Consider the following 144,179-nt stretch of genomic DNA (forward strand, 5'->3'; position numbering starts at 1 on the left):
TTTTTGTGCTATAAACAAAAATAGAGCGACAATTTTGAAAAAAATTCAATATTTTTTACTTTTTGCTATAATAAATATCCCCCAAAAACATATATAATTATTTTTTTCCTCAGTTTAGACCGATACGTATTCTTCTACCTATTTTTGGTAAAAAAAAAAAATCGCAATAAGCGTTTATCGATTGGTTTGCGCAAAATGTATTTATTTACAAAATAGGGGATAGTTTTATTATTTTTTTATTTTGTACTACAGATGGCGGCGATCAGCGATTTTTTTCGTGACTGCGACATTATGGCGGACACTTCGGACAATTTTGACACATTTTTGGGACCATTGTCATTTTCACAGCAAAAAATGCATTTAAATTGCATTGTTTATTGTGAAAATGACAGTTGCAGTTTGGGAGTTAACCACAGGGGGCGCTGTAGGAGTTAGGGTTCACCTAATGTGTGTTTACAACTGTAGGGGGGTGTGGCTGTAGGACTGACGTCATCGATCGAGTCTCCCTATAAAAGGGATCACTCGATCGATGCAGCCGCCACAGTGAAGCACGGGGAAGCCGTGTTTACATACACCTCTCCCCGTTCTTCAGCTCCGGGGAGCGATCGCGAGGAGGCGGCTAGAAACGAATAGCTGCGCCCTCGTCCCGGATCGCTCGGACAGCCACGGGAACCGTCGCATGTACCGGGGGGGGGGGGGGTGTCCCGATCGGACCCCCGACCCACGTCTAGGCAGGGACGTACATGTACGCCAATGTGCCTGTCCGTGCCATTCTGCCGACGTATATGTACATGCGGCGGTCTGGAAGTGGTTAAAGCAGAACTAAAAACTCTCCAAAGCTCAAACTCTCCCTGGAGAATGGGGTTGCTCACGGGGCTATGCCACCCCCCTTTTCACCAAAGCGGGGGCCATCTTGGCTAAATTCCAGCATTCCACTTCCTTGTTGTTAGGAGCCGCCCACTAGTGACATCATAACTAAATCCTACCGAATTAACCCAAGCCTCATTTCAGAAGACTAGTTGCCATGGTGTTGGTGACCCAAGAAACCACGTCACAACCCTTCTTCCATGGAAGAGATCTAGGGGCGGGGAAGGATTATCATCCCGGCCAAGCACAGAGCACACCCCAGAACCTGGAGGTTGCGGTGAAATTAGCAATGACTAGGCATGTCCCACTTGCCAAACAAATAGAAACATTGGCAATAAATAATGCAATATGTTCTCCTGAATTGCTCACCACCTACGGATCTCACGTAAGGGAAGCTTTTACACTGGGAAGGCTAACTGGGTAATTTTGTTCTGCATTAAAGCCAGACGCCCTGACCAAACGTAGTTGTGTCAGTTAACACAATGATAACTATGATTTGTTTTTCTACCAGAATACATTTTACATTACATTTTTTTTAAGGATATGTAGCCTTTTATTTTAAATACTGTTTTAATAGGTTGACAAATTAGCATTTTCTTTTTTTGTGCTATTGAACTATGTAAACAAAAAAAAATGGTTTTATTTATTTTCACACACACACACACACACACTAAAGCTCAGCTACAGCTTCGGTTTGACAACTGCCATCACTGTGCCTCTCTCTCTCTAAACAGTGAATACACAAAGAGAGTGCGGGTGGGTTTGTTTGTAAACAAACCCTGTACTCATCATCATTGGTTAACATGGGGATGGCGTGATGGGGGGAAACGTGGGGATGGCATGATGGGGGGAAACGTGGGGATGGCATGATGGGGGGAAACGTGGGGATGGCATGATGGGGGGAAACGTGGGGATGGCATGATGGGGGAAACTTGGGGATGGCATGATGGGGGGAAACTTGGGGATGGCATGATGGGGGAAACGTGGGGATGGCATGATGGGGGAAACGTGGGGATGGCATGATGGGGGAAACGTGGGGATGGCATGATGGGGGAAACTTGGGGATGGCATGATGGGGGAAACTTGGGGATGGCATGATGGGGGAAACGTGGGGATGGCATGATGGGGGGAAACGTGGGGATGGCATGATGGGGGGAAACGTGGGGATGGCATGATGGGGGGAAACGTGGGGATGGCATGATGGGGGGAAACGTGGGGATGGCATGATGGGGGGAAACGTGGGGATGGCATGATGGGGGGAAACGTGGGGATGGCATGATGGGGGGAAACGTGGGGATGGCATGATGGGGGGAAACGTGGGGATGGCATGATGGGGGGAAACGTGGGGATGGCATGATGGGGGGAAACGTGGGGATGGCATGATGGGGGGGAAACGTGGGGATGGCATGATGGGGGGGAAACGTGGGGATGGCATGATGGGGGGGAAACGTGGGGATGGCATGATGGGGGGGAAACGTGGGGATGGCATGATGGGGGGGAAACGTGGGGATGGCATGATGGGGGGGAAACGTGGGGATGGCATGATGGGGGGGAAACATGGGGATGGCATGATGGGGGGGAAACATGGGGATGGCATGATGGGGGGGAAACATGGGGATGGCATGATGGGGGGAAACATGGGGATGGCATGATGGGGGGAAACATGGGGATGGCATGATGGGGGAAACATGGGGATGGCATGATGGGGGAAACATGCCGATTGGTTCCTGATCATTCTGTCATGCTATCACCGTGCTATTCTCTCTGTGAAGTTGACTGCAAAGAGAGAGAGAGGGGTTGTTTGTAAACAAACCTCATGTGATCATCATAACCAGCTACCATGGTGACTGCAGGATGGAGAACCAGGCTGATTAGTGGCATGGTCTCAGAACTGGGAGCACAAGATCAACTTCTATCACTGTGCACAGTTGACTGCAAAGAGGGAGAGAGAGAGTAGGTTTGTTTGTAAACAAACCTCATGTGATCATCATAACTGGCTACCATGGTGACTGCAGGATGGAGAACCATGCTGATTTTTGGTGCGGTCTCAGAACTAGAAGCACAAGATCAACTGCTATCACTGTGCTATTCTCTCTGTGCACAATGACTGCGGAGAGAGGTAGGTTTGTTTGTAAACACACCTCATGTGATCATCATAAATAGTTACCATGGTGATTGCAGGGTGTAGAACATAGCTGATTAGTGGTGCGGTCCCTGAACTAAGAGGACAAGATCAACTGGGACTACACCTTTAATGTTAGCATTAGTATACTGTATGTGTCAATTTTCACAGATCACTTTAATCAGGCTTTTCCCTGGTCCTGTCAAACTATAGCTTGGGTGGAGTTTATTTGGTGCACAAGGAATATAAACCACCAAACCATATCATACAGTCCCCACTGAAAGCAACAAACTGGTCGAATGGTAATTGGTCAGGAAGAATTATTGCATACACACCTTACAACGAAGAAAGAAGCCACAGAGGTGGCCAAAGAATTCTACAACTGGATTCAAACACTTACCAATTGTACTTCTAAGCTAAGACTACGGGGTTGATTTACTAAAACTGGAGAGTGCAAAATCTGGTGTAGCTGTGTATGGTGACCAATCAGCTTCTAACTTCAGTACAGCCCAAGCTCATTTGGCTGTACTTCTCCTGTGGATCACAGGAGTGCAGTGCGTTCTGCACTCCTGTGACCCGTTTTCAGCAGCTCGCTGTCGGCTGACGTCACAGAGCTGGTCCAGGCTCAGGAAGGATTGCAACCATATGGTCTGCCCACATTCGTTCACCGGCACCTCGCTCAGCCTTTCAGTGAGCCGCTGAGAGCCTGGGCTGTCCGCTCCCCTCCACAGTCCAGTGCTCCAGTGAGGGGCAGAGCAGAGTTGTTGACTAACAATCACCAGCTCTCTGCTCACAGAGCTGTAAAACTGAGCGATCAGTGGTGTTTGATCGTTCGTTTTTAGTGTTAGAGCTGGCAGGAGGACCAATGATGCATCCACCTAGGTAAGCACATTTCACAAAAAAATAAAAAGAATCCCATATTTCTCTTTTAAGAAATCATTTTGGATCTTCCCAACTCATTTAAAGGATCGCGACCATAGTCCGAATCCACCCACATGCCTGGACCGGAACACAGATCGGCCACTCATTGAGGCGGTCGCTCCCGCCCCGTCCACAGCCCAGCACTCCAGTAAGCACCGCAGGGAGCAGAGAACCGGTGACTAAGGCCTCATTCACACGGACGGACCGTTCAGGTCCGCCTGTCAGTTTTGACGGCGGACCTGAACGGCCGCTCCATGCATCCCTATGGAGCGTCGGATGTCAGCGGAGACGTGTCCGCTGACATCCGACCCGATCCGCTAAAAACAGACGTATGGGGACATGTCCCCATCCGTCCATGGCGGATCGGATCGGGTAAGATCTGATGAAAACGGACATGCTGTCCGTTTTCATCAGATCGCTCCATAGGAGACAGCGGCGCCCGACAAGCCCCTCCCCGCTTAGTGAGCAGAGAGGAGCTTGTCATCCGTCGGCTCAGCGGAGATCTGCGGACAGATCTCCCGCTGAGCTGGCGGAAGCAGGCGGACTCTGTATCAACGGAGTCCGCCTGTGTGAATGAGGACTAACAGTCACCGGCCCTCTGCTCACGGAGCTGCGAGAACCCAGATTGTTTGGTTTTCAGTGTGAGAGGTGACAGGGGACAGATGCTGCATCCAGCTAGGCAAGTATAAAAAATAAACATCGGCTCCGTTCCCACTGGATGCCAATGCGGCTTCCCAGCAGGGGTCCGGTGCGTCCTGGTTCACCTTTTCAGGTCCAATTTCAGTCCGAATTTTGGGCTCAATTCAAACCTAAAAAACAGACCAAAAGACGCACAGGGCCCCCGTGCAAATTTGCACCGGAACCGCTTCGGTGATATGTGAACCGGCTCCATAGAGAGCCATTCATATTCCCCCGCTATTACGAATTAGATCCCGCATCCAATTTGCAATAGTGTGAACCCGGGCCTGAAGCTTTGACTAAAACAAAACCTGGAAGCCGATTAGCTTTCCATGCACAGCTGCACCAGATTTTGCACTCTCCAGTTTTAGTAAATCAACCCCTATAGGACTGCAGAACTGAAAAATCATTCTACAATGCCAGTGGGACAACATAAGCAACTTAAAGCAGCAGACACAAAGATGCTATACATGCACGGATTCTCAGTCAAGAAAGGCTAATCCGTGAGGTCTCCAACCTTCTCGTCTGTTATACCCTCGGATATCATTCAAGCAAATCAAAAAAAATACCCAATTATTTCAAAACCACCAATATATATCCAGAGACTTTAACAGGAGTGCAGAATGACAAAATTGTGTAGATTTGGCTACAAACATGTGAATTATTGGGTTGTATGGCCAGTCTTATTAAAAAATAATAATCTCTAAACCAAATTTTAAACAATGACAGATTTTTTCGCATGCACGTTCCCCAGGTAAGAGAGAGGAAGAAACCCTGTGACACCAGTGTCAGCAGCTAAAGGGTTAAGGTCACTCTGATATACAGCGATGACACAACTGAGGCAGGTAAGAAAAAAAAAATATATATATATAGAATGTACCACAGATATTGAGCAGTGTAACTCTGGAAGGATAAAATGTCCAAATAAGCATCTGTCCCAAACTCAAAAACAAAAAAAAATAAACTCAGTTCCCCTAAGAAAAGGACGTGGGTCCAGTCCAATAGAGCTGAAAAGTGCAGTCAAGGTTAAAGAGAATTGCTGTGTGTATTTGTCCTTCGTTCTCCCCGTAGTGCAGTGTTTTTTCCGGGGGGGGGAGCAGGAGACCCCATTTCTCCCCTCCTGCCTCCCCCTCGCTTTTTGACGCGCTTGGCCTTTGAAGTTTGGCTCTTGATCAAAAAAAGTCTGTTTCTCAAGTTTTAGCAGGTAAATATGACGAATACAAGGAAGGATGACGTGTGTGTGTGTGTGATCTGCGTTTGGTAGGAACACAGGTGAGGTCTGTGGCACACGGAAAAATAAACAAAAATTGCGGACATTTCCTTGGCAGGGTTTGGGGGGAGGGGGAATACGGGTGATGATGGTGAAAACAAGAGGGCAATGTGTCTCGGAGATCGCATTGCTCCTTATTGCTAGGAATTTATCCGTTGTGTTGTCTGCACGGTACGTCCCACAGCCCGGCCCTCCATTACAGTGGCTCGTGATTAGGGGCCGGTGAGTCCCCAATAGAAACGAGGGGGACTACCATAATACTGCTTAATTGAGAATCATTTTAGGTCAAATGTATCCTGCTGGGAGGGAAGATGGCCCAAACAGAAAAGATTTACACCCCATTCACACTTGTGTGACTTATCATACGAAATTGGACGCCATGTTTTGCAATGATACCCATTCATATATGTGTGACTTAAAGCCTCAGCAACTTCAAAAGTAGTTCAGGCACTATTTTGGTCCAACTTTCATACAACTTAAGGGCCATAGACATCAATGTTAACCCTCAAAAGTTGCATGAAAGTTGTACCTGAATGTTTTTACGTGCAACAGCGGTGGAAATGTGGGTCCGACTTTGCAGAAGGACAACCAGTCACATCCAGGTGGCACCCATCCAAAGTTGAACTCCAAAGTCGTGCAACTTTGGGGTCGCACAAGTGTGAATGGAGCCTTAACTAAATAAAGTTGATGCATTGGGGGGGGGGCGAGCTTCCGCCATTGAATGATCTATCAAAGCTCTAAACCTGCAACTTTTTAATGCAACACACAGATCGTTCACAGGTCTATTGGGTGCCAGGCAGAATTTTTGGAACCAAGACACACGTTCATTTAGATCTGCCTGCCTATAGACCCAACATGGGTTCAGTTTCAGGCTAGAGGAAAAACCTAAATGGACATGGGGATCTCAAAAGTAACACCCGTTCCTTTCTGCTCCAATTTAGCAGAACTTGTGTCGCCCAAAACAAATAAAGACGCCACTGCGACCTGTAGAAACCTTCATGGAACGCCACTCTAAGTGCCAAGAGAAGTTGCTCAGGTGATCCACCGGAAGGGGTTGCTGGCATCTAAATGCTCATCCCCAAGAGCTTAGCAAAAGATCAAATGTAGAGGAGCCACACAGACAGCTGAATGTATAACAAATAGTTAAAAGCGGCTTTGCTCCTGCTGAGACTACTACACTTGACGCATTTCATCCCACCCCGGGACGAAACACGTCAGAGGGTGTGGTCTGAGGAAGAGCTTAGGCTGAAGGCGATCTTGACTATTTTGGTATAGTTTTGTCCTACTCCAAGGACGAAACACGTTGGAGTGTTTGGTATACATTGATTTTCATCCCACCCCAGGGATGTAACACTTTAGAGGGTGTGGTCTGAGGAGGAGCTAAGGCTGAAGGCGATTTTTCACTATCTGGTACATATCAGTCTGAGGGGGAGTTGAGGCTGAAGGCTATCTTCTCTATTTGGTATACATTGAGCTGTCGGTATGTGGCACAAAAAAAAAAGGACGCCACCCTTATTTATGAAAGGACACCACCCTTAAAATGCTGCAACTACAGAAAACTAACTGCAAAGGCAGTGTTGGCGGCTTACTACAGGAAGTCAGAAGCTCCCTTGATTTCTAGCAGATCAACATGGATTTTTCTATACTTGCAGCATTTTTAAAAAGGATAAAGCGTGAATTGTATTGTAGCGATGAATTGACAATTTCTTTATAACTATCAGTGAGGGCCAGAAGCACCCAATACATCATTCTCTGTGGATTGTTTGTGAACCTGGGAGGAGCGGGAGAGGAAGCGGAGGCCATTCTAGCTCCATACTGAATACATGGGTTGTGCGACATCTCTTCGGGATCCTCAGGGGATGGGCCCAGCCTATTATATTCTCCCTATTGGATACATTTTTATTCATAGTACTGCACTAGAGCGGCCTTTAGCCACGGCTCTTCCCAGGCCATGCCTTCTGAAGCATTTTACCTCCCCCACAGGGTTTGGTCATATGCTTCGGGGGTGTGACCTGGGAGGAGCCAAGGCAGAGTCCGTTCTAGTTCCATACTTAATACACGGGAAGTGTTTTACCCCACCCACAGGGCTTAGTCATATGACTATATTAGTCTATGACTAGATCTTTTCTGGATCTTCAGGGGATGGGCCTAGTCTATGCTAATTTTCCATATTAGATACATTTTTATTCAGAGTGCTCCACTAGAACCGGCTCAGCTACGGCTACTCCCAGGCCACGCCCGCTAATGATGAAATGCGTTGGAGGGCATGACCTGGGAGGAGCAAAGGGGAAGGCTGTTCTAGTTCCATACTGAATACACAGGAAGCGTTTTACCCCACCCACAGGGCTTAGTCATATGACTATATTAGTCTATGACTAGATCTTTTCTGGATCTTCAGGGGATGGGCCCAGTCTATGCTAATTTTCCATATTAGATACATTTTTATTCAGAGTGCTCCACTAGAACCAGCTCAGCTTCGGCTCCTCCCAGGCCACGCCCGCTAATGATGAAATGCGTTGGAGGGCATGACCTTGGAGGAGCCAAGGCGAAGGCCATTTTAGTTCCATACTGAATACACAGACTGATTGGTGTGCGGCGTCTCTCTCCGCTTCGGTATAATTCACTGGGCTAGGGTGAGCTCTAAGGATGCTGGCACCCGCTTCTTCAGTGAATCACCAGAGCATTAGCAGTGGCATTTGGAGTGGCACTCAAAGCCATTTTTTATGGCAATCTAAAGAAAAGATATCTAATAATCAAATTCCCAAATTTTCAACTGAACAACACCGGATTTGTGAATGCCCTTAAAAAAAGAACATTACATCATGAGTAGCAGCTTCACACAAAAAAAAAAATGCTTGAGATGAAATCCTGTGGACCGTACCTGACAGAAAAACACAACGGAGAAAAAAAAAAAAAAGGCTAAACGATATGATTTGTGCTTTCATGTGCCGATCCAGACAGAGAGCGATCGTTTTATGGGATGGGAGGAAAATGCCGATGGATTTTTTTTTACTTACTGTAAGGTTGTAAATCCCAAAAAATAATAATAATAAAAAAAAAAAAAAAAGCACAAAGCCGAGCTGTGTGCCTCCTTTCCGGACATACTGTGCTCCCCGTCCGGTGCAAGGGGGAGGGGGGCGGATTTTAAAAAAAGGTCACCACCTTGCGACCTTTAGAAAAAAAAATAATAGATTTGGGAACATATAATGTTTACATTAAAATAATGCAATAATTTACACAGCAAACCAAAATTGCTGCATTCATGAAAAATAAAAATATATATACTCTAAACGACACTGGGTTTTCTCTGTAAACCAGATATATGAAGGGAGGGGTGGGGGAGGGGGTAAAGAAGACTTTGCCTGCGAAGCCCAAAATTCAGGAGTCGAAGGCCTGAAAAACCAAAAAAATAATCGGCATGCAGAAGTACGATCCGTCTAATCACATTTCTTGGATGTCAGTTTGTAGGGACGGGGAGGTTTTCTTTTTTTTTTTTTTTTTTTCTTTTTTTCAGTTTTGTAATTTAAAGAGAGTCGCTAGAAAAGTCTTCACAAAAGAATTTTGAAGTCTGTCGTGTGTCTCTGGGGAGGACAGCGGTAGTCCACAGTCTCGTGGTGTTGGGGAGGGGGTTTGAGAGACACAAAATAACGTGAGCAAGTAACAAAAAAAACAAAAAAAAAACTCAAGGCAGCCTGTAGAGATCATTGAAACAGCTGAACCACCTTCTTCCACGCATTGAGGTGATCAGAGATACGGTTTTATGGAAAACGTTTTCTTCGATCCTGCTAAAGGCGAATTATTTTTTTTCCCTCGCATTGTAATCATTTTTTTTTATTATTTATTCACATCGTTGCTGATGTTTATTTTTTATTTTTTTCGCTCAGGCTTGCACATCTCATAAAAGGAAAGCTTCCAAGGCTCTTCCTCCGATTTTTTCACGACGTGAAGCCGGGGCAGCAGTTGCCATGAAGGTGAATCTTTCTTTTTTTTTTTTTTTCGCACCAGCGCGTCTTGAATGTCTTTGTACGTTTTGTCCTGACGGTTTAAAAAAAAAAAAGTCTCCTCGGGTCCTGGATTTACCGGTCAGGTTGTTCGGTTGGTCTTTTATATATCTTCGTCACTGGAGTCGATTCGTTTTTTATTTGACGTCCTTTGTAGCGTACGTATTCGAGTCGGAGGTTGAAATGGAGATATGTTTAAAAGCACATCGGATTGGGTTGACACCATGAGAGCGGCGTTTGCAGAGGCTCAGGGGGAAGGGGGGGGTGGAGGCTTCTCTTTTGTTGCCCCCCCCGGGAGATGCGCTCCTGGCTCCACGGACAGCGCCTGTATGTCGAAAAAAAAGGGGAAAAAGAGAGGGAGGAAGACAAAGGTGGGGGGTGGGGGGGGGGAATAAAACAAAAGATGGAAGTCTAAAGGTGGGAGACTAAAAGCTGCTTCTATAGAGCAGAAAAGTAAAAAGGCAGCAATGAGGGAGGTGGAGATAAAAAAGAGGGGGAAGTACAAGTGAAGGGGGGAGAGAGGAGGGAATAGAACGGTGCACTGCGCACGCTGCAAACAATGGAGCGAGGATCTGAAAGGAGAACGTGGAGTTTACTCTGTGACATGCTGAGCCCCCTCTGCTTGTACTTAGAGCTGGAATCCCTCCATGGGTGCCTCTCGCTGCTGGAATATGTACTGCTGCTGGCTGAGGTCAACTTGTGGGGCGATACTGGTGTCCTCGTCCTCAGTGCCAAAGTAATGCTCAATCAGGTCGAACGCCTTCTGGTAGATCTCCTGGTTTTCGTGACTCTGCAAGAACTCAATCTTGTCTAGACCTGGAGATGGGGGGGGAAGCACAGGAGGGGTCATCATCATTCTGTGAATGTACTCGGCTAACTCCAGGTATAACCTTCTGCCTGTGCACTTACCGTAAGCCTCCTCGATGAGGGCACAGTAAGGGTTTATGCCCGTTCCATTGCGCTTGGCCTCCTGTTCTCCCAGTCTCAAGATATTTTCCAGTCCGTTGAGGGCCACCTGGACGATCTTGGAGTCCATGACGGTAAGCAGGTCACAAAGGGGTTTGATGCAGCCCAGATCCACCAGATACCTGAATAAATACAACAAGGATCAGGGGTCTTATAAGCATTACATCATTAGCCAGAGAGAGAGTTTTGGTACTATGGTGGCAGAAAGACGATTTAACCACTTAAGGACCGCCTCCTGCACATTTACGTCGGCAGAATGGCATGGCTGGGCACAAGCACGTACCTGTACGTCCTCTTTAAGTGCCCAGCCATGGGTCGTGGGCGCACACCCGCGACCCGGTCCGAAGCTCCGTGACCGCGGCCGCAGACCTGATCGTCGCTGGAGTCCCGCGATCGGTCCCCGGAGCTGAAGAACGAGGAGAGCTATGTGTAAACACGGCTTCCCCGTTCTTCACTGTGGCGCTGTCATTGATCGTGTGTTCCCTAATATAGGGAAACACGATCAATGATGTCACACGTCCAGCCCCGCCCCCCTACAGTTAGAAACACATATGAGGTCACACTTAACCCCTGCAGCGCCCCCTAGTGGTTAACTCCCGAACTGCAATTGTCATTTTCACAGTAAACAATGCATTTTTATAGCATGTTTTGCTGTGAAAAGGACAATTGTGTCAAAATTGTACGATGTGTCCGCCATAATGTCGCAGTCACGAAAAAAAAAAAAAATCGCTGTTTGCCGCCATTAGTAGTAAAAAATAAATTAATAAAAAAGCAATAAAACTATCCCCTATTTTGTAAACACTATACATTTTGCGCAAACCAATCGATAAACGCTTATTGCGTTTTTTCCCCACAAAAATAGGTAGAAGAATACGTATCGGCCTAAATTGAGGAAAAAAAAAAAACGTTTTTTTATATATTTTTGGGGCATATTTATTATAGCAAAAAGGAAAAAATATTGTTTTTTTTTCCAAATTGTCGCTCTATTTTTGTTTATAGCGTAAAAAATAAAAACCGCAGAGGTGATCAAATACCACCAAAAGAAATCTCTATATGTGGGAAAAAAAGGACGCCAATTTTGTTTGGGAGCCAATTGTCAGTTAAAGCGACGCAGTGTCGAATCGCAAAAACTGGCCGGGTCCTTTACCTGCATTTTGGTCCGGGTCTTAAGTGGTTAAACCTCTTTTTGACTGTCAGCAGTACATTTACTAATGGTGGGCGGCAGCTCCAGGTAGCGTGACATACCTGTACGTTGCAGTGTATTTCCTGGTTTAGGGGCAATTGCCCCCTGCTGGCATGTACTGTGCATTTCCTCTGATTTTGTATTTAAGCAGGTTACAGCCAATCATTTTGGCTGTATACCTGGTAATCAGCTGTGGCCAAATCATAGTGCAGAAATCTGTGTGCTGGTAAACACAACACACAGATCTGGGTGGATTTTTACCTGACAATCAGAACTGAAAGCAAGGAGAGACTCCAGCCAGATGATCAGTGAGTACAAACAGCACACATACACTTCTTAGGCACGCAGTTAACCCCCTTGATTGCCCTCCTGAGCACTCCTGTCACCCAGCTTGTCAAGAATGCCAAGTATTATTACTGATCACTGTATTAAAGTGGTAGTAAAGTCATTACTACCACTTTTACCTACAGGTAAGCCTATAATAAAGGCTTACCTGTAGGTATAAAGAATATCTCCTAAACCTGTACGGTTTAGGAGATAATCCCCTCGCAATGCGCCGCTGATTGCAGCGGCGAATGCGCAGCGGGGAGCCTCGGCTAAAGGGCCGGCAGCCGCCGGACCTTGCCGGATTAAAGTCTCCCGCGCGCATGCGTGGGAGTGACGACATCGCCGCTCCAGCCAATCACAGAGCTGGAGTGGCGATACCCGGAAGACACGCCAACACAAGATGACATCTCGCTCAGCGTGGACCAGGTAAGTTCCCTACACATCGTTCCAAAGTAAGTATTTCATGATGACCTAGTATGCGGTGCATACTAGCTCATTATGGCTTTTGCCTTTCAGGTGAAAAAAAAAATCATCGCGGGTATACAACCGCTTTAAGGCCCATACACACGATCGGACTTTCCGACAGACGTGTTTTATCGGACAGTCCGACCGTCTGTATGCTTCATTGGACAATTGTTGTCGGGTTTTTCAACGGACAAATGTTCGCTGTGCGTACTCTCAAACTTTTCGACAAATGTCCGATGGAGGATCATCCGGTCATGTGTACACAAGTCCATCGGACTAAAGTCCAAAGTACAAACACACATGCTCAGAACCAATGCTAAACATCAGACAACAATAGCAGAAGTTTCCCAAAGGGTGGCGGTAAAAAGATGAAAAAAAACACGTGGTTTGGTGAAAGTTGGCTGAAAAAGTTCTGCCGTGTGTACGCAGAACAAGTTCACGGCAAAATGCCCCTTCGGACAAAAATATACGGAAAAATCTGATGGAAGTCCGATCGTGTGTATGAGGGCTTTAGGTCCCATTCACACGAGGCGGACTCCGTCGCTACAGAGTCCGCCTGCCCCCGCCAGCTCAGCGGGAGATCTGTCCGCAGAGCCGACGGATGACAAGCTCCTCTCTGCTCACTGAGCGGGGAGGGGCTTGTCGGGCACCGCTGCCTCCTATGGAGCGATCTGATGAAAACGGACAGCATGTCAGATCTTACCCGATCCGCCATGGACGGATGGGGACGTGTCCCCATACGTCTGTTTTTAGCGGATCGGATAGGGTCGGATGTCAGCGGACATGTCACAGCTGACATTCGACGCTCCATAGGATTGCATGGAGCGGCCGTTCAGGTCTGCCGTCAAAACTGACAGTCCGTGTGAATGGGGCCTTAATCTCACTAGCGATGTCAGTTAGTGGGGGGGGGGGGGGGGGGGGGGGGGGGGCAGTTCCCAGGAAAGCCTTTGCCAGCGTCCAATCACCTGAAGGCAGAAGCCTACAACTCAGGGTCTAAGAATCAACTCCTGTATCTTGTTCTGTACAATTAGGAATAATAATCTACAGACTGTGGGTGGTAAACACCATGTAAGAGTTTGTTTTTTCATTGGAGATAACACACTTACTTGATCTGCTCTGCTGACCCCCCGGAAGTGGCATTTGTGATGGCCCACGCAGCCTCCTTCCTTGTTCTGAACTCCGCCGTCTGTAAGATGTTAATGAGAGCCGGGAAGATCTCTGCGTCGATCACCGTCTGTAAGAAAACAATACACATTTACACCAGGGCTTGTGAATTCGCTCGCACCTTTAAGCCCACCATCCTTCGCCTCCAACACAATACTACACCTAAAAAAATAATGATTTTTATATTTCAGGTGTCTTTGGCTGGGTCTTAGATCACCACAGGTCCCAGTTGTGCCAACCTAGCAGACTGAAATTTACTGACAAACCACCCAAAATTTACTAGCACAGCCAAGTTTTTACTGGCATTTCCAAAAGTTTAAAAAGTTACAGTTTAAGTCCCCATTCACACCTAGGCGTTTTGTCGCCTGTAGTGCGACGCCGCTGCCGCCAGAGGGCTGGAAACACATTGCCCTCTATGGAGATGGTTCACATCTCCACGCCGAACGCCTGCCTCCTGAAAAAAGGTCCCGGGCCTTTTTTTCAGGCGGCTTTCGGCGTTCGGGAACCATCTCCATAGAGGGGCACATCCTAGGGGCACATCTAGGCGGACAATCGCGGTACAAAACGCCGCTATTTGCAGGACAAAACGCCGCGATTTCGTCCGCCTAGATGTGAATGGAGCCTTAAGTGCAAATTTCAGTATTTAGGCTACAAACAAATACAATAAGCAATATGAAATAAGATGCATAATAATGCAAAAAACGTATTTCTTGTTTTATTTTCGATATAGTAAATTAAGTAGCTCAGGGAAAGGACTCAGGAGGGTAAAAAATTAGATTGCGTCAGGCACACACATATGAAACCGACTCACAGTGACAATGACAGTAGTGGGCAGCAGCACAGATCACTGACACAACATGTCCCCTCCTGAGTCCCAGCAACAGTCACTCTCCACGCCAGGTGATCCCTCCAGTCTAAACAGCACTGACAGTCCCGCTCCCAGCCTGCCTTGCTCCCGACCTGCACACGAGGCTCTGGTCGCTCTGCTTAGCTGCCTTACACAATGACATCACAGGACATGCTCAGGCACCGCCTCTGCCAGAGCCGCCCCGAACACACTGTAGCAGGCATTCGGATGGTCTCTGCCAGCTCCGGGCCTATCCAAGCATCACAGCCATATTTTTTACTGGCAACCTTTTACTTTTACTGCCATTTACTGGCAGGAGAAAATTGCCTGTTTTTTACTGGCTGCCAGTAAAATTACTGACGGTTGACAACATTGACAGGTCCTCTCCTGAAGGGGGCAGCGTCACATAATGACATGAGCGTACATATCCACCAGCGCACCATGGATCGACAAATTTCGCCCAGAAAGTTTTCATGAAAAGAGATCACATCACAAAAGGTGCAATGCGTCGGAGCCACGCAGGACCCCCTTCTACCAGGAACGTGTGCGATAGGAATATTGATCAGACAACATAATGACATGGCGCTGCTCCCTGCAGCATTCTACTGTGAATACAGAAAAAGGGGAGGAGCCTTGACTCCCCGAGTTCACAGGACGTGGAGTCAAGATCGGCAGAAAGAGCAACGTGTCTGCCAGAAACATTGCTGGATGGTAGAAGATTATAAAAACCTGACCTGCTTTTTTTTATTGGAGGTGGAAGGGACAAAACTTTTTTGAGCTATGAGCAAGCTGGAAAAAATAAAATGATGTTTCTCTTTCGTTCATAGACGGACACAGCATCCTTTGACCTTAGGGTTATGCTTCTTCCTACCAGGAGATTTAGGCAGAATTCTACAGCACTTAAGGTGTTAAAAACTTTCCTTCATGCCGCTCCTCCCAGGGGGCGTGGCTCCCCCAGGCATAACCCCCACTCTGCTTCAGCAGCCTCAGTTTGTTTCTGCCTAACCGTCAGGAGAGTCAGGCTCTCTCTGGAGTCCTGGACTCTGGTGTTTTTTCTTGCAAAATTTTTTTGCTTTTTGCGAGTTTTTTCCTCGCTTTTTTATTTTATTTTGAATCCTGCGATTCTTCTATCAACAGCCGACTGGGAGACAGGCTGGGTCCTCGACCCTTGTAGTCCCCCCAGGTTCGGCCTTCGAGCGTGTGCCGGCCCTCAGCTCCGCTTTGGGACGTCCACGACAGGCCCCATTGCTCCAGGGGCGGCCGGGGAACTTCGGTTCTAGGGCACACATATGACCGGTCTCTATGGCCTTGTCACAGTGTGTCTGGCTGACAACCATGCCGTTCGCGGACGTTGGTTCTGTCTGGGATACCTCCAGCCGGGTAGTCGCAGGACAGGTAAGTAGTGGCCCCTTACTCAGGTAAGTGGTCTGGCTGGAATGTTTTCCCTTGGGAGGTCGACTGAGGGTTTTTCCCTGCTTTCCTCTCTCCCTTATTCCTCTCCCTCCTTCCCCCTTTGGGTGACGGCTGTGCAGGGGTTTTTTTTCTCTGGGGCTCATTTTTTTTTTTTCACTCGTGGTATGGCTGGGGCTGTTCTGTGTCACTGCAGGGGACTGTGGTGGACATTCTGGGCATTTTTGTGTGTGCTGTGTGCTGTTTTGGTGTACTGTCATTTTTGGGTACACTGTCTTTTTAAAACTGCGCAACGGCGGCCATTTTGCCGGAGCCGCGCTTGTATTATCCGGCGGCCATTTTCTTGTGGCCGGCGCCGTTTTCAGCACTAGTTCGGCCTCTAGTGGCCGTTTCGGCGGGGAAAAAAGACCGCGAATCATCTGAGGGGACAGACGCAGCGCTGCAGCTTCTCCTCAGCACACACTTGCCTTCACAGACCGCGCTGTACAGAGGGTGGTGAGTCTCAGGGGGCCCCATACTGTGCTCTAGCGGCCGGGAGGTGACCTGTGGGGGACTTTTTTCCTGCCATTGGCAGTGGGGGTGACACGGCAGCTGCAATATGGAGCCTGAATCAGGCCCCTCATTCCTCACAATGCCGGAATTAACCCTTAAGCGCCCCTTCCCCTGCCACATCTGTTGAGTCGGTGTCGGCTGTCCTGGAGTCTTTTTCTCACCAGGTTTGGAGCAGCCAGTGCTCGGTTGGGGGGTAAAAAAGCGCCCCCCCCGGAGGCTGTTTCTGGGGATATCTCTGACGCAGAATCTGATGCTTCTGGTTCTGTCATGTCAGAGGATGCGGGCTTAACCCACATGGACAGCGAGGATGACTCTGCTGCGGAGTCTGCTGACAAGGAATTTGTTGGAGCTCTTATTACTGCGGTGCGTGAGACTCTTCATTTAGAGGATGTGGCGGAGACACCAGCGGTGTCAGTCCCTTTTGGATTCCGCAAACCACCGCGTACCGCTAAGGTATTCCCCTGTGTTCCTTATTTAGACAATATGTTGTATAAGGAATGGGATACACCGCAAAAGGCTTTTACTATTCCTAAAAGCTTTGCTACCCGTTACCCCCTGGAGGAGGACTTTTTAAAAAAGTGGGTCACTCCTCCGTCGGTGGACCCTCCTGTGTCCAGACTGAGTAAGGCTACTACGTTGCCTGTGGAGGGGGCTCCTGCTTTCAAGGACCCCGCTGATAGGAGAGTGGAGGCCGTGGCCCGCTCCCTGTTCTCGGTGGTGGGTTCGGCGGTAAGGCCGGCTCTGGCCGGCGCCCTGGTTGCTCAGACGCTAACTGAAAGGGCGAAGCTCCTGCTGCAGGATCTGGAGGTCCAGGGTGCTTCCGAGTCCTCTAGGGACCTGGCTGAGCAGTTGATTCAGGGTCAGAAGTTTCTCTGCGAGGCGGATATGGATTAGATTCCTTTGCTTTCCAGGGCTTCTGTCTACGCAGTGGTTCTGCGCCGCCTTATATGGCTGAAGTGCTGGTCGGCTGACCAGTCCTCAAAAAAGGCCTTGATAGATTTGCCCTTTAAGGGCGGACGGCTTTTGGGGGCATCCCTGGATGACATCATTAAGGATGCCACTGGAGGTAAGAGCACCTTGCTCCCTCAGTCGGGGAAGGGTAGGGAACCTCGCCGCAAGCAAGGTCCTACTTTTACTACCCCCTAAGCGGTTTTTTTTTTCGTGCGCCAGCGCGGCTGGAAAAGGTCCGCAAGGTGCAAAAGCCCTTGCTGCCGGGCGTAAGCGCCCCTGGTTCAAAAAACCGAACAAGCCTGCGGACAAGCCTGCTTCCGCATGAAGGTCTGCCCCCGCCCGGGTCTCGGGTGGGGGGACGGCTTCACGACTTCGTGGATCGGTGGAATTCTCTTCTATCCGACCGTTGGGTTTGCGAGGTGGTCGCCTCGGGGTACAAGATAGAGTTCCTTTCTTGTCCCCCAAACAGATTTTTTCCATCCAACCTCCAGCTTCCTCCGGATCGTCGGCTAGCCCTGTCCGGGGCTGTCCAGGTTCTTCTGGACAGGGGGGTGGTTGTGCCGGTCCCCTCGCTGGAACGGTTTCGGGGGTTCTACTCCAATCTGTTCGTGGTCCCCAAGAAGGGAGGGGTTCGCCCTATCCTGGACCTAAAGGCCCTCAACTCCTTTGTCAAGGCGCAGCGATTCAGGATGGAGTCGGTCCGTTCTATCATAGCGTCCCTCCACCAGGGGGACTTCATGGCGTCCTTAGACATCATGGACGCATACCTGCATGTTCCCGTTTGCACAAGCCACCAAAGGTATCTGCGCTTTGCGATCGGGGAGGACCACTATCAATTCGTGGCCCTCCCGTTCGGGCTGGCGTCGGCATCACGGGTGTTCACCAAGGTGCTCGCCCCGATCCTGGCCTTGCTACGGCAGCGAGGGATCGCTATCGTGGGATACCTGGACGACCTTCTCCTGAGAGCTTCTTCAGGCTCAGAGTTAGAGGAGGACGTGTCCATCACGTGTCGGACTCTGCAGGAGTTTGGCTGGTTTTCTGAATCTCAGAAAATCAGTGTTGGTTCCGTCCCAGAGGCTGGAACACCTGGGGCTGGTTTTGGATTCGGGGGAGACAAAAGTGTTCCTCCCATCGCAAAACCTGCTGACCCTGCAATCTGCAGTGAGACAGTTGTTGACCCAGAAGTGGTCATCTCTTCGCTTCTGCATGCGGGTTCTGGGTCTGAGGGTGGCCTCCTTCGAGGCGGTTCTGTATGCCCAATTCCACACCAGGGTACTACAGAAGGAGATTCTGTCACGATGGGACAGGGTCCCATCTTCTCTGGATCGCCAGATTCGGTTGAGCCATCTGGCCAAATCTTCCCTGGCATGGTGGCTGACGTCTCCGGTGCTTCAGTCCGGGAAGTCTTTTCTTCCGTGCCGCTGGACAGTGGTCACGACGGAGCCAGCCTCTTCGGCTGGGGGGGCGTCTGGGGCACCCAGTCAGCCCAGGGGCGCTGGACTCGGGAGGAGTCCCGCCTGCCGATCAATATCCTGGAGCTCCGAGCAATCAAGCTGTGCCTTGTCAGGTGGTCGCTGGAGCTACAGGGCCGTCCTGTCAGGATCCAGTCCGACAACGCCACGGCCGTGGCGTACGTCAATCATCAGGGCGGCACAAGGAGCTCGGCCGCGGCGACGGAGGTCGCTCACATACTTCGGTGGGCCGAAAGGTCCGTTCCGTCCCTGTCGGCGGTATACATTCCGGGAGTTCTGAATTGGCAAGCCGACTTCCTAAGTCGCATGACTCTGGATCAAGGGGAGTGGTCTCTCCACCCGGAGGTGTTTCAGATCCTGTGCCAAAAATGGGGCACTCCAGACGTGGACCTTCTGGCGTCCCGTCTCAATCGGAAGGTACCACGGTTTGTGGCCAGGTCAAGGGACCCGTGGGCAGACGCGTCAGACGCGTTAGTGGCTCCCTGGGGTCAATATCACCTGATTTACGCCTTCCCTCCTCTAAAGGCTCCTACCCCGCCTGCTGCGCAGGGTGGAAGCCGGTGGAAGCCGAAGGTATTCCAACGATCCTGATCGCCCCAGATTGGCCGCGTCGCTCTTGGTACGCGGACCTGGTACGTCTGGTGGCAGACGCCCCCTGGCGTCTGCCTCGGAGGGAAGATCTCCTGTCTCAGGGCCCGATCTTCCATCCCGCTTTACGGTCACTGGCTTTAACGGCGTGGCTGTTGAAAACCAGGTACTGAAGGACCGGGGCCTGTCGGGCCCGGTAATCTCTACCATGCTGCGTGCACGGAAGTCCACTTCTCGAAAAATTTACATCGTACATGGAAAGCATACATCTCTATGTGTGAGGAGATGAAGTGGCACCCCGTACTTACGTGGTGTCCCGGTTCCTGCTGTTCCTACAGCGGGGAGTGGACCAGGCTCTTGCCTTGAGCACGATCAAGAGTCAGATTTCTGCTCTGGCTGTTTATTTTCAGCGTCCCTTGGCAGCGAATTCTTTGGTTCGCACGTTTGTGCAGGGGGTCCGGCATGTGGCCCCCCCGGTGCGCCCTCCGCTACCTTCTTGGGACTTGAACTTGGTCCTCTCAGCGCTTCAGCGTGCCCCCTTTGAGGACATTCGGGAGATCCCCTTGCTGACTTTGTCGCAGAAGGTGATCTTTCTGGTAGCTATTACCTCTATCAGACGAGTGTCTGAACTGGCGGCCTTGTCTTGCAAGGCCCCCTACTTGGTCATCCATCAGGATAAGGCGGTGCTGCGCCCGCAGCCCTCTTTTCTTCCGAAGGTCGTTTCGGCCTTTTCACATTAACGAGGACATTGTTGTTCCATCATTATGTCCTCAGCCGAAGAACCCGAAGGAAGCCTCTTTACATTCTCTGGATGTGGTTCGGGCCCTTCGAGTTTACTTGTCGGCGACAGCTCCGTTCCGGAAGTCGGACTCGCTGTTCGTGTCTGTGTCCGGTCCCAGTATGGGCCTGGCAGTCTCGTCGGCCACCATTTCCAGGTGGATCCGACAGGTTGTGCTTCAGGCCTACGCCCTGAAGGGGCGGGCGCCTCCCTTTCGGGTCATGGCGCATTCGACCAGGGCGATCGGGGCCTCCTGGGCTTCCGACACCAAGCCTCTGTGTTACAGGTGTGTAAGGCAGCGACCTGGTCGTCGTTCCACACTTTTTCAAAGTTTTATAAGGTGGATGTGAGTGCATCTTCTGATGCCTCCTTCGGCCGCAGGGTGTTACAGGCGGCAGTTTAAGGTTGGAGTTCCTCCGTTGAGTAACTCCGGTTTTGTTTGGGGTGTAACCTGTTTTTGCTGTGTTATTTTCCCACCCCTCGAATTTTTTTGACACTGCTTGGGGACGTCCCTAAGGTCAAAGGATGCTGTGTCCGTCTATGAACGAAAGAGAAAAAAGGATTTTTGTACTCACCGTAAAATCCATTTCTCTGAGTTCATAGACGGACACAGCACCCACCCCTCCTTTGTTTGTACTGCTTGTTACGAACTGAGGCTGCTGAAGCAGAGTGGGGGTTATGCCTGGGGGAGCCACGCCCCCTGGGAGGAGCGGCATGAAGGAAAGTTTTTAACACCTTAAGTGCTGTAGAATTCTGCCTAAATCTCCTGGTAGGAAGAAGCATAACCCTAAGGTCAAAGGATGCTGTGTCCGTCTATGAACTCAGAGAAATGGATTTTACGGTGAGTACAAAAATCCTTTTTTTCTAATAAGAAAGTCAGGGAGTGCCTACTGGCATATAAACCGACCATAGTGATTCCATCTGTGCCAAGAAAAGGGAAGGGGGTTTGCGCATCCCTCTAATCATTCAGCTGTGTGCGTATCCTGGACTTGCACAACCCGGCATTTTTTTTTCTTGGACGTTTTATGGTGCATTTAAATATTTCTGACCACTTGCCGACCACCTAACTGGGAAAATATGTCACTACTTTTATGTTTAATCCTGGGGTTATGGTTAGAGGTCGACCGATATGGGTTTTTCTCTGGCCGATGCCGATATTTAGAAATCTGGGCAGCCGATGGCCGATATATGATGCCGATTTTTGGGGACAATTTTTTTTATTTTTGTTGGTGGCACTGGCTCGTGGCACTGGATGGCACTGGAAGATGGCACTAGCAGAAGGCACTGATTGGCAGGTGGCACTTATTGGTACTGGCAGGTTGCACTGGATGGCACTGAAAGATGGTACTAGCAGATGGCACTGATTGGCAGGTGGCACTAATTGACACTGGCAGATGGCACTGGCATATGGCACCGATTGGCACTGACTGGCAGGTGGCACTGGATGGCAATAGTTAGCACTGGCAGATGTCACTGGTTGGCATTGGCAGGTGGCATTGGATGGCAATAGTTAGCACTGGCAGATGGCACTGGTTGGCATTGGCAGGTGGCACTGATGGCTTAAGTAGGCACTGGCAGGTGGCAGTGGATGGAAGGTGGCACTAATTGGCACTGGATGGAAGGTGGCACTAATTGGCACTGGATGGTAAGTGGCACTAATTTGCACTGGCGCAAAAAAAAATGGTGTCGCACCCCTCAGTACAGACCTCCTCTCCCTACAGTATAGACAGCACCCCCCCCCCCCCCGTAGTACAGACACCAGAGAGTGGTGTGTCCCACAAGCGCAGGCCCCTCCTCCTCTGTGGGTGTAAACAGAGAGGAGGGCCACCGCGCTGGGTGTACCAAGATGGCTGCGGCTCCGGAGCTAGGCCGAAGCTGCGGCCTTTCCTAATGCTGTGACCTGCGGCAGCAATCCGCGGATTGCCGCCGCGGTCACAGCTTCAGGAAAGGCCGCGGCTTCGGCCTAGCTCCGGAGCCGTGGCACCGCTAGCGGCCATGTGAAATATCAGCCTAATTTGGATAAAAATCGGCCGATGCCGATTTATCCAAAACGGTCAAATATCGGTCGACCTCTAGTTATGGTATCTAGCTGCAGCCATAACCCCAGTATTAAAACGTAGTGACATATTTTCCCAGTTAGGCGGTCGGCAAGTGATTAGAAATATTTAAATTAAGAATATCATCTGACAAAAAAATAAATAAAAAATTATAAAATTTTCTGCGCTTTACTAACTCACCTGGATCTGCGCCCTGTTGCCTGCGGTGATGTTGGATATCGTCCAGCAAGCCTCCTTCTTTATGGACTCTTTGGGGCTGCTGAGAAGGTGCAGCAAACTCTGCAGCGCTGAGCAGTTCAGAATCACCTGAGAACCAGACAGAGAACAATAGAGATGTATCAGGCACAAGCCATTCACAATAATTGTGTGATAAAATGATCATTCCACTACAAAGTCATAATTCAATGTTTTGTAGATGCTGGAGGGGCAGAATTTTGAACAATCTTCTGTACTTAAAGCAGAGTTCCACACTAAAAATAAACTTTTTATTAACAGCTTGCCTTTAATGTAAAAAAAAAAAAAAAAATGTTTTTTTTACTTACTTTATGGCTGTTACGAGGCAGATTTCGTAGTCTGCAGTGTTTCAACTTCCTGTCCTAAAACCCCATTCCCTCCTGGGAAATGACACTCATTTCCCAGGAGTCTCTGGGCATTACTGTGCCTAAAAATCCCAGCATGCACCTCTCTAGGAAAATCCAGGATCTGGACTTCTCATGCCCACAACCAACATGGAAACGGCCACAAGATCGCTGACGTCTAGCAGAGGACGTACAGGTACGTGGATGTGCCTGTCCGTGCCATTCTGCTGACGTATATGTACATGAGGAGGTCGGGAAGGGGTTAAAGGGTCACTAAAGGAAAACATTTTTTTTTGCTGAAATGACTGTTTACAGGGTATAGCGACATAAAAGTTAACTGATTCCTTTTAAAAATAGATAAAAATCAATCATATAATGTGTCTGCAGTTTCACTTTTGTTTTTAAACTGGTTTCATGTTTCTGTGAAGTAAAGAGATCCACAGAACAAAAACAAACAAATCCAGGGCAGTGTTTTGTTTTTAAAATGAATCTGATTGGTTCTGAGGAGTCTGAGCGCTGTACAAAGAAAATCTATTCCTTACCTGTGTCTGTACATCATCTCCCGTCACAATGTTTCCAACTGCTCTCAGAGCCGGTGACACCACTTTGTAATCGCTGTGCCTGAAAACACATCAAATGTTAAAGTGTTCCTCTACCCAAAAAAAAACCCCATCAATATGTGCAATATATATATTTCAGCTTATAAAACGCTTACATATATACTCGAGTATAAGCCGAGGCATCTAATTTTACCACAAAAAACTGGGAAAACGTATTGACTCGAGAATAAGCCTTGGGTGTCCTCACCGTGCCCATGCGCATGCCTCGCCGTGCCCATGCGCATGCCTCGCCGTGCCCATGCGCATGCCTCGCCGTGCCCATGCGCATGCCTCACCGTGCCCATGCCTAGACTGACGTTTAACATGGGAGTCTATGGAAGGGGTGCCCGGGTTTAGAAAAATCAGTGCTCCTCGGTCGTAGGTCCCACAGACAACAAACTTTGCACACTTGTAGAGAAGAAATTGGGCTACATGTGTGCCAAGTTCCGGGTCCAGGGGACCTACGACCGGCCGGTACCGGGTCCCCAAAATCACTGGAGAAATTACTGTTTAACATAGGAGTGAGTCTATGTAAGGGGTACTTCCTCGGCCAACAAACTTTGCACACTTGTAGAGGAAGGGGGGCTACATGTGTGCCCAGTATGGGGTCCAGGGGACCTACGACCGGCCGGTACCAGGTCCCCAAAGTCCGGGAGATCAGGCGCAAAAAGGTGACTCGAGTATAAGCCGAGGGGGGCATTTTCAGCGCAAAAAAAATGGGCTGAAAAACTCGGCTTATACTTGAGTATATACGGTAATTTATTTCCATGTTTTACCTCCTTTCATAGCCCTTAACAATTACCTGTTCATTCTTTTACCCCCTTCCTGCCCAGGCCAATTTTCAGCTTTCAGCGCTGTCACACTTTGAATGACAATTGCGCGGTCATGCTACACTGTATTCATATGACATTTTTTTTTGAGACAAATAGTTTTCTTTTGGTGGTATTTAATCACCACTGGGGTTTTTATTTTTTGTTGACATTTTTTTTTTTTTTACAAAAAGTTTTTCTTACTGTTAAAAATGTTTGTAAATAAGTAATTTTTCTCCTTCACTGATGGGCGCTAATGAGGCGCCACTGATGGGCATCACTGGTAGGCGCCACTTATGGGCATCACTGGTAGGCGCCACTTATGGGCATCACTGGTAGGCGCCACTTATGGGCATCACTGGTAGGCGCCACTTATGGGCATCACTGGTAGGCGCCACTTATGGGCATCACTGGTAGGCGCGCCACTTATGGGCATCACTGGTAGGCGCCACTTATGGGCATCACTGGTAGGCGCCACTTATGGGCATTACTGGTGGGCGCCACTTATGGGCATCACTGATGGGCACTAATGGGGCTGCACTAATAATCAGGGCACGGATGATCTGTGTCCCGATTATCTGTGAAGATCTCCCCTGTGAGAAAATGCTGCCGATTGGCTCTCTTCTCCTCACACTATTCCTTGTTAACATGTGATCAGCTGCGATTGGACAAAGCTAATCACATGGGTAAAGAGCTGTGTCATCGGCTCTTTACCAAGATTGGGGATGCGCTGTGTCCCAAGGACATGGCGCGTCACAGATCGGCGCTGTCCCCCATGAGTGCGCAAGCACGGTAAGAGGGATGATGTCATAGGACCTCATCCTAGAACAAGAGAACACCCTGCCACCATCATTGGTCTATACCGCGGGCAGGAGGTGGTTAATGCTATTTCTAAAAATAATTGTAATAACAGCAGCTCGCTGATCACACCGATGTTCTGCGAGTTGTAGATCTGAATTTTTTTTTTTCAGGGTCCCCCCCCCCCCCCGAGATCTAAGACTTTTTGCCTTGGAAAGGTTGGGAAACTCTTGTTTCAGCTCCCCATGCACCTTTTATGTCTAAGCCACACAAAGGGTGACTGAGAAAATATGTCTTGGATTACTTAAAATGGGACAGTGATATTTATCCACAATATCTCCCAGGATATACGTAAAGACTATTCTTGGTTTGTTTGATTCTGAACTCAACGGGCCAGATTCAGATAGATCAGCGGATCTTTAGATCCGCGTGATCTATCTGATTTAAGATCCGCCGCCGCAAGTTTTAGAGGCAAGTGGGTAATTCACAAAACACTTACCTCCAAATTTGCGGCGGCGGATCGTAAATCCCCCGGCGGAATTCATACTCCGCGGCTAGGGGGAGTGTAGTATTTAAATCAGGCGCGTCCCCGCGCCGATTTAAATGCGCATGCGCCGCCCGCAAATTTTCCCGACGTGCATTGCTCCCAATGACGTCGCTAGGATGTCATTGGTTTCGGCGTGAGCGTAACTTGCATCGAGCGCTTTTGTGAATCGACGTACGCAAACGACATAAAAAAAAAAATAATTTGACGCGGGAACGACGGCCATACTTAACATTGGCTGCGCGTCATAGAAGCAGGGGTAACTATGCGCCCGGAAAACCCTTATGTAAACGTCGTAAAAACACTCGGGGACGCGTACGTTCGTGAATTGGCGTATCTCGCCGATTTACATATTCTCGGCGTAAATCAGCGAGAACGCCCCAGCGGCCATTTTTAAATTACAAATAAGATCCGACGGTGTAACACAGTTACACCTGTCGGATCTTAGGCATATCTATGCGTAACTGATTCTATTAATCAGCCACATAGATACGACCGGCCTAACTCAGAGATACGACGGTGTATCAGGAGATACACCGTCGTATCTCTTTGAGAATCTGGCCCAACATGTTAGGTGAGAGAGCTGATCACATTGGCCTCTGTACAATGTAGGAGACGGGCCGACTTTTGCTTGAGCTCCTGCTATTGTGTGAAGGTGTCCTGTGTTTATACTTATAATAATGTATAATCTACTGTCTGAAGCTCGGTGACAACAAGTCTGAACTGTAGTGAAATCCTGATTAATCATAACAATGCCCAGAAGGGTACGGAGTCACATCAGCTGCTTTAAAGGGATTAGTTAATTAGCTCATGTTAATTCTGTTTCTGGTTACAGGTGTATTGTTCGAGTAATATGAGCAGGAGGTAGGAATCACCTCCTCAACTGTTTTGGTTCTAATAAACAGTTCATGTTGAGCAAACAAACGAGTATCGTCTTGTTTGTTGTGGATAGTGGTTGGAATATCTGATATCTATATGCAGACTTGGAGGAAGTGGTATATGACGAAAGCACTCAAGCAGAGTGTGGGACATTTCGTTACAGGTTCCTCCAAGGTAAAAAGGTTGAGAAACCCTGTGCTAGAGGACCATAATTGTACCGCGAGCGAGTAGGACCACCAAGAACGTAGAAGGGTGAATTGTATGTGCACCTGAAGATCAGATTTTCTTACATTAAAAGCTCCACCAGCCTCCGGCACACTCCAGCATCGATGACGGCCTGGATCTTCTCATTGGGTCCATCAGACAGGTAGGACAGGGCCCAGCAGGCATCAGCCAGGACATCTGTGTCACTAACGAACAGAAGCCAGGACAGGACGTTCAGACATGGAGATACCTGTAGGATACAGCACAGTATTCAGACTACAGAGGACAATTATCAGGTCAACACAGACTATAGTGCCAGAACCATGAGGAGATCCATCTCCATGTGCTGAAAACTAGACAAGAATGTCACAGACAGGGAGGATGCCATGCAGAAAATACCCCTAAATACAAGGATAAAGCAGATGAGGACTACTGCAACACAGAGTGCCTCTCTTCCTGCAAACTGCTCTACAACAAAATCATAAGAATGATCTTCGAGTCATTTGTGTGACATTGTACTATGAATTTGTTTTGTAGTAGTTCAAACTAATGCAAGATACACTATATAGCTAAAAGTTTGTAGACACACGACCAAGCACATACCATTCCAAAACCAGGGGGATTATTATTGAGTTGGCCCTTTTTGGAACTATACCATCCTCCACTGATTTGGGAAGGTTTTCCACGAGATTTTGGAGGGGGTGTGTGTGGGATTCTGTGCCCATGTGAGATCAAGACCACTCCCCTTGATCCAGAGTTGTGCGACTTAGGAAGTCGGCTTGCCAATTCTGAACTCCCGGAATGTACACGGCCGACAGAGCGGAACCTTTCGGCCCACCGAAGGATGTGTGCGACCTCTGTCGCTGCAGCCGAGCTCCTCGAGCCGCCCTGATGATTGACGTTCAGCCAGGTCCGTAGAGGACTCGGGAGCGCCCCGGTCTTCCAGCTCCTGCAGCAGGAGCTTCGCCCCCAGGTCTTGGTGTTGGATGAGAAGACCTGGCTCACTATCAGTGTTCCAACTCTTCCCAAGGGGCCCAACATACATCCCTGGAGAATTACAGACCAGTTAGCCCAACATCAATAGTATGTAAGCTCTTGGAGGGGATGATAAGGGACTATATACAAGATTTCAGTAATCGGAACGGTATTATTAGCAGTAATCAGCATGGATTCATGAAGAATCATTCTTGCCAAACCAACCTATTAACCTTCTATGAGGAGGTGAGATGCCATCTGGATAAAGGAAGGCCCGTAGACGTGGTGTATCTGGATTTTGTAAAAGCATTGGACACAGTTCCCCATAAGCGTTTACTGTACAAAGTAAGGTCCACTGAAACGGACCATAGGGGGAGTACAGGGATTGAAAACTGGCTATAGGGGCGAGTTCAGAGGATGGTGATAAATGGAGTACTGGGCCATTCCCAGGGGTGGGTAGTGGGGTCCCCCAGGGTTTTGTGCTGGGACCAATCCTATTTAATTTGTTCGTAAAGGACCTGGAGAATGGGGTAAACAGTGCAATCTCTGTATTTGCGGACAATACTAAGCTAAGCAGAGCAATAACTTCTCCGCAGGATATGGAAACCTTGCAAAAGGATCAAATGAATGGGGTGGCAACTACATGCAGAATGAGGTTTAATGTAGAAAAATGTAAAATAATGCATTTGGGTGGCAAAAATACAAATGAAATCTACTCACTGGGGGGAGAACCTCTGGGGGGATCTAGGATGGAAAAGGACCTGGGGGTCCTAGTAGATGATAGGCTCAGCAATGGCATGCAATGCCAAGCTGCTGCTAACAAAGCAAACAGAATATTGGCATTAAAAAGGGGATTAACTCCAGAGAAAAAAATTATAATTCTCCCGCTCTACAAGCACCTGGAGTATGCCGTCCAGTTCTGGGCTCCAGTCCTCAGGAAGGATGTACTGGAAATGGAGCGAGTTCAGAGAAGGGCAACAAAGCTAATAAAGGGTCTGGAGGATATTAGTTATGAGGAAAGGTTGTGAGCACTGAACTTATTCTCTCTGGAGAAGAGACGCTTGAGAGGGGATAGGATTTCAATTTACAAACACCGTACTGGTGACCCCACAATAGGGATAAAACTTTTTTTGCGGAAGGGAGTTTGCTATGAGGCAGTATTTGGGAAGGTGCTAGGAGTAGGAGGGGGGTTGTCCCGAGAGGGGGGATTTAGGGTGGATTTGTGCTAGGAGGGGGAGATTCGGGAAGGTGCTAGGAGGGCAGATTTGGAAAGGTGCTAGGAGGGCAGATTTGGAAAGGTGCTAGGAGGGGAGATTTGGAAAGGTGCTAGGAGGGGGAGATTTGGAAAGGTGCTAGGAGGGGGAGATTTGGAAAGGTGCTAGGAGGGGGAGATTTGGAAAGGTGCAAGGAGGGGGAGATTTGGAAAGGTGCTAGGAGGGGGAGATTTGGGAAGGTGCAAGGAGGGGGAGATTTGGGAAGGTGCAAGGAGGGGGAGATTTGGGAAGGTGCAAGGAGGGGGAGATTTGGGAAGGTGCAAGGAGGGGGAGATTTGGGAAGGTGCAAGGAGGGGGAGATTTGGGAAGGTGCAAGGAGGGGGAGATTTGGGAAGGTGCAAGGAGGGGGAGATTTGGAAAGGTGCAAGGAGGGGGAGATTTGGGAAGGTGCAAGGAGGGGGAGATTTGGGAAGGTGCAAGGAGGGGGAGATTTGGGAAGGTGCAAGGAGGGGGAGATTTGGGAAGGTGCAAGGAGGGGGAGATTTGGGAAGGTGCAAGGAGGGGGAGATTTGGGAAGGTGCAAGGAGGGGGAGATTTGGGAAGGTGCAAGGAGGGGGAGATTTGGGAAGGTGCAAGGAGGGGGAGATTTGGGAAGGCGCAAGGAGGGGGAGATTTGGGAAGGCGCTAGAAGGGGGAGATTTAGGAAGGCGCTAGAAGGGGGAGATTTAGGAAGCGCTAGAAGGGGGAGATTTAGGAAGGCACTAGAAGGGGGAGATTTAGGAAGGCCCTAGAAGGGGGGGATTTAGGAAGGCACTAGAGGGGGGGGGATTTGGGAAGGTGCTAGGAGGGGGGGATTTGGGAAGGTGCTAGGAAGGGGGGGAGGGGGATATGGGAAGATGCTAGGAAGGGGGGGGAGGGGGATATGGGAAGGCGCTAGGAGGGGTGAGGGGGATATGGGAAGGCGCTAGGAGGGGGGAGGGGGATATGGGAAGGTGCTAGGAGGGGGGAGGGATTTGGGAAGGTGCAAGGAGGGGGAGATTTGGGAAGGCGCTAGGAGGGGGGGGGGGGGGATTTAGGAAGGCGCTAGGAGGGGGGGGGGATTTAGGAAGGCGCTAGGAGGGGGGGGGATTTGGGAAGGTGCTAGGAGGGGTGAATTAGGGGGAGCGCTACATGTATTCTCTAAACATGGAGTTGAGGCAACCATATGCAAGAAATCTGAAATATTTTCTGTTAACACTTCAGCAGTGAAAAAATTACAGACCTTTGCAAAATCTGGAGGCGGATTCTTCCCCCGACACAGGTTAGACAAAGCCCACACTGCGTTCCGGGTCATAGTGAGACGGTTCTGTTTAGAAAGCAACCTGCAGAGGAGATATGAGGAGGGTCACAATGTGGGTATAAAAGACATAAATCACCAATGAAATGTTATACTGTCAGATTCTATAGCAAAGTGGTGCTTGTGGTTCAGCCTGCTATCCCGAATGTAAAAGAGAGAACAGAACATCCACAATGACACTTTCCTATAATTGTACTGCCACATAAATGTGGGGAAAATAGAAAGGTGTAATGTAATGACTCTACAAGGCTATAATACACTAGATATAATACACTAGATATAATACACTAGGCATAAAGATATAATACACTAGATATAATACACTAGATATAAAGATATAATACACTAGATATAATTTACTGGTACATTTACACAGCATGCGCGTTCTGTGAATAAATATCCCTTCTAAGCTTTGCAAATTCACTTTTAAACACAGGATATTTCATAAAAGTATACTGGTCCTTACTATAAAGTCAATGAATAGGGGGGGAGGGAATAAATAATAATGTATAGAGGACAATGTACTCACTGAAGGAGAGGCGGCAAAATGTTGCAGTCTAGAACGTAGTCTCTACACACTGTACTGTCTCCTGCTATGTTCCCCAGAGCCCACACCGCCTGTGGGAGAGAATACACAGATACAAATTAGGTTTACCATCATGGGAGCCATAAAAGGATTTGCAGGACTCAAGCATTCTCAGCGATCTAAACCTGTTTACAGAGTTCAAGAGCTCAAGCTGAAACGTACATGAGAGAGAGCACAAGAGAGCGCGAGAGAGAGAGAGAGCGTGCGCGAGAGAGAGAGAGCGCGCGCGCGCGCGCGAGAGAGAGGCGCGCGCGCGCTCTCTCTCTCGCGCGGAGAGAGAGAGCGCGCGAGAGAGCGCGCGCGAGAGAGAGAGCGCGAGAGAGAGAGCGCGAGAGAGAGAGCGCGAGAGAGAGAGAGCGCGAGAGAGAGCGCGAGAGAGAGAGCGCGAGAGAGAGAGCGAGAGCGCGAGAGAGAGAGCGAGAGAGAGAGAGCGCGAGAGAGAGAGCGCGAGAGAGAGAAAGTGCGCGCGAGAGAGCAAAAGAGAAAATGAGATATCGAGGGAATGGCGGAGAAAAGTCATAAAGCAAACAGCTCTTAGGCTGCTTTCACACCGAGGCGCTTTACAGGCGTTATAGCAGTAAAAATAGCGCCTGTAAAGCGCATCTCCTCTCACCCCAATGTGAAAGCCGAAGGGCAAGCATACACTGCTCCTAAAACCCCCCTGCCCATTGAAATCAATGGGCAGCGCCGCCGAACCGCAGACAAAGAGCCGCCGTGGAAGATTTTAACCATTTTTCGTCCGCTGGTGGGGGTTAAAAGCGCCCCGCCGGTGGCCGAAAATCACAGCAAAAAAGACGGTAAAACACTGCTAAAAATAGCGGCGCTTTACCGCTGACGCCCCCAACGCCTCGGTGTGAAAGCGGCCTTATTGTGCTTTTTAGGAAACCAATACTGTTCAGTCAGTCCTGTGCCACAAATTTGTAAGGCTAGGTACAAACGTAAATTTTTTTTTTTTCGTTCACCCCCAGTGGGCTGAGAGGCCGGCATACCAACTAAGCAATGTTGGTGCGGCGATCTCCCTTGCTGTGCCTTTTTGTTCTGACAAGGGGGGCAACTCCCTCCCCCCGCCAGAATACACCGATCAGCGGTCACCTCTGATACCGCTGATGGACCAAAAAATACGCATCATCAGTGCTCACTAAACTATAAACAAACACTGATACATTGTACCAATGTGTAGCAGTCAGAGCAAATTCAGTCTGCACCCCTGTAAACTGTATTCAGCCGACACCGGGCTAATGTCCACTGTCAGCTGATGTCAATCAGCCGGGTCCAGGCTTTGAAGGGATCCCAATTTTAAAACAAAAACAAGATGGCCGACCATTAGACTACAGCGGTGGAGTCAGACGACGATCATCGGAATAAGGAATTTGATAATAAGGGATGACGTTGTTGGGGAAAGGAGTGCCGCCAGGTGTGGTACAGCTGCAGGTAACAGGACAGAGAAGTGTTGCTGTGAAATGGTGATGGTGTTGGGTGCTGTCAGGTGTGGCACAGCGTTACGTGGCACAGTGGGGCGGGGGGGGGTTGGTGGTGCATTACCTGCTCCTGTACATCCTCAAACTCTGAGCTGAGCAGTTCGATGAAGATGGGGACGGCCCCGGCCTGGATCACTATTCGGGTCTGCAGGGAGTTTCCTGAGGCGATGTTCGTTAGTACCCATGCCGCTTCAAACTGAGGGAAACAAAATGAGTTCAGTTATCACAAGTAAGTCACACAAATAACGTCCTCACCACAGCTGAAAAACAATGCCACTTAACTGATGGAACTGAATACAAATTTCAAAACCAGAGGACCCCCCACATATTTAATCGATTAGGTGAGCGCTTGTTCGATTTTGGCTACGGTGTTAATCACTTCTGATCAATTAAACAAATATCTGTGTGAAACAATCATTATACATATTAGATTTAACCCCTTCCCACCAGATGTACGCATACATGTGACAGTACAGGGTGAGCCTTATTCCATGCTGCCACATATAAGAGTACCCGTTCTGTGGTGGGAGCGCGCTCAATTGTGTGCCCCCAGCACTGCAACCCCGCTATCACCTACAGCTCCCGGTCACTGGTAGAATCATCTTCCAATCGCAGCGATGGCTGGGTAGGCGGCCAATCATCACAGTGACGGCCAATCATCACAGTGACGGCTGGGGCGGCCAATCATCACAGTGACGGCTGGGGCGGCCAATCATCACAGTGACGGCTGGGGCGGCCAATCATCACAGTGACGGCTGGGGCGGCCAATCATCACAGTGACGGCTGGGGCGGCCAATCATCACAGTGACGGCTGGGGCGGCCAATCATCACAGTGACGGCTGGGGCGGCCAATCATCACAGTGACGGCTGGGGCGGCCAATCATCACAGTGACGGCTGGGGCGGCCAATCACAGTGATCACATGATCGGAAAGCCGAATAATGTCCTCCAGAGTGAAAAGTGGAACTAAACCTTCTAATCCTTTACAGCCAAGGAGGCAGCTATCTTTAGCCTCTGTTTGATTCTGCAGTTGCCATGGTGTTGCACATGTGATCAGCTATGACACTGGCCATTTGATGGCTTGACAATTAGGCTGAAAGCTGACAAAAGCACATTAATAACTTTAGGACCCCCCCCCCATTCACACACGCAAGGTGGATAGAGAAATACTCCCTGCTGCGCCGTTCTCCTCTGACAGTAGGAGTCCTGCGATGTCGGAGTCCAGCTGCAGTCGCTGACTGATAAAAGTTTTCTAAGAGTCCATTGGACAGAAGTCGATCGTTACATTGACTTCCATCGAGCGGGAGCGGCCAAAGATGGATTGAAATTCAGTCAGTCTCTTTTGAACCGGACAAATTTTGATCCATCGATGGGCAGCTTTAAAGTGGTTCTAAAACCTTAAGGTTTTTCAACGTAATGCAATAAAGGTAAAAAACATTCTGTGCTGCAAAATCCCTCCAACCCCCCCCCCCCTATATTTACATGAGCCCGATCCAATCCAGCGATGTGCATGAATGAGAGCAGCAGCTCCCGTCGCTGTCTTCCTTCTCCCTGGGTAGATCGATAGCAGCGGGAGCCATTGGTTCCTGCTGCTGTCAATCAAATGCTGTGCCAAGCGAGTGGATGGGGGCGGGGGGCTGGGGGCGGAACGCCGCTTTAAGCACAAGCAAATGAGCAAAACTAGGAATGTAACAGTTTTTTCCCCCACTGTTAAACTGATGGGTTTAGCTCCAGTTTAATCTACTTTTCCCTTTTCAATAGTTAGCAGCCAACACTGTGCATGGTTGTTATCTGTCAGTTTGGACTTTCACTGACAGCTCCGGACCTAGAACCAATCAGAAAGGTTACAGATCATGTGATCACCATCTTAGTGAAGACATAGTGATCATATGAAGATTTAAAGTGACACTACGTTACCATTTTTTTGTTGTTGTTTTAAACAAACATGTCATACTTGCCTCCACTGTGCAGTTTGTTTTGCACAGACTGGCCCCGATCCTCCTCTTCTGGGGTCCCACGGCGGCTCTCGTGGCTCCTCCCCGCAATAGCCTCTGGGAAGCCCTCTCCCGCGGGAGTTACCTTGCGGGCACGCTCCCTGTCATACACTCGGCATCCATAGACGCTGAGTGTATGACTTGGCCCCGCCTCTCGCATCATTGAATTTGATTGACAGCAGCGGGAGCCAATGGCTGCGCTGCTATCAATCTATCCAATCAAAGTCGGGACTCCGTGGAAAGAAGGACGATGGGGACGCACCCACGGAAATTCTGAGCTCAGGCCGGACACTGCAATGCATTAAAGGTGAACCAATACGAAGGATTACAACCCCTTTAATCATACATAAAATAGCCTGTACCCTGCACATACCACTGTAGCCTGAAGATGGCAGTGTGCCCATTTAAAGGGGTTGTAAAGGTAAAAAAAAATCCCTAAATATCTTCCTTTACCTTAGTGCAGTCCTCCTTCACTTACCTCATCCTTCCATTTTGCTTTTAAATGTCCTTATATCTTCTGAGAAATCCTCACTTCCTGTTCTTCTGTCTGTAACGCCACACAGTAATGCAAGGCTTTCTCCCTGGTGTGGAGTGTCGTGCTCGTCCCCTCCCTTGGACTACAGGAGAGTCAGGACGCTCACTACGTTGCAGATTGAGAAAGGAGCTGTGTGTTATTGAGCGTCCTGACTCTCCTGTAGTCCGAGGGAGGGGGCGAGCACGACACTCCACACCAGGGAGAAAGTCTTGCATTACTGTGTGGAGTTACAGACAGAAGAACAGGAAGTGAGGATTTCTCAGAAGAAATAAGGACATTTAAAAACAAAATGGAAGGATGAGGTAAGTGAAGGAGGACTGCACTAAGGTAAAGGAAGATATTTAGGGACAAAAAAAAATTGTACCTTTACACCCCCTTTAAATGGGCACACTGCCATCTTCAGGCTACAGTGGTATGTGCAGGGTACAGGCTATTTTATGTATGATTAAAGGGGTCGTAATCCTTTGTGTTTGTTCACCTTAATGCATTAAAGCGGAGGTTCACCCTAATCAGCCTAAAAAATCTATATACAGTTACATTCAGCATACTGCTGACATCAACAGTATGCTGGATTTTTTTTTTTTCAGCTGTACTGACGATTTTTTGGGGTTCTATTCACCCGGGTTCTAGCTCCCCCGGGGAGTAGGCGATCCTAAGACGACGCATCAATGATTGACGTGCGGGTCAAGCGCGTCATCGCCTTCCGAAAATATCCGAGGGGGACTCGGCACTTTGCGCCTGCGCAGTCAGCTCTACACGGCAGGCACAGGCGCCGTATAGCGCCGTAAAGAGCCGGGTCCTCGTCGGATATTTTCGGAAGGCGATGACGCGCTTGACCCGCACGTCAATCGTCTCCTGGGGAGGATCTACACTCACTCCCAAGAGATATTGCGCAGAGCTCCTCCTTTGGGGGAAAGGGTGACACGCCTACTCCCCGCAAGGAAGAAGACCCGGAAGTGCGGCTGAAGACAGGTAAGTGTACACCTTAAAAAAAAAATATGACAACACTACAAGCCTTTATTAAGGCTAGAGATAGGTTAGCCAAAAAGTAAATTTTAGGGTGAACCCCCGCTTTAAGGTGAAAAAACACATTGCAGTGTCCGGCCTGAGCTCGGAATTTCCGTGGGTGCGTCCCCGACGTCCTTCTCTCCACGGAGTCCCGACTTTGATTGGATAGATTGATAGCAGCGCAGCCATTGGCTCCCGCTGCTGTCAATCAAATTCAATAATGCAAGGGGCGGGGCCACGTCATACACTCGGCATCTATGGACGTATGACAGGGAGCGCGTGCCCGCAAGGTAACTCCCTCTGGAGAGAGCTTCCCAGAGGCTATTGCGGGGAGGAGCCGCAGTGGGACCCCAGAACAGGAGGATTGGGGCCAGTCTGTGCAAAACAACTGCACAGTGGAGTTAAGTATAACATGTTTGTAACCTAGTGTCACTTTAATACTGTAATACTAATTGTAGGATTAAAGTTAAAAAATAAAGATTTTTTTTGACCATTTCTTATTTCTGTATAAATCGAGAAAAGTTTTTTTAGTAATGTGTCAATATATCCCGTTTCTTTTCTTTTTTTTGTACTTGTTTGTATTTTTTTTATATTGTATAATGGTATCTCACAATCTACATAGATATTCATGCTGCAGTAAAACTGACCTGCAATGTGCAGTTCTCCTTCCTTTTCAGGAACTCCACAAACCGGGCCACCACCCCTTGGGTGCCGATCACTTCGTCTATCGGCGGATTGGGTTCTGTGAAAACACAAAGGATTCTGGGTAAAAGGATACACAGAGGGATTCCCCTGGAGGTACGGGGGTGTCAGACAACACATACAAGGCATATACACAGCTCCATGTGAGACCGGCTCAGCATAATCGGCTTAGACGTAGCAGTGAGACGTCGCGGTCCCCTCTGGGCCCCTTTTCCTGGAACCAATCACCATCACGGAAGTCGGGAATGTCTAATCTACAGAGCGAGGGGGGGCAGACATCACCACGTCTGACACATCCTCCCATGTGAGTGTGAAAAGAGCTGGTTGTCCCCACAGCAGTGACAACGCACAACCCACCGCTACTGACGCCTGTGCAGCTTTGTCTGCGGTCATTCATGCAAAAACGGTAAAGCGCGGCGGCTCCCAATTACACATTGAAAGCTCTTTTTTTTCCTGATCTTTATCATCTGCTTCTGTTCTGTAAGTAATGAGACAGAACATTCCGGGGCACCCGCAGCAAAAAACGGATTTGCAGCGGGAGGTTTTGGGTTTACTGCAATGACATGATCAGTCCCCGGCGCCGCAATATTACACAATACACACCGTATGCGAAAGACGAACTGCCTTGCAGGGAACGCCACACGCCATTCAATCTGATCACAATCTGTGCAAACGTCTGACGAGGAGTGCGCAGTAAGCCGATTACAAGAGCAGGGGGATGAAGAGTCAGGAAAAAAAAAAACTTTCCGTAATCCAATTACCATGATTGCAACAAGAGAGCCCTTTACATTTTTCTGAAAGTTATAAAAAAAATCATAGCAGGTGGCAGATGGAAATAGAAAGTCATTTTCAAAACATTAAAGTGTTTGTTAACCAAAAAAAAAAAATATACAGATCCTGGTCCCTTAACCACTTGTCCAAGGGAGGACGTCATATGACGTCCTGGGCTTTGTGCGGTGATATCTGAATGATGGGAGCAGCTACAGGCATCAGATATCGCCGTCTTCAGCCGCCGATTCTGTGCACGATAAGAACGATCCGCCGCTTGATCATTCTTATAGGCAGCAGGAGGGCCGGGCGCGACGTTATGTGGTCACGCCCGGTACCCGGAAGTAAACAAAGCCGCAATCGCGGCTGTCGGCATGTGATCGGTGATTTTTTTTTCCACAGATTTCATGCTTGTAAGCCTGGAGGAGAGATGTGGGGTCTTATTAACCCCACCTCTCTCCATAAAGATTCCTTTTACGAAAAATATGTAGAAGAATACCGGTCATTGACCAGCAATATGGTCCGGGGGTTAAGTGGTTAAGAGCCCAGCCGTGGCTCCGACCTGGTCCAAAGCTCCATGACCGTGCCCGCGGGTCGCCGCCGGTGTCCCGCGATCGGTCACAGGAGCTGAAGAACGGGGAGAGGAGTGTAAACACACCTTCCCCTTTCTTCATTGTAGCAATGTCAGTGATCGTCTGTTCCCTGATCTAGGGAAAGAGGATCACCAATGTCACAAGTCCAGCCCCGCCCCCCTACAGTTAGAAACACATATGAGGTCACACTTAACCCCTACAGCGCCCCTAGTGGTTAACTCCTAAACTGCAATTGTCATTTTCACAGTAAACAGTGCATTTTTATAGCACTTTTCGCTGTGAAAATGACAATGGTCCCAAAAATGTGACAAAATTGTCCGATGTGTCCGCCATAATGTCGCAGTCACGAAAAAAAATCACTGATCGCCGCCATTAGTAGCAAAAAAAAATATTAATAAAAATGCCATAAAACTATCCCCTATTTTGTAAACGCTATAACGTTTGCGCAAACCAAACGCTTATTGCGATTTTTTTACCAAAAATATGTAGAATACGTATCGGCCTAAACTGAGGAAAACAAAAAAAAAAAAATGTACATATTTTTTGGGGGGATATTTATTATAGCAAAAAGTAAAAAAAATATTGAATTTTCAAAATTATCGCTCTATTTTTGTTTATAGTGCAAAGAATAAAAAGGTGATCAAATACCACCAAAAGAAAGCTCTATTTGTGGAAAAAAAATGCCGCCAATTTTGTTTGGGAGCCACATTGCACGACCGCGCAATTATCAGTTAAAGCGACGCAGTGCCGAATCGCAAAAACTGGCCAGGTCCTTTACCTGCATAATGGTCTTAAAGGGGTGGTTCACCCTAAAAGCTACTTTTTCTTATTACACTGGCCCCCCACATTACAATACGATTAAGCCTATTATCTTTTTTTTGATGCTGTACATACCTTCCTACAGCTATTCACCCGTGGCTTACGGGTTGCGAGTCCCGCGGGAGTGGGCGTTCCTAACATGTCTGTGATTAACATTTTGATCAAAAACGAGCTCCCCCCGTCGCGTAAGCCGCATCACGGTTGGCGAAAGGAGCCGAACGGCGATGCGCATGCGCAGTATAGCGCCGACTCGCCGTTCGGCTCCTTTCGCCAACCGTGACGCGACTTACGCGACGGGGGGGGAGCTCGTTTTTGGTCAAAACGTCAATCACAGACATGTTAGGAACGCCCACTCCCGCGGGACTCGCAACCCGGAAGCCACGGGTGAATAGCTGTAGGAAGGTATGTACAGCATCAAAAAAAAGATAATAGGCTTAATCGTATTGTAATGTGGGGGGCCAGTGTAATAAGAAAAAGTAGTTTTTAGGGTGAACCACCCCTTTAAGTTGTTAATGCATAGAATGTATTAAGGTGAAAAACCATGGGAGTTTACAACCACTTTAAAGCAGATTACACAGCACAGTGCTTGTGCTGTGTAATCTGCCCCCCCCCTCTAAACTGTAAAAAAAAAAAAAAAAAAAAAAAAATCAGGGTCGTTGAGCCCTGACCACTGTTGTCAGAGTGCGTCCCTGCATCCTCTCCTCTCCTCCTCACTCCTACCTGTCATCTCCCTCTGTGTGTCGGTGTCTGCCTCGCCCTGCTCCCCCGCGGCTATTCCTAAAGAAAATAAAAACAGTTGTCACTGCCAGCCCCTCTATTAGAGGCTGGCATAGTACACTATGCAAGTGGTTTTAAAAAACTAGTGCTCCAAATACCGGTTTTGAGCCGTCTTCAGGCCGGTCACGTGACTCGTGGCCGCTTTACAGCTACGAGACAGGGATTCTGAGGAGGAGACGAGTGGCCACGTGATCTCCCGGGCCGACGTCAGGAGGGAGATCACGGCTCCTTCCTCAGAAGACATCGATCAGAGCTGGAAAGTGTCTGCGAGTCATGTGACCAGCCTGAAGCCTGTATTTAGAACACTCGTTTTTTGCAAAACCACTTACATAGTGTGCTTATGTATGCCAGCCTCTAATAGAAAGGTTGGCATAGTCTTATAAATATGAGTTCACAAACCCTTTAAAGCGGACCCCCAGGTTTATTTTTAAATACCCTCGAGTGAGTAACATGTATAGCGCTACAAATGCGAACTGAAAGGCCCCTTCAATACCCCACACACCTGCTCTGTAATGGTTTTATACAGAGCAGCGCCAATCTTCCCCTTCTTGGGTCTCCAGCCAGTGCTCCTGGCTCCTCCCCCTTGACCAGTGCCCCCCCCAATAGCAAGCCACTTGCTATGGGGACACTGATGCATGCTCACTCCTGAGGCCCTCTCTGTGCGTTCATAAGAAAAAAAAATGCAGGCGCCTCTGAGTTAAGCCCCTTTCATACGGGGCGGATCAGTAATGATCCGCCCTGTGTACCTCCGCTTTCTCAGCGGGGATTGCTCCGTTGATCCCTGCTGAGCCGGCGGATGACAGGGCGGTCCTCACACACTGTGCAAGGACCGCCCTGTCTTTTCTCCGCTCTCCCCTATGGGGGGATCGGGTGAACACGGACCGTGTGTCCGTGTTCACCCGATCCGATCGACGGATGGAAAACTAGGTTTTTCCTCCGTCACACTTTGGCGGATCGGATGTCAGCGGACATGTCACCGCTGACATCCGCGGCTCCATAGAGGAGCACGGAGCGCCCGTTCAGGTCCGCCAAAAAAACTGGCAGGCGGACCTGATCGGGCCGCCAGTGTGAAAGAGCCCTTAGACCAGGGGTCTCCAAACTGCGTCCCGAGGGCCAGATGTGGCCCTTTGCTAGCCTATATGCGGCCCGTGGGGCACTATTCCTCCAACTGATATGAGGCACTATTCCTTCCACTGACACCAACAAGAGGGCACCATTTCTTCTACTGATATCAATGATGGGATACTATTCCACCTACTGATAGGAGCCCTACTCCTCCTCCTACTGACCACCAACCCTGAGGCCACATTTAATCTCACCGGTGCTGGACCCGGGATATTTTCTGCCCCTGCTGGCCACAATCCGGCCCTCCTAAAGTCTGAAAGACAAAGTGGCCCTTTGTTTGAAAAGTTTGGAGACCCCTGCCTTAGACTGTAAAGTGTGTATTCATAAAATCACATAGTAACTTACACCAAGTTAAAAAAGAAGGGTACATCAGTGGAGTGGGTAAACGCTCTGCGAGACATCCATCACACCGGTCAGATGAATGTAAGCTGCCTCAGCCGCTCTGTGGGCTCTCCCGGCCGGCAGGAAGATGGTGTGGTGGTGGAGAGCTGGAGAGGAGGCTTTCTCAAGATGGAAAAAACGAGCGCTCATTCCTCCCACCACCAGGGTGCGCCAATTTGGAAACGCGTCGCAATTACACATGAGACGTCATCCCCCTCCAGCGCTGGGGTTCAGGGAGCGTTTCAAGCCTCCTCTCCAGCTCTCCACCACCAAGTCAGCTTACCTTCATCTGACCGGTGAGAGGGATGTCTCGCAGAGCGTTTACCCACAGATGTACCGTTCTTTGTTAACCTTGATGTAAGTTACTATGTGATTTTATGAATAAACACTTAACAGTCTAACTCAGAGGTGCCTACATTTGTTTTTTTTCTTGCATATCCTGGAGACCGCTTCTGCTTCCCTGCTAAGGCTGGCCCTGAATCATTAGACTATTCTTGGCCCACTGGCCACTTGGACTTCAGTATTATAGGATCTGTTTCAGTACCAGCGCTACATGAATATTTGTTTATGCGTTCATAAAGACACAGGGCTGTGCCCTGCCTCCCCCCCCCCCACTCTTTCAGCACTGGATGTGATTTACAGCAGAGGGATCCATTGGTTTCCGCTGCTGTGTCTCAGCCAATGAGGAAGAGACCTGAGACAGCCGAGGCTCCTGTGCAAATTGCTGGATCAAGAGGGGGCTCAGGTGAGTATAAGGGGGGCTTTGTTGGCGGAGCAGCACACAGAAGAATGCATGATGATAAAAAAAAACCTTCAGCCTTTACAACTACTTTAACCACCTCAATACCGGGCACTTTCACCCCCTTCCTGTCCAGGCCATTATTTAGCTTTCAGCGATGTCGCACTCTAAATGACAATTGCGCGGTCATGCAACAATGCACCCAAATTACATTTTTTTGTTATATTTTTCTTTACACAAATGAAACGTTCTTTTAATCACTGTTGGGGTTTATTTTGTTTACAAAAAAAATAAAAAAATAAGACAGAAAATTTAGAAGAAAAAAAAAAAAAAAACAGAATGTGTTAAAAACGTGCATGCAGAAACGCATCCGGAACGGATTTGGAGTGATGAATCGGGCCTTAGCTTTGTAATTTTATTTTTATTGACAGCAGAAGTTTGCCAAACGTACCTGCCCCGTAAGTGCTTGGGGTACGTCACAAGTTCCAGGAAGTTGCAGGACCACTCGCAGGGTGCAGAGCAGCTCTTACATGTGCAGTAGGGCGCCGTTCAAAGTGCAGAATTTACACAAGATTTCGCAGCTCTGAAAAGCAGGGGGCGGGGATCTGAAGTTACATCAGTGAGGAAAGCTCTAAAAACCGATTTGAGGAAAGGGACACACCCCCCCCTTCAAAAAGCACACTGGAACAGAGCTGAAGCTGTCAATCAACTGTAGCTCCTCCCCTGTTACCATTTAACTCTTGGTGTCAGGAAAACGTGTCAGTACTACTACTTTTTTTCAAGTACTCGCCAATACCGAATATCGATACTTTTTTTAATCTCATGCGACAGCGGCACATGTGTATTTTTTTTTTTTATTATCTTTAACAATTTGTTTTTCATTTTTTACATTTTTTTGTATTTATAATTTTATAATGCTTTCTTTTTTTTAAGGGGGGGGGGGGGTGGTGGACCGTGTCAGTGCGTTTTTTCTTGAATTTTTTTATTTTCTACAATAATTTTTTTTATTCTTTTGTTTTTTTATTCTTTGTTTTTTTATTCTTTATTTTTTATTTTTTAGCCCTGTTGGGAGGGCTTTGGTGAGATATCAGGGGTCTTAACAGACCTCTGACATCTCCCCTTTGAGACAGGGAAAGGGACTAGGGACACGTGTTCCCCTGTCCCTTTCTCAGCAGCATCAGCTGCGCTGAAAATGAAAGAAAAGGAGAGAAGAAGGCGGCTTCTCTTCATTCATAAACTGAAACATTTGTAAACACAGGTTACAATGTTTCAGTTATGTGAATGGACAGAGTCAGTAATCACTGACTCTGTCCATTCGGAGAAGTAAGGAGCCGGATTTACCGGCTCCTACCCCACTCTCCATCCTGACATTTCCAGGGGGTGGAGGAGCACAGAAGGGGAGAGAAACACGGCGGCATACATGTGACAGACGGCGGGATACACGGCGGCATACACAGGATACACGGCGGCATACACGGCGGGATACATGGAGGGAGGGAGACAGACTGCAGCAAAACGGAGGGGGGCTGGAGGAGGACACGGGACAGTCAGCGGTGATCGTGTGTGGGGGAGTTACAAGCACCGATCACCGCTGATTTTAAAGCAGCTGAAAGCCGCGCAGGGGGAGGGGTGTAGAGAGAAGCAGAGAAATTACTTTAAAATCTATACAGCGGTGATCGGTGCTGGTATTTCCCCATGCACTGATCACCGCCGACAGGACAAGTATCGGGTGAAGCATCGGGAGCATTTGCCCGAGTACAAGTACTCGGGCAAATTCTTGGTATCGGTCCCGATACCGATACTAGTATCGGGACAACCCTACTATAGAGGGATATGCTTTGCTCACGTTTCACTCCTGTCCTGAGGTTTACAACCATGTTTAGAGGTAGAGGAATGGGGGGGGGGGGGGGGGTGGAGCTAGTGGCTGATATGTGAACAGTGGTGAGACGAAGCTCTGGCCAAGGCGATTAATCTTGCAGCTATCCTGAGTGTCAGAGACACAAATTCTACACCACAGCTGGCTAAAAGGGTACACAGAGGCGGCAGGAAGTACCATAATGGTTAAATACGAACCGGCACCCATGGAATCCACCAGAGAAAGACTGACCAGATTTGCATGATCCCAAGATGGCGGCGGAAATGTGAAGGAGACATGCGGGGAAGGCAGCACACAGCGGAGCTGATCAGTCACACACAGACTCCAGAGCGGTAAGCCCTTTACCCCGCAAAAAAACGTGGACTGAGAAGGTGATATTCCCTGGATAGGCTGCCTCAGGGGGGCTCTTGCTGATACTGAGAGACAAGGGGAGGACACTGAACGTTCCCTGAAGCAGATCATGAAGGCAATCTATACATGCCATACAACCCTGACTGTACATATCGATGGCATGAGAGCTGAAATGTCATTTTTAAAGCAAGACATGCACAATGTTAAAGACAGAATCACTGAGACAGAGCAGAGAATTAGTGATCTGGAAGATACAACAACTCGCCCTATGGAGGGCACAACACAAAATCTGCAAAAAGAGGTTGCTACCGTCTTTCATAAGCTGGGCGATATGGAGGACCGCCAAAGGAGGAATATTGTTGGCTTTGTGGGCTTTCCTGAGGTGGCAGAGGGTAAGCAACCTGAAGATTTCCTGGAAATTTAGCTGAAAGATAACATGGCAGATTCTACCTTCTTTTGTTTATTTGCCATAGAGAGGGCACATAGGGATCCTTATGGGGCACCTCCACGCCCAATGATTGCATGTGTATTACACTTTAGAGATCGTGAAAATATCTTGCGTGCTGCGAGGTCAGGAGGAGACCTACAGTATAATGGCAATCGCATCTCTCTATATCCTGATTTTTCTGCAGCTACTCAAACAGCGTGCCAGCTATATACATGTAAAAAAAAAAAAAACGGCTCAGAGATATACAACTGGTATACAGTATGCTCTACCCTGCTAAGCTCAGAGTGGTGGATAGAGGCAAAGTACATTTTTTCGATACACCTATAGAAGTCTCACGCTGCTTGAAAGCTAGGGGGGGGGGGGGCGCGTTAGCCCTGCTGCCCATTGCTAGCAGATCCCTTGTTCTCAATATCGGAACATGTCGATTCTAATCAGAAACCTTACTGAAATATGTAATTTACTGGCTAGTGATGTCCGCCACTACACTAAAACTACACTACAATACCCGAATACCTATATAGACCCTGTTGGTTCCCTTTTTGGGCAGAATTGTCACATCTTCATAAGTTCTGTGTATCTGGAACATACAGTTGTGCTCATAAGTTTACATACCCTGGCAGAATTTAGGATTTCTTGCCCATTTTTCAGAGAATATGAATGATAACACACAAACTTTTCTGTCACTCATGGTTGGTGTTTGGCTGAAGCCATTTATTATCAATCAACTGTGTTTACTCTTTAAATCTAAATTTACAACAGAAACTACCCAAATTAAAAGTTTACATACCCCAGTTCTTAATAACATGTATTGTCCCCTTTACCATCAATGACAGCTTGAAGTCTTTTGTGGTATTTGTGGATGAGGCTCTTTATCTTCTCAGATGGTAAAGCTCCCCATTCCTCTTGGGAAGAAGCCTCCAGTTCCTGTAAATTTGTGGGCTGTCTTCCATGAACGGCACGTTTGAGATCTCTCCAGAGGGGCTCAATGATATTGAGGTCAGGAGACTGAGATGGCCACTCCTCAACCTTCACTTTATTCTGCTGTAGCCAATGACAGGAGGACTTGGCCTTATGTTTCGGATTCTTGTAATGTTGGAATGTCCAAGTATGTCCCATGCACAGCTTCCTGGCTGATGAATGAAATGTTCCTCCAGTATTTTTTAAAAACATACTGCATTCATCTTGCCATCAATTTTGACCAAATTTCCCATGCCTTTGTAGCTCAAACATCCCCAAAACATCAGCAATCAACCTCCGTGTTTCACAGTAGGGATGGTGGACCTTTCATCATAGGCCTTGTTGACTCCTCTCCAAATGAAGCGTTAATGGTTGTGGCCAAAAAGCAACATTTTGGTATCATCACTCCAAATGGCTTTGTACCAGAAGGTTTGAGGCTTGTCTCTGTGCCGTTTGGTGTGATGTAAGTGGGATACTTTGTGGCATTTGCATAGTAATGACTTTCTTCTGGCGACTCGACCATGCAGCCTATCTTTTTTTTAATGTGCCTCCTTATTGTGCATCTTGAAAAAGCCACACCACATGTTTTCAGAGAGTCCTGAATTTCACCTGAAGTTATTTGTGGAATTTTCTTTGAATCCCAAACAAAATTTTCCTGGCAGATGTGGCTGAAATTTTAGTTGGTCTACCCGACCGTAGTTTGGTTTCAACAGAACCCCTCATTTTCCACGTCTTGATTAGAGTTTGAACACTGCTGATATGCAATCCCAAGTGCTTGGATATCTTTTGATATCCCTTTCCTGTTTTATACAATTCAACTACCTTTTTCTGCAGATCCTTTGAAAATGACCAGTTACACTTACCGGTAGCTGGATTTCTACGATGTCTTACAGGACGGCACGCTGAGAGTAGACTGGCCACCTGACAGGAAACACAATCAAAAAAGAGGTTAAAAGGCCCCACCCTTCCCATGTGCCTCAGTTTGTAGATAAGTAACCGCTATTAGAACACGGTCCTAGGACCTAATAAAAAAATAACTCCGAATAGCAGTAAATAACAGGGAGGGAAGTAGGCCTGCCGTCCTGTAAGACATCGTAGAAATCCAGCTACCGGTAAGTGTAACTGGTCATTTCTCCCTCGTCTTCCAGGACGGCACGCTGAGAGAAAAGCAAGCAATCTTTGGGCCTACCTTAGGGCGGGACCACCGTCTGTAGGACCTTCCTACCAAACATCAGATCTTGCGGTGACAGCAGTTCGACTCTGTAATGTCTGACGAACGTATTCTGGCTTGACCAGGTCGCCGCTTTACATATTTGTTCTATGGAAGCTCCTGCTCTTTCTGCCCAGGAGGCTGCCAGTGATCGGGTGGAATGGGCCTTGATAACAGGAACTGGTCTACCCGCTAAGGTGTAGGATAAAGAAATAGCCTGCCTGATCCATCTGGATATAGAAGCTTTTGTTGCCTGCTGACCCTTTTTCTGACCAGAAAAATTAACCAAAAGATGAGGGGAATTCCTAAACTCACTTACCCTCTCTAAATAAATCAAAAGACAACGTCTTACGTCCAAGCAATGAAAAGTAGCCTCCTTCTCATTCTTGGGATCTGCGCAAAACGAAGGGAGGACTACCTCCTGGGATCTGTGGAATTTAGTTGCCACTTTGGGCAGGTACAGAGGATCCTGACTCAGTACCACCCTGTCTTCAAAAACCCGAAGAAAGGGTTCCTTAATGGAAAAAGCATGCATGTCTCCAACTCTTTTGGCAGACGTGATAGCCAACAAAAAAGTAAATTTAAAGGAAAGTAATTTAATTGGAATACTATCTATAGGTTCGAATGGTGCCTTAGATAGCTGATTTAAGACTAGGGAGAGGTCCCAAGGGGGAACTCTAGAGACTTTTATAGGGGAAAGTCTGTCCCTGGCTGTCAGAAACCTCCTAATAAGAGGATCCCCAGAAAGGCTCCTGTCCAAAAAATAGGACAAGGCCGTAACTTGGACTCTCAAGGTCTTAGTGGCTAAGCCTAGTTCCACCCCATCCTGGAGGAAATCCAGGATGACGGGGATGTCAGGGTAGGAGATCTGTTTCGCGGAGCACCAGCGCGAAAAGACCCCCCAGATTCTTGCATAGATGAGTCTGGTGACTTTCTTGCGACTAGCCAACAGGGTTCCTATCACCTTTTCCGAACAGCCTCTCTGCTGCAGGTTCCACCTCTCAAGAGCCATGCCGTCAGGCTGAAGAATTCTGGGTTCGGATGAGAGACCGGCCCCTGCCGCAGAAGACCCGCCCGGGGAGGGAGAGGAAGCGGGGGAGCTAGAGCCCAATGTTTCAGGGTGGGGAACCAGGACCTCTTGGGCCACCAAGGAGCGATTAAAATCAGGTTGGTGTCTGAGGCGTTCAATTTTTGCAGAACCCTTGGGATGAGATTCAAGGGAGGAAAGGCGTAGGCCAACCGGAATCTCCAGGGTTGAGCCAACGCATCCACCCCCAGTGAACCCTGCTCTCGGGAGAGGGAAAAGAACCTGCTCACCTTTTTGTTCCCCTTGCACGCAAAGAGGTCTACTTCTGGGCGACCGAGCTGTTGGCAAATCCAGCTGAAGGTCTCCGGGCATAATTCCCATTCCCCCTGAAGGATGGGCTGGCGGCTCAGAAAATCGGCCTCCAGATTGAGGGACCCTCTTATATGGACCGCTAGAAGAGAGGGCACCCTCTGTTCTACCCAAGTTAGGATCCTCAGGGAGAGGGCTAGGAGAGAGTGTGACCCGGTGCCCCCCTGCCGGTTGAGAAAGGCGATCGTAGTCGCGTTGTCGGAGAGGACTAGGACCTCTCGGCCCTGAATTCTCTCCTCGAAGGCTTCCAGAGCCTCCCCAACCGCCAATAACTCCCGGTAGTTGGAAGAAGCCCGCCTTTGCTGGGGATTCCAAGAACCCTGGGCTCGAAGTTCCTCCGTATGGGCTCCCCACCCCCAGCTGCTGGCATCTGTGGTGACTTTGATCGGGTTGACCTGACTCCACAGACGACCCTTTAAAAGGTTCTGGGGCAATAGCCACCATTGTAAGGTGTCTTTTACTGGAACCGGGATACTGACCCTGGTATCCAACGTCTCTTCCGTTCCCCCCCAAGATGAGAGAAGGAAGGCCTGCAGGGGCCTTGAGTGGAGTTGTGCCCAGGGAACTGCCGGGATGCATGAAGTCATCCGTCCCAACAGCCTCATGATTTCTCTGAACGAGGAATCTACAGCCGCCACTAGGGACCTGACCGCTGTCACAAGACCCTGTGCTTTGTCTTGGGATAAGACAAGCTTCCTTTCTAGGGAGTCTATAAGAAAACCTAGGTACATCTTCCTTTGTTCTGGAAGGAGAGAAGACTTCTCCTTGTTCACGATCCAACCAAGGGATTCCAGGGTGGTTATGACAGTGGCCAGGTCCAGAAGGAGCTGATCCCGACTCAGGTTGAAGAGCAAAAGGTCGTCCAAGTAAGGGACGAGGGAGATCCCCTTTAAATGTAGAAAAGCCATCACCTCTGCCAGGACCTTCGTAAACACCCTCGGACTGGAAGCCAGTCCGAAGGGGAGGGCCGAGAACTGCCAGTGCTGAACTCCTTGGGCAGAGGCAAGGGCGAATCTGAGGAATCTCTGGTGATCCGGACAAATAGGAACGTGAAGGTAAGCATCCCTCAAGTCTATTGTCACCATGAACACGCCTTCTAACAAGAGGCCCCTGAGACTGTACACATTCTCCATACGAAATTTCTTGTATTGAAGATGAACATTTAGGGGTCTGAGATTGATGATCAATCTGAATTTCCCGAGTGGTTTGGGAACGACAAAAATATGGGAGTATACTCCCTGGCCCTCTTGATTTGGAGGGACTGGGACTATGACTCCCTGTTCGGCCAGGCTGGCAACGTTCTGGGAAAGTCCAGCGGCTTTGCGAGGATCGCTTGGTAGGTGTGTGAGGAGAAAAATGGGGGGAGGAAACTGGCGGAATTCTAGCCTGTAACCTTCCCTGATGATCTGAAGGACGTGAGGACTCCTGGTTATTTCCTCCCAAGCGGGAAGGAACCTGGAGAGCCTGCCCCCTACCCTCTCGTCACTTGGGATCCTTTTCACCAGGCTTGGGGCTGGAAAAAAGAATCCCACTCTTTGGCTTATCCTTTCCAAACCCCCAGCGCCTGCCGGGTGCCGATTTCTTCCCTGGGGGGGGGTTTTTTCTCTGGTTGGGACGAAAAAACTTCCCCCTATTTGCTCTAGGTTTGGAGGGAAATTTATTTCCTTTTTCAGAGGATCTCGCTAGGGCCTGATCTAATGCGGTGCCGAACAAGAGGGAACCCTCAAACGGAATCGCACACAAGCGGTTTTTTGACGCAAGGTCGCCCCTCCAAGTTTTCAGCCAGACAGCTCTCCTAGAAGCATTAATAAGTGCTCCAGTCTTGGCTGAAGCGCGAACCGTCTCAATAGCTGCGTCTGCCAAATAGGCTACCGCACTGCCGATCACCTGGAGGGACTCTTGAGTTTCTCTAGACTTGGAAGAACTTGCTAGATGATCTAACAGCCTGGAAGTCCAAGCGGCAGTGTTCCTTGCGACGCATGCTGAAGCTAACGCAGGACCCAAAGCGGCTGCATTGGCTTCCCAGGCTCTACGGAGGGAGGTATCCGCACGCCTATCCATGGCATCCCTTAAACTCCCAGCATCCTCAAAAGAGAGATCGGATTGTCTAGAGACCTGAGCTAAAGATGCGTCAAGACGAGGAACTTTAAAAAAGGTATCCTCCACCTCATCTTTAAAGGGGCAGCGGCGTTTCCAGGTTTTAAACTTGGGAAGTTTCTTTTCTGACTCAGCCCATTCCCTCCGGATAATATCCTTGAGGGATTGATGCACTGGGATAGTCTTAGACTGAGGCTTAATTAAACCCAAATACATCCTGTCCTGGGCTGAAACCTGCTCCGCTGGATGTTGGATCTGCTCAGAGGCGTAAATGGCTGCGAGAAGACCCTCCATATCATCTGCGGAAAATATATATTTCCCAGACCTGGCATCCTCGTCCTCTTCCTCCGCCTGGCTTTCCACCAGGCCCTCTTCTTGAAGAGTGACCTCAGAATCCTCGGAGTCAGAGGAAGGAGCCTTCCTAGTTCGCTGGCGGGAACCCAGCCGCGCAGAAGTGGATCCCTCCTGAGACGAAGGACCAGGTACAGGGGGATCAGACTCCCTACTTTTCAAGGAAGATTTAAAATCCTTGAGAGTGGCGAGCATTTCTGACTGCACAGAGAGAAAATCCTTCATGATTTGCGAGGTCTCTTTCCCAGCTAGTTTAAGGATACACTTGGAGCAAAAGGGTTTGCTATAGTCTGTCGGGAGCTTATCATTACAATTCCCACATTTCTTAATTTTTTTAAGGGGTTTAGTGGATCTACTGGCTTCCCCCTGGGCAGAAGGGTCCTCTCCTAAAACACAATGTAAAATGGAAAGGCCCATTAGCAACATACTCTCACAGCTGAGGTTCTACAACAAGAGGGGGGGGGTAGTGCAGCCATTCCCCCCCCCGAACACAAGGAGGACTCACCCCGGGTGGACTCCTCAGCAGCCATGTCTGTCAGACGGTCCTCCATGATGAGGGCGCCCGGCCCTTCTCTCTCCCCGGCTGCGCGTTGCTCTGCCTCTGCTGTGCTCTGCAGCGAAATGTGGCATCCGTCGGTGGAGGCCGCCATCTTGTAGGGGCGGAGTGACGTCACGCCGTCGGACGGCGTGCGCGTCATCAATACGCGCCCAGCAAGTGACGGCGCCGCTCGGAGCGGCGCCCAGCCCAGCCGACACCACGCTGCAGAGGGGAAGTCTCCCTGTAAGGTAGGAGGGAAGACAAGGGGGGGGGAGAGAGGTACGGCCGCCTCAGAGCACTAGGGAAGCCCTGCTAGCTAGGAGGCTCTGGCGTCCAGGGAGGCACTCTTCTTAGATAGCACTTTCAGCCTCCCTAGACCATAAAGAAGGGATACCCCCCCGGGAAAGTGCAAGCACCTTGACCGGACCCAAAAGCACCCAGTACCTGAGGTCTAGACTCCGGGGGGGGGACCACCAGCCCCAGGCCTTAGGTCAGCTTGAAAATAAAAAACTGTTTCGCTGTAGGGGAAACACAATCAGAAACTGAGGCACATGGGAAGGGTGGGGCCTTTTAACCTCTTTTTTGATTGTGTTTCCTGTCAGGTGGCCAGTCTACTCTCAGCGTGCCGTCCTGGAAGACGAGGGAGAAATTCTTTTGCTTTCCCCATGACTCCAGAATCCAGAAAATGTCAGTGCAGCACTGGATGAAGGATGAAAGGGTCTATCAGGAGTCCAGAAACTCATTGACCTTTTACACACACACACACACACACACACACACACACACACAAATTACATGCAATCAGATCACAGGTGAGGATGGTTACCTTTAATAGCCATCCAAACCCCTTTGTGTCAACTTGTGTGCATGTTATCAGGCCAAAATCACCAGGGTATGTAAACTTTTGATCAAGGTCATTTTAAAAAGAGTAAACACAGTTGATTGGCTGAAGTTTTTTATTATCAAACACTAACCACGAGTGAAAGAAAGGTTTTTGTGTTAGAGTCTGTATAAAAGTCAATGCAGGTCGCCCCGAGCCACCCCCGAAGTCGTACAGGAACCATTTTCTAAGTCGGAGCGACTTGCGTCGCTCCTATTAGAACGGTTCCATTGCATTCAATGGGACGCGACTCGTCAGGCGGCTGAGCCCCAGTGTGAACCGGGTCTTATCATTCATATTCTCTGAAAAATGGCCAAGAAATCATAAATTCTGCCAGGGTATGTAAACTTATGAGCACAGCTGTATATTGCTGGGAATCCATGGGATCGTTTGGAGTCCTGGCCAGCATATTAGATGTGCCTTTCAATTTTATCTGACGATCTTATGAAACTACCAAACCAGTGAAAGTCCCAGGTTGGTTTGTATGTTCCTAAACCCCAAAGCCCTGTGCTATATTTCTACATTTTTAAGTTCATGTATAGGAGATACAGGCATACCCCACTTTTAAGTACACAATGGGTTATATTTACTAAATCTGGAAAGCACACAATCAGGCTCACTTCTGCACAGAAACCAATGAGCTTCCAGGTTTTATTGCCAAAGCTTAGGCAGTAATTGAACATTTGCTGGTTGCAGAACATTCTTGTGATTTTTTACGGGAACTATATGCATTGACTCAAAGCTCAATTTTTTCCTTGAGACCTTTGACCCCCCGAGGTCATTCATCATTCAGTTATGGGACACAAGCACTCGACATGTTGGGGTTGGGATGGGCGTTTTGTTATTTGGTGCTGTGTGCCAATATAAACGTTTTGTTCGGGCCTGGGCAAGGTGAGGAGGTTGAAGGGGCTACAGCAAAACATTTTCATAATCCACGGTTCTGCCATCTGTATAATTTGCTAAATACTTACCTATCCTAGAAATCCATGTATAGCATGTATATGTATCTATGGCTAACAAACTAAACTTACCATCATGGAATGTAAGAGGCCTAAACTCAAGGCTCAAACGTTCCTTAGTATCTGACTACATTAACCGCTTGCCGACCGCCCTGCGTGAATCGCCGTAGATGTAGATCAGAGGTCTCCAACCCCCGGGCCGCAGCCCACTACCGGGCCGTTGCGTCTCTGTGAGGCAGCCCAGTGCATCACAAGAGTGGGCAGGTGAGAGAGCCCGGGGGATCAGAGGCATGTGGATGAGAGAAGCCACCCGCTTCTCTGCGCCCGCCCCACATCACAGCTCTTCCGCCCTTACAGCGCTGGTGTCGGAGGCAAAGAGATGACATCTCTCTGCGTCCACACCGCTTAACAGCTCTTCCGCCCTCAAAGCACTGGGAATGAATGAGACGCTGAGAGCTCATTGGCCGAGATCGGATATCCCACAGGGAGGGATACAAGCAGCGCAAGTCCATTCTGCAGGGTGTGTGCATTGTGGTAAGTTGGCAGGGTTTTGCAAGTTTCCGGGAGCTATTAGTGTGCAGCAACTTGAGGAAGAGTGTGGAGATGCCGGGGGTGATAGAAATGTCTGCAGGGAGGTGCGAGGCCAGTTCTGGTGCTGTGTGTGTGTGCTTCACTTTCTCAGTGCATAGTAGTGGTCTCTGCAGTGCTGGAGCAATGCATTAGGGCTTGTTCACACTATATACTTTCAACACATGTACACCCCCCTCCTGCACATGCCCCCCACCCCCATTCACTCCCATTCACCCCCATTTACTCCGTGCCCCCCTTCTGCACATACCACCCACCCCCATTCACTCCGTGCCCCCCTTCTACACATACCACCCACCCCCATTCATTCTGTGCCCCTCTCCTGCACATACCACCCACCCCCATTCATTCTGTGCCCCTCTCCTGCACATACCACTCAACACCATTCACTCCGTGCCCCCCCTCTGCACATACCACCATTCACTCCGTGCCCACCTTCTGCACATACTACCCACCCCCATTCACTCCGTGCCCCCCTCCTGCACGTACCGCCCACTGCCATACAATCTGTGTCCCTCTCCTGCACATACCACCCACCGCCATACACTCTGTGCCCCTCCTGCACATATCACCCACCGCCATACTCTTTCTTTATTTTCCCCTCCCTGCCAGCCTATTTGCTTGGATTACACTATGGCTATTTCTCACCAACCAACAGTATTCCCCATCCCGCACCAGTCCTATTGACATCCATCTATTCCCCCCCCCCCCCCCCCATGCCAGCACAAATCCTTTTTTTTATCCCTATACAGACCAGGATCCCCCAGTTTCAATCCAGTTGTCCTCTACCCATCACTCATCTCCTATTCACTCCCCCCTTTCTTCTCCCCTAACCCATTGTTCCCAATCCCATCCCCATTTGTTCAGGGGCTAAGGAAGGACTCTGAGGCAGAGCATCTTACTACTGCTGCTGCTGCTTGTGTGGGTGTGATGTGTACTGTGCCAATCCTTGCTGACCCTCCTCTCCAATTCATCCCATGTGATTGGCGCAATACACATCCCACCCACACAAGCAGCAGCAGTAGTAATAAGATGCTCCACCCTGGGGTTCTTCCTTAACCCCTGCAAAGGATGTGACATGTGAGTAGGGCCTCATGTCTATATTTTTTGCCTAAGGCCTCACAAAACCTAGAAGTGTCAACACCAGCTGTTGCCCGTGAAAAATCGCTTACCCCCCGTGCACGCCCCCAACCCAAACCCCCCGGGCCTTGACACAATTTTCGTCCACACAGCCGGTCCCCGGTGCCAAAAAGGTTGGGGACCGCTGATGTAGATGACGGGCGCTTTAAGGAGTATAGGGCGCTCGCCCTCAGGGTAACGTAGGAGCTCGTGCACATGGCCGCTGGCTACTCACGATTGCTCCTGAGAAGGAGAGGAGAGAACGAAGATCTGTCAATGTAGTTAATAGTTCCTTATTATCTTTGTTTCTCGCAGTCAGCTGTCTGCTATAGCTGATGGGAGGGACTTGATATAAATACAGAGTACCCACACCAGCATTATTTGCTGGATTGTCATGGTGTGAGGCCAACTCTGTCAAGTAAGTTCCATGTCCATATTACCTGCCTTAAAGTGGGAGTTCACCCAAAAAACAATTTTTAACATTAGATTGAGGCTCATTTTGTGAAGGGGAATCGGGTGGTTTTTTTTTTTAAATCGAAGCAGTACTTACCGTCTTCACCGCCGCTTCCGGGTATGGTCTTCGGGACTGGGCGTTCCTATTTGATTGACAGCCTTCCGACGGTCGCATCCATCGCGTCACGAGTAGCCAAAAGAAGCCGAACGTCGGTGCGGCTCTATACGTTCGGCTACTTTCGGAAAATCGTGACGCGCTGTATGCGACCGTCGGAAGCCTGTCAATCAAATAGGAACGCCCAGTCCCGCATTCCATACCCGGAAGCGGTGGAGAAGATCGCTCTCTAAAACGGTAAGTACTGCTTCGATTTAAAAAAAACACCCAATTCCCCTTCACAAAATGAGCCTCAATCTAATGTTAAAAATTGAGTTTTTGGGTGAACCTCCACTTTAATGATATTATGCAACACTATCCTCTAGTGGATCTCTATAGATATGGCTTTTATATGTTTACTAAACCATCACCCTTATGCTCGGATCCACCAGATCCAGGGGATTAATTAGGAGTTCCATACTATCTTTGTTTCTCGCAGTCAGCTGTCTGCAGTTAACTGTGATAGCTGATTGGAGGGACTTGATATAAATACAGGAGCACCCACACCTTCACACCAGCATTCCTTGCTGGATTGGCATGGTGTGAGGCCGACTCTGTCAAGTAAGTTCCATGTCTATATTACCTGATTTAGTGATATTATGCAACTTTACCATTTAGTGGATCTCTATAGATATGGCTTTAATAGGTTTACTAAACCACCACCCTTATGTTCGGGTACTTCCTAGTTTGGATATAGTTATTCAAACCTATTTGTCTATGTTATCATCTATATGAACAAATAATAAACAGAAAATATCATTATATCGATATATTTTTTGTTCCTTAACCACTTAAGACCCAGACCATTATGCAGGTAAAGGACCAGGCCACTTTTTGCGATTCGGCACTGCGTCGCTTTGACAATTGCGCGGTCGTGCAAATTGGCTCCCAAACAAAATTGGCGTCCTTTTTCCCCCCACACAAATAGAGCTTTCTTTTGGTGGTATTTGATCACCTCTGCGGTTTTTAATTTTTGCGCTATAAACAAAAATAGAGCGACAATTTTGAAAAAATAAAAATAAAATTTTTAACTTTTTGCTATAATAAATATCCCCCAAAAAACATAAAAAAAAACAATTTTTTTCTCAGTTTAGGCCGATACGCATTCTTCTACATATTTTTGGTAAAAATAAAACAATAAAATTTGCAATAAGCGTTTAACGATTGGTTTGCGCAAAATTTATAGCGTTTACAAAATAGGGGATAGTTTTATGGCATTTTTATTATAATTTTTTTTTTTTTTTACAACTAATGGCGGCGATCAGCGATTTTTTTTTTTTTTTTGTGACTGCGACATTTAGCTAGATTCAGTAAGAGCGCCGCATCTTTAAGGCGGCGTATCGTATTTACGCTACGCCGCCATAAGTTAGATAGGGAAGGACTGTATTCACAAAGTACTTGCCTCCTAACTTGTGGCGTAGCGTAAATGTGGCCGGAAGAAGCGCGCCTAATTCAAATGAGGATGGGGGGGCGTGTTTTATATTAATTACTCGTGACCCGACGTGATTGACATTTTTTACGAACGGCGCATGCGCCGTCCGTGTACATATCCCAGTGTGCAATGCGCCAAAGTACGCCGCAAGGACGTATTGGTTTCGACGTGAACGTAAATTACGTCCAGCCCCATTCACGGACGACTTACGCAAACAACGTAAAATTTTCAAATTTCAACGCGGGAACGTCGGCCATACTTAACATTGACTAGTCCAGCTATTTGATGGAATAACTTTACGCCTGAAAATGCCTTACGTAAACGGCGTATCTTTACTGCGACGGGCGCACGTACGTTCGTGAATAGGTGTATCTAGTGATTTACATATTCTACGCCGAACTCAATGGAAGCGCCACCTAGCGGCCAGCCTAAATATTGTACCCTAAGATACGACGGCGCAGGCTGTCGTATCTTAGCTAGGTTTAAGTGCATCTCAGTTTGAGAATACACTTAAACTTAGGACGGCGCATCTACCGATACGCCGGCCTAACTCTTTCTGAATCTAGCCAATTATGGCGGACACATCGGACAATTTTGTCACATTTTTGGGACCATTGTCATTTTCACAGCTATAAAAATGCATTGTTTATTGTGAAAATGACAATTGCAGTTAAGGCGTTAACCACTAGGGGGCGCTGTAGGGGTTATGTGTGACCTCGTATGTGTTTCTAACTGTAGGGGGGCGGGGCTGGACATGTGATGTCACTGATCGCCTTTCCCTATATCAGGGAACAGACGATCAGTGACACTGCCACTGTAAAGAACGGGGAAGGTGTGTTTACACTCAGCTCTCGCTGTTCTTCCGCTCCTGTGACCAATCGCGGGACACTGGCGGCAATCGGGTCCCGGGGCCACGGAGCTTCGGACCGGGTGGCAGGCCCGCGACCCACGGCTGGGCACTTAAAGGAGACGTACAGGTATGTGCTTGTGCCCAGCCGTGCCATTCTGCCGACGTATATCTGCAGGAGGCGGTCCTTAAGTGGTTAACATAATTCAACCAAATGATGCGATTTGACTTATTATGAATATACAGACATATCGTTAAGATAAATTGGAGCGAGTAAATTAGCATAATTAGGACAATGATATAGTGTATATATTTGATCTGGGCCCCCCCCCCCCTTTTTCTTTATAATATTAATTTAAATAGTTCTAAAAATACTAAAAAATTAGAGGTTACAATTAAGGCTAGATTAATTCCTATAGTAATGTCATATTTTTCTATCCCTGTAGTAATAATAATAATAATAATAGAGTGTACTGTTTGACAGTGGACATTATTAGGTCTGTTGCAGATCTCATATACTCGGGTACATATACATACATAACCTCTCATTCTTTTATTAACTTTTTAACATATAAACTGTTATTGTAGAATTTATATTCTTTCTATACAATATACATCATTTAGCCCTATTGGGGTACAATCTATTATTTGTAATTATTATCTTATATTTTTAGGGACCTCCATCCCAGTAGATCTCTTCTGGCTGATCCACTGGCTTCTCGATCTTTGGAATAATTTCTCCCCAACGGGATTGTAACAGAATGGCCCGTGACACCCAGAGACTTTTGAAGGATGGGGGGTACTCCTGTGCCAGCGTCACTAATGACTCTTGGGACTAGGGTCATCCTGTGCCCCTTTTGGGCATAGGGCGACTGAGAAATGATTATAAATTACATGAGATGGGACATTACTGATAATTCATGTTTTCCAGAATATCTTGGAATATTACAAGTTGTCTGACTCCAAATGGAGTGTTTTCATTCAATGGGGGGACACATGCTTTTAAGGTGTTAATTGCGTCTGCTCTTAGACATTCCATTGTGAGATGCTAATTAAGTCTGTAAAGGTCAGATGTTTAGCTTTTAGGTGTTAATTCAGCCTGGTTCCTAAGACCCTTCATTATGTATGCGAATACTGTTTTGTGTGTGGAATGTACTTGTCAACTGTAGTAATTAGGTCATGTTAATCGTGGGGCGATGGAATGGAATATCGTAAACGGTGGTGACCGTTACAGGGATGAACACCTGTTCCTTATAAATGTCCGTCTCAAACCTGCAGTTATTGTATATTCTGATACCCACTTCTTCCTTGACTGGCAAACTCATTGACAGAACCCAGCGTGCTTTTTTTTTTTTTTTTAAAAAGCATTGAAAATATAATCGCATCCAATGAAATATTTATCATCCTTCTACTACATTTATAATACGTAAGTGAATGATTACATGTATATACATCATATATAAAAAAAAAACTTTTTGTATATATTTAATAATAATGTTCTAAATGCATGTAATTAACTATGTATTTTTATGCTTAGATTAACTAATTGTCCTTCTCTACACACCCCTGAAGGAGGTTTCCCTCGAAACGTGTCAGTTGTAAAGAAATTTTTCATGTATTTACCTATATGGTAACAATCTTTGGAACTGTATATTTTAATTCAATATTTCATTTTTTTTATAAATAAGTATAAAATTGTGAATAAAAACAATTTTTTAACCTTAATATCCCACACATATTTGGAATTAATACTATCAGTGCCTTAAAAGTCCACCCAGGGGAACCCCCTTTTCTTTTCTCAACTGTTAAAGTAAACGGACAGATCTCCGTTCTGTCCGGGGCAAAGAGAGCGATCTGTTGGGGGGGGGGGGGACAATGATCGGTTTCCTCACCCAGGCAGTCCCACAATCATTCCCTAGGCAACACAGTTAACCCCTTGATCGCCCCCTAGTGTTAACCCCTTCCATGCCAGTGACATTTATAGCTCTGATCGCTGTATAAATGACATTAGTCCCAAAAGAGTGTCAAAAGTGTCTAACAATGTCACAGTGCCAATAAAAATCACAGATCGCCGCCATTACAAGTACAAATAAAAAATTGTTATAATAATGAAAAAAAAAAAAAAAATGCCATAAAACCCCCCTATTTTGTAGACGCAATGGGCCAGATCCACAAAAGAGATACTCCGACTTAACTGCTGTTCAGTCTGTGTGTAACTTTGGAAACGATCCTCAAAAGGCTTTTTCCAAAGTTAGGCAGAAGATCAGGCATGTGTAATTGAATTACACTGCCGAATCTTAGGATGCAGTACCGCATCCGCCGCTGGGGGCATTTCGAGTCGAAATGCCGTTTCTAGTATGCAAATTAGCACTTAAGGCGATCCACAAAGCTTTCCAGCTTCCTTTTTGCGCCGTAAGTGTTATTTTGCAAGTGTAAAATTAGGGCTGGTTCTACAAAGTGTAAACTAGTCACACCTTGTAAAAGCCCATTCCAGCGACGGCATTTGGTATGCATTCCCGAGGGAGAACTCCACGGCAATTTGTAAAAACAAAACCGGCATGGGTTCCCCCCCAGGAGCATACCAGGCCCTTAGGTCTGGTATGGGTTGTAAGGGGACCCCCCCTACGCCGAAAAATCGACGTAGGGGGTCCCCCTACAATCCATACCAGACCCGTATCCAAAGCACGCTACCCGGCCGGTCAGGAATGGGAGTGGGGACGAGCGAGCGCCCCCCCCCCTCCTGAGCCGTGCCAGGCCGCATGCCCTCAACATGGGGGGGTTGGGTGCTCTGGGGCAGGGGGGCGCACTACGGGCCCCCCCACCCCAGAGCACCCTGTCCCCATGTTGATGAGGACAGGACCTCTTCCCGACAACCCTTGCCATTGGTTGTCGGGGTCTGCGGGCGGAGGCTTATCGGAATCTGGGAGTCCCCTTTAATAAGGGGGCCCCCAGATACCGGCCCCCCACCCTAAGTGAATGGATATGGGGTACATCGTACCCCTATCCATTCACCTGTAGGCAAAAAGTAAAAGTTAATAAACACACAACACAAGGCTTTTTAAAATATTTTATTATTCTGCTCCGGATGCCCCCCCTGTCTTCGTTATTAGCTCAATTACCAGGGGGGGCTTCTTCTTCCACTCTCCGGGGGTCTTCCACTCTCCGGGGGTCTTCTTCCATCTTCTCCCCTCTTCCGCTGTTGACTCGGCGAACCCCGGTTCTTCTCCAGCTCTCCGGTGCCTTCTTCTTCAGCGCTGGCTGCCTGCTATGTTTGTGTGTTAGCTCAATTTCTAACAGGCAGCCAGCGCGGTCTTCTGTGGCGTCAGGGTCTTCTCTTCCTTTCTTCCGATGTTGCCTCGTCGCCTGTTGTCGCTGTAATGATGGAAGCGCGCCTTGCATCACATTTATATAGGCATCACCGTCCCATCATGCTCCGGTAGGTACCCACGTGGTGGGTGCACGTGGGTAGGCACCCACCACGTGGGTACCTACCGGAGCATGATGGGACGGTGATGCCTATATAAATGGGATGCAAGGCGCGCTTCCATCATTACAGCGACAACAGGCGACGAGGCAACATCGGAAGAAAGGAAGAGAAGACCCTGACGCCACAGAAGACTGCGCTGGCTGCCTGTTAGTAATTGAGCTAACACACAAACATAGCAGGCAGCCAGCGCTGAAGAAGAAGGCACCGGAGAGCTGGAGAGGAACGCCTTGCGCCGGCGGAATTTTAGTTACACAGCCTGAAATTTCTAGATAAGTGCTTTGTGGATCAGGCACTTAGGTAGAAACTTTAAGGCAGTGTAACTTAAATGGGATTTTTTAAGTTACGCCAGGTTTTTGTGGATCTGGCCCAATAACTTTTGCGCAAACCAACCGATAAAACGCTTATTGCGATTCTTTTTACCAAAAATATGTAGAACAATACGTATCGGCCTAAACTGAGGAAAAAATACATTTTATATATATATATATATATATATATATCTTTTTTGGGGATATTTATTATAGCAAAAAGTAAAAAATATTGCTTTTTTTTCAAAATTGTCGCTCTATTTTTGTTTATAGAGCAAAAAATAATAACCACAGAGGTGATCAAATACCACCAAAAGAAAGCTCTATTTGGGGGGGGGGGGAAGGATGTCAATTTTGTTTGAGTACAGCTTTCCACAACCGCGTAATTGTCAGTTAAAGCAACGCAGTGCCGTATCGCAGAAAATGGCCTCAAACATATAGCGGATAGATCCCTTAATCTATCTCTCAATGCTCCACCCAAGTCTGAGCGAATTCATTCATTTGGGAGGATGGGCATCAATGGTCTAGGTTTGGGCTTAAGTATCTTCACCAACTATAGGACACTGGTACCCTTAAAACTTTTGCACAGCTCCGAGGAGATATTGTGTCGTGGACATTTTATGACAATGTATTTAACCACTTCCAGACCTTAGGTGTTTTTCAGATTTGGTGTTTGCAAGACTAAAACAGTTTTTTCTGCTAGAAAATTACTTAAAACCCCCAAACATTATATATATATATTTTTCTAACACCCTAGAGAATAAAATGGTGGTCATTCCAATACTTTTTGTCACACCGTATTTGCGCAGCGGTCTTACAAGCGCACTTTTTTTGGAAAAAATTCACTTTTTTGAATTAAAAAATAAGACAATAAATTTGGCCCAATTTTTTTATATATTGTGAAAGATAATGTTACGCCGAGTAAAATGATGCCCAACATGTCACGCTTAAAAATTGCGCCCGCTCGTGGCATGGCGTCAAACTTTTACCCTTAAAAATCTCGATAAGCGATGTTTAAAAAATTTCTAGAGATTGCATTTTTTGAGCTACAGAGTAGCTCTAGGGCTATAATTATTGCTCTCGCTCTAACGATCGCAGCGATACCTCACTTGTGTGATTTGAACACCGTTTTCATATGCGGGCGCTACTCGCGTATGCGTTCGCTTCTGCGCGCGAGCTCGTCGGGACGGGGCGCTTTAAAAAAAAAAATTTGTTTTCTTATTTATTTTTATTTATTTTATTACTTTTTACACTGAAAAAAAATAAAATAATAATTTGATCACTTTTATTCCTATTACAAGGAATGTAAACATCCCTTGTAATAGAAAAAAGCATGACAGGTCCTCTTAAATATGAGATCTGGGGGTCAAAAAGACCTCACATCTCATATTTAGGCTTAAATGCAAAAAAAAAAAAAAAAAAAAAGTCATTTTTTCAAATGACCAAAAAAAAATTTGTCTCTTTAAGAGGCTGGGCGGGACTGACGTTTTGACGTCACTTCCGCCCAGCCGAGCTATGGGGACGGGCGAAGGAGATTTTTCCTTCAGTCTCGTCCCCGCTCACCAGCCGACAGCACCCGATCGCCTCCGCCGCTACCGATGGCTACGGTAAGCGGCGGAGGGAGCGGGAGAGGGCCCGAATCCGCCGCGGAGACCGCCATTATCGGATTCCAGACCACGCACCCTAAAGATCGATACCTCGGTTGTGGCAGCAGCTGCTGCCGTTACCGAGATATCAATCTTTAAAAACAGGACGTACATCGTCTTGCGCAGGTCTGGAAGTGGTTAATATGTATTGTCATAGTGTCACCCAGTGTTAGTACTTCCGTAGCCCCCTCTAAAGAGCTGGCTGGGGCGGACTGACGCTGGTTGAGATAAGCTTCCTGATTTGGAGAAAAGTGTTTGCGGAGTGAGGATGTCTGCCGGCAAAAGGGTCCCTGTGTGATGCACAGACGTTCGCCTGAGGGGGGGGGGGGGGGGGGGATGTGTCCTCTCGACAAATGCATTATTGGTTTAGCAGATGTATGCTCTTGTCACCTCTATATGCCTGATCAACATGAATGTGGTGACATGGGTGTACACCTGCAGATAAGCTCCCCTCATCAGGAACTGTGTTCATTGGTTGTTGTATTATTCATGTTGTTGTAGTATTTATGTTGTAGTATTAACTAACCCTATTGGAAGGGTTTCTGTATTGTACATCCTGTTGGAAGGATGTCTTTAACCACTTAAGACCCGGACCATTATGCAGATTCAGGACCTTGGCCCTTTTTGCGATTCCGCACTGCGTCGCTTTAACTGACAATTGCGCGGTCGTGCGACGTGGCTCCCAAACAAAATTGGCATCCTTTCTTTCCCACAAATAGAGCTTTCTTTTGGTGGTATTTGATCACCTCAGCAGTTTTTATTTTTTGCGCTATAAACAAAAATAGAGCAACAATTTAAAAAAAAAATGCAATATTTTTTAAAAATATATAAAAATTATTATTATTAATTATTTTTGTCCTCAGTTTAGGCCGATACGTATTCTTTTACCTATTTTTGGTAAAACAAAAACAAAACAAAAAAATCGCAATAAGCGTTTATCGATTGGTTTGCGCTAAATTTATAGCGTTTACAAAATAGGGGATAGTTTTAGGGCATATTTATTAATAATTATTTTTTTTTTTACTACCAATGGCGGCAATTAGCAATTTTTTTCATGACTGCGACATTATGGCGAACACATTGGACACTTGACACATTTTTGGGACTATTGTCATTTTCACAGAGAAAAGTGCTATAAAAATGCACTTATTACTGTGAAAATGACAATGGCAGTGAAGTGGTTAACCACTAGGTGGCACTAAGGGGTTAAGTGTGCCCTAAGGGAGTGATTCTTACTGTAGGGGGGTGTGGCTGTATGCGTGACGTCACCGATCGTCGTTCCCTATATCAGGGAACAGACGATCAGTGTCACTGCCACAGTGAGCAGGGAAGGTGTGTTTACACTCACCTCTCCCCGTTCTTCAGCTCCTGTGACCGATCGCGGGACACCGGTGGCGATCGGGTCCGTGGTCACGGAGCTTCGGACTGGGTCGCACACAGGGGCGAACCACGAATGGCCTCTTAAAGTCAACGTACAGGTACGTGCCTGTGCCCAGTCGTGCCATTCTGCTGACGTAAATGTGCAGGAGGTGGTCCTTAAAGCGGAGTTCCTCCCAAAAATGGAACTTCCGCTTAATCCACTCCTCGCCCCCCTTACATGCCACATTTGGCATGTAATTTTTTAGGGGGGGGAGTGGGGGATTCAGGAGGAGTGGGACTTCCTGTCCTACTTCCTCCTTCCGCCGAGGGGCTGCAAAGGCGATTAAGTTATAACTTAATCGCCTTTTGGCAGCCCCTCCCTGTAGGCGATCGCCTGGGACATGTGACAGGTCCCAGGCGATCGCCTGTCCAATCGGATGGCGCAGCGCCACTCGCGCATGCGCAGTGGGTGCCCGGCCGTGAAGCCGAAAGCTGTCACGGCCGGGTGCCCACAGTTGCAGTGGAGGCGCCGGCGGTGAAGGGGGGGGGACCGGAACGTAGCTCCCAGCGGCACGTCACTGGACCGGGGAACAGGTGAGTGAGTGTATGTTTATCAAAAGCCAGCAGCTACACTTTTTGTAGCTGCTGACTTTTAATGAACATAAAAAAATGCCTGGAACACCCATTTAAGTGGTTAAATGGTCAGATCCTTATATGGTCATTTCCTGGGTGGAGCGGACATCCTGCGACATCACTTCCTGTTAACTTCTTTAGTGATTTGGGAATAATTGAGGCATACTGGTCTCTAGGCAGTCATGCCGGCCGAGCTGAGAACGTAGGATGGTAATGTCTTTTTACTTGAATGAATGGGAAATCGAATGATTGGCGAGTGGATTTTTAGCTTAGATGCATTATATCATCAAGACGAAAGGTGTGCTTATTAGCACAGGAGGCAGGAGATATGGCTGTGTGCTCTGCATACAGCCAACTTTCTATATCAATTGGTGTACCCAACTCTTGGGAATTCCAATATACCAGGTTGAAACATGCGGCACCGAGTCAGTTTGGGGAGTCAGCCAATTACATTAGAAAACAGGAATATGGAAAAAACGTATTGAATCCAGATCACACTAAACTGATATCTAAATATTATAAAATAGTTTGTTAGGAGCTGAAAAGTAAAAATTATTGTGAAAGTTAGAGATCGATGGTGTAAGATCATACCTGAGCTGTTGGAAGAGCATTGAGAAGACGTGTTGGTATCGTTTATGCCCACAGTCATTTCAGCTAGAGATAAAATGATACAGCTAAGAAACCTACACCAAAATGTACTATACGCCCTTCGGCTATACAAAATGGGGCGAAGAGAGACACCCACATGTCACAAGTGTCTTGCGGAGGAGGGAACATTTATCCATAGGGTATGGGGAGTGTAATAGGTAGGATCAGACCTCTGTGGTCCCAGGTCACTCAGTTTATTCAGGCTACCATCCAAATATCTGTAGTCCGCTGGTCGGGCTTTTGGGTATAACTGAGAACGAAGATATGGGCAGTAACACGAGAACCCTGTTATGGACTGCTGGTCTTTTATGTTCGCAAATGGATTGCAATTAATTGGATAAGGAGGGAATAACCTCACATTACCATCATGGAAAGCTCTAGTGAATGTAAATATTACACTGTATAAAATGACCTATGAAGCTAGAGGGGGCCCTAAAAAAAAAACGTAATAAAGTTTGGGCCAAACGGGTGGACTCTGAAGACACAGTACCGGAAGACCATTGAGTTATATTAGCTGTTTAATGGTATAGGCAAAGTGTATATATATATAGTATGTATGTGTATATATATTGGATTGATAGTTGGGTATTGGCACACTACACAATGGTTTTGAGGTACCCAACCTCTTTATTTCTGTCTATATTTACATGATTTGTTCATGTTTTTGGATTAACCCAAAAAATGCCATATGTACAAGTAGACTTATAAATAAATACATTATGACTAAATGTATGGTAATGGAACAGGGATGGTTGCGCTTTATCTTACTTATATATCTAACCCATTTACATGTTTTTTTTATTTTTTATTGCCACATTCAGAGAAGAAGAAGGCGGTAGAGTAATAAGAAGGTGTAATACTTCCCACTACCTATTCCTCACTCCGGCAGGCTCCCTCCATCTGTGTGACCGGTCCCCTGAAGAAGCTCTTTGGCTCTCCGGCCAGTGGCTGCACCTTTGACATCATCAAGTACAATGTAGGACCAATAAGCCAGCATTGTATGTGAGAGTGGTGATGGACCACATACAGTTGTGCTCATAAGTTTACATACCCTGGCAGAATTGATGATTTCTTGGCCATTTTTCAGAGAATATGAATGAGAACACAAAAACTTTTCTCTCACTCATGGTTAGTGTTTGGCTGAAGCCATTAATTATCAATCAACTGTGTTTACACTTTTTATAAATCATAATGACAACAGAAACTACCCAAAATGACCCTGATCAAAAGTTTACATACCCCAGTTCTTAAAGTGGAGGTTCACCCAAAAACCTTTTTTTTTTTAACATTAGATTGAGGCTCGTTTTGTCAAGGGGAATCGGGTGTTTTTTTTACAATTGAAGCAGTACTTACCGTTTTAGAGATGCATCTTCTCCACCGCTTCTGGGTATGGGCTGCGGGACTGGGCGTTCCTACTTGATTGACAGGCTTCCGACGGTCGCATACATCGCGTCACGATTTTCCGAAAGTAGCCGAACGTCGGTGCGCAGGCGCCGTACCGACGTTCGGCTTCTTTCAGCTACTCGTGACGCGATGTATGCGACCGTCGGAAGCCTGTCAATCAAATAGGAACGCCCAGACCATACCCGGAAGCGGCAGAGAAGATCGCTCTCTAAAACGGTAAGTACTGCTTCGATTTTTAAAAAAAACACCCGATTCCCCTTGACAAAATGAGCCTCAATCTAATGTTAAAAAAAAAAATTCGGGTGAACTCCCGCTTTAATACTGTGTATTGCCCCCTATAACATCAATGACAGCTTGAAGTCTTGTGTGGTATTTGTGGATGATGCTCTTTATCTTCTCAGATGGTAAAGCTCCTCATTCCTCTTGGTAAGAAGCCTCCAGTTCCTGTAAATTCTTGGGCTGTCTTCCATGAACGGCACGTTTGAGCTCTTCCCAGAGGGGCTCAATTATATTGAGGTCAGGAGACTGAGATGGCCACTCCAGAACCTTCACTTTATTCTGCTGTAGCCAATGACAGGTGGACTTGGCCTTGTGTTTTGGATCCTTGTCATGTTGGAATGTCCAAGTACATCCCATGCTCAGCTTCCTGGCTGATGAATTCAAATGTTCCTCCAGTATTTTTTTATTACATTCTGCATTCATTTTGCCATCAATTTTGACCAAACTTCCTCTGCCTTTGTAGCTCACACATCCCCAAAACATCAGCGACCCACCTCCGTGTTTCACAGTAGGGATGGTGGACCTTTCATCATAGGCCTTGTTGTCTCCTCTCCAAATGTAGCGTTTATAGTTGTGGCCAAAAGGCTCAATTTTGGTCTCATCACTCCAAATGACTTTGTGGCAGAAGGTTTAAGGCTTGTCTCTGTGCTGTTTGGCCTATTGTAAGCGGGGATATTTTGTGGCATTTACGTAGTAATGGATTTCTTCTGGAGACTCGACCATGCAGCCCATCTTTCTTCAAGTGCCTCCTTATTGTGCATCTTGAAACAGCCACACCACATGTTTTCAGAGTCCTGTATTTCACCTGAAGTTATTTTTGGGGTTTTCTTTGCATCCTGAACAATTTTCCTGGCAGTTGTGGCTGAAATTTTAGTTGGTCTACCTGATCGTGGTTTGGTTTCACCAGAACCCCTAATTTTCCACTTCTTGATTAGAGTTTGAACACTTCTGATTGGCCTTCTCAATTCCCTGGATATCTTTTTATATCCCTTTCCTGTTTTATACAGTTCAACTACCTTTTCCCGCAGATCGTTTGACAATTCTTTTGCTTTCCCCATGACTCAGAATCCAGAAACATCAGTGCAGCAGTGGATGACAGATGCAAGGGTCTGTCAGGAGTCCAGAAACTCATTGACCCTTTATACACACACACACACACTAATTACAAGCAAACATATCACAGGTGAGGATGGTTACCTTTAATAGCCATTCAAACCCCTGTGTGTCAACTTGTGTGCATGTTATCAGGCCAAAATCACCAGGGTATGTAAACTTTTGATCAGGGTCATTTGGGTAGTTTCTGTTTCCATTATGAGATAAAAAGAGTAAACACAATTGATTGATAATAAATTAGGGCTGTGCAAATTAACTTTTAATTAATCGATTAATCTTTAATTTTTTTGATCGATCAAAATCTTTTGATTGGTATTTGCCTCTCCGCCGGCTTCTGGGCCTTCAGGGATTTCCGTCGGAGATCTGGTGACATCACGGACACCGGCGGGGCTTGCTGTGTCCATCTGAAGGGTTCCTTTGCTGTGCCTTCATATCTGCATGCCGGCAGGACCTTACTATCTGCCACACGCAAGGGCTGTTACACTTCCCTCTATCAACCTGGGTTTCTACAGCCATCCACTGGGAGTTGTGATAGTTCCCTTCACGGAACATCTACATGCCGATGAACTGATGTTAACCTCTCCTCATCTGGATTCAGCAGTGGTATCGTTGTACACATTTTTATACCAGTATCATACTTAGCTACATGTTTTTATGACTGCTTTTGGTACCGTTTGGTATTACTCGCACCATTTTTACAGTTTATGTAGCTACATCGATTTTATCTCCAGTGCAATATTTATTTGGTTACCTACTTGAAATCTATAAAAGTTTTAATGCTATTCCCATTGAGCGCTGCCTTTGTGTGTTTTTTGTATCCTGCTATCCATTTTTCCAGTTGTTGGTAGCTGCACTGGGAATCAGCCTGCAAGGAGATCAGCTAAAAGTAGTTGGATCTGTATGTGCTTTATAATTAATCGAAATTAGTCGATTAATCGATTAAAAAAAAAAAACGATTAATCGAACAGAAAAATTTTGATCAGTAACAGCCCTATAATAAATGGCTTCAGCCAAACACTAACCATGAGTGAAAGAAAAGTTTTTGTGTCATCATTCATACTCTCTGAAAAATGGCCAAGAAATCACAAATTCTGCCAGGGTATGTAAACTTTTGAGCACAACTGTACAGCCTGAGTGTCTGGGACAAGAGGTGAGCGCCCAAAGCCTGCCAGACCGAGGAATAAGGCAAGTATTACAGCTTATTCCTTCCTGCAGTGTCAGGGAGCACCAATGCAAGGGTATTATTTTTTTTAATTCAGGGGTTCAGCTCTAATGCATGCAGCAGTTACACTTCAGGGATCTTCCTGCATACAGGGAATCCTAAAGGATAGCAGTTGTCAGATCTTTATCACCCGGAATATGTGTGTGTGCCCCTCCTTGTGTGCCCCAAGGACTTTGTCCTGCACTAGACAGACGGAGCAAACACTTCCCTTCCTTCTTTGTCAATGACAGGCCTGTTAAGAAGATCGAGTCAACACACCTAAGCCCCAATGTTGCTTGGTGCAGCAGTTTGCAGTTTATATCGAAACATAGTAATACATCTCTGCAATACTTTCACATTTCTACCTCCAGATTTGGAGTGAGATTTGATGAGGTCACTACTGTTCTGCTCAATGTTCTCCAAAATTAGGAAGCAAAACGCTGCCTCTACCAAGATGGCCGCCACACACATCTGAAAGATTAATCTGTGCTGCGGTTCAAATATAGCTGCTAAGGGTCGATATACAGAAAGCCCAAACCAGGGATCCTCAAACTACGGCCCTCCAGCTGTTGCGGAACTACACATCCCATGAGGCATTGTAAAACTCTGACATTCACAAACATGACTAGGAATGATGGGAATTGTAGTTCCTGAACAACTGGAGGGCCACAGTTTGAAGACCCATGGCCCAAACTAACATAAAAACATGAAATATATGCAGCAGCAAATAAACAAAATTCTAAAAAAGAAAAAAATTGAAAATCTCCTTGAGAACGTTTGATTGGATGAAACGCCTCGGGGCGGAGACTCTGCGCTGACGTAATGCTGCTGCACGACTGTAGCAGCTCTCTATGCGAGTTGTCTTTGTCTTATTCAAAGAAGAGTTCCACCCAGAAGTGGAAGCTCTGCTTATCCGTTTTCTTCCCCCTCCTGTGCCACATGTGGCACCTTTCGGGGGTGAGGGCGGAGTGGGTGCCTGTTTTCGACAGGTACCTGTCCCCAATTCGGTCGTACTTCGCTGCAAAATTCGACCCCCCTCATCCTTCCCACGCCTACGGGCCAATTAGAAAGTGCAGCAGGAAATCGGCTGTGAAGCTGGAAGGCTTTACTCTCCACCCTGAGGCGTTTCGTCCAATCAGACGTTCAAGGAGATTTTCCTTTTTTTTCTTATTTTGTTTATTTGCTCCTGCACATATTTATGTTTTATGTTATTTTGGGCTTTCTGTATATCGACTAGAGTTGTCCCAATACTAGTATCGGTACCGATACTGAGCATTTGCGCGAGTACATGTATTCGCGCAAATGCTCCCGATGCTTCACCCAATACTTTTTTTTTTTCACCGGAGAGAGGGCGGAGAGCGGAGCAGTCCTCGGGTATGTAAAATATGTCACCAATGGAGGCAAGGAGAGCTGCTGCCGCCGTCTAGTTGATCAGCGCTCTGGGAACATAACAGCTTTCATTTGAATAGCTGTGTGTTCCCCGCCGCACGTCGTCATATATAGCCCCTCCCCCTTGTCCAGGCACTTTGATAGACAGATCACCCATCCCAGGATTGGACGGGTGATCTGTCTATCAAAAGGCCACTGGAAACCAACACAAAGCTGCATTTGCGGACACGAGGACGCATTTGGGGACACGAGGACGCATTTGGGGACACAAGGCCGCATTCGGGGACACAAGGCCGCATTCGGGGACACAAGGCCGCATTCGGGGACACAAGGCCGCATTTGCAGACACAAGGCCGCATTTGCAGACACAAGGCCGCATTTGCAGACACAAGGCCGCATTTGCAGACACAAGGCCGCATTCAGGGACACAAGGCCGCATTCAGGGACACAAGGCCGCATTCAGGGACACAAGGCTGCATTCAGGGACACAAGGCTGCATTCAGGGACACAAGGCTGCATTCAGGGACACAAGGACGCATTTTTAAAAAAAGTATCGGTACTTGGTCCTAAAAAAGTGGTATCGGGACAACCCAAATATCGACCCTTAGCCAGCTGTATTTGAACCGCAGCACAGATTCATCTTTCAGATATCTGTGGCGGCCATCTTGGTAGAGGATGAGCGTTTTGCTTTTTTTGGAGAACAATGAGCAGAACAGTTACAGGCTATGGCGGCAGAAGCACCCGAGAGATGATGGAAACATTGTCTGGGTGCCGACATCGTTGGATTCCAGGACAGGCAGCTGCTGACCAAATTTTTCTGTGGGGGGGCGGAACTCTGCTTTAAATAGCATTGCTTAGCTGTTTTACCCAAATGCTTTGTATATATCCAGCATTCCAATACTACACCCTTGCTGCTATCTAAAAAAAAGGTGGAAAAAGGCTGGTGCCATGGAAGTCAGCTAAAACATTGTTTTATTATTGCATATAACCAGTCAAAAAGACACCAACGCGTTTCGGCCATCAGGCCTTAACGACGGCTCTGCTATCTGTTGGCTCCTGAGTGAGCTTTATTTAAACACAGCCGAGACCAGGCTTTGGGCACTAGTGAAGGGAGATGACCTGGGATCGATGTGGGAAGAACTTGATTTGAGATGCACGCTGTCATTGCTCTGTGTATTGTAGCATCTCCTTTTGGTGAGTGTGCATTTTGTAAGGTGGTGCTGGCTGGATGATCCATACACAGAGGGATCAATACTGTGTGTTGGTGGAGATCATGACCTGTACACACAGAGGAAGTTGATATCTTGTGTTGGTGGAGGATTTGTGATGTGTTGGGACTTTTCATGGAAACATTTGATACATTATTGCGCTTTATGTTATTGATTTTGTTTTTTAAAAAATGTTGGTAATGTGGCACTGCATATGTTTACGTTTTACGCCTCCGCACAGACATAATAATCGATGGTCAACATGGATTTATACTCTACAAAGCAGGAAAATTTCAGCAGCAAAATTTAAAGCAATTTCTCTCCTGATCTCCATAAATCAGCCAGCCTGAGAAATCATTATTGAAAGGCTGCAGAATTATTGCCTTATACAGTGAGGGGGGGGGGGGTATTTGACCCCCTGCTGATTTTGTATGTTTGCCCCACTGTCAAAAAAATGATCAGTCTATAATTGTATTGGTCGGTTTAGTTTAACAGTGAGAGAACAACAAAAATATCCAGAAAAAACGCATTTAAAATTTTAAGATTTCTGTCTCCCAGGCGTCTTCTATACAGGCAACGAGCTGAGATTAGGAGCACTCTCTCTCAAAGGGAGTGCTCCTAATCTCAGCTTGTCACCTGTCCACAGAAGCAATGAATCAGATTCCAATCTCTCCACCATGACCAAAGATCTGTCCAAGGATGTCGGGGAGAAGATTGGAGACCTACACAAGGCTGGAATGGGCTACAAGACCATCGCCAAGCACCTTGGTGAGATGTGACAACTGTTGGTGGGATTTATTCACAAAACACAAAATAAGTGTCACTCTCCTCGGTCTGGGGGTCCATGGAAGTTCTCACCTCGTGGAGGTTCAATGATCAGGAGAACGGTGAGGAATCCGCCCAGAACTACCCGGGAGGATCTTGTCACTGATCTCAGCTGGGACCATCGTCACCAAGAAGACAATCGGTAACACAGAACACCGGGAAGGACTGAAATCCTGCAGCCCCCGCAAGGTCCCCCTGATCAGGAAATCACATGTACAGCCCATCTGAAGTCTGATAATGAACATCTGAATGATTCAGAGGAGAACCGGGGGAAAGTTTTGTGGTCAGAGGAGACCAAAATCGAGATCTTTGGCATCAACTCAACGTGTTTGGAGGAGGAGGAATGCTGACTATGACCCCAAGAACACCATCCCCCACCGTCACGCATAGAGAACACCATCCCCCCCACCGTCACGCATAGAGAACACCACCCCCCCCACCGTCACGCATAGAGAACACCACCCCCCCCACCGTCACGCATAGAGAACACCACCCCCCCCCACCGTCACGCATAGAGAACACCACCCCCCCCACCGTCACGCATAGAGAACACCACCCCCCCCACCGTCACGCATAGAGAACACCACCCCCCCCACGTCACGCAGAGAGAACACCACCCCCCCACCGTCACGCAGAGAGAACACCACCCCCCCACCGTCACGCAGAGAGAACACCATCCCCCCCAACGTCACGCATAGAGAACACCATCCCCCCCACCGTCACGCATAGAGAACACCATCCCCCCCACCGTCACGCATAGAGAACACCACCCCCCCCACCGTCACGCATAGAGAACACCATCCCCCCCACCGTCACGCATAGAGAACACCATCCCCCCCACCGTCACGCTATAGAGAACACCATCCCCCCCACCGTCACGCATAGAGAACACCACCCCCCCACCGTCACGCATAGAGAACACCACCCCCCCCACCGTCACGCATAGAGAACACCACCCCCCCCACCGTCACGCATAGAGAACACCACCCCCCCTACCGTCACGCATAGAGAACACCACCCCCTCCACCGTCACGCATAGAGAACACCACCCCCTCCACCGTCACGCATAGAGAACACCATCCCCCCCCCACCGTCACGCATGGAGAACACCATGCCCCCCCACCGTCACGCATGGAGAACACCATCCCCTCCACCGTCACGCATGGAGAACACCATCCCCCCCCACCGTCACGCATGGAGAACACCATTCCCCCCAATGTCACGCATGGAGAACACCATCCCCCCTCACCGTCACGCATGGAGAACACCATCCCCCCCACCGTCACGCATGGAGAACACCATCCCCCCCACCGTCACGCATGGAGAACACCATCCCCCCCCACCGTCACGCATAGAGAACACCATCCCCCCCACCGTCACGCATAGAGAACACCATCCCCCCCACCGTCACGCATGGAGAACACCATCCCCCCCACCGTCACGCATAGAGAACACCATCCCCCCCACCGTCACGCATAGAGAACACCATCCCCCCCACCGTCACGCATAGAGAACACCATCCCCCCCACCGTCACGCATAGAGAACACCATCCCCCCCACCGTCACGCATAGAGAACACCATCCCCCCCACCGTCACGCATAGAGAACACCATCCCCCCCACCGTCACGCTATAGAGAACACCATCCCCCCCACCGTCACGCTATAGAGAACACCATCCCCCCCACCGTCACGCTATAGAGAACACCACCCCCCCACCGTCACGCATAGAGAACACCACCCCCCCCACCGTCACGCATAGAGAACACCACCCCCTCCACCGTCACGCATAGAGAACACCACCCCCCCTACCGTCACGCATAGAGAACACCACCCCCTCCACCGTCACGCATAGAGAACACCATCCTCCCCACCGTCACGCATAGAGAACACCATCCCCCCCACCGTCAGGCATGGAGAACACCATCCCCCACAGTCAGGCATGGAGAACACCATCCCCCACCGTCACGCATGGAGACCACCCCCCCCACCGTCACGCATGGAGAACACCCTCCCCCACCGTCACGCATGGAGAACACCCTCCCCCACCGTCACGCATGGAGAACACCCTCCCCCACCGTCACGCATGGAGAACACCCTCCCCCACCCTCACGCATGGAGAACACCCTCCCCCACCCTCACGCATGGAGAACACCACCCCCCCACCGTCACGCATGGAGAACACCACCCCCCCCCCCACCGTCACGCATGGAGAACACCACCCCCCCCCCCACCGTCACGCATGGAGAACACCACCCCCCCCCACCGTCACGCATGGAGAACACCACCCCCCCCCCACCGTCACGCATGGAGAACACCATCCCCCCCCACCGTCACGCATGGAGAACACCATGCCCCCCCACCGTCACGCATGGAGAACACCATCCCCTCCACCGTCACGCATGGAGAACACCATCCCCCCCCACCGTCACGCATGGAGAACACCATTCCCCCCAATGTCACGCATGGAGAACACCATCCCCCCTCACCGTCACGCATGGAGAACACCATGGGGCCATGTACCATCAAATTTTGGGCGAGAACCTCCTTCCCTCAGCCACGGCAATGAAAATGGGTCATGGATGGGTATTGCGGCATGACAATGACCCAAAACACATGGCCAAGACAACAAAGGAGTAGCACATTAAAAGGTCCTGGAGTGGCCTAGCCAGTCTCCAGACCTTAATCCCATAGAAAATATGTGGAGGGAGCTGAAGGTTTGAGTTGCCAAATGTCAGTCTCGAAACCGTAGTGACTTGGAGGGCAAAATCCCTCCTGAGATGTGTGGGAACCTGGAGGCCAAATCCAAGAAACGTCTGACCTCTGTGATTGTCAACAAGGGTTTTACCACCACCGAGGACCAAGTCATGTTTTGTGAAGGGGGTCAAATACTTGAAATGCAAATCAATTGATAACTTTTTTTGAAATGCGTTTTTCTGGATATTCTTGTTGTTATTCTGTCTCTCACTGTTATTATAAACCGACCAATAAAATGATAGACTGATTGTTTGTCAGTGGGGCAAACCTACAAAATCAGCAGGGGGTCAAAAACTTTTCCTCCCCCTCACTATATTATACGAGAAGTGTCATCATGGAGGGGGCACTTGGCTCCTATTGCCAATCTCTGAATCCTGAATGTGATTTCTCTTCTTTATGACAGACACGCCCACATGTAGCGCCACAGCCACATGTAGCGTCACACCCACATGTAGCGCCACACCCACATGTAGCGCCACACCCACATGTAGCGCCACACCCACATGTAGCGTCACACCCTTGCCTTGCATGGGAGAGATACACTCTTTGTTATATACACACAGGTGTGCACACACTTACCTTTCGATAGAAGTTTTCGGAACTTCTGCGTTGCGGATAGCTGGTGTTCTGGGACATTGGAGAAGATCATTTCGATCATGTCGGCGGAGATGACCCCGCTCTGCAGAGAAAGACACCACGTAACAGAAAACAATAGTCAACTTTCTTACTAAACTGAACAATATTCCTATCGCACAGATTCCTGGTAAGAAACGGCTCATATAATGGTGGGTGCTGCAGCGATTACTAGTTGGGTTCTGGAAACATCAAGCAAGCGTACATGCTCGCCAGCACACCATGGATCGACAATTTACATCCAAAACTTTTTAATGAAAAAGATCACATCACAGGGAAAGTGCTACGTTTCGGGGGCGCGCAGGACCCCTTCGTCAGGCATGTGATGATATGAGTGAGTGAAAAACTTGTAAAGCGCAACACATGCGAACTGAATCGCCTATGGGCGCTGTTTCCAATTCCATGGGTAAGGAACCCCTTGACCTCAGAAGAGATGGGTTTTAATCTTTCTCCTGAAGGCCAAGTGGTCCGACTCCAGACGCATGGTAGTTGGTAGCGCATTCCACAGGCGAGGTCCTTGGACTGCAAATCTTCGATCTCCTTTGGACTTGTATCTGGCTTTGGGTATTTGGAGTAGGTTATCACATGCCTGAAGAAGGGGTCCTGCGCAAACGTTGCACTTTTCCTTTTGAACGTAAAATGGTTGATCCATGGTGTGCTGGTGAATATGTACGCTAGCTTTCTTACTAAATCTTTTTTGGTTGTAGTTTGCAATTACGTAAGGCAGGCCTCGACAAAATCCGGGCGCCAGGTCGCAATTGCGACAAGAAATTGTGACCTGGGGAAGCTTAGGGCTGCAGAAGGCCGCAAAGATACAGCCTTAATTACCGGCCGGCGCGGGCCAGCCGGTAATTGAGGCCACAGAAGGAAGCGGAGGCCTGCAGAAGGAATCTAGGAGTGGCCATCTTGTGGTGGGCATTGGCATTACAGGTTACATTACATTACATCTCCTTCCCTCTATTTAGAACCCCCAAACATTATATATATTTTTTATTCTAACACCCTAGAGCAGGGGTCTCCAAACTGCGGCCCAAGGGCCGGATGTGGCCCTTTGCTAGCCTTCATCTGGCCCTTGGGGCAGTATTGCTCCCAATGGCACCAACAATGGGGCACTATTTCTTAGACTGATAGCAATGGTAGAGCATTATTCCTCCTCCTACTGCCCACCAACACTGGGGCCATGTTTATTCTCACTGATGCTCGGCCCTGGGGCATTTTCTACCCCAACTGGTCAGAATCTGGCCCCCCTTAAGTCGGAAAGACCGTAAACTGGCCCTTTGCTTTAAAAGTATGGAGACCCCCTGCCCTAGAGAATAAAATGTTGGTCGTTGCAATACTTTTCTTACAAGCACACTTTTTTGGGGAAAAAAATACACTTTTTTTAATTAAAAAATAAGACAACAGTAAAGTTATCCCAATTTATTTTTATATTGTGAAAGATAATGTTACGCCGAGTAAATTGATACTCAATATGTCACACTTAAAAATGGCGTCCGCCCGTGGAATGGCAACAAACCTTTACCCTTTAAAAATCTCCATAGGCGACGTTTAAAAAAAAAAATCTACTGTTTGCAGGTTTTGAGTTACAATTATTGCTCTCGCTCTAACGATCGCGGTGATACCTCACGTGTGGTTTGAATACCATTTACATATGCGGGCGCTACTCACGTATGTGTTCGCTTCTGCGCACGAGCTTGGCGGGACGGGGCACGTTTTTTGGCTCCCAACTTTTTTAGCTGGCTCCTAGATTCCAAGCAAATTTGTCAAACCCTGACATAAGGTCAGACGATCTAAGCATTAAAGGCGGAGCTCCACACAATAGGGGAAGCTCTTTGTGTTTGCCTCCACATTTGGCAACTAATTTTGACAGGTATCTGTTCCCACTTCCGGCTCCAATCGCAGCGAACTGAGTTGGAAGTTTAAATGCCCCCCCACCCCTCCTGAGACACTTTACAGGTCCCAGAAGTCTGCAGCCCAGTCACAAATTCATGTAATATCTGGGGCGTTAAAGCTTAACTCAACATTTAACCATTTGCCTTCTGGGCCAATTCTGACATTTCTGTCATACATGTAAATAATGTAAAAATGTAAAATTAAAATGCTTTTAGAGTAAAAAAAAAATCTATCTAAAGATATTTTTCTATTTAAGATACAATAACAATTTAGTTTATTCAGCATTAAAAGGAGCTTGGTTCTGTAGCATGAGGCTGTATATTCAAAATATTTTAATTTTTAGTAAACTTATTCAATTAATCCAAGCTGAGATATCATGCACTGCATTGATGCAGTCACAGAAAATCATAGTAACCATGAGATAAAACAAAGTTCAGCAATAATCCTTTATCCCATTGTTTTGAAAATCTATGTACACTACAAACTGTATGATTGAATCGGTTCCGATATCGCCGTTTTACTAACCTGACAGCTTATTATTCAAAATTGTTATTCTAACTAGGAAACCTTTGTTTTGTTTGCACACATATTTAAGATTCTAACTACCAGCAAGATTGAGTCCTTACATTTAAAGAGCACCTGTCATTTCAGATCCATCATGGCAGCGCCTGTTAGCGGGCGTCCAAATCACCTGCTGTCGCCACTTCCCTCACCTTGATGTGTCACTGCCGCATCACCAGCCGTCCCATTAAAGTAAATGGGAGTGTTGGTGAGCATGCGGCGGGACAGAGGATTGAGGAGGCAACGGCGGGACAGAGGAGGAGGAGGAGGAGGCAACGGCGGGACAGAGGAGGAGGAGGAGGCAACGGCGGGACAGAGGAGGAGGAGGAGGCAACGGCGGGACAGAGGAGGAGGAGGAGGCAACGGCGGGACATTGGAGGAGGAGGAGGAGGAGGCAACGGCGGGACATTGGAGGAGGAGGAGGAGGAGGCAACGGCGGGACATTGGAGGAGGAGGAGGAGGAGGAGGCAACGGCGGGACATTGGAGGAGGAGGAGGAGGCAACGGCGGGACATTGGAGGAGGAGGAGGAGGAGGAGGCAACGGCGGGACATTGGAGGAGGAGGAGGAGGCAACGGCGGGACATTGGAGGAGGAGGAGGAGGAGGAGGCAACGGCGGGACATTGGAGGAGGAGGAGGAGGAGGAGGCAACGGCGGGACATTGGAGGAGGAGGAGGAGGAGGCAACGGCGGGACATTGGAGGAGGAGGAGGAGGAGGCAACGGCGGGACATTGGAGGAGGAGGAGGAGGAGGAGGCAACGGCGGGACAGAGGAGGAGGAGGAGGAGGAGGCAACGGCGGGACAGAGGAGGAGGAGGAGGAGGCAACGGCGGGACAGAGGAGGAGGAGGCAACGGCGGGACAGAGGAGGAGGAGGAGGAGGAGGCAACGGCGGGACAGAGGAGGAGGAGGAGGAGGCGGCAACGGCGGGACAGAGGAGGAGGAGGAGGAGGCAACGGCGGGACAGAGGAGGAGGAGGAGGAGGCGGCAACGGCGGGACAGAGGAGGAGGAGGAGGAGGCGGCAACGGCGGGACAGAGGAGGAGGAGGCGGCAACGGCGGGACAGAGGAGGAGGAGGAGGAGGCGGCAACGGCGGGACAGAGGAGGAGGAGGCGGCAACGGCGGGACAGAGGAGGAGGAGGCGGCAACGGCGGGACAGAGGAGGAGGAGGCGGCAACGGCGGGACAGAGGAGGAGGAGGAGGAGGCGGCAACGGCGGGACAGAGGAGGAGGAGGCGGCAACGGCGGGACAGAGGAGGAGGAGGAGGAGGAGGCGGCAACGGCGGAACAGAGGAGGAGGAGGAGGCGGCAACGGCGGGACAGAGGAGGAGGAGGAGGCGGCAACGGCGGGACAGAGGAGGAGGAGGAGGAGGAGGAGGAGGAGGAGGCGGCAACGGCGGGACAGAGGAGGAGGAGGAGGAGGAGGAGGAGGCGGCAACGGCGGGACAGAGGAGGAGGAGGAGGAGGAGGAGGAGGAGGCGGCAACGGCGGGACAGAGGAGGAGGAGGAGGAGGAGGCAACGGCGGGACAGGAGGAGGAGGAGGCGACGGCGGGACAGGAGGAGGAGGCGACGGCGGGACAGGAGGAGGAGGAGGCAACGGCGGGACAGAGGAGGAGGCAACGGCGGGACAGGAGGAGGAGGAGGCAACGGCGGGACAGGAGGAGGAGGAGGCAACGGCGGGACAGAGGAGGAGGAGGCAACGGCGGGACAGAGGAGGAGGAGGCAACGGCGGGACAGAGGAGGAGGAGGCAACGGCGGGACAGAGGAGGAGGAGGCAACGGCGGGACAGAGGAGGAGGAGGCAACGGCGGGACAGAGGAGGAGGAGGAGGAGGAGGAGGCAACGGCGGGACAGAGGAGGAGGTGGCAACGGCGGGACAGAGGAGGAGGAGGCAACGGCGGGACAGAGGAGGAGGAGGCAACGGCGGGACAGAGGAGGAGGAGGCAACAGCGGGACAGAGGAGGAGGAGGCAACAGCGGGACAGAGGAGGAGGAGGCAACAGCGGGACAGAGGAGGAGGAGGCAACAGCGGGACAGAGGAGGAGGAGGCAACAGCGGGACAGAGGAGGAGGAGGCAACAGCGGGACAGAGGAGGAGGAGGCAACAGCGGGACAGAGGAGGAGGAGGCAACAGCGGGACAGAGGAGGAGGAGGCAACAGCGGGACAGAGGAGGAGGAGGCAACAGCGGGACAGAGGAGGAGGAGGCAACAGCGGGACAGAGGAGGAGGAGGCAACAGCGGGACAGAGGAGGAGGAGGCAACAGCGGGACAGAGGAGGAGGAGGCAACAGCGGGACAGAGGAGGAGGAGGCAACAGCGGGACAGAGGAGGAGGCGGCAACAGCGGGACAGAGGAGGAGGCGGCAACAGCGGGACAGAGGAGGAGGCGGCAACAGCGGGACAGAGGAGGAGGAGGCAACAGCGGGACAGAGGAGGAGGAGGCAACAGCGGGACAGAGGAGGAGGAGGCAACAGCGGGACAGAGGAGGAGGAGGCAACAGCGGGACAGAGGAGGAGCCAACAGCGGGACAGAGGAGGAGCCAACAGCGGGACAGAGGAGGAGCCAACAGCGGGACAGAGGAGGAGCCAACAGCGGGACAGAGGAGGAGCCAACAGCGGGATAGAGATGACAGTTGCTCTTTAAAAATTATGATTTAAATCAAATCCACCCTGAAGGAGACACATTGTGCTTACCGAAGCCATCTCCATGTTATTGATCTGGGATTCGTGTAAGTTTCCGTCAGCCATCCCTTCTTCTTCAGGGGTCTCTTCTGCATTTGCCACATTCCTTCGCTTGAACAGCTGGAAGAGAAAACAGAAGATCAGAGTCTGGTGACGACACAGAAACACTGACTGCAGTCATAGAACAAAACTGTAAAAAGAGAAGAAGGATGTACACATTTATTTTCCAATTATGAAAGATTTAAAGTGAAGATTTGATATCTTATAGGAAGAAACCTTCATGCCCAAGAAGTACACTGAAAGATTCATCTTGAATTCTTCCTACACATTAGCAGCGTCCTTCCTGTGCCTAGGCACACGCCTGTTCTGTACAGGGTTCATTTTGGCAGCAAATTTTAATTTAGTTTTAGTCTAATTTTAGTCTTCTGCGAGTGTTTTAGTCTACTAAGACTCCAGGATATTTTACTCGACTAAAACCGAATGGGTTTAATTACATTGTAATGCGTTATTTAAGCATTTCTCTACAATTTCCAAACTCATTATATACTCCTGGAGTGAAAAATCTAATAGGTTATTATTTATGGTATTAAAGTGAACCTTCAGTCTTTTTTTTTCCATCTATTAAATCTTCTGCTCTTGTTGTTGTTTTAATGTTGGAAAAGTAAAACATTTTTTTTTCTGCCTGTAAATCCCTTATACAGCCCACTTCCTGTTTCTTGTGTGGTCATTAGCCTAGGCTTATGACATCATGCACAGATCTCTTTATCGCTCTCATTAGATGTTGCCAGCAAGGGAGGGCCAATAAGAGCTGCAGAGCTGGAGGTGTAAATCCAGGAAGTGAACAGGCAGCAGCTTCAGCTGCCCACAGGTAAAATGGCTGCAGCCAGACTCAGTGGAAGGGGATTTCTGCAGCATATTTGACAAGTACAGAATCACAGTATATATAAAATAACATGCAAAGTGGTTGGAGGGCGGGAGGGAGGAACGGAGGGGGAACTTTAAACATTTTTTTTTTTTTATCATCATTTTTTTTTTTTTTACACTGTCATTTAAGAAAAAAAAAATATTTCGGTCACTTTTATTCCTATTACAAGGAATGTAAACATCCCTTGAAATAGGAAAAAAGCATGACAGGTCCTCTTAAATGTGAGATCTGGGGTCAAAAAAAAAAAAATATCAGGATTTCACATTTGCACTGCAATGCAAAAAAACAAAAATAAAATGTATGTAAAATAATGAAAAAAAAAAAATTCCCCATTAAGACTATTGGGCAGAAGTGAAGTTTGATGTTGCTTTCGTCATCCAATGTTGTGTCGCAGACTGGAGTACATCTTTTCCACAGCTCCAGGCCTGTCAGGGGAGAGGACGCGATCGTCCACGCCGCTACCGATAAAGGGCGTAGTCGACCGCAGCATGGTGGGAGGTGGCCCCTCTTCCACCCCTGATAAAAGTGATCTCACGGTGATTTTGCTGAGGAGAACGCCTATCAGAAAGAGGACTGTCCGCCGTTTAAGGGCTCTTTCACAAGGGCGGACCATATGTCCGTGTACGGATGAAAAAGGGACATGCATTGATCCCTATGAGATTGCGGGTGTCGGCGGATGAACATTCGCTGACACCCGATCTCACCTGCTTCCGCAATCCTCCAATTCTGCAGACGGAGGAAAACCCTACTTTTCCATCCGTCTGGCAGATCGGATCGGATGAACACGGACAGACGGTCCGTGTTCATCCGATCCCCCCATAGGGGAGAGCGGAGAAAAGACAGGGCGGTCCCTGCACAGTGTGGGGGGGGCGTCCATCTTTCCAGCCACTTCTCCTGGGCATGTTTGGGTATGGGGGGGGGGGGGGTTGACATCCATCCACACCTCTCAGGCCATACTGGGGGGGAGCTGCTGAGGGTCGCACACAGGCTGCATGAGGGGGGGGGGGGGCTGTCCACCCGCATCTCCAGGGGTCATGCGGGGGGGGGGGGGCGGTAGTCCTCCGTTTTCCCGTGGTCACGATAGCTGTATGGGGGGGGGGGGGCATCCACCCACGAGTCACGCTGGCAGTATTTCCTTACATTACTTCCATTGTCATGGCGTCCTGTTCAGCGTTTTTTTTCAGTCCGTGTCGTCATAGCATTCATGCTCCAGGGGTTTCTGTCCTGGCATTCTGTCATATCATTAATGTCTGCCCCAGGTTGCGGTCGTTGCTTGCCTCAGCATTTCTGGCGTTGCATGTCTGCCGCAGTCTTTCAGTCTCAGCGTTTCTGTCACAGCGTTGCTGCCCCAGGTTTTCTGTCTTTGCATTTTTAGTCGCAGCATTCTGTCACAGCGTTTCTGCCATTGCATTTTTCACCATAGTCTTTCAGTCTCAGCGTTTGTCATGCATTTCTGCCCCAGGTTTCTGTCATTGCATCTTTAGTCGAGGCATTCTGTCACAGCGTTTCTGCCCCAGGTTTTCTGTCATTGCATTTTCAGTCTCAGTATTCTGTCTTAGCGTCACTGCCTCAGGTTTCTGTCTTGCGTTCGCAGTCTGCCTCAGCGGTTCAGTCCCAGCGTTGTCATGGCGTGTCTGTCTGCCAGGTATTCTGTCTTTGCATTTCTGCCTCTGCGTTTATCTTATAGCGTTTCTGCCCCTGGTTTTCTCATTTCTGCCCCAGGTTTTTCTGTCATGGCGTTTCTGCCCCCAGGTTTTTCTGTCATATCGTTTTTGCCCCCAAGTTTTTCTGTCTTATTTCTGCCTTTTATCTCATACAATTTCTGCCCCAGGTTTTCCGTCATTGCATTTGGCCATAGCTTTCAGTATCATGCGTTTCTGCCCCAGGTTTTTCTGGCTTAGCGTTTCGGCCCACACGGTTTCCATCATAGCATTTTTGTCATTGCTTATCTGCCTCAGCGTTTCAGGCTCAGCGTCTCTCTAATGCCATTTCTGCCCCAGGTTTCTGTCAGTACATGTTGCCTCAGCGTTTCAGGCTCAGCGTTTCTCTCATGCCATTTCTGCCCCAGGATTCTCTCAGTACATGTTGCCTCAGCGTTTCAGGCTCAGCGTTTCTCTCATACCATTTCTGCCCTAGGTTTCGGTCATTACATGTTGCCTCAGCGTTTCAGGCTCAGCGTTCTCTCATACCATGTCTACCCCAGGTTTCTGTCATTACATGTTGCCTCAGCGTTTCAGACTCAGCGTTTCTCTCATACCGTTTCTGCCCCAGGTTTTCTGTCATCACTTTTTGTCATGGCGTTTCAGTCTCAGCATTTCTGCTGCCCCCCACTAGTTCTATCACAGCGTTGCTGCCCCACACGATTTCTGTCTTAGTGTTGCTGCCCCACACGATTTCTGTCTTAGCGTTGCTGCCCCACACGATTTCTGTCTTAGCGTTGCTGCCCCCCACGATTTCTGTCTTAGCGTTGCTGCCCCCCACGATTTCTGTTTTAGCTTTGCTGCCCCCCACGATTTCTGTTTTAGCGTTGCTGCCCCCCACGATTTCTGTCTTAGCGTTGCTGCCCCCCACGATTTCTGTTTTAGCGTTGCTGCCCCCCACGATTTCTGTCTTAGCGTTGCTGCCCCCCACGATTTCTGTCGTGGGGTTTGTTTGTCATGGCGTTGTCTTCTTTGTGGTTACCGCGTCTCATTGTACTTTGTCCACGTTGCACCTGGGTTGATTAGCTAGTGCTCACATCTCAGGTCACGTCTACAGATTCTTACAGGCTGAGGTTTCGTTTTTTTAATGATTGTTGACCACAATCTTCTCGCCTGTTTACATACGTTGCACGTTCATGCATTACACTTATACGATTACCCACCACAGTCCGTGGGTACACTAGCCTTGAGTATTCAGTTAATTGCCTGTCTCTGCGCTGGTTACTCGGGCTCATGCGCCAGTCACACTGGGGGGGGGGGCTGTCATCGGGTCATTCACGCGCTGCGGTCTTGATGTTCTGCTCCTATTCTCATACATAGGTAGGCACAGAGGGGCGTTGTTGTTTCATGTCTGTTTTCTGTCTTGTCTAGGTTGTGTTTCCTTGGCTTGGGCTTGCTGCACGTCTGTTACGACTGGTTCACGTGCATCCCTTCTACCACGTGAGGGTCTGCAGTGCAGGGTAGCACTCCGGCATCTAGGGGTCAGTCCATACTTCAGCACTCAGCTGAATCTGGCTCAGGGACCGTCGGTTAGCTTCTGTTGTTTTCAGGTTGTCCTAGATACTCTCGCTTACCAGCATAGTACAGGTACTAGGCATACTCTGGTATGCAGGGTCAGGTGGACCAAGCATGCTCTCCGCAACCTGGTATGGTTGTAAATTTAGGATGGATGTAATTGAAACTCATGCACTCAGTGGCAGGGTCTCAGTGCACCCCCAGCTCCTGCTCTTCTTCCATTTCTGCCGGCCAAGTCATCATCCCTTTGGGTCTAGTCTATCAGGCCTTCTGGTTTTATGGCTGAGCTGCGTCATCAGGTTTTTCATAGTGTTTGGCTTCAGCTGACAGTCATGCTTTCATTACCAATCAAGTTTCTGGAGGCAGCTTTCCAGGGGTGGTTGGTCTGGTTTCTCTTCTGTCATGCTGTAGGTGGGGGGCTGGGCCTCCTAGGTACCTAGTGGCCAGTTCCAATAGCGCTGGTACTATGGGCTGCTCTTTCCTGCAAGACTTTTTTCATTGGGTACTTGTCCTTGGTCTGGCGTTTCAGCACTTGGGGGGGAGGTTGCGTCGGCTTCTATACTGTTCCAGTTATCCTGCGCTCAATTCCATCAGTCCTGCCGGTGTCTAGGTAAGTCTATTTGTGCATCTTCATCGGGTCGTGCTTCTGCCTGCAATTTGCCAACCAAGTCCATCAGGTAGGTTCGGGTTCGTGGTGTCTGGTATGGTTCCATGTTTAACGTTTGTTGCCTTAGCGCATGGGCCGTATCCATCTGCTCCGTCAACATATCCATCAGGTATCCAGCACTTCAGGCTCCTGCCAGTTGTCTTTTTTTGCAACTCACCCTCTCGCTTTCCCATACCAAGTATGGGTAGGCCAGGGATTGGGGGGTTTTCCTCACGGGGCTACGTCACTGGTGTCCGGTTGAAGTATTCGTTCTGCTTGGCCTTTATTGTAGGGGCACCTCGGGCAAGCCCTGGCCCCAATTGCCCCCACGTATCCTCTCATCACAAGCACTTCAGGCTCATGTCTGGGTTGTCTCGGGCAGCAGGGTCAAACGAAGCTTTCTCGGGGCGTTAGTTGAGTTCTGGGCAGCTTTGCACGTTCAGCAGGGGCTTCCTTCTGTCACAGGACATGAGTCTGTGGCTTCTCCTGTCATAACGGGCACTCATCAGTTATACATTCGGTTGTCAGCCGGGCGCCTTCACCTAAATATGTGTGTCTTTTGCCCTCTTCTCAGGCATACCGACCAGCAGGCCAAAGGCACACCTCAGGCCTTGGTCATTAGGGTTATCACTTTCCTTACTCGAAGACTCTGATTACAAATGTATTTTATTGGGATTTTATGTGATGGACCAACACAAAGTGTCACATAATTGTGAAGTGGAAGGAAAATTATAAATGGTTTTCATTTTTTTTTGCAAATAAATATGTGAAAAGTGTGGGGGGTACATTTGTATGGCACCCCCTGGAGTCAATACTTTGTAGAACCCCCAAAAATTTTGAGCACCCGCCGCCACTGGTATGGACGTGAACTTAAGACCTGCTGTCCTCATGCAAGTGTTGGTCAGTCGGAGTGCAGCGTCCCTCTTCTCTCTGTACAGGTATCAGTGTATGTATGCCGGCTGCTGCTGTCAGTCAGTGATGAGGAGGATGCGGGGGGATGGGAATGAATCTTCACACGGCATTACTGGGCACGTAGCCGCACACGGGGGCTGTCCTGATCTTGGTTTCTGGGGATCAGAATAACGTCCTCCTGTCACGAACACTCTGTAGTAAAAATTCAAACAATTACAAGAACTTTAAAAGAGAAAGTTGTTTCCACAATTAAGTAATAAGTTGACCCTGAGTGTCAGAAGATCGTTCTGATGTTCGGTATAATATGACGACTGATTTCCATCTGTTTTCTGTGAGCCGTCACATTGCATGTCAGAGGAGTGACTGGTGAAAGTACGGATCCTGCATACACATCTGTGTGTCCGTGAGAACCATTGTTGGTAAAGAGACGAGTCTTGAAAGAGAAATGCAGGAAAAAAACAAACAAAAAAACACTTTTATAATCATCTCCTATGTAGATGCAGCATCGATCCGATACTGCAGCTGGTTCTACACCAAGAGCTGAGCGATCAAAGACAACTGATCACTCAGTTCTCGGTCCACTCTGAGCAGAGAGTGGTGGCTGACCATGGTGTGCTATCATGCTTAGTGTGGTCAGTGTTTAATAGGAAAGAAAGGGGACTAGCAGGAACACCAGGGATTTCACACAAAGAAAGCAATAAAAACAGAACAGGAGACTTTCTCATACAAGTAAATGGTACAGCAGTCACATATCAGGAATATGCAATAATGGGGTCCTCTTTAAATTGTCGTCACTGTGCCCCTTGTCGCCACTGTGCCCCTTGTCGCCACTGTGCCCCTTGTCGCCACTGTGCCCCTTGTCGCCACTGTGCCCCTTGTCGCCACTGTGCCCCTTGTCGCCACTGTGCCCCTTGTCGCCACTGTGCCCCTTGTCGCCACTGTGCCCCGTAAAATGCACTTACCTTACTCCTTCCACGTCCCTTGATGTCTTCTCCCTCCTTGGTGATGCTTCAGCCAATCAGGTTACCGATAACCAGAATCGGGGAACCTGATTGGCTGAGACAGCCGTCAGTCTTATCCAAGGAACGCACCCCCCCCAGTACATTTTCGAGGATAAGCATCCGGGAGCCGAGGGCTGTACTCACAAAGCCTATCAGAGCCGCTGGCTCTGGATAGGCACTTCCGCACAGCCAACCAGCTGCCGTTATTCAGGTGGTCGGCGCTCAAGTTCTTGCCATCTGAATAGACTAGCGGCAGCTGGCGGCAACAACATACATTCGCGCGGATCTTCGGACCGGGACGCGAAGGACGTCAATTTTGTTTATGAGCCACGTCGTACGACGCAATTGTAATTCAAAGCGTGACAGTGCTGAAAGCTGAAATATCGCCTGAGCAGGAAGGGGGTATATGTGCCCAGTAAGCAAGTGGTTAATTTACGTTTCACTAAGGCTATGTCTACAACTGGACTTTTCCAGGGGGTTGCAATAGCAATTTCTGCTGCCATGAACATGAAACATTAAGATCTGTGTGTGCCTTGGAACATTTTCATTTTTCAGTAGGGCAGTACTCGCATCTCTAATAATATTGACTGATGTTACTGAGAGAATAAAAGAGTACACCCTCATCAAAAAATGGCGCACTTTAGCACAAGTCCACCATGTATGTAGAGGTGTGCCCATCTGGCCACATCCTCTGAAGCAGGAAGCCGAGGAGAGCCAGGGAACATTTTCGAGAGGCGTCAGGCACCATCTAGCATGCACTTTGTAGCGAGCCTCAATCAAAGCTACATTTAAAACGCCTTGGTGAATCCATGTGCTCCATTTGTGCCAGTCCTCCGCCTCAGGAGAAATGTTCAGGTCCCTCTCCCAGGCCATCTGATAATTCAACTTGGCCGTAGAATTGGAGAGTAGTTTCTATAGCATGGAGATTTGGTGATGTCATTACTGTGCTGCTCACTGTTCTTGCTGCAGAGGAAGCAGTACCTGGGGGGCCTGCACTGCAAAGACCTCCCTGCTTCATTCTGTTATCACTTCCTGTGCCTAGGCATTGCTGTTCTGTGGCCTCATAAGTGTGTGTCATTATTAGTGTTGAGCAGAATACACCATATTCGATTTCGCGAAATATCACGAATATATAGCCGAATATTCGAGAAATATTCGCTAAATTCGAATATTCGTGATATTTTATCGAAATGAAATGTTTGCGAAATTTCGCTATGCTGTAGGAGTACTCTGATTGGCTCTGATGCGGAAGATAGGGCGAAGAAAATAATCGCGCGATATTCCGATTGCCGAATAATCGCATTGCGATTTTTCAGCAAGATAAAATGATCGCTTCAGCTACTCGGCCCAAGGTCTCTAATCATACCAGCAATGCTTTTAGACGTCGATGGAGATCTCTAGGATGTGATCTGTTCTAAAAATAAAATTGAAAAAATTCGAATATTCGGAATAGCGAATATTCACCGCGAAATTCAAAATATATCGCGAATACTCGAATATGCCATATTCGAGCCGAATATTCGCAATACGAATATTCGTGAGCAACACTAGTCATTATCTAAGGCACTGCTGCCCCTGACTGCTAGTCTCACCCGAGTTGGAATGAGATTTGGCGATGTCAATATCGTGCTACTCACCCCCTTGCTGGAGAGGAAGCTGTACCGAAGGACCAGCACTGCAAAGATCTACCTGCTTCATTCTGTTCTCACTTCCTGTGCCTAGGCACTCCTGTTCTGTCCAGCCTTATAGCTGTATAACTCCACTGTGAGATCATCTAAGGCACTACTGTCTCCGACTACTAATCTCACCAGATCTTAACCACTTGTCCACAGGGCCAATTTTGGCACTTCTCTCCTTCATGTAAAAATCAAATTTTTTTTGCTATAAAATTAATCAGAACCCCCAAACATTATATATTTTTTTTAGCAAACACCCTAGGTCATTGCAACTATTTTTTTCGAGCGGTATTTGCGCAATAATTTTTCAAACACCTTTTTTGGGAAAAAAAAAACGGTTTCCTGAATCAAAAAACAAAAAAAACAGTAAAGTTAGCCCAATTTTTTTGTATAATGTGAAATATGATGTTACGCCGAGTAAATAGATACCTAACATGTCACGCTTTAAAATTGCGCACACTCATGGAATGGCGCCAAACTTCGGTACTTAAAAATCTCCATAGGCGACGCTTTAAATTTTTTTACAGGTTACTATTTTCGAGTTACAGAGGAGGTCTAGTGCTAGAATTGTTGCACACGCTCTAACGCACGCGACGATTCCTCACATGTGGGGTTTGAACGGCGTTTACATATGTGGGCGGGACTTGCATGCGCGTTCGCTTCTGCGTGCGAGCTACCGGGGATAGGGGCGTTTTAATTTTTTTTTTGTTATTTTACTTAATTTTTTACACTTATATTTTTTATATTTATTTTTTTGATCACTTTTTTTCCTATTACAAGGAATGTAAACATCCCTTGTAATAGGAATAGTGTGCGACAGGTACTCTTTATGGAGAGATGTGGGGTCATTAAGACCCCACATTTCTCCTCCAGGCTGGAAACCATGAGATCTCACACCGACAGCCGCGATTGCGGCTTTGTTTACTTTTGGGTACCGGGTGTGACGTTATAATGTCGCGCCCGGGCCTCCGACGGTCATAGAGGTGCACTGCTGTTCCATAGCTGTATAGTATCAGTGCGAGATCATCTAAGGCAGCGATGGGCTTCCCCAGAGAGGTGGAGAACTACTTCTTCATGGACAAGCGTCTGAATTGCAATAAATGAAAAAAAAAATACTGAAAAAATGGCCCTGAAACAAGGGCTTCACCAATGGGAGGGATCCACCCCCCACCCCCGTCATCCTCATGATTACCCACCTGCTCTTCTCTTTTCTGTTTGCGCAGCTGTAGCCCCTCCTCCTCCCGTCTTCGCCGCATCTCATCTGGATTCAGAGACTTGTTCTTGTAGCTCTTCATCCGGGAGTTTTCCTTTCCTGAGCTCGTCATGGTTACTGCAGAAGGGAAAAGAAAAAAAAAATGTTTACCATAAAAATTTGATAAAATCGACAAAGGAAAAATTATGCTTTTTCTGATAGCAGAGACCCTGGAGAATTAAACGGCAGCTGCCACATTATTTTGTATTTTACACGATATTTGCACAGTGACTGACAGTCCTCCAGTTTATAGCAATGTGATTTGGTTGTGTAACCATAAAAAAAAAAAATATTATTTATACCGTATTTAATCGGGGTATTGCGCGCTCCGGCGTATAGCGCGCACCCCTAAAGTGGACCCGACATTCCTGTAAAAAAAAACATTTTAGTACTTACAGTTTTGGTGTCTTGCGCGGTGTCCATCGTCGGGTCCGGCGTCCGTCTGCGGCTTCGGGTGTCCTCTTCGTCGGGTCCGGCGTCCTCCCCGCTCGATCCCCGCGCCGAGTTTGAATACTGCGCCGGCATATACCGAGCGCAGTACACTCATGTATAGTCAGGCAGGCTCGGGTACTCTCGCGCTCCCGTCCTGTACATCCAGGATGTGAGCGCAAGAGGAGCCGAGCCTGCCCGACTATACACGAGTGTACTGCGCTCGGTATATGCCTGCGCAGTGTTCAAACTCGGCGCGGGTATCGGCGTAGATCGCGCACCCACGATTTTGCCCTGATTTCCAGGGCAAAAAAAGTGTGCAGTATACGCCGATAAATACGGTATATCATTTTTTTTTTTTTACACTTTCAAATTTTGTTTATTAACCACTTCCAGCCGAAGGACATTATATGACAGCCTGGGCTTTGTGAGGGGATATCTGAATGATGGGTGTAGCTACAGGCATCATTCAGATATCATTATTTTCTGCCGGTGATTCTATGCGCAATAAGAACGATGATGGTGGCAGTTCCGCCGATTGATCGTTCTTACAGGCGACGGGAGGTGACGCCCCCCCTCCAACATGCGTCCGGTGCTTCTGCGGGCTCTCGCATGCCATCGGGGGCCCGGAGAAATAATCGGCCGGCGCTGGATGGCGACCAGTCATCTCTATGACCGTCGGAGGCCCGGGCGCGACCTTATGATGTCCTGGATGTAAACAAATCTGCGATCGTGCCCGTCAGATCAGTGCATGTTTTTCTACAGCGATCTGATGATTTCCAGTCTGGAGGAGAGATGTGAGGTCTTATTGACCCCGCATCTCTCCATAAAGAGGACCTGTCACAATAGATTCCTATTACAAGGGATGTTTACACACACACACATTATATATATATATATATATATATATATATATATATATATATATATATATATATATATATATATATATATATATATATATATATATATATAATCTTCGAGGAACATAAGGTGTTGGGGTGAGGGGGGGGGGTGATGGTCTCTGGGAATCTTTTTTTTTTGCTGGCTGTTAAAACCGGCACAGCTACAGTAGCAGCCAAGAGCTTGATTTAACCCCTTGTCTGCCATGCAGATTATAAAACGTACCTTGGTGGTTAACTTACAACCGATTTATAATCCTCTCCTGTTTCCTGCAGACATTTCACACTGGTGGATGTGATGAGCGGAGTGAACTTGGGATGAACTCTGGGTGCAGAATCCTCACCATCCTAAATATCTTCCCTGGATTGGGTTACATCCCGTGTACTGTACACAGTGACTCTGCACTAATCACAGCTCAGCTCCGATCACTTCTCTGGGGTTCATTCACACCTCATAGTCATACAGTACAACCCCCCCTCCCCCAATGTACACAGGACGCAGGTAAACGCAGGACAGTGGAGGCGGCTCACATTGCTGAGATACAACCATGGACGGGCGTGCATGTTCTTCCCACTGATCACCAATGTAAGGAACATTCTTCCCACTGATCACCAATGTAAGGGACATTCTTCCCACTGATCACCAATGTAAGGGACATTCTTCCCACTGATCACCAATGTAAGGGACATTCTTCTCACTGATCACCAATGTAAGGGACATTCTTCCCACTGATCACCAATGTAAGGAACATTCTTCCCACTGATCACCAATGTAAGGGACATTCTTCCCACTGATCACCAATGTAAGGGACATTCTTCTCACTGATCACCAATGTAAGGGACATTCTTCTCACTGATCACCAATGTAAGGGACATTCTTCCCACTGATCACCAATGTAAGGGACATTCTTCCCACTGATCACCAATGTAAGGAACATTCTTCTCACTGATCACCAATGTAAGGGACATTCTTCTCACTGATCACCAATGTAAGGAACATTCTTCCCACTGATCACCAATGTAAGGAACATTCTTCTCACTGATCACCAATGTAAGGGACATTCTTCTCACTGATCACCAATGTAAGGGACATTCTTCCCACTGATCACCAATGTAAGGGACATTCTTCCCACTGATCACCAATGTAAGGGACATTCTTCTCACTGATCTTAAGGGACATTCTTCCCACTGATCACCAATGTAAGGGACATTCTTCCCACTGATCACCAATGTAAGGGACATTCTTCTAACTGATCACCAATGTAAGTGACATTCTTCTAACTGATCACCAATGTAAGTGACATTCTTCTCACTGATCACCAATGTAAGGAACATTCTTCTCACTGATCACCAATGTAAGGAACATTCTTCTCACTGATCACCAATGTAAGGGACATTCTTCTCACTGATCACCAATGTAAGGGACATTTTTCTCACTGATCACCAATGTAAGGGACATTCTTCTCACTGATCACCAATGTAAGGGACATTCTTCTCACTGATCACCAATGTAAGGAACATTCTTCTCACTGATCACCAATGTAAGGAACATTCTTCTCACTGATCACCAATGTAAGGAACATTCTTCCCACTGATCACCAATGTAAGGGACATTCTTCTCACTGATCACCAATGTAAGGAACATTCTTCTCACTGATCACCAATATAAAGGAACATTCTTCTCACTGATCACCAATGTAAGGGACATTCTTCCCACTGATCACCAATGTAAGGAACATTCTTCTCACTGATCACCAATGTAAGGGACATTCTTCTCACTGATCACCAATGTAAGGAACATTCTTCTCACTGATCACCAATGTAAGGAGCATTCTTCTCACTGATCACCAATGTAAGGGACATTCTTCTCACTGATCACCAATGTAAGGAGCATTCTTCCCACTGATCACCAATGTAAGGGACATTCTTCCCACTGATCACCAATGTAAGGAACATTCTTCCCACTGATCACCAATGTAAGGAGCATTCTTCTCACTGATCACCAATGTAAGGGACATTCTTCTCACTGATCACCAATGTAAGGGACATTCTTCTCACTGATCACCAATGTAAGGAACATTCTTCCCACTGATCACCAATGTAAGGAACATTCTTCCCACTGATCACCAATATAAAGGAACATTCTTCTCACTGATCACCAATATAAAGGAACATTCTTCTCACTGATCACCAATGTAAGGGACATTCTTCCCACTGATCACCAATGTAAGGGACATTCTTCTCACTGATCACCAATATAAAGGAACATTCTTCTCACTGATCACCAATGTAAGGGACATTCTTCTCACTGATCACCAATGTAAGGGACATTCTTCTCACTGATCACCAATGTAAGGGACATTCTTCTCACTGATCACCAATGTAAGGAACATTCTTCCCACTGATCACCAATGTAAGGAACATTCTTCCCACTGATCACCAATGTAAGGAACATTCTTCCCACTGATCACCAATATAAAGGAACATTCTTCTCACTGATCACCAATATAAAGGAACATTCTTCTCACTGATCACCAATGTAAGGAACATTCTTCCCACTGATCACCAATGTAAGGAGCATTCTTCTCACTGATCACCAATATAAAGGAACATTCTTCTCACTGATCACCAATGTAAGGGACATTCTTCTCACTGATCACCAATGTAAGGGACATTCTTCTCACTGATCACCAATATAAAGGAACATTCTTCTCACTGATCACCAATGTAAGGGACATTCTTCCCACTGATCACCAATGTAAGGAACATTCTTCCCACTGATCACCAATGTAAGGAACATTCTTCTCACTGATCACCAATGTAAGGAACATTCTTCCCACTGATCACCAATGTAAGGAACATTCTTCTCACTGATCACCAATGTAAGGAGCATTCTTCTCACTGATCACCAATGTAAGGAACATTCTTCCCACTGATCACCAATGTAAGGGACATTCTTCCCACTGATCACCAATGTAAGGGACATTCTTCTCACTGATCACCAATGTAAGGAACATTCTTCTCACTGATCACCAATGTAAGGAACATTCTTCCCACTGATCACCAATGTAAGGAACATTCTTCTCACTGACCAATGTAAGGGACATTCTTCTCACTGATCACCAATGTAAGGAACATTCTTCCCACTGATCACCAATGTAAGGAGCATTCTTCTCACTGATCACCAATGTAAGGGACATTCTTCCCACTGATCACCAATGTAAGGAACATTCTTCTCACTGATCACCAATGTAAGGAACATTCTTCCCACTGATCACCAATGAAAGGAACATTCTTCCCACTGATCACTAATGTAAGGGACATTCTTCTCACTGATCACCAATGTAAGGAGCATTCTTTCCACTGATCACCAATGTAAGGGACATTCTTCTCACTGATCACCAATGTAAGGAACATTCTTCTCACTGATCACCAATGTAAGGAACATTCTTCCCACTGATCACTAATGTAAGGAACATTCTTCTCACTGATCACCAATGTAAAGGAACATTCTTCCCACTGATCACCAATGTAAGGAACATTCTTCTCACTGATCACCAATGTAAGGGACATTCTTCTCACTGATCACCAATGTAAGGGACATTCTTCTCACTGATCACCAATGTAAGGAACATTCTTCCCACTGATCACTAATGTAAGGAACATTCTTCTCACTGATCACCAATGTAAGGAACATTCTTCCCACTGATCACTAATGTAAGGAACATTCTTCTCACTGATCACCAATGTAAAGGAACATTCTTCCCACTGATCACCAATGTAAGGAACATTCTTCTCACTGATCACCAATGTAAGGGACATTCTTCTCACTGATCACCAATGTAAGGGACATTCTTCTCACTGATCACCAATGTAAGGAACATTCTTCCCACTGATCACCAATGTAAGGAACATTCTTCTCACTGATCACCAATGTAAGGAACATTCTTCCCACTGATCACCAATGTAAGGAACATTCTTCTCACTGATCACCAATGTAAGGAACATTCTTCTCACTGATCACCAATGTAAGGGACATTCTTCTCACTGATCACCAATGTAAGGGACATTCTTCTCACTGATCACCAATGTAAGGAACATTCTTCTCACTGATCACCAATGTAAGGGACATTCTTCCCACTGATCACCAATGTAAGGGACATTCTTCCCACTGATCACTAATGTAAGGAACATTCTTCCCACTGATCACCAATGTAAGGGACATTCTTCCCACTGATCACCAATGTAAGGGACATTCTTCTCACTGATCACCAATGTAAGGGACATTCTTCTCACTGATCACCAATGTAAGGGACATTCTTCTCACTGATCACCAATGTAAGGGACATTCTTCTCACTGATCACCAATGTAAGGGACATTCTTCCCACTGATCACCAATGTAAGGGACATTCTTCTCACTGATCACCAATGTAAGGGACATTCTTCCCACTGATCACCAATGTAAGGAACATTCTTCTCACTGATCATCACACTAATGCACAGTGAGCAGTAGATATAGTAATTATTACTAGGGGTTTCCAGGGTCTGGGAAGTGATATCAGTAGCTCCTCCATGTTGGGAAGGTTGAGGAAAGTTGTTTTGTACAGATCTGCATGTTGGAAGGGCTGTTTATAAGATTTGATGTTTTCATACATCGTCTCTAATTAGCACACATTTACCCGGGGCAGCTGCTGCGTTTAGACCTCACAGTGTGTCTTCCCTGTTGGGAATTATCCTCCCAGGCACATGTTAGAGCAACCGATCGATGTCTGACTGAGCCGACACCCCGTGTACCACACCCTGACACTCTCTGTACACCCGCTGCACTCTTCACTGTCCGCTGTCTATCAGAACTGCCAGACTGATCCATAGAGAGAACATTCTACCCTTCTACCCACCTACCAATATAAGTCTTGTTTTTATTCGAAAGGAAGAAACATTTGGAAATTGAATATCGTAAAAATTACACGAAAGATCACTTGTCTGTCCGCCTCAGTACATTTACTGCGGTGGGACGCACAATCACAAACATGCATGTCATGTGCCTGCTCCAGCTTTAGGAGCACGCTGCCCCTGGCCCCCGCAGATCCCAGTACACGGGGCACAGTGCTGAACAATCAGAATGTCAGAAAAGCGGTTATGAAAAGTAGGCGTCCTTGGGAGGGACAGTGCCCCCCCCCCCCTCCTTGGCATCCTTAAGAGGGACAGCGCCCCCCCCATCCTTGGGAGGGACAGCGCGCACCCCCCCATCCTTGGCGTCCTTGGGAGGGACAGCGCACCCCCCCCCCCCATCCTTGGCGTCCTTGGGAGGGACAGCGCACCCCCCCCCCGTCCTTGGGAGGGACAACGCACCCCCCCAATCCTTGGCGTCCTTGGGAGGGACAGCGCACCCCCCCCCAATCCTTGGCGTCCTTGGGAGGGACAGCGCACCCCCCCCCAATCCTTGGCGTCCTTGGGAGGGACAGCGCACCCCCCCCAATCCTTGGCGTCCTTGGGAGGGACAGCGCACCCCCCCCAATCCTTGGCGTCCTTGGGAGGGACAGCGCACCCCCCCACATCCTTGGCGTCCTTGGGAGGGACAGCGCCCCCCCCCCCAATCCTTGGCGTCCTTTGGAGGGACAGCGCCCCCCCACATCCTTGGCGTCCTTGGGAGGGACAGCGCCCCCCCCCACATCCTTGGCGTCCTTGGGAGGGACAGCGCCCCCCCCCACATCCTTGGCGTCCTTGGGAGGGACAGCGCCCCCCCCCACATCCTTGCCGTCCTTGGGAGGGACAGCGCCCCCCCCCCCACATCCTTGCCGTCCTTGGGAGGGACAGCGCCCCCCCACATCCTTGGCGTCCTTGGGAGGGACAGCGCCCCCCCACATCCTTGGCGTCCTTGGGAGGGACAGCGCCCCCCCACATCCTTGGCGTCCTTGGGAGGGACAGCGCCCCCCCACATCCTTGGCGTCCTTGGGAGGGACAGCGCCCCCCCCATCCTTGGCGTCCTTGGGAGGGACAGCGCCCCCCCCCATCCTTGGCGTCCTTGGGAGGGACAGCGCCCCCCCCCCATCCTTGGCGTCCTTGGGAGGGACAGCGCCCCCCCCCCATCCTTGGCGTCCTTGGGAGGGACAGCGCCCCCCCCCATCCTTGGCGTCCTTGGGAGGGACAGCGCCCCCCCCCCTCCTTGGCGTCCTTGGGAGGGACAGCGCCCCCCCCCATCCTTGGCGTCCTTGGGAGGGACAGCGCACCCCCCCACATCCTTGGCGTCCTTGGGAGGGACAGCGCCCCCCCCCATCCTTGGCGTCCTTGGGAGGGACAGCGCCCCCCCCCATCCTTGGGAGGGACAGCGCCCCCACATTGTTGGCATCACTATGAGAAATGGCGTCCCATTGTTGATGTCAGTTGGCAGAACAGGGTCTCGTACCAGTGGAGGAATTCTGCCTGATTTAAGGCTAAGCCCCACTGTGAGCCAACTACCACCTCCTGCGACCTCCCAAGGTGACCACAAAAACAAATACAGGCAACACAAGATTCTGCATTTTGGCAACGTTCTTGATTTTTCTGCGAAGTTTAGTTTCATACTTTTTTCTTCTGTTCTTTACCCAAAACAATGAAAAATAAGAACCCAGTGGCAGCAGCTAAAAATGATGACAGAGGTGGTCATACCATAGACCCGGGCGGTAGGATGCAGAACTTTCATCAGCGAGCGGTGACCTCACAGCGCACTCAGACAGCCATAATGACAAAATCAATGAATATCGCCGACTGCCTCTCCTCCCCCCGGGACCTCCAAGAACGGACGGATGACTCAGGATACGGCTCACGTGTCTGCCCGTCTCCTCTCCACCAACAAATGGGGAATAAAATTATACAGCCGAGGTGTAATAATGATGGAAAAACGCTAAGTAAAAAAACGAAATCCTGCGTGCGTTAGAAAACCGCTCACTGAAAACTTACTATAGAAAAGAAGAAAAGTCTGGGGAAAAAATGTAATAAAAATACACGTATTTACACAGCCGTTCAAAATGCAGAGCGAGTGCAGGGACATACCCGGGTTGTAAACCCTTCTACAGTGGGGCAAAAAAAGTATTTAGTCCAGGGTTTGACAAATTTGTTTGGAATCTAGGAGCCAGCTAAAAAAGTTAGGAGCCAGAAAACGCACCCGTCCCGATGAGCTTGCGCGCAGAAGCGAACACATATGTGAGCAGCGCCCGCATATGTAAACGGTATTCAAACCACACATGTGAGGTATCGCCGCGATTGGTAGAGCGAAATCAATAATTCTAGCTCTAGACCTCCTCTAACTCAAAACATGCAACCTATAGATTTTTTTAAATGTCGCCCATGAAGATTTTAAAAGGCTAAAAGTTTGTCGACATTCCGCGAGCGGACGCAATTTTGAAGCGTGACATGTTTGGTATGAATTTACTCGGCGTAACATTATCTTTCATAATATTACAAAAAATGGGGATAACTTTACTGTTGTCTTTAATAAAAAAAAGTGTAATTTTTTAAAATTCCCAAAAAAGTGCGCTTGTAAGACCGCTGCGCAAATACGGCGTGACAGAAAGTATTGCAATGATCGCCATTTTATTCTCTAGGGTGTTAGGATAAAAAATATATATAATTATTTGGGGGTTCTAATTAGAGGGAAGAAGATGGCAGTGAAAATAGTGAAAAATTACATTAGAATTGCTGTTTAACTTGTAATGCCAACGGCCACCACCAGATGGCGCCAGCTCACACAAGGAAGAGCTGGGGACTTCACACAAAAACAACATTTTTTTTTGCCCACCTTCCAAGCCAAGTCCCCAGGACGCTATTTCTAGTCGCCATGGCGACTGGGATTTGTCGAGCCCCGATTTAGTCCCCACCAATTGTGCAAGTTCTCCCACTTATAAAGATGAGAGGGGCCTGTAATTGTCATCATAGGTACACTTCAACTATGAGAGACAAAATGTGGAAACAAATCCAATCACATTGTCTGATTCGGAAATAATTTATTTGCAAATTCTGGTGGAAAATAAGTATTTGGTGAATATGAAAATTTCATCTCAATACTTTGTTGGCAATGACAGAGGTCAAACGTTTTCTGTAAGTCTTCACAAGGTTGTCACACACTGTTGCTGGCATGTTGGCCCAGATCTCCTCCATGCAGATCTCCTCTAGAGCAGTGATGTTTTGGGGCTGTCGCTGGGCAACACGGACTTTCAACTCCCTCCAAAGGTTTTCTATGGGGTTGAGATCTGGAGACTGGCTAGGCCACTCCAGGACCTTGAAATGCTTCTTACGAAGCCTCTCCTTCATTGCCCGGGCGGTGTGTTCGGGATCATTGTCATGCTGAAAGACCCAGCCATGTTTCATCTTCAATGCCCTTGCTAATGGGAGGAGGTTTGCACTCAAAATCTCACGATACATGGCCCCATTCATTCTTCATGTACACGGATCAGTCGTCCTGTTCACTTTGCAGAGAAACAGCCCCAAAGCATGATGTTGCCACCCCCATGCTTCACAGTAGGTATGGTGTTCTTTGGTTACAACTCAGCATTCTCTCTCCTCCAAACACGACGAGTTGTGTTTCTACCAAACAGTTCTACTTTGGTTTCATCTGACCTTATTACATTCTCCCAATCCTCTTCTGGATCATCCAAATGCTCTCTAGCAAACCTCAGACGGGCCTGGATTTGTCCGATTCGGAAAGAATTTGCAAATTATGGTGGAAAATAAGTATTTGGTCTCCTCTACAAACAAGCAAGATTTCTGTCTCTCACAGACCTGTATCTTCTTCTTTAACCACTTAAGACCCAGACCAAAATGCAGCTAAAGGACCCGGCCTGGTTTTGCGATTCGACACTGCGTCGCTTTAACAGACAATTGCGCGGTCGTGCGACGTGGCTTCCAAACAAAATTGGCATCCTTTATTTCCTCACCATTTTTTTTTATTTTTTGCGCTATAAACAAAAACATAGGAGCGACAATTTTGAAAAAAATGCAATATTTTTTACTTTTTGCTATAATAAATATCCCCCAAAATATATAAAAAAAAAAAAAAAATTTTTCCCTCAGTTTAGGCCGATACGTATTCTTCTACCTATTATTGGTGGAAAAAAAAAAAATCGCAATAAGCGTTTATCGGTTGGTTTGCGCAAAATTTATAGCGTTTACAAAATAGGGGATAGTTTTATTGCATTTTTATTTTTTACTACCAATGGCGGCGATCAGCGATTTTTTTCGTGACTGCGACATTATGGCGGACACTTCGGACAATTTTGACACATTTTTGGGACCATTGTCATTTAATATGCATTGTTTATTGTGAAAATGACAATTGCAGTTTGTGAGTTAACCACAAGGGGGCGCTGATGGGGTTATGTGTGACCTCAAGTGTGTTTACAACTGTAGGGGGGTGTGGCTGTAGGTGTGACATCATCGATTGTGTCCCCCTATAAAAGGGAACACACGATCGATGACTCCGCAACAGGGAAGAACGGGGAAGCTGTGGCGATCGGGTCCGCGGGTCCCGCAGCTTCGGACCGGGTCGCGGGAGAGCGCCTGCGACCCACGGCTGGGTACTAGCACAGCACATACATGTGCCCAGCGGTGCCATACTGCCAACGTAAATGTGCAAGAAGCGGTCCTTAAGTGGTTAAGAGGCTCTTCTGTCCTCCACTCATTTTCTGTATTAATGGCTCCTGTTTGAACTTGTTATCAGTATAAAAGACGCCCGTCCACAACCTCAAAACAGTCGCACTCCAAACTCCACTATGGTGAAGACCAAAGATCTGTCCAAGGACCAGAAACACAATTGTAGACCTGCACCAGGCTGGGAAGACTGAATCTGCAATAGGCAAGCAGCTTGGTGTGAAGAAATCAATAATTAGAAAATGGAAGACATACAAGACCACTCATAATCTCCCTTGATCTGGGGCTCCACGCAAGATCTCACCCCGTGGGGGCAAAATGATTACGAGAACGGTGAGCAAAAATCCCAGAACCACACGGGGGGACCTAGTGAATGACCTGCAGAGAGCTGGGACCAACGTAACAAAGGCTACCATCAGTAACACACTACGCTGCCAGGGACTCAGATCCTGCAGTGCCAGACGTGTCCCCCTGCTTAAAGCGGGGGTTCACCCTTAGAGGGCACTTTTCCCCCTTAGATTCCTGCTCGTTTTCTCTAGGGGAATCGGCTATTTGTTTTAAAATATGTGCAGTACTTACCCGTTTACGAGATGCATCCTCTCCGTCGCTTCCGGGTATGGGCTGCGGGAATGGGCGTTCCTTCTTGATTGACAGTCTTCCGAGAGGCTTCCGACGGTCGCATCCATCGCGTCACGATTTTCCGAAAGAAGCCGAACGTCGGTGCGCAGGCGCAGTATAGAGCCGCACCGACGTTCGGCTTCTTTCGGCTACGAGTGACGCGATGGATGCGACCGTCGGAAGCCTCTCGGAAGAATGTCAATCAAGAAGGAACGCCCGCTCCCGAAGACCCATACTCGGAAGCGACGGAAGAAGATGCAGCTCGAAAACGGGTAAGTACTGCTCATATTTTAATACAAATAGCCGATTCCCCTAGACACAACGAGCAGGAATCTAAGGGGAGAAAAAAAAAATTTAATAAAATGGGTGAACTCCCGCTTTAAGCCAGTACATGTCCAGGCCCGTCTGAGGTTTGCTAGAGAGCATTTGGATGATCCAGAAGATGATTGGGAGAAGGTATGCCCTTAGCTGTCTCCTCCTATACGGATCGCGTAATTTTAAAGCATAACATGTTAGGTATCCATTTACTTGGCATAACCTCATCCTTCACATTATGCAAAAAAAAAAAAGGCTAACTTTTACTGTTTTTTTTTCCTACTGCACAAAACAGTTTTTCTTAAAAAAAAACAAAAAAAACACATTTAAAAAATGAGTGCGATAAAAAGTTGCAACGACACCATTTTATTCCCTCGGGTCTTTGCTAAAAAAATAAATAAAAAAACATATATATATTAGTGCTGTCAAACGATTAAAATTTTTAATCGCGATTAATCGCATTAATGTCATAGTTAACTCACGATTAATCGCTCTAATTTATGACGAATTTCCCCACAAATATCGCACAATTCTGCAAGTGATTATAATTTATTATCGCTGTTTTCTAGCTGATCTAAAACCATTTTTGACATAAAGGGACACTTTTGGACAATCTACAGTTTTTCAGGCAGAAAGAATAGTTTTTATTGTATAAAAGTACATGTAGGACACTGGGCAGACCACTAGGGACAAGGGGGGTGTGTATTTTTTACATACAGTACTGTAATCTATAAGATTACAGTATACTGTGTGTATTGTGTTTGTTTACTTTTTTAAATTTGGCGCCGTTCTCCGCTCCCGTGCGTCGTAACGTCGCAGGGAACGGAGCTCGGCGGCACACAGGCACTGTGAATCGAGCGAGGAGGACCCGCCAAGCGAGGAGGACCCGCCAAGCGAGGAGGACCCGCCAAGCGAGGAGGACCCGCCAAGCAAGGAGGACCCGCCAAGCAAGGAGGACCCGCCAAGCAAGGAGGACCCGCCAAGCAAGGAGGACCCGCTCGATCACACAGCGGGGTGGCATCGCTGGATCCAGGGACAAGGTGAGTAACTTGTCTGTGAATCCAGCGAAAAGGTAAGCCGCGCCGCGCCGCTGCACACTCGGCATGTCCACCCCGAGGGCTCCTGCGTTAATCGCGCGATAAAAATATTGACGGCGTTAACATGGGTTTGCGTTAACGCCGTTAATATCGCGTTTAACGCACAGCCCTAATATATATATATATATATATATATATATATATATATATATATATATATATATATATATATATATATATATATATATATATATATATATATATATATACACACATACACACACACACACATATACACACACACACACACACACACACACACACACACACACACATATGTGTATGTATGTAGATTCATAAAGACTTACGACGGGCGTATCAGTAGATACGCCGTCGTAAGTCCGAATCCCCGCCGTCGTATATTTAAGCGTATTCTCAAACCGAGATACGCTTAAATATTGCTAAGATACGACCGGCGTAAGTCTCCTACGCCGTCGTATCTTAACTGCATATTCACGCTGGCCGCTAGGGGCGTGTACGCTGATTTACGCCTAGAATATGTAAATCCGCTAGATACGCCTATTCACGAAACGTACGCCTGGCCGTCGCAGTAAAGATACGCCGTTTACGTAAGGGGTTTTCAGGCGTAAAGATAAAACACCAAAAACATGGCGCAGCCAATGTTAAGTATGGACGTCGGGAATCGCGTCAAATTTTTCCAAATTTACGCCGTTTGCGCAACTCGTCCGTGAATGGCGCTGGCCGTAATTTACATTCACGTCGAAAGCATGACGATTTGCCGACGTCATTTGGAGCATGCGCACTGGGATACGTCCACGAACGGCACATGCGCCGTTCGATCGAAATGTCATTTACGTGGGGTCACAGTTAATATACATAAAACACGCCCACAGCTTCAACATTTGAATTAGGCGGGCTTACACCGGCCCTAATACGCTACGCCGCCGTAACTTTGGCGGCAAAATCTTTGAAAATACCAAACTCGCCTCTCAAAGTTACGGCGGCGTAGTGTATAGGAGATACGCTACGCCCGCCTAAAGGTACGTGAATCTACCCCATAATGTTTGGGGGTTCCGAGTAATTTTCAAAAAACAAATATAATTTTTTTCATGTAGGTGCGAAGTGTCAGAATTTGCCTGGGTTGCAACTGGTTAATATGCGGACCAAGCTGGCCAGCCAAAGTGCCGATGACTGGCTGAGAATAAAACGATGACTTTTTTATATTATAGCATTGAACACGAGTAATGCAACGAGGGACAGCACCGCGTTCTAAATATAGATGATGACATCACTGATCTCTAAATATAATCTGCACCAAGAATGACATTGCACGGGGAGAATCTATTATTGTGCTGTAGACGGATACAATGCAGAATTTACATTTGCTGCCATTGCGGACGTGTGAAGGAGCGGGATTTGGGTCGTGGTCCTCATTCTTCTTCATTATATAAATGAGTCACTGGCCCAGAAAATGAAGGACTGACATTGAGGGGAATCGAGGGGGAAATGTGGCGTGTTTTTACCATCCTCCGATCTTCCCGGCATCATACAGAATTCATTGCAGGGGCATCGAAGAGCTTCAGCTGCTTCTACATTGTCAGCAGGGGGAGGGGAGGGGGGGGTATGCACAGTGTAGCAGCCAGGAATGCATGCGAATCTCACAAGCCGACGGTCAGCTTTAAGAAACCGTCAGATCGCTCCCACAGACCCCCCCGGACCCCCCAATGTTTATTGGACTCAGCTATCCCACCATGCGAGCCCAAAACACACATGATTATTGGCGACACCAGGTAGAAGGGAACGACGACACAAGTGAATGCTCGAGCTCAGTGAGGTTGGATGGAGAGCGTTTGTGAACAGCAGTTTTCAGTTCTTTCCACAGATTCTCGATTGGATTCAGGTCTGGACTTTGACTTGGCCATTCTAACACCGGGATATGTTTATTTGTGAACCATTCCATTGTAGATTTTGCTTTATGTTTTGGATCAGTGGCCCAGATTCAGCATAGCTTGCGCTATATTTGCGGGGGAGCAGGGCAACGATTTTGCCCTGCGCCCCCGCAAATATTTTGCGCTGCCCTCGATTCACGGAGCAGTAGCTCTGTGAACTGCGAGGGCGCGCCGGCAAATTTGCCCGGCGTAAGCGCGTGCAAGTTAAAGTGCCTTATGCCACAGTCGGTGTAACGAGGTTCCTGAATCAGGAGCACTCGTTACACCGGAGCAAGTAAGAAATTGCGCCGTGTAACTTATGGTTACACGGGCGCAATTGCTTCTTGAATCTGGGCCATTGTCTTGTTGGAAGACAAATCTCCATCCCAGTCTCAGGTCTTTTGCAGACTCCATCAGGTTTTCTTCCAGAATGGTCCTGTATTTGGCTCCATCCATCTTCCCATCAATTTTAACCATCTTCCCTGTCCCTGCTGAAGAAAAGCAGGCCCAAACCATGATGCTGCCACCACCATGTTTCACAGTGGGGATGGTGTGTTCAGGGTGATGAGCTGGGTTGCTTTTACGCCAAACATAACGTTTTGCATTATTGCCAAAAAGTTTGAATTTGGTTTCATCTGACCAGAGCACCTTCTTCCACATGTTTGGTGTGTCTCCCAGGTGGCTCGTGGGAAACTTTAAACTACACTTTTTATGGATATCTTTAAGAAATGGCTTTCTTCTTGCCACTCTTCCATAAAGGCCAGATTTGTGCAGTATGGAGTGTGCAGTATGGACAGAGTCTCCCACCTCAGCTGTAGATCTCTGCAGTTCATCCAGAGTGATCATGGGCCTCTTGGCTGCATCTCTGATCAGTCTTCTCCTTGTATGAGCTGAAAGTTTAGAGGGACGGCCAGGTCTTCGTAGATTTGCAGTGGTCTGATACTCCTTCCATTTCAATATTATCGCTTGCACAGTGCTCCTTGGGATGTTTAAAGCTTGGGAAATCTTTTTGTATCCAAATCCGGCTTTAAACTTCTCCACAACAGTATCTCGGACCTGCCTGGTGTGTTCCTTGTTCTTCATGATGCTCTCTGCGCTTTAAACGGACCTCTGAGACTATCACAGTGCAGGTGCATTTATACGGAGAATTGATTACACACAGGTGGATTCTATTTATCATCGTTAGTCATTTAGGTCAACATTGGATCATTCAGAGATCCTCACTGAACTTCTGGAGAGAGTTTGCTGCACTGAAAGTAAAGGGGCTGAATCATTTTTCACGCCCAATTTTTCAGTTTTTTATTTGTTAAAAAAGTTTGAAATATCCATTAAATTTCGTTCCACTTCATGATTGTGTCCCACTTGTTGTTGATTCTTCAAAAAAAAAAAATACAGTTTTATATCTTTATGTTTGAAGCCTGAAATGTGGCAAAAGGTCGCAAAGTTCAAGGGGGCCGAATACTTTCGCAAGGCACTGTATACACAGAGATCATAGGCTTTCCAGCGAAATAAAAGGCAGTGTTTACATCTGCCAGCGCTGGAGGTAGCGTCATGGCGTCATCTTCAGCCTCCGAGGGTCATAGAGTTGGCCTGGGATCATCTAGTCCACAGGCAGCTCTATGGTAAACTGGATTTATTCTCCAGCTCTCCAATTGCACTGGAGAGAGCAGAAAAGCACCAGTGCCAAATGGACCCCCTGCCCCCAACACCATGTTGGGGGTTCTTCTTCCCACCTGACGCAGTTGTCAGAATTTAAAATCAGCATCGCTGTGCGAGCTCCGCCCCCGAGTGCAGTGTCATTCATTAGCTGAGATCTGTGAATGAAAAGACTACAAGTCACATCTTCCATCACAGCGGACAGAGTTGTAGTTCTCCATGGAATACACATGCAGTGATTACAGTGCTCACAGTCCATTGACACTTCCTCCAGCTCTCTAACTGAAAGTCCTGTATCTTAGTACAGACAAAAGAGCTGGAGGAAGAGTCTGCAGGAGGCTGACATTGCACCCATGATCCACTGATTGCGGTTGCAATGGTTTGCAGGCTGATTTGCATGGGGAGAAATCACGCTTTTTATGTTTATGTTCTCTACCAGAGTCAACAGTATAATGCCATGTATCAGCAACATAGTAACAAAGCCAAAAGTTCCAGTCAAGGAGGAGCACAATACGGATTGTTGTTATAAGGGTGCATTTGTGTGCTTTCCCCTCGATGACAATTCCCTCGAAGATCAGGAAACGTGTCAAGCGATATCTTAGCAGTGTTCAGGTCACACATAGTTGGTGTGATAACAATAAAAGGAATAGTAAACACGGTAGTAGTGTATGAGTAATACATGGTGATAGCAGAAAGTGAAAGGTGATATCAGATAGTAACACGGAGAGGAGACCTCGCTGCACACTTCATCCATGGCGGCAGACAAAAGCTCAGCTACACGTCCCTCAGCCAGGTGAGGCCACGTCTCTAAGATGCCAAAAGCACCATTTCCTATGACATCGCTTGGCAGGTGAAGGAGGAGGTTCCATCATACGAGAAGGTCAAGTGAAGGAAGTTCATACAGAAAGTTTGGAACGCCTACATATGGTCCATTTTCAAATATACAGATATCCTCGGCAATGGCAAGAATCAAGAGGAGGGGAGGCAGCGGCCGCAATGGCGCTGATCAAGGGGAGGAGGCGGCAATGGCGCTGATCAAGGGGAGGAGGCGGCAATGGCGCTGATCAAGGGGAGGAGGCGGCAATGGCGCTGATCAAGGGGAGGAGGCGGCAATGGCGCTGATCAAGGGGAGGAGGCGGCGGCGGCAATGTCGCTGATCAAGGGGAGGAGGCGGCGGCGGCAATGTCGCTGATCAAGGGGAGGAGGCGGCGGCGGCAATGTCGCTGATCAAGGGGAGGAGGCGGCGGCGGCAATGTCGCTGATCAAGGGGAGGAGGCGGCGGCAATGGCGCTGATCAAGGGGAGGAGGCGGCGGCAATGGCGCTGATCAAGGGGCGGCAATGGCGCTGATCAAAAGGAGGTGGCGGCAATGGCACTGATCAAGGGGAGGAGGCGGCGGCGGCAATGTCGCTGATCAAGGGGAGGAGGCGCGGCGGCAATGTCGCTGATCAAGGGGAGGAGGCGCGGCGGCAATGTCGCTGATCAAGGGGAGGAGGCGCGGCGGCAATGTCGCTGATCAAGGGGAGGAGGCGGCGGCAGCAATGTCGCTGATGAAGGGGAGGAGGCGGCGGCGATAATGTCGCTGATCAAGGGAAGGAGGCGGCGGCAGTGGCGCTGATCAAGGGGAGGAGGCGGCGGCAATGGCGCTGATCAAGGGGAGGAGAAGGCGGCAGTGGTGCTGATCAAGGGGAGGAGGCGGCGGCGGCAATGGCGCTGATCAAGAGGACATACACCCATCAATAAAGTCTTAATGATCTTAGAGGGGTCTCAATCTAATGCCAAAGCTGCTTTTACTGTATAACCCCTCTGGGGTCACATTAGTATCGTTCTTATTGTGTGTGTAATGTGATCTCTCTGTCTGTATTATGATATATCTCTCTTATACCCCATACACACGATCCGAATATCGTACGAAAAATGTCGTCTGAGGAAGAATCGTACGATAATTGGATCGTTAGCACAGAGCTTTCAAGAGCCGATCACGACAGTTCATCCGATATTATTTTATCGGACAATACCAGATCGTACGGTTTTCGTTTAGTCAGTACAGTTGTCGTCCGAAAATACAACACAACACGTGACATCACTTCCGATTTTTTTTCCCATCGTACGAGAATTTTCGTGACTTTAGTAACCTATTTAATTTCTACTTGCGACTATTAAGTGAAAAAAAAGTTGTACGATATTCAGATCATGTGTACGCGGCATTTTTAGAGTTGAGACTTAGGCGTTTTTCTGCTCTAACAGAGCTTTATAATCAGTAATAAACACTCCACAAATATTCCTAATCTATTCTATAATATAGCAAATATTATTCTGCTGGTAATAACTTTATACAATTATATCTGACCCAATCTAACTGTAAATAATAATTTTCCTCTACAGCTTTCATAGTTACTGGGCTAGATTCAGCAAAGAATTACGCCGGCGTATCCATAGATACGCCACGTAAATTCAAAGCTGCGCCGGCGTATCTACTTTCTGTATTCAGAAAGCTAGATACGCCGACATTAGCCTAAGATCCGACTGGCGTAATTCTATTACGCCGTCGTATCTTAGGGTACATTCTCACGCTGGCCGCTAGGTGGCGCGTCCGTTGTTTTCGGCGTAGAATATGCAAATTACCTAGTTACGCATGCGCCGTTCGTAAAAAACACGTGGTCAACCTAATTTAAATAAAACACGCCCCCCTAAACATCATTTGAATGACGCGCGCTTACGCCGGCCCCATTTACGCTACACCGCGTAAGTTAGGAGGCAAGTGCTTTGTGAATACAGCACTTGCCTCTTAAACTTACGGCGGCGCAGTGTAAATACGATACGCTGCGGCGCCGTAAGGGGCGCAGCTACGTGAATCTAGCCCACTATTAGCAAAAACTATGATAGCTGTAGGGATACTTAAACCACTTAAGACCCGGACCAAAATGCAGGTAAAGGACCCGGACAGTTTTTGCGATTCGGCACTGCGTCGCTTTAACTGACAATTGCGCGGTCGTGCGACGTGGCTCCCAAACAAAATTGGCGTCCTTTTTTTCCCCCACAAATAGAGCTTTCTTTTGGTGGTATTTGATCACCTCTGCGTTTTTTTGTTTTTTTTTTGCGCTATAAACAAAAATAGAGCGACAATTTTGAAAAAAAATGCAATATTTTTTACTTTTTGCTATAATAAATATCCCCCAAAAATATATATATATATATATATATATATATATATATAAAAAAAATTTCCTCAGTTTAGGCCGATACGTATTCGTTTACCTATTTTTGGTAAAAAAAAAAAAAAAAATCGCAATAAGCGTTTATCGATTGGTTTGCGCAAAATTTATAGCGTTTACAAAATAGGGGATAGTTTTATGGCATTTTTATTAATATTTTTATTTTTTTTACTACTAATGGCGGCGATCAGCGATTTTTTTCGTGACTGCGACATTATGGCGGAGACATCGGACAATTTTGACACATTTTTGGGACAATTGTCATTTTCACAGCGAAAAGTGCTATAAAAATGCAATGATTACTGTGAAAATGACAATTGCAGTTTGGGAGTCAACCACTAGGGGGCACTGTATGGGTTAAGTGTGACCTCATATGTGTTTCTAACTGTAGGGGGGCGGGGCTGGACGTGTGACGTCATTGATCGCCTTTCCCTATATCAGGGAACACACGATCAATGACAGCGCCACAGAGAAGAACGGGGAAGCTGTGTTTACACACATCTCTCCCCGTTCTTAAGCTCCGGGGACCGATTGCGGGACTCCAGCAGCGATCGGGGCCGCGGGTCCCGGAGCTTCAAACCGAGACACGGGCGCGCGACCCACAGCGGGGCATTTAACAATCACGTACGGGTACGTGATTGTGCCCAGCCGTGCCATTCTGCCGACGTATATCTGCGTTAGGTGGTCTTTAAGTGGTTAATAACCTATCACAGTATACTGGTTCCCTTCAAAGCTACCAGTATAACTCCTATGCGTTAGATCTCCATGATTACTCGTTATCACAATTATTTATTTTTTCCCTTACGATCTTGACAAAGTATTTCCCGATCTTTCTATGCAGAGAATTCTCTCTGCTCTGCTGAAGCCGACAGACATAAAAAAAAAACACAACAGATAGTCTGCCAAGTATCACAGTCAGGAAACCAAGTATAAACATTGTAACAATTTGTTCTTTAGACCGCTTTCACACTGGGGCGCGGGCGGCGTTGGTGGTAAAGCGCTGCTATTTTTAGCAGCACTTTACTGTCGTTTTTGCGGAAGGTATTCGGCCGCTAGAGCGGCGCTTTTAACCCCCCGCTAGCAGCCGGGAAAAGGGCTGAAACCGCCGAACGCCGCGCAGCCCATTCATTTCAATAGGCAGGAGCGGTATACACACCGCTCCAAAGATGCTGCTTACAGGAGTTTTTTTACGTCCTGCCAGCGCACCGCTCCAGTGTGAAAACCCTCGGGGCCCTCACACTGACACTGCAGGGGAGCCGTTTTACAGGCGCTATTTTTAGCCCAAAAGCGCCTGAAAAATTCCCCCAGTGTGAAAGGGATCTTAGATCAAAGGAATATCTTTTTCTGACATTTGTTGGTTTCAAGTTAAAATCATTTTTTTTTTTTTGCTAGAAAATTACATAGAACTATATATATATATATATATATATATATATATATATATATATATATATATATATATATATATATATATATATATATATATATATATATATATATATATATATATATATATACACACATACATACATACACACACACCCTAGAGAATAAAATGGAGGTTGTTGCAATAGATTATGTCACACTGTAATTGCGCAGCAGTTTTTCAAATGCAATTTTTTTTTGAAAAAAAATACACTTTAACCACTTAAGACCCGGACCTTTATGCAGGTAAAGGACCTGGCCAGTTTTTGCGCTTTTTATTCTTTTTTTTTTACTACCAATGCCCGCGATCACCAATTTTTTTCGTGACTGCGACATTATGGCGGACACTTCGGACAATTTTTGGGAACATTGTAATTTTTACAGCAAAAAAAGCTATAAAAATGCACCGATTACTGTGAAAATGACAATTGCAGTTTGGGAGTTAACCTCTAAGGGGCGCTGTAGGGGTTTTGTGTGACCTCATATGTTTTTGTAACTGTAGGGGGGCGGTGCTGGACGTGTGACGTCATTGATCGTGTTTCCCTATATCAGGGAACACACGATCAATGTAACTGCCTCTGTGAAGAACGGGGAAGCTGTGTTTACACACACCTCTCCCCGTTCTTCAGCTCCGGGGACAAATCTCGGGACTCCGGCATCGATCGGGTCGCGGGCGCGCGACCCACGGCTGGGCACTTAAAGAGGACGTACAGTTTCGTGCTTGTGATCAGCCGTGCCATTTTGCCGACGTATATATGCAGGAGGCGGTGCTTAAGTAGTTAAAACGTTCCTCTACCGCCCATTGTCATATGACGTCCTGGGCAGCCCGGCCCATCTGGGGGGGGGGGGGGGGCGCTCGCGTGACCCAGTGCGCATGCCCGGCGGCTGCAATGTCCGCCGGACACCCGCGACTGCCCGCAATCACAGCAGGACCGTGGGTCTGTGTGTGTAAACACACAGACCCACGGTCTTGTCAGGTGAGATCGATGCGTGTTCCTTGTACAGAGGAAAACCGATCGGTCTCCTCCCCTTGCGAGTCCCCCTACAGTTAGAATCACACACTAGAGAACATATTTACCCCTTCAGCACCCCCTAGTGTTAACCCCCTTCCCTGCCAGTCACATTTACACAGTAATCAGTGCAGTTTTATAGCACTAATCGCTGTATAAATGTGAATGGTCCCAAAAATGTGTCAAATGTGTCCGTCACAATGCCACGGTTACAATAAATAAAAAAAAATAATAATAATAAAAAAAAAAAAAAACGCAGATCGCCGCCATTACTAGAAAAAAAAAAAAAAAAAAAAAAAGACATAAAACTATCCCCTATTTTGTAAACGCTATAACTTTTACGCAAACCAATCGATAAACGCTTATTGCAATTTTTTACCAAAAATAGGTAGAAGAATACGTATCAGCCTAAACTGAGGAAAAAAAATATTTTTTATATATATATATATTTTTGGGGGGATATTAATTACAGCAAAAAGTTAAAAATAGTTTTTTTTTTCAAAATTGTCGCTCTATTTTTGTTTATCAATAGTAATTTGTTTATAGCGCAAAAAATAAAAGCTGCAGAGTTGATCAAATACCACCAAAAGAAAACTATTTGTGGGAAAAAGAGGACGCCAATTTTGTTTGGGAGCCATGTCGCACGACCGCGCAATTGTCAGTTAAAGCGTCGCAGTGCCGAATCGCAAAAAGGGGCAAGGTCCTTTAGCTGCATTTTGGTCCTGGCCTTAAAGGGGTTTTCCACCCATTTTGTAAGTTTATAAAAAGTCAGCAGCTACAAAAAGTGTAGCTGCTGGCTTTTAATAAACCGACACTTACCTGATCCACGGCTCCAGCGACGCGCCGGACAGGGCTCCGCTCCTCGCCCCCCCTCGCCGGCCGGCGTCTTCATGCTCAGTGTGGGCACCCAGCCGTGACAGCTTTCGGCTTCACGGCCGGGCACCCACTGCGCATGCGCGAGCGGCGCGGCCCGGCACCGTCTGATTGGACAGGCGATCGCTGAGGACCTGTCACGTGTCCTGGGCGATCGCCTACAGCAGCCCCTTCCTGTAGGTGATTAAGCTTAATCGTCTGCCCGGAAGGAGGAAGTTGGACAGGAAGTCCCACTCCTACTGAAGACCCCACCCCCCCCCCCCCCCCCAAAAAAATTACATGCCAAATGTGGCATGTAAGGGGGTGAGGAGTGGGATAAGCGGAAGTTCCAAATTTGGGTGGAACTCCGCTTTAAGTGGTTATGAGAATGTCAGGCTGTCTATGTAAACAAGGCAGACCGTCATTCCATGAGTTATGGATCCTGTGAAGCAGAAACACTGATCCATGTCTTCAAGTAGTAAAAGCACCTCCCCCGCAGTCAGTAATCACTCCCTAGGAACCCATTTAACCCCCTTTGATCACCCCTAATTTTAACACCTTCCCGGTCAGTGTCATTAGTACAGTGACAGCGCATATTTTTAGCACTGATCACTGTATTGGTGTCACTGGTCCCCACAAAGTGTCAGATGTCCGATTTATCTGCCGCAATATTGCAGTCCTGCTATAAAAGTCGATGATCGCCTCCGTTACTAGTAAAAAAAAAAAAAAATATCCTCTATTTTGTAGACGCTATAACTTTTTTTTTTTTTTGGCGCTATAAACAAAAAAAGAGTGACAATTTGGGGGGGGGGGGGGAACTTTCTGCTATAAAACATCCAATAAAAAAAAATAAAAAATAAAAAAAAATGTCTTTATCAATTTAGGTCAATATGCTACATGGGTTTTAAAAAAATCGCAATCAATATTCGCTTATTGGGATTTTTTTTAAACAAAAACCATGTAGCATATTGACCTACATTGATGAAGACATTCTTTTTTTTTTTATTGGATGTTTTATAGCAGAAAGTTTTTTTTTTCTAAAATTTTTGCTCTTTTTTTTGTTTAAAGCGCAAAAAAAAAATGCAGAGGTGATCAAATATCACCTAAAGAAAGCTCTATTTGTGAGGGGGAAAAAAAAAGGACATCAATTTTATTTGTGTACAGCGTTGCACGACCGCGCAATTGTCAGTTAAAGTAACACAGTGCCGTCCAGAAGGCGGGGGGGGGGGGGGGGGAATCTTCCGGAGCTAAAGTGATTAAAGGACGTCCGCCCTGTAAAACTCATCCATGGATTTTACAGGGAAGCATTTTTCTTGAGCTTTTTAGGCGCTTGTTATTTAAAAAAAAAAAAACATCATACTTACCTCCTCAGTGTAGTTGGTTTTGCATGAAACAGCCCGGATCCTCCTCTTCTCGGGCCCCTGGTGCTCTTGGCTCCTCCCTCCCGCTGGGTGCCCCCACTCAGCAAGCAGCTTGCTATGGGGGGGGACACCCAAGCAGCGGCTCTGTGTGTCCCTTCAATCATACACAAAGCCTTTGCTCAGCACGGCCCCTCCATCTCCTAATTGGCTCACACTGGCTGTGACTGACAGCAGCGGAAGCCATTGGCTGCCAAAAGTCAAATCAGGAGTGCGAGTCCCCGGAGAGCCAAGGCCCTTGTGGACATCGATGGATCGAGAGGGGGCTCAGGTAAGTATTAGAGGGGCATTTTTTGAATGCATGCAAGGTAAAAAAAAAAAAAACTGTACAACCACAGGAATAATAATATGATAATTCTACAGTTACAGAAAAGATCATATGAGTGTATAGAACAATTCTACACTTACAGATAATATGATTGTAAATAATAAAGATCCCTTTCACACTGGGGCCACCCGTGCGTTAGCGGTAACGCGTTGCACGTTTTAGCGGCGCTTTACAGCTGTTAAAAACTCCCGGGTTGCGGCGCTTCCAAAACGCTTTTCAGGCGCTTCCCAATTGCTGCCCATTCCTTCCAATGGGAGTGGTGTATACATCGCCTCCATACCGCCCCCAAAGATGCTGCTTACAGGACTTTGTCCAAGTGCACCCCTCCCACTTCAATGAATGGAAGGCGACTTTCAGGCGCTATTTCCAACGCTAATACACCTGACAACTGCCTCAGTGTAAAAGGGGTCTAATAATAGTACATAGAAGAGATCATGAGATTGTATAGAAGAAGAAGAAGAATAGTATATAATAATAAAGAATAATAGTAGAACATATGATATTATTATAATATACTATCATTAGTTCTATATTATTATATTATTATTTACTATTAGAACATATGATAGTAAATATTATATGTGATATTATTATATATCACATAATAATAATAATAATAATAATAATAATACATAGAATAGATCATATGATTGTAGAATAATAATAAAACATATGAGATTATATACTACCATAGTACATAATAATAATATTATTATTATTATTATTAGATAGTATATTATATATGATCTACTACATTATTAATATTATATACCATCATATGTTCTATTATTATGTTATTATTTACTAATAGAACATAACAAATGATAGTATATAAGAGCGCATATTGTTTATTATTATTATATACTATTATAATAATAATAATAATAATAATAATAATAATAATAAATGATAGCGTATATATAATGTATGATCTACTATTATCATATTTTCTATTATATTATTTACTAGTAGAACATGTTAGTAAATAATAAAATATATGATATACTATCATATGTTTTATTATATCCTATCCCATATTATTATTATTATTATTATTATTATTATTATTATTATATACTATGGGATAGGATACAATAATAAAAAAACATATGATAGTAAATAATAATAACAAAATATATGATATACTATCATGTTCTACTAGTAAATAATAACATAATAATAGAACATATGATAATAATAACAGTAGATCACACATTATATAAACTATCATATATTATTATTATTATAGTATATAATAATAAACAATATGCTCCATTATATACTATCATATGTTATGTTCTATTAGTAAATAACATAATAATAGAACATATGATGGTTAATAAATATAGTAGATCATATATTATATACTATCATATATTATTACTATCATATATTATTACTATCATATATTATTACTATCATATATTATTATTATTATGTACTATGGTAGTATATAATAATATATGTTCTATTATTATTATTATATTATTATTTACTAATACAACATATGATAGTAAATAATAATAGTACATAGAATAAATCGTATGATTGTATATATAATAATACGTGATATTATTATTATTATATACTATCACGTATTATTATATATACAATCATACGATTTATTCTATGTACTATTATTATTTACTATCATATGTTGTATTAGTAAATAATAATATAATAATAATAGAACATATATTATATACTACCATAGTACATAATAATAATAATATTATATGATAGTATATAATATATGATCTACTATATTTATTATTAACCATCATATGTTCTATTATTATGTTATTATTTACTAGTAGAACATGATAATAACAAAATATATGATATACTATTATTTACTATCATATGTTTTATTATTATATCCTATCCCATAGTATATAACAATAATAATAATAATAATAATAATATGGGATAGGATATAATAAAACATATGATAGTATATCATATATTTTATTATTTACTATCATGTTCTACTAGTAAATAATAACATAATAATAGAAAATATGATAATAGTAGATCATACATTATATATACGCTATCATATATTATGATAGTATATAATAATAATAATAAACAATATGCGCTCTTATATACTATCATTTGTTATGTTCTATTAGTAAATAATAACATAATAATAGAACATATGATGGTTTTATAATATTAATAATGTAGTAGATCATATATAATATACTATAATTCATTATTATTATTATTATTATTATATACTAATAGAACATATGATAGAATACAATAATAATACATATGACAGTATATTATAACCAATAATAGATAGAATAGAGGAATATGAGTGGAATGACGGATGATCAGACATGTAGATTATAAATACAGATAATGGGGTGTCATGGAGGAGGATGATATTATTATACAATCCTATGTTTTATTATTATTAATAATGGGGTAATGTGGGGAATGCATGGATTCAATATATAATAATAATAATAATAATAATAGTAGAGGACTCCCATACCATGGATGATGATGATAATAATAATAATAATAATAATAATATGAAGGGGGTGAGGAGATCTCTGTCCTCATACTGATAATGATGAGGAGGATGAATATGATGATGAAGATGAGTCGGGGGGGGGGGAGGAGGACATTGGACTCCCCCCGGCCGGCCGGGTGACACCTCGGCCCCCCCCCCCGCAGAGCCCCGGATGGTACATTCTATACCGGACCCCCCCACCACTCTCTCCCCGTCCCTCACCTGTGTGTGTGTCCCCGCAGTGTTGTCCGGAGTCCCCGCAGTGTCCCGCTCTCCTCCTCCGGTCACAGGCCCTCCTCGCCGCCGCAGCCGGTATTAGCCCTGCGTTGTGAAGAGAACTGCGCATGCGCACCCCTCGCTCCCCATCGACCCTTCTGGTAAAGCGATCTCCGCCTGATGACAGATCGCGTGACGAGACGAGGCTGAACCCTCCCGGCCGCCGTACTCAGGGCCGCCATCTTATTACTCTTAATGGCGCAGCGGCGGCCATATTGGTACTCTCGAGGCCTTCTAAGCTGGGCTGTTTGGTTTCCCGACACAGTAAATCACACGGAATTTACAAATAAAAAATCTAAACACACAATAAAATCACATAGGTGTGAAATGTGAGAATAAGACTAATGAGTTATACAGCAATGGCTCAGCCTTGGCGTACTTTGTCTGTGAAAATGTCACCAGAGTGTGATGAATAAAATTTTTCCTTATTATTCTGGTCATTGCTGTGGGGTGTTTCCTTATTTTTTCATTTTATCTCCAACATGATATTTCTAATTTACTGAAGGATGTATGGCCAAGGCCAGGCCAAGTTTACCTCACACAGAATAATTGTAAGGCTTCAGTCACACGTAGGGTTGCCACCTGTCCAGGATTCACCCAGACAGTTTAGGGTATTGAATCATGTGTCCAGGATTCACCCAGACAGTTTAGGGTATTGAATCACGTGTCCAGGATTCACCTGGACAGTTCAGGGTATTGAATCATGTGTCCGGGTTTAAGTCCACCGCCATCTGATACCTGGACACAATATTCAGACAAGAATGTGTCTCAGAACAGGACCCGACAGGAGGGTGAGGGGGCACTATGTACACCACATTAATAAAAGTCCACTAATACTGGAAGAGAAGTCAATTTTTTTTTCCAGAACCACCCAGGGTGCAAATCGGACAAAATAAGGTGAATTCAAATATCCTCCACCGATCATCAACACACCGGGCCTCTTACCGCAAGTCGTGGACCACTAGATTATAGTTGGTCAAACATGCATAGTATATTCACAAAATAGTCACGTCTCCACCAAAGTAACAAGCACCTGGATCCTGTGCAGCCCTCACGTATGACAGATCCGCAGATTCATACATTAAATGACAGAAAATTACTCCTCATGGTACAGTTTGTCAAACCAATATGTATTTATTCCAATAAGAATTCCAAAGTACTCACATTTTGCATGTTAAAAAGGAGCATGTCATGAGGTAAAAACAGTCATGTGTTTCCAACCAACAAGATGGCCGCGGTCAGCGCATGACGTTGAGCCTGGGATCTGACGTCACGACGATACATGCGCTGACCGCGGCCATCTTGTTGGCTGGAAACATATGACTGTTTTTACCTCATGACATGCTCCTTTTTAACATGCAAAATGTGAGTACTTTGGAATTCTTATTGGAATAAATACATATTGGTTTGACAAACTGTACCATGAGGAGTACTTTGGAATTCTTAATGTTATTGGTTTAACATACTGCACCATGAGGAGTAATTTTCTCTCATTTAATGTATGAACCTGTAGCTCTATCATATGTGAAGGCTGCACAGGATTCAGGCGCTTGTTACTTTGGTGGAAACGTGACTATTTTGTGGATATATTATGCCTGTTTGACCACCTATAATCTAGTGGTTCACTACTTGTGGTAAGAGGCCCGGTGTGTTCATGTTCGGTGGAGGATATTTTTATTCACCTGTTTGTCCGATTTACACCCTGGGTGGTTCTGAAAAAGAAAATGGACTTCCCTTCCAGCATCAGAGGACTTTTATTAATATAATTTATTTAGTGCTGCATATAACCATTTCTTACCTATGTTATTGTTACCAACAATTTTATGTCAGCTGCTCTCTAGAATCTAAGCGCAGTGAATATTTCTTATTTCTATATACACCACATTACTATTCTCTAAGGTAGTGGACCCTACGGCTGACTGCTGTGGATGGAACTCTGGGTGGATAAGGAAGGTGGGTCCAAATGAGTACCAACATGGATCACACAGGGAGCTAGAGCATAAGATAAGATTCCCCAGGGTGCAGAATCTAAGAGCCAGCAGGTGTTCACCAGAGTCTCTAGTGGTGAGGATGGACTGGGCTGCAACTGGCTCCAGGTCGCGGTCCCCAGAGTCCCCCAGCTCACGCTCCCAGTAGGCTACAAGAGGATAGAGGTGAAGCAGCAGCTCAGGATAACAAGAGATAGTAAGGGGATAAGCCAAAGTTCGGGGAGACTAGCAGACAAGGATGAACAGAACACGCCAAAGGTCAGGGTCACAAGCAGGCAGGGATAGTCGAGAACAAGCCAAGATTGGTAAAACAGAGGCAGACGTAGCGCACACGGCAAGCAGGAAACCAAACACACAATAACTAACAAACAATGTTGATCAGCACGGCTGGCTTGCAGTGCACAGGTTAATATAGAGTTCCCTGATAAGGCCTGGGGTGGAGCCATGCTTAGAGGAGAGATTACTTAAGCAGCCAGGTGAGAGTGGCTGGCCACATGGAGAGGTAAGCATAACCACAACAGCTGGCTTCCCATGTGCTACATGTGCTACCACAATTCTAAAGATGGTACGATGTGCATAGTGGTGCCATTGGTTTGCAGTAGCAAAGACACATGTACAGTGCATAAAAATGCATGTTTTGTGGTTCAAAGTAATAAAAACATATTCCTGCGCTGGCCAAGTCTAAAAGGTGGGGTACTGTTTTGAGGTTTGCTGCATGGTAAAAATTTGTCCAGATGTGTTTTTTTGATAAAGGGCACTGGGGTTGCATCGTCGGTCATGCCCACGTAACCTCAGCTTTGCTGATTGTCTAGTAGGGTTGCCACCCTTCATTCAAGCCAAATCCAAATACTTTGGGTGCCCCAAGGAGAATAGTAATGCGGTGCACATAGCGTGCCACAGCAAAATGTAGGTGTGGCCAAATTGCTTTAGGTGACATCATCACCCTGCCCCCCCAAGTGATGCCGAACCTGCTCCCAGACATCCACCCACAGCCCCGGTCCACCTGAAACCCTCACACATGATTTAAATCCCAGATAGGTTGCAACCCTATTGTCTAGGGATTGCTGGGCAACAGAAGGAGCATTCTACAGCCACCTCTCGCGATTGGAGGGTGGCCGAAGAAGAGGAAATGAAGCTCGGTTTTAAAAATGGCTCTGACTGGAGTGTGCTGGCAATTGGTTCCTATGCACACTTTTGTACAGATAGTGTCTTCTTATGCCGCGTACACACGTTCGGAATTTCCGACAAGAAAAGTTTGATGTGAGCTTTTGGTCGAAAATTCCAACCGTGTATAGGCTCCAACTGACTTTTTCTGTCGGAATTTCCGGCAACAAAAATTTAAGAGCTGGTTCTCAATTTTTTCGACAGGAAAAGTTTTGGTCGGAAATTCCGATGCACAAAAATCCTACGCGTGCTCGGAATCATTGAACTTAATTTTTCTTGGCTCGTTGCAGTGTTGTACATCACCGCGTTCTTGACGGTCAGAATTTTGTGTGGCCGTGTGTATGCAACACAAGTTTGAGCCAACATTCTGCCGGAAAAAAAATCCACGGTTTTCTAGTCGGATTTTCCGATCGCGTGTACGCACCATAGGTCATGTCTTTGTGGCAAGATTGATATGATTATCTTACCAGGAAGTTTTGCTGTTTTATAGCCGCTACCATGAACTCCAATGCACCAAGGTCACGGGAAAGGCAAGGAGTCACTTTTCTCTCATCTTTTAAATACTGTATTTATCGGCGTATAACGCGCACCCCAATTTCAGAGGGAAGTTTCAGGAAAAAACATTTTTTTTACATTTTGTGATCAGTGTCCATCTGCAGCCTCAATGCAGCCTAATCTGTGCCTAAATGCAGCCTATGTGCCCATCTCCAGCCTAAATGCAGCCTATGGCCCAGATTCTCAAAGGGCTTACGACGGCGCAACGCAATGTGCGCCGTCGTAAGTCCTAATCTCGGCCGTTGTATCTATGCGACTGATTCTTAGAATCAGTTACGCATAGATATCCATTAGATCCGACAGGCGTAAGGCTCTTACGCTGTCGGATCATTAAATGCATTTTTTTTTTCGCCGCTAGGTGTTGCCTCCGTCGAGTATGCAAATTAGCTAGATACGCGAATTCCCGAACGTACGCGTGGTCGATGCAGTAAAGTTACGACGTTTACGTTAGGTTTGCGCGGCGTAAAGTTGCCCCTGCTATATGAGGGGCAACCAATGTTAAGTATGGCCTTCAAAAATTTACGTCGTTTGCGTAAGTCGTCCGTGAATGGGGCTGGACGCCATTTACGTTCACGTCAAAAACCAATGACGTCCTTGCGATGTCATTTGGAGCAATGCACCCTGGGATATTTTCCAAACGGTGCATGCGCAGTACGTTCGGCGAGGGGAACGCTCTTAATTTAAATGCTCTACGCCCCCTACCCGGCTAATTTGAATTACGCGGGCTTGCGCCGGGTGATTTACGCTACGCCGCCGCAACTTTACAGGCAAGTGCTTTGTGAATAAAGCACTTGCCTGTAAAACTTGCGGCGGCGTAACGTAAATGACATATGTTACGTCGCCGCACAAATACGCCGGATATACGAGAATCTGGCCCTATGTGCCCATCTCCAGTCTATGTGCCCATTTCCAGTAAACCAAATGTCACTCACTGTGGGTGCTCTGTTGGTCCAGATGGTGGTGGACTGGTGTCGCTGTTGTCCCTGCCTCTGTCAGCAGCGGTGGGAGATCGTATTCCTCCGGTGCTGTGGAGAGGGGGACAGCGTTCCGTGAAGCACAGTGGTCACTTACGGGTGCGGATCGCGGGAGGATACACAGTCCCGCCTCCGCCATCGGCATTGGACCAGCTCCTGTGATTGATAGAACACTGGTCCAATGCCGGTGGCGGAAGCGGGACTGTGTGTGTGACGTTAGAGCCGAGTAAACAGGAGAGCCGGCTCGTGAATTCCGGCGGCGCTCGGCGGCACTTGGCAGCGCTCGTCCCCCTCCTTCCCCTCCGAGCCTAAGGTACACTATCAGCGTATAACGCGCACCCGTGATTTCCCCCCTATTTTAAGGAGAAAAAAGTGCGCGGTATACGCCGATAAATACGGTAAGTGATTATCTTCCTTGTTTATTTCCAGGATAAGGTGCCCAAAGAAATGTATCAGGAAGTCACCTAGACCTCACAGATCTTTGCCTTCCTTCTCGAGCAGCTGCTGGTGGACTTCCAGATCCCACCCGTTCAAAGCCAGTAAGTTGGCTGAAAAGCATCTGCCTTAAGACAGAGCATGAGCAGGATAAAGGGGTCAATTTACGAAGCTTTGCTGCATGCCGTAAAGGTATCATCTTACTCATTTGCATAAATGATTGCATGCAGTAAATAAAGTCCAAGTAAAAACAAATGTATTTATTTTTTGCGGTAAACAATGAAAAAAAAAATGGGCGGTAATCTGTTAAGTCCAATTCACAAACAAAACAGGAACTAAAAAAAGGTGTGATATTTAACACCACCCTTTTGGTGGCAGTACCAGAAATAGGGCTCCATTCAAACCCTTATGCCGCGTACACACGACTGTTGTTTATGACGAGAAAAATTAAATTTTTTAAATTGGTCATTAAAAACTACCGTGTGTGGGCTCCAGAGCATTTTTCTTGTTTTTCATGTCGTGAAAAACGGTTGTGTGTAGGCTTTAACGACGGGGAAAAAAACGTGCATGCTCAGAAGCAGGTTATCAGAAAGGAAATTTGCATAATCAGCCCAAAGGGTGTCGCCAATCAAATGGAACTTCCCCTTTATAGTGCCGTCGTCGTTTGTGCTGTACGTCACCGCGCTTTGCTCGAGCATTTTTTTTGTTCACGATCGTGTGTAGACAAGGCAGGCTTGACCAGAATCACGTCGAAAAAAACTTCGTTTTTTCCATGACATTAAAAATGGTCGTGTGTACGCGGCATTAGAAAGGGGCATTCCACCCACTGAGAGCCTGATCCAACCAACAGAGGACCCACAGAAAGGGGTCTAATTCTATCCACAGAAAGGGGTTAAACACTACCCTCAGGCCCCGTACACACGTCCGAGAAACTCGACGAGCAAAACACATCGTTTTGCTCGTCAAGTTCCTTGTGAAGCCGCCGAGAATCTCGGCGAGCCAAGTTTCCCCATTGACTAACGAGGAAATAGAGAACATGTTCTCTATTTGGCTCGACGAATTCCTAATGGCGGCGATCAGCGATTTTTTTCGTGACCGCGACATTATGGCGGACACATCGGACAATTTTGACACATTTTTGGGACAATTGTCATTTTCACAGCAAAAAATGCTATAAAAATGCATTGATTACTGTGAAAATGACAATTGCAGTTTGGGAGTTAACCACTGGGGGGTGCTGAAGGGGTTAAGTGTGACCTCATATGTGTTTCTAACTGTAGGGGGCGGGGCTGGACGTGTGACGTCATTGATCGTGTTTCCCTATATCAGGGAACACACGATCAATGACGCCGCCACAGTGAAGAACGGGGAAGCTGTGTTTACACACACCTCTCCTCGTTCTTCAGCTCCGGGGACCGATCGCGGGACTCCAGCGGCGATCGTGTCCGCGGGTCCCGTGGTCACGGAGCTTCGGACCGGGTCGCTGGCGCGCGCCTGCGACCCACGGCTGGGCACTTAAAGAGGACGTACAGGTACGTGCTTGTGCCCAGCCGTGCCATTCTGCCCTCGTATATGTGTAGAAGGCGATCCTTAAGTGGTTAACCACTTGCCTACAGGGCACTTTCACCCCCTTCCTGCCCAGGCCATTTTTCAGCGCTGTCACACTTTGAATGACAATTGCGCGGTCATGCAGCACTGTACCCAAATGAAAATGTTATCATTTTTTTCCCACAAATAGAGATTTATTTTGGTGGTATTTGATCACCTCTGCAGTTTTTATTTCTTGCGCTATAAACAAGTTGTTGGTTGTAACCTGACAAAGTGTGGAAAATTTCGAGGGGGATGAATACCTTTTCAAGGCACTGTACGTCGTCAACAGAGGGGTAGATTCAGAGAACAATTACGCCGGCGTATCCATAGATACGCCGCGTAATTGCTAAGCTGCGCCGGCGTATCTACTTTCTGTATTCAGAAAGCTAGATACGCCGACTTTAGCCTAAGATACGACTGGCATAAGTCTCTTACGCCGTCGTATCTTAGGGTGCATTCTGACGCTGCCCGCTAGGGGCGCTTCCGTTGTTGTCGGCGTAGAATATGCAAATTGTCTACTTACGCCGATTCACAAACGTACGTGCGCCCGGCGTTCGTTTTTTACGTTGTTTGCGTTAAGGCTTTTTCGGCGTAAGGCTGCTTCTGCTATTAGGAGGCGCAGCCAATGTTAAGTATGGACGTCGTTCCCGCTTCGAAATTTAAATTTTTTACGTTGATTGCGTAAGTCGTTCGCGAATAGAGCTGGACGTAATTTACGTTCATGTTGAAACCAATACGTTGTTGCGCCGTACTTGGAAGCAATGCACACTGGGATATGTACACGGACGGCGTCAATCACGTCAGGTCATCATAAATTTAAATAAAACACGCCCCCCTTCCACATTTGAATTACGCGCGCTTACGCCGGCCCCTTTTACGCTACGCCGCCGCGACTTACGGAGCCAGTGCTTTGTGAATACAGCACTTGCTCCTGTAAGTTACGGCGGCGTAGCGTAAATACGAAATGCTGCGCCGCCGTAACTATGCGCGCCCGTACGTGAATCTACCCCAGAGATCACATTTCATTCTACTAAGATGGAATGCTTTGTTCTGGGTAGCCTATACTAAGGTTCCAGTGGAGGTCCTTTGTCAAGGTCAAGTTCAAGGTCAAGGTCAACGCTGCCAGCCGGAGTTCTATTCATTCCTTCATTCACTGTTGTCGGTTAGATATGCGTTTCCGAAAGCCAAGTGACTTTGTCTCATTAATTACTTCCTCAGCTTTAGCTCTGTACTAAATATTCCTTTTGAATCACTTGTGCCACCCTGTTAATGTTGTCATCGCTATTCAAGTCCCGGAACATGCTGAAATTAGGAGGATCAGGGATATGAAAACTGTCCTGGTTCCTCTTCATGCCAGCATAATCCCTCCCGAGGGCCTGTGATGAGTCAGCAAAGAACGCTGATGTTAGAATCAGTTTTTTTATGAACTATAGTATTTATCGGCGTATAACGCGCACTTTTTCCCCCCTTAAAATCAGGGGAAAATTGTGGGTGCGTGTTATACGCCGATACCTGCTTTCTCTGAGCGCCGCCGACAATGACCAAGCCGAGTGTACTGCGCATTCGGCTAGGCTCCACCCGCAGGTCCGCGAGAGAAGCCGACATAGACTGAGCCGAGCCGAGTGTACTGCGCACTCGGCTAGGCTCGGCCACGCTCGGCTCCGCCCGCAGGACCGCGAGAGAAGCCAACATAGACCGAGCCGAGTGTACTGCGCACTCGGCTAGGCTCGGCCACGCTCGGCTCCACCTGCAGGACACAGGAAATCCGGCAAGACAGCAGATGGACACCTCCAAAGCCGCAGATGGACACCCACAAGGCTGGATGGACCGCAGACAGACGCCGGACAAGGCCGCCGATGGACGCCGGGCAAGACAGCAGACGGACTTCCCTTCTAAGTTTGTGGTGCGCGTTATACGCCGGCGTGCGGTATACGCAGATAGATACGGTAATTACTAATTCCCATGTAAGGTCAGATAGCTGAGATGACGTATCGTATGCTGACATGATGAAAAATTAGGGTATCACTTTGCCATGTTTTCACCAGGAATTTTTTAGTTTGGTGGCACAGTAGGGTGACCACATTTCCAAACTACCATTCAGGGACACCCTCCTTCCAAAAAATCATCTTGTGCTGCAACGAATCACAGCACAGTGATTGGACACAAGAGGCGGGTGTAACGGGAGGGCCCGTGGGACCCAGAGGCTCTTGCAGGGTGTGGGGTACTCCTGTTTCAGCTTCACCAATGACTCTTGTGTCTAGGGTCATCCTATGTCCACTAAGGGCATAGGATGACTGAGAAATGATATCTCGGATTACATGAGATGGGACAGTAAGGATATTTCACAATGTTTTCCAGGATATCTTGAAATCTTACAGGTTGTTGATTCTAAACCCAACCGGTCAATAGAGTGATTCATTCATGTGGGAACACACAGTGTTACGGGGGTAATTAAGTCTGCTACTGTCATGTAAACTAACCTTAGTCTGGCTTCTAAAGACCTTTTCATTGTGTGATGCTAATTAACACTGTATTGTGTGAAGTTCTATTGATGATAGATGTGGATTGTGAGATGTCTGACTTGCCAGCTGTAGTTAATTAGAATTGGAGTCAGGATGTCTGACTAAAGGAATGTGTATTGTATAGCAGGTGTCTATCTTAACCCCTTCCCGACCACCGCATGTACATAAACGTCGGCAGAATGGCACGTACAGGCACATTGGCGTACTTGTACGTCCCTGCCTTTCCGCGGGTCGGGGGTCCGATCGGGACCCCCCCGCGACATGCGGCGGTCGGGTTCCCGCGGGGAGCGATCCGGGATGATGGCGTGGCTATTCGTTTCTAGCCGCACCATCGCGATCGCTCCCCGGAGCTGAAGAACGGGGAGAGCCGTATGTAAACACGGCTTCCCCGTGCTTTACTGTGGCGGCGCATCGATCGAGTGATCCCTTTTATTAGGGAGACTCGATCGATGACGTCAGTCCTACAGCCACACCCCCCTACAGTTGTAAACACGCACTAGGTGAACCCTAAATGTTACAGCGCCCCCTGTGTTTAACTCCCAAACTGCAACTGTCATTTTCACAATAAACAATGCAATTTAAATGCATTTTTTGCTGTGAAAATGACAATGGTCCCAAAAATGTGTCAAAATTGTCCGAAGTGTCCGCCATAATGTCGCAGTCATGAAATAAATCGCTGATCGCCGCCATTAGTAGTAAAAAAAAATAAAAAAAATAAAAATGCGATAAAACTATCCCCTATTTTGTAAACGCTATAAATTTTGCGCAAACCAACCGATAAACGATTATTGCGATTTTTTTTTTTTTACCAAAAATAGGTAGAAGAATACGTATCGGCCTAAACTGAGGAAAAAAACATTTTTATATATGTTTTTGGGGGATATTTATTATAGCAAAAAGTAAAGTGAAAAACTCCTGCACTGCAGACTCAATGTGAAAGCCCGAGGGCTTTCACACTGAGGCGATGCGCTGGCGGGAGACAAAAAAATCTCCTATCAGCAGCATCTTTGGAGCGGTGAGAGGAGCGGCATGTATACCGCTCCTTCACCGCTCCTTCCCATTGAAAACAATGGGAACCGCGGCAATACCGCCCGCAATGCGCCTCTATAGAGGCGCATTGCGGGCGGTATTAACTCTTTATCGGCCGCTAGCGGGGGTTAATACCGCACCGCTAGCGGCCGAATCCCGTGGTAATCCCGGCGGTATAGCGCCGCTATATTTAGCGGCGTTATACCGCAACCGCAGCTCCTGCCTCAGTCTGAAAGGGGCCTTAAGTGGTTAAAAGATGTGTATTGGAGGCTCGTTCAGAACTATTGTATGATGTTGTGGGTGGAGTGTGTCATTGTCCATTTGATTACTGCAAGTATTCTTTTGGGTGTATATAAGAGCCTGAGTTTACCATTAAAGTATCTATTCGTTTTGAAGCAGAGAACAGAGCTGTGTGTGTCTCGTTTCTGGGGAATCATACGGGCCGTTTTCGTCTGTTAGATTGTGGAGTGTCGATAAGCTGTCGTGGGTTGGTGGAATGGAATATCGTAAACGGCGTTAACCCCTGACCGTTACAGCATGATTTATGATTTCTCCAATCACAAGCAGGGGGCGGGGACTGTGCTCCTCCAGGAATTCCCGGCCGTGACAAGTACTGTCAGTGAGTAAAGCGGTGATGTGGCGGCCTTTTTTTGGAGGCATTCGTTTGGCTTGGGGGGTGGCTGTGTCAGTTTCATTCCGGGACACTGTATTGTCCTGGAATGAAGGTGCCCGGGACAGACCTGTAAAATGCTGGACTGTCCCGGGCAATCCGGGACACGTGGTCACCCTATGGCACAGGAGTTGATTTACTAAAACTGAAGAATGCACAATCTGGTGCAGCTGTGCATGGTAGCCAATCAGCTTCTAACTTTAGCTTGTTCAATTAACCACTTGCCGACCGGCTCGCGCACTTATATGTCGGCAGAATGGCACGGCTGCGCAAAGCAACGTATATTGTGGCTCATTGTGGCCCGCGACCGGTTACCAAGTTGCTTAAGTGGCCCTCGCTCTTCAAAAGGTTGGGCACCCCTGCCCTAGGGCTTTGTCCTTAAAGTGGAGTTCCACCCATAAATATAACATTACATCAGTAGTTTTAAAAAAATGTCATTAGTCCTTTACGAAAAAAACTTTTTTTTTTAGATGCCTTCAAAGTGTTGTTGCTAGGCAGAATAGTTAATCTTCCCACTTCCTGCACCTAGGTGCTTAATGCTTCCTAACCTACACCGCACAGACTCCTGGGAATGTAGTGGGTGTAACTTTCCAGGAGTCTGTGCACTCCCCAGTCTCAAAGAATCATGTGACTTGGACAGCACAGGTGCTGAAACATGATCTGCTTGTGCAGCACTGAGCATGTGCGAGATCTGCAAGGCTGAAATCCAGGAAGTCATACAGTCTGGCTTCATGATGCCCACACTTAAGATGGCCCCAGTCAATTTCTATTTTATAAAGTGTCTAAATGCTGTAACAACCTAACAAAACGGACCTTAGTTTACAGACTAACTTTACTAGAATACATTAAGCTTGTGTATTACAGGGGTATTTATATTTAAAAAGTGAAATTGTGGCCGGAACTCCGCTTTAAGCCCCTTTGTGGTTTGTATTAATTCTTCAATTCAATAAAGTTTCCCTTCTGGAGTGGATGGAAAGAGGTAATATTATTCTTGTACAGGTTAATGGTTAGAGGAAATACAGTGGCCCTCCTGCAGACTGGGTGTCAGGTCACCTGTGGCCAGGTGATTAATTCCCCCCCGATGGAGACAGGGGTGCACCGCAAGGTAGTGAGCCCAATAGCAGACTGCTGCGGATGGACAGAAAACGTGAACCCAAGATTCCCCCAGGGCGCGGAGTCTAAGGTTCAGCAGGTGTTTACCAGAGCCTCTAATGGTGAGGATGGCCTTCGCTACAACTGAACCCAGGTCGCGGCCCCTGGGGTCCCCCAGGTCACGCTCCGTAGGGAAAGAGGGGAAGCAGTCACTGAGGACACAAGGGATGGTGATGGGTAAGCAGAGGTCGGGGCAACAGGCAGATAAGGGTATCCAAGGGACAGGCCAAACGGTCAGGGTCACAGGCAAACAGGAGTAGTCGTAGACAAGCCAAAGTCGCTACACAGAGATATTAACGTAGCACACGGCAAGCAGGCACACAAGCTAACACACAACATTGATCAGCAATGCAGACCTGCAGTGCACTGGTTAATATAGAGTTCCTGGAATGGCCTGGGGTGGAGCCATACAGGGAGGAAGAAGATAAAGGAAGCCAGGTGAGGGGGCCTGGCCTCTAAGATGAACACATGAGAGCAAGGTAAGCTGCCAGAGATTACTGCATATCCATGACACTGGGTTGGAGAAGCACCTCCACTTGGAACAGAAATATTTATCAACAATATCCCTTAAGAAAACTATGAAGATAAATGAATTCCACCTTTTCAGACTGCTTGAATATTGTAGGAGTTGGTCTCATATAGGTGGATTCAGATAGAGTTAGGCCGGCGTATCAGTAGATACGCCGACCTAACTCGGAATCTGCACCGTCCTAAGTTTAAGTCTATTCTCAAACTGAGATACACTTAAACCTAGCTAAGATACGACGGCTTGCGCCGTCGTATCTTAGGGTGCAATATTTCGGCTGGCCGCTAGGTGACGCTTCCGTTGAGTTTGGCGTAGAATATGTAAATGCATAGATACGCCGATTCACGAACGTACGCTTGTCCGTCGCAGTAAAGATACGCCGTTTACGTAAGGCATTTTCAGGCGTAAAGTTATTCCATCAAATAGCTGGACTAGTAATGTTAAGTATGGCCGTCATTCCCGCGTCGAAATTTGAAAATTTTACGTCGTTTGCGTAAGTTGTCCGTGAATAGGGCTGGACGTAATTTACGTCCACGTCGAATCCAATACGTCCTTGCGGTGTACTTTGCAGCAATGCACACTGGGATATGTACACGGACAGCGCATGCGCCGTTCGTAAAAACGTCAATCACGTCAGGTCACCCCCCATTAACATAAAACACGCCCCTCAGCCTAATTTGAATTAGGCGCGCTTACGCCGGCCACATTTACGCTACGCCGCCGTAAGTTAGGAGGCAAGTACTTTGTGAATACAGTACTTGCCTATCTATCTTAAGGCGGCGTAGCGTAAATACGATACGCTACGCCGCCTTAAAGATGCGGCGGTCTTTCTGAATCCACCTAATAGACTGTTGCCGGATAGTCGGAGGTGGGATGAGATCACGGTTTGTTATGTGTTTATTGTTAAGTAGGTCTTTCCCATAGTTCTGTTGTTTCTGTCTGTCTGAGCATCTCTTGAAGATCAGATTAATCTGGTGACCACTTTAACCGCTTGCCGACCGCCGCCTGTACATATACGTTGGCAGAATGGCACGGCTGCGCAAAGTAGCGTATCTATACTTCACTTAAAATTTTGCGCCCCCTGACGCAAGCTCCGTGATCGTGCCTGCGGGACCCGATGCCTGCCGGTGTCTCCAATCGTGTCACGGAGCTGCAGAACGGGGGACGGGTGCCTGTGTAAACAAGGCATCTCCCTGTTCTGCCTAGTGACAGGAGACTGATCGTCTGCTCCCTGTGATCGGGAGCAGCGATCAGTGTCGTATCACAGTAAGCCCAGCCCCCACACAGTTAGAATCACGCCCTAGGACACGATAAACCCCTTCCTAGCCACCTAGTAGCTAACCCCTTCCCTGCCAGTCACATTTATACAGTAATCAGTGCATTTTAATAGCTGTATAAATGTGAATGGTCCCAAAATAGCGTCAAGTGTCCGATGTGTCCGCCATGGTATCGCAGTCACGATAAAAATCGCAGATCGCCGCCATTACTAGTAAAAAAAAAAAAAAAATTCTATAAAAATGCCATAAAACTATCCCCTATTTTTGTAGACACTATGGGGCAGATCCACAGTGAGAGTACGCCGGCGTATCTACTGATACGCCGGCGTACTTTCAAATTTCCCGCGTCGTATCTTTAGTTTGAATCCTCAAACCAAAATTACAACGGCATCTGGGTTCGATCCGACAGGCGTACGCCTTCGGATCGTAGATGCAATACTTCGGCGTCCGCTGGGTGGAGTTTGCGTCGTTTTCCGCCTCGAGTATGCTAATTAGCTATTTCCGACGATCCACGAACGTACGCGCAGCCGTCGCATTCTCTTACGTCGTCTCTAGTCCGCTTTTTCCGGCGTATAGTTAAAGCTGCTATTTTGCGGCGTATAGATAGACTTGCCATGTTAAGTACGGCCGTCGTTCCCGCGTCGAAATTTGAATTATTATTTTTTTTGCGGAAGTCGTCCGTGAATAGGGATGGACGTAAATCACGTCTAAGTTAAAAAAATGAAGTAGTTGTGACGTCATTTTGCGCAATGCACGGCGGGAAATTTCGAAACGGAGCATGCGCAGTTCATTCGGCGCTGGGACGTGCTACATTTAAATGATTCACGACCCCTACCCGCCGATTTGAATTACGCGCCGAGAGATACACTACGCCGCCGTAACTTACGGCACGAATTCTTTGTGGATTCAAAAAATTCAAAAGTAAGTTACAGCGGCGTAGCGTAATCTCTGATACGCTGCGCCTATCTAAATGTATGTGGATCTGGCCCTATAACTTTTGCGCAAACTAGGGCTGTTACTGATTAACCACTTAAGCCCCGGACCTTTAGGCAGCTAAATGCCCAGGCCAGGTTTTGCGATTCGGCACTGCGTTGCTTTAACAGACAATTGCGCGGTCGTGCGACGTGGCTCCCAAACAAAATTGGCGTCCTTTTTTCCCCACAAATAGAGCTTTCTTTTGGTGGTATTTGATCACCTCTGCGGTTTTTATTTTTTGCGCTATAAACAAAAATAGAGCGACAATTTTGAAAAAAATGCAATATTTTTTACTTTTTGCTATAATAAATATCCCCCAAAAACATATATAAACATTTTTTTTCCCTCAGTTTAGGCCGATACGTATTCTTCTACCTATTTTTGGTAAAAAAAAATCGCAATAAGCGTTTATCGATTGGTTTGCGCAAAATTTATAGCGTTTACAAAATAGGGGATAGTTTTATTGCATTTTTATGAATTATTTTTTTTTTACTACTTTTGGCGGCGATCAGCAATTTTTTTCGTGACTGCGACATTATGGCGGACACTTCGGCCAATTTTGACACATTTTTGGGACCATTGTCATTTTCACAACAAAAAATGCATTTAAATTGCATTGTTTATTGTGAAAATGACAGTTGCAGTTTGGGAGTTAACCACAGGTGGCGCTGTAGGAGTTAGGGTTCACCTAGTGTGTGTTTACAACTGTAGGGGGGTGTGGCTGTAGGTCTGACGTCATCGATCGAGTCTCCCTATAAAAGGGATGACATGATCGATGCGCCGCCACAGTGAAGCACGGGGAAGCCGTGTTTACATACGGCTCTCCCCGTTCTTCAGCTCCGGGGAGCGATCGCGACTATAAACGAATAGCCGCGACGTCGTCCCGGATCGCTCTCCGAGGGAATCCGCTGGCCGCACGCAGCGGAGGGGGTCCCGATCGGACCCCCCCACCCGCTAGAAGGCAAGGACGTATATATACGTCCTTCTGCCTGTACGTGCCATTCTGTGGACGTAAATAGTCGTGCGGCGGGCGTTAAGGGGTTAAAATGTTCGTGTTCGATTAATCGTTTTTTTTTATCGATTTATCGACTAATTGAGATTAATTATAACCCACATACAGATCCAACTAGTTTTAGCTGATCTCCTTGCAGGCTGATCCCCAGTGCAGCTACCAACCACTGGAAAAATGGATAGCAGGATACAAAAAACACACAAAGGCAGCGCTCGATGGGAATAGCATTAAAACTTTTATAATCTTCAAGTAGGTAACAAAATAAATATTGCACTGGAGATAAAATCGATGTAGCTACATAAACTGTAAAAATGGTGCGAGTAATACCAAACGGGAGCAGAAGCAGTCACAAAAACATGTAGCTAAGTATGATACTGGTATAAAAATGTGTACAACGATACCACTGCTGAATCCAGATGAGGAGGGGTAAACATCAGTCCGTCGGCATGTAGATGTCCCATGAAGGGAACTATCACAACTCCCAGTGGATGGCTGTAGAATCCCAGGATGATAGAGGGAAGTGATAGAGGAAGTGTAACAGCCCTTGCGTGTGGCAGATAGTGAGGTCCCGCCGGCATGCAGATATGAAGGCACAGCAAAGGAGCCCTTCAGATGGACACGGCAAGCCCCGCCGGTGTCCGTGACGTTACCGGATCTCCGACGGAACTCCCAGAAGACCCGGAAGCCGGCAGAGAGGTAAGTACCGATCAAAACAATTTTGATCGATCAAAAAAATTAAAGATTAATCGAGGAATTAATAGTTAATTTTCGCAGCCCTAGCACAGACCAATCAATAAACGCTTATTGCGTTTTGTTTTTTTTTGCAAAAATATGTAGAAGAATACGTATCGGCCTAAACTGAGGAAACAAAACTTTTTTATATATATATTTTTTGGGGAATATTTATTATAGCAAAAGGTAAAAAATATTGTTTTTTTTTCCCCAAAATTGTCGCTCTATTTTTGTTTATAGCGCAAAAATTAAAAACCGCAGAGGTGATCAAATACCACCAAAAGAAATCTCTATTTGTGGGGAAAAAAGGACGTCAATTTTGTTTGGGAGTCATGTCACACGACCGCGCAATTAGCAGTTAAATTGACGCAGTGGCAAATCGCAATAAGTGGCATTTGGCAGGCAAATCCTCCGGGGCTGAAGTGGTTAACCACTTAAGGACCGCCTCCTGCAGATATACGTCGGCAGAATGGCACAGCTGGGCACAGGCACGTACCTGTACGTCCTCTTTAAGAGCCAGATTCACGTAGAATCGCGGCGGCGTAACGTATCGTAGATACGTTACACCGCCGCAAGTTTTCATCGCAAGTGCCTGGCACTTGCGATGAAAACTACGCCCGCGGCCTCCGGCGCAAGGCGGGCCAATTCAAATGGGCGTGTGCCATTTAAATTATATATATATATACTCGCCAGCACACCAGGAATCATAACGTCCAAAGATTTAATGCATATCTATTATGTCAAAAAGAGCAACGTTTCGAGGCCACGCAGGACCTCTTCGTCAGGCAAAAAGATACAAATACAATAAAGCAAACAAATATATAAGAAGCTGTCACCAATGAAAATCTTTGAAAAATAAAACCCACCCACCCCAAACAACTCCTCCCTCTACCCACCCATCCAATCAGGAGTCTACATTAGGTATGTTATGCAAGCACCTATTAGTGATCAGTTAATCACAAACAGGCATGAGCAAAGAGTCACATGGGGTACATACCCCCAGCTGTGTTCACGATCAAAACAGTGATCGCATAGCTGCTCAGTTGTACATTGCCAGAAAAAATGTATAATGTGACAGCGCGACTTGTAAAACAAGCCGCTGTGATATGGTTCAATGGGAGGTACTAGAGAGGAAGCGTGCTATATTCACCCAGGATAAGATAATAAGTGAAGAAAAGAAGAAACTTTTTATAAAAAAAGGTAAAATGACTAATAATAAGCACCAATACAGAACCATACACCTACATAGATAGACAAAAAAGAAGAAAAAAAGGAGAAAAAGAATAAAGAAAAAAAGAAAAAAAGTAAAATTAAACAATAATAAACAACTAGAAAAAATGTAAGAAATAAAGAATATAAATAAAAATAAAAATAGATGTAAATTAACATAAATAAACATAAATAGAAAAAAATCAAAATAAATATAAATAAATATAAATAAAAATAAAAATAAATATAAAAAATGAAAATAAATAAATAAAAATAAAAATAAATAAATACAAATAAAAATAAAAATAAAAATAAAAATAGAAAAATACAAATAAAAATAAAGATAAATAAAAATAAATATAAAACAAAAATAAAACAAAAATAAAACAAAACAAAGCAGAAATCAAAAAACAAAACAAAGTGAAATTACTGAAACAGAAGAAAAGAAAAAGCAAAAGAAAATACCAAAAAACAAAAAGGTAAGAAAGCACCAGGGTGAACAGACTGTTAAAAAAGTGTAAGATATGACATGTAGACACAATACAGAGGGCTAACGGTCCGGGTGAGAACACCAACAGACAAATGGTCACTCAAAAACGAGCCATATCGATGTACATCCTATGTCAAACCTGCCTAAAGGTCTAAGTTGATAGGGTCATCGTCCATACATAGTCAAATGTAAAAATGTCTACAATGTCAACCATGAAAAAAGAAAACAAAATACAGTTAAAAGAAGCCCACAGGGGGCTTGAAAAAAACCGATGGTATAAAAAATACCATATGGGATGTCATTTCTAATATACAATGGCAAGATAAGATCAGAGAATAACTTTAAATAAATACGATGGCGCAAGAATAATATGCGATTGAAGAAGAACACTAGATAGATAAGCCCAATCAAAGGCCATAAGGCATTGCATAGGGGAGCTTAATGGAAGTCACAGCGATCAATCAGCGATCATCTATAAAGCACGTCAGTGACAAATTCGCGTTCAACCCACCAGGTTGCACTGTCCCTAATGTGTGCAACACCGACTTCTGTGTCTATATTCTAAAATGTCCCTGTACATTGGTATATGTTGGAAAGACTATAGGCCCATTTAAGAAGCGTTTCCAAAAACATAGGAGCGACATTAGGGTAGCCCTAACTAAGACCGCCAAGGGGGAACAGGTAGACTTCAACAAACCTGTGGCTTTACATTTCGTGACAGTCAAACACCAGATCCACGAACTCCGGGGTATGGTTATTGAACACGTTAAAGCACCCTATAGGGGTGGTGATCGGAATCGAGCACTACTTTGCCGTGAGGCCTATTGGATACACACATTAGGGACAGTGCAACCTGGTGGGTTGAACGCGAATTTGTCACTGACGTGCTTTATAGATGATCGCTGATTGATCGCTGTGACTTCCATTAAGCTCCCCTATGCAATGCCTTATGGCCTTTGATTGGGCTTATCTATCTAGTGTTCTTCTTCAATCGCATATTATTCTTGCGCCATCGTATTTATTTAAAGTTATTCTCTGATCTTATCTTGCCATTGTATATTAGAAATGACATCCCATATGGTATTTTTTATACCATCGGTTTTTTTTCAAGCCCCCTGTGGGCTTCTTTTAACTGTATTTTGTTTTCTTTTTTCATGGTTGACATTGTAGACATTTTTACATTTGACTATGTATGGACGATGACCCTATCAACTTAGACCTTTAGGCAGGTTTGACATAGGATGTACATCGATATGGCTCGTTTTTGAGTGACCATTTGTCTGTTGGTGTTCTCACCCGGACCGTTAGCCCTCTGTATTGTGTCTACATGTCATATCTTACACTTTTTTAACAGTCTGTTCACCCTGGTGCTTTCTTACCTTTTTGTTTTTTGGTATTTTCTTTTGCTTTTTCTTTTCTTCTGTTTCAGTAATTTCACTTTGTTTTGTTTTTTGATTTCTGCTTTGTTTTGTTTTATTTTTGTTTTATTTTTGTTTTATATTTATTTTTATTTATCTTTATTTTTATTTGTATTTTTCTATTTTTATTTTTATTTTTATTTTTATTTGCATTTATTTATTTTTATTTTTATTTATTTATTTTTATTTTTTATATTTATTTTCATTTTTTATATTTATTTTTATTTTTATTTATATTTATTTATATTTATTTTGATTTTTTTCTATTTATGTTTATTTATGTTAATTTACATCTATTTTTATTTTTATTTATATTCTTTATTTCTTACATTTTTTCTAGTTGTTTATTATTGTTTAATTTTACTTTTTTTCTTTTTTTCTTTATTCTTTTTCTCCTTTTTTTCTTCTTTTTTGTCTATCTATGTAGGTGTATGGTTCTGTATTGGTGCTTATTATTAGTCATTTTACCTTTTTTTATAAAAAGTTTCTTCTTTTCTTCACTTATTATCTTATCCTGGGTGAATATAGCACGCTTCCTCTCTAGTACCTCCCATTGAACCATATCACAGCGGCTTGTTTTACAAGTCGCGCTGTCACATTATACATTTTTTCTGGCAATGTACAACTGAGCAGCTATGCGATCACTGTTTTGATCGTGAACACAGCTGGGGGTATGTACCCCATGTGACTCTTTGCTCATGCCTGTTTGTGATTAACTGATCACTAATAGGTGCTTGCATAACATACCTAATGTAGACTCCTGATTGGATGGGTGGGTAGAGGGAGGAGGTGTTTGGGGTGGGTGGGTTTTATTTTTCAAAGATTTTCATTGGTGACAGCTTCTTATATATTTGTTTGCTTTATTGTATTTGTATCTTTTTGCCTGACGAAGAGGTCCTGCGTGGCCTCGAAACGTTGCTCTTTTTGACATAATAGATATGCATTAAATCTTTGGACGTTATGATTCCTGGTGTGCTGGCGAGTATATATATATATGATTTGCTTTCCGGTTCCCAGCCGGTGATCGTTTCAGCACCCTTTTACTACTTGGCCATTTTGCCGGAAGGTGTGCAATCGGAATATTTTTGAGATTGCCATTTAAATTAGGCGCGCTCCCGCGCCGGACCTACTGCGCATGCTCCGTTTCGCAAATCCCCGTCGTGCTTTGCGTGCCGTCATTTTTTCGAACGGCGAAGCGTGTAGCGTACTTCCGTATTCCCGGACGTGTTACGCAAACGACGTTCATTTTTAAATTTCGACGCGGGAATGACGGCCATACTTTAGACAGCAATACGTTTGCTGACTAAAGTTAGGGCACCCAAAACGACGACTAACTTTGCGACGGGAAACTAGACTAGCGGCGACGTAGCGAACGCAAAAATCCGTCGTGGATCCGCCGTAACTCCTAATTTGCATACCCGACGCTGGTTTACGACGCAAACTCCCCCCAGCGGCGGCCGCGGTACTGCATCCTAAGATCCGACAGTGTAAAACAATTACACCTGTCGGATCTTAGGGCTTACTATGCGTAACTGATTCTATGAATCAGTCTCATAGATAGAAACAGAGATACGCCGTCGTATCCCCTTTGTGAATCTGGCCCTAAGTGCCCAGCTGTAGGTCGCGGGCGTGCGCCCGCGACCCGGTCCGAAGCTCCGTGGCCGCGGGACCCGATCGCCGCCGGAGTCTCGCGATCGGTCCCCGGAGCTGAAGAACGGGGAGAGCCTTGTGTAAACACACCTTCCCCGTTCTTCATTGTGCCAATGTCAGTGATCGTCTGTTCCCTAATATAGGGAAACACAATCAATGACGTCACACGTCCAGCCCCCTTACAGTTAGGAAAACATATGAGGTCACACTTAACCCCTACAGCGCCCCCTAGTGGTTAAATCCTAAACTGCAATTGTCATTTTCACAGTAATCGGTGCATTTTTATAGCATTTTTTGCTGTGAAAATGACAATGGTCCCAAAAATGTGTCAAAATTGTCTGAAGTGTCCGCCATAATGTCGCAGTCACGAGAAAAATCGCTGATCGCCGCCATTAGTAGGAAAATTTTTTTTTTTATAAAAATGCAATAAAACTATCCCCTATTTTGTAAACGCTATAAATTTTGCGCAAACCAACCGATAAACGCTTATTGCGATTTTTTTTAACCAAAAATAGGTAGAAGAATACGTATCGGCCTAAACTGAGGAACATTTTTTTTTATATATGTTTTTGGGGGATATTTATTATAGTAAAAAATATTGCATTTTTTTTTCAAAATTCTCACTCTATTTTTGTTTATAGCGCAAAAAATAAAAACCGCAGAGGTGATCAAATACCACCAAAAGAAAGCTCTATTTGTGGGAAAAAAAGGACGCCAATTTTGTTTGGGAGCCACGTCGCACGACAGCGCAATTGTCAGTTAAAGTGACGCAGCGCCGAATCGCAAAAACTGGCCAGGTCCTTTAGCTGCCTAAAGGTCCGGGGCTTAAGTGGTTAACTTGTTACCAAATTATTGTGGAATGTTATATGTTTGTTGATTAATTTACTGTTTAATTATGGTCATTGTTTACAGTTTGAGTAATATGATCGGGGGGGGGGGGGGGGGTATCCTCCTCAGTGGTATAAAGTATGTGTATGAGTTTCAATAAAGTTTTATTCCTTTGAAGTCCAAGTTGCATCTGGTCTGTGTACGATTCTTGGGGTAAAGGCTGCTATTGGCTCTCGGTCTGCTCAGCACAGTTTGGAGGGCAGGAGACACTGGTTGGCGGAAGGAAGCACCTACGTGGGGGGCCCAAGCTGTCCGGTCACAGAGAGGAACCAAGGAAAGCCAAATAGAAGCACACTACGTCCTTTAATGAAATGTAAAAGGAATTATTTAACCCCTTCCATACAGGGCACTTATACACCTTCCTGCCCAGACCAATTTTTAGTTTTCAGCGCTGTTGCACTTTGAATGACAATTGCGCGGTCGTGCAACACTGTACCCAAACTACATTTGTATCATTTTGTTCCCACAAATAGAGCTTTCTTTTGGTGGTATTACTGTATTGTACTTATGGATGCCAATCAGTGCCAAACAACAATGCCTGCCAATCAGTGATGCCCATTGTGGGCACTGATTGGCATCCATTGTGGGCACTGATTGGCATCCCTGGTGGTCTAGTGTGGTATACCTGGTGGTGGGCATCCCTGGTGGTCTGATGGCATCCCTGGTGGTCTAGTGTGGGCATCCCCGGGGGGGCTGTGCTGATAATCGATCAACACAAACCCCCCCTGTCAGAGGAGCAGCCGATCGGCTCTCCTCTACTCGTGTCTGACAGACGCGAGTGAGGAAAAGCCGATAACCGGCTCTTCTTGTTTACATCGTGATCAGCCGATTGGACACGGCTGATCACGTGGTAAAGAGTCTCCGTCAGAGACTCTTTACCTAGACTGACACCCCGCAACAATGACCGCCGCGATTCGCGCCCCCCCCCCCCCCCCCCGGCTCAATATCCTGAGAACGTCATATGACTTCCAGTCAGGATATGGAAATCACTTTGCCGCCGTCATTTTGTTATAGGGCGGGCGGCAAGTGGTTAAAAAAAACAAATACTTATATAAAAACATATTTTTTTCCTTGTAACAATATTTACATAAAAAATAACAATAATAATAATAATATGATCCCACACTGGTAAAGCATGCGATGCATCGAATACGGGATGATAACACCATAATAGCGGAGGGTTGCTCAGGAACCGTAGTTTGCCTCATCGAACGCCTTTCTAGCGCGTTTCAGTTCCTCGTTCATGGTGAGCAGATCCTTCACTCTGGCAAACTTCCGCGGGTCCTTGCGGATCAGAAACACAATGTCCTCCACCTGGACCCGCCCCTGGCGCCCGATGGACATGGCCTTGTGTGTCTAGGGAAAGATATGCAGCATAATCAATATTATAAGACTACTGAGGACACAAGAAAAAACACAATCATAAAATGTAATAAAACGATTTTAAAGTCAGGATATTTTTTTCATGAAGACTCAATGACAGGTCCATTTTACCCACTTCAGCCCTGGAAGATTTTCCTGCTTAATGCCTGGGACATTTTTTGTTATTCGGCACTGCGTTGCTTTAACCACTTAAGACCCAGACCTTTAGGCAGCTAAAGGACCCGGCCAGTTTTTGCGATTCGGCACTGCGTCGCTTTAACTGACAATTGCGCGGTCGTGCGACGTGGCTCCCAAACAAAATTGGCGTCCTTTTTTTCCCACAAATAGAGCTTTCTTTTGGTGGTATTTGATCACCTCTGCGGTTTTTATTTTTTGAGCTATAAACAAAAATAGAGCGACAATTTAAAAAAAAAATGTAATATTTTTTACATTTTGCTATAATAAATATCCCCCAAAAATATATATAAACATTTTTTTTCCTCAGTTTAGAGCTGAAAAAACGTGTTTGTTGGCCAGCAATTGTGTGCCGTTTGTATGCAAGGCAAAGTTCGTGGCCGACACACTTCGGACAAAAATCCTACGCTTTGCCCGCGGAAAATCCGATCGCGTGTACGAGGCTTGAGTTAGAAGCTGATTGGCTGCCATGCAGAGCTGCACCAGATTCTGAGAGCTCCAGTTCTAGTAAATCTCCCTTCATTGTACTTTCCCTTTACAAATGTATTTTTCAAACTTTACTAGAACACCCAACTGAAGAACCAAAATAAAACCAAAACTAGCAAAGATTTGTGATATTTACACCGACAAGCAACATACCGTATATACTCGAGTATAAGCCGACCTGAATATAAGCCGAGGCACCTAATTTTACCACAAAAAATGGGAAAACTTATTGACTCGAGTATAAGACTAGGGTGTCCATCGGCATGCCTCACTGTGCCCATGCCTCACTGTGTCGATGTGCATGCCAAGGGCTGCCATCAGGAATTATGGGGCCCCCTACACAGCTTCAGGCATGGGCCCCCTGGAGCAGAGGGGGTGCTGCCACCTCAAATTGTAAAGCGGGGGGGGTTCCGCGAATTGAGAAGCGGGGGTTGCCACAAATTGGGGGGTTGCCCTGGGGACCTCTGGGCCCCTTACAAAAAAAAAAGAAATGAAAAAAGATATATATGTGTATATATATATATATATATATATATATATATATATATATATATATATACACACATACATATATATATATCTTTTTTCATTTCTTTTTTTTGTAAGGGGCCCAGAGGGGACCACCGGGCCCTTTAATAGAAAAAAAAAAAAAAGAAAGAAAAAAATATATAGGGCCAATTCCACAGCCCCGCAGCGCAACGTAACTTAAGTGATTTAAGTTACACTGCCGCAAATTTCCTAAGTTAGATATCGATCCACAACACACTTACCTGGAAATTTGCGGCGGTGTAACTCAAATCCGTCCGGCGCAAGGCGTGCCGAATCTAATGGGGCGAGTCCCATTTAAATTAGGCGCGCTCCCGCGCCGGACGTACTGCGCATGCTCCGTCGGGTAACTTACCCGACGTGCATTGCGCTAACTGACGTCGCTCCGACGTCATTT

At 46.8% G+C, this 144,179-nt stretch overlaps 2 protein-coding genes across 3 annotated transcripts in view; both read right to left on the reverse strand.

Moving 5' to 3' along the window:
• Window positions 1-5,161: 5,161 nt before the first annotated feature.
• On the reverse strand, window positions 5,162-119,021 carry KPNA1 (karyopherin subunit alpha 1). 2 transcript variants are annotated; one of them, XM_040339175.1, is made up of 15 exons: window positions 118,884-119,021; window positions 91,301-91,434; window positions 81,742-81,849; window positions 76,550-76,649; window positions 65,740-65,802; window positions 36,803-36,897; window positions 32,684-32,815; window positions 31,085-31,173; window positions 30,481-30,580; window positions 27,117-27,280; window positions 23,740-23,818; window positions 22,800-22,925; window positions 13,907-14,034; window positions 10,769-10,947; window positions 5,162-10,675 (listed from the first exon to the last, which is right to left on the reverse strand). In XM_040339175.1, the coding sequence occupies exons 1-15, from the start codon at window positions 119,005-119,007 to the stop codon at window positions 10,488-10,490; spliced, it is 1,809 nt and encodes a 602-aa protein (XP_040195109.1). In that variant the 5' UTR covers window positions 119,008-119,021; the 3' UTR covers window positions 5,162-10,487. The 2 variants fall into 2 exon arrangements, with proteins under 2 accessions (XP_040195109.1, XP_040195110.1); XM_040339176.1 differs by lacking the exon at window positions 65,740-65,802 and having other exon boundaries at window positions 118,884-119,020.
• A 23,297-nt stretch (window positions 119,022-142,318) lies between these two features.
• Window positions 142,319-144,179, reverse strand: part of TAF13 (TATA-box binding protein associated factor 13) — a 13,214-nt gene continuing 11,353 nt past the window's right edge. The window contains exon 4 of the mRNA XM_040339719.1: window positions 142,319-142,549. Within this exon, the coding sequence (XP_040195653.1) occupies window positions 142,379-142,549 (171 nt within the window). The 3' untranslated portion in view covers window positions 142,319-142,378. The remainder of the gene's footprint in view (window positions 142,550-144,179) is intronic.

This window comes from Rana temporaria, chromosome 2 (genome assembly GCF_905171775.1).
Source record: "Rana temporaria chromosome 2, aRanTem1.1, whole genome shotgun sequence".
Lineage (NCBI taxonomy): Eukaryota > Metazoa > Chordata > Amphibia > Anura > Ranidae > Rana > Rana temporaria.

What these genes read in the sequence shown, in the direction of transcription:
- KPNA1 (XM_040339175.1), bottom strand. Translation starts at nt 119,007, where the DNA reads ATGCGCAGTTCTCTTCACAACGCAGGGCTAATACCGGCTGCGGCGGCG. An exon ending in TTGAGGATGTACAGGAGCAG is followed by an intron (nt 31,174 to 32,683) that starts GTAATGCACCAC and finishes TCTCTCCCACAG; the next exon opens with GCGGTGTGGGCTCTGGGGAA. An exon ending in GAGATGATGTACAGACACAG is followed by an intron (nt 22,926 to 23,739) that starts GTAAGGAATAGA and finishes TCTGGTTCTCAG; the next exon opens with GTGATTCTGAACTGCTCAGC.